Below are 142,524 nucleotides of genomic sequence, written 5' to 3' on the forward strand. Positions count from 1 at the left end.
TCCCGTCTCCTAATCCAGGTTCCCCAGAGCCAGAGGCATCTCCCTGGGGCTGCGGGAAGGAGGGCCACCCACTCCAGCCCTCAGCACTCCTTGGCTTTATGGATTCAGCATCTGCTTAAGATTTTAGAGGGAAATCTAACCATCTAAATCTGGACAGCGAAACCCTGTCTGACCTACATCCTGCACAACTGGGGAAACTGAGCCTTGTCAGAATTTAGTCCAAGATGAATTCATTAGCAGCAAAGTACTCTCTGTTCAGTCTTTCTCCCCCCAATGCACACATGTACATGTATACACACACACACACACACACACACACACACACACACACACACAGGCACACTCCTGGTCAGAAGTGTGAGCCTGCCCATTCTCATCCACACTCAAGAAGAGAGTTTTCTATTTTTTTGTGTTGTTTTTCATTTTCTTTTTTTTTTTTTTTTTCTGAAAAAGGACTTATCCAAATATCTGGACAATAAATCATTTGCGTTTCCTAAGAAACTGGGTTTTTCTTTTCCCTTGTGGTTTTGGTGTTTTTCTTCTTCTTTGAGCCTTACTAAAGCAGTCTGAAGCTTACTTTCTTTCTTTCCTTTGCCTTTTTGCTTTTGGACAGGAGAAAGCCATTTGTCTGAATTGTACTTGACTCTTCAAAGAGGAAAAGGGTGTGGAAGCAGAAGGGGGCTTAGGGAGAAAGGAGAAATTGATAACGGAGGAAGAAAACGAAGAACAGAACTAAAACCCATGGAACCCAGAAGTTGCTGGGCTGAGGGTGGGGGGTGGGGAGCTGGGGGTGTGGGGGTGGAGGGAAGGCCTCCTGCCTGCTCCCACCAACTGCCTCCGGAGGCTTCAGCCCCATCTTGGTTCCCACACAGAGATCTGAGGCCAAGAGAGAGAGAGCGCGTGTGGAATGGAGAAGGAACTGTGGGCCCTCTAACAACAGAGTACATGGATTTTCTAAGGCTGGTCGTGGTCTGGGGATGGGAGAAGGGGAGGAGGAGGTGAGGCAACTCTGGCTGTGAACTGGGAGGAAGCAGAGGCCAAATATCCCATCAGGAGGCTGCCCCGGGCCTCCCTCACCTGCCTCCTGCCAGTCCCTGCCAGCCTGCCATCCCAGGAGGCTCAGCAGTCCCCATCGGTGGCCACAGCCACCAGCATCTCACTCTTGCCCATCTCCTCCAAGGCACTCGCCAGGCTGTTGAGGTCCCCATCGTCCTGCTGCAGAGCTTCCCAGAGGTCCAGGATCACACCCGTGGGGCTCGCTTTGGTCGCAAAGTAATTCAGGTACCTGGCAGACAGAAGGAGGGCACTGAGGTCCCCAGCACTCAGCCCTTTCCCGGAGCTTGGGGGTGAAGGGGCACAAGGGGAAGTGGGAAGCCTGTAGGCTTTGGAGTCCCATAGTCCTGGGTCTGAACTCCAGCTACTGTGTGGCTCTGGGCAAGTCAGAACCTGTGGCTCAGAGTCTCAGTCTCCTCGACCCCAAAATGGGAACAATGCCAGTTACCTCTCAACAAGATCCAAGATCATGCAAAGTAAGATCACCCTTACTTCACATGACCTAGTGTTGTCTCTAGCATGTAACCATCTTGTTCATCATCATCGTGATTATTAGCATTGAAAGACACTGGCCCCAAGAGAGAATGGCCACGTCCAGCATGTCATTCCTCCCACCTGTGCTCCCTCCTGTTCCCATGAACTCCCCTGACAGGAGGAACAAAGCCTTCACCATCTTTGTAAGTCCTACTCATTTCTATGTAAAATGTCTTATCTAAAGCATCTGCTCAATGCAGGTTTATTACAAATTTTTCAATACGTATAATACTGATTATCACTGGCCTTATGTTTATCCAGCATTTGAAGTTGTCCAAAGGGTTTTGACACCAAGGTGTATCTGGTCAGCCAGCAAGTGTCTCCAGAGCACCTGCTCTGTCCTAGATAACAGGTGCTGACAATGATGTCACCGGGCTGATGCCCTGGCTTTGATTCTCCTGCTGTTCCGGGAGAGGGGCAGGTGGAGCATTACCCCAAGAGCAGGACCTCAGCATCTGCCTGGCTCCAGGACCAGCACTCTGAGCATGATGCTCCTCAAGGGAACAGTATTCTCGAACTTTGCATGTCCAACGCTGAGTTCCTGATTTGCCGCAAATGGTGGCAAATGAGTAGCTGGTCTGGGAGCTGGTCCTGGCTGTCAGGCTGCGTGCCCTGCCTGGCCCTGTGAGGCCTTGAGGACGAAGGAGATGGGGGTGGGCCACGGTGTGGGATACTCACCGGTCCATAGAGAGCTTCTGCGCCAACATCCGCCAGTCATTGCCCCGTGAGTTGGGGGCATCTAGGCTGTTGCATATTTTCTGGCGGATAGACAGCGGGATCTTGAAGGCATAAGGTCCCAGCTGGGTGGTGATGGCGCCTCCAGGGGCAGAGCAGAGAGTGTCCAGGGAGCCAGCAGGTGTCTATAAGGGCAGGGGACCAAGAGTGAGAGGGGCACAGTGCTCGGCATCTGCCCTCCAGCCTCCCTGCCCTTGGACTGTGAGTTCATTGAGCCTTGAGTCACTCCCACCTCCTCTGGACAGGCTCCTACTGCTCAGGCAGGGGCTTTTCCCCTGAAGGGTCAGTTCCCAAGGGCAAGGCCTGCATGGCCACCCTCTAGGTCTCAGGGAGTGCACCATGCTTATGTAAGGCCCTAGGCAGATGCAGATGCAGCCTCATAGTTAGGAAGCCCGAAGGAGCCCCAGCCACAGTCTAACCCACATGTACCCATTTTATAGGTGGAAAGTGAAGTCTAGAAATGCAGAGTGGCTTGCTCATGGCCACATGCCAAGTTAGTGCAGACCTGGGTCCAGACCTATATCCAGTGCTCTTTACAATGCCCCAAGAATAGGATCTAGTGTTGTCCTGGGTGGCCTGGGTTTTTCAATCTCAATATGGATTTATAGTGGTTGAGAACCACAGGCCTGGTCCTTGCATCAGCCTGGGTTCAAACCCAGTCTTGCCGTTGTATTGTGTGCAAATCCTTGCCCTTCCTGAAGCCTACTTTCTCACCCCCCAGGTGGGGATCATATCTGTCATGCGTCTCCCAGTGTTTGACAAGATTTAGTGAGATCATATAAGTTTTCTGGTACATGCCAAGCATTCATTGATCTCACTAAATCAATATTGATCTCACTCAATCAATGAATGATGCTTGTTAGCAAAACATGACCAAATCCCCGCTCAGACTTGGGAGGTGAGAGGGAACTACAGGGGTCTGTGTGGTGCCTCCCAGCCCCAAACCCCAGAGGACAGTGTCCTCTGGCCCTCACCTCTGCCAGAGTAGTGTGCAGCTGGAATATCTGGCCCCCCTTCCCTCACCCCCACCAGCGTGGTGTGCAGCTGGAATATCTGCCCCCTCTTCCCTCACCTCTGCCAGCATGGTGTGCAGCTGGAATGTCTGGCCCCCCTTCCCTCAGCCCCATCAGCATGGTGTGCAGCTGGAATGTCTGGCCCCCCTCCCTCAGCCCCATCAGCATGGTGTGCAGCTGGAATGTCTAGCCCCTCCTCCCTCACCTCCGCCAGCGTGGTGTGCAGCTGGAATATCTGGCCTTCCCCTTCCACCTGCCGCACACAGATCTTGCAGGTGAGCTCCGTGGAGGCCAAGCTGTGCCTCTCCAGGGTGAAAGTGCAGTGTAGGGCCTTCTGGCTGCCACTCCAGATGTGATAGAAGGGGATCTCCTGCAAGAGGAGGGCATCAGGACCAGGCAGGCGAGGGCAGCCTGCCTTGTCCTCATGGAAAAGGAGGCTTCCGGGAGGGTTGGGAGCTTCAGGGGGCAGTTCAGGCCTCTCCTCCCAGATGGGCAGAGGTCAAGAACCTTAAGCTAGTCAGCTGAGTTGGTATCAGGCCCTCAGTTCCAGAAGGGAGATGAGGTGGTGTATGTGGGGGAGGGAAAGGCACAAGTGTGTGTGTGTGTGTATTGGGGGCTGAGGGGCCTCATGGTCTCAGGTGCTGCTGGGTGGGCAGCAGGCTGTGGCATCAGAGATGAGATGGACAGTCTGCCAGGAGGGCATGCCTGGAAGGGTGGGGGAAGGCTCTGTGAGAATGAAGGGCACAGGCATCTGTCTGTGGGTGTGTGTGACAGGGCAGGAGTGTGCATGTGGCTGCCCATCGCCGTGAATTTGGGGACGTGCCTGGGGATGGCTGGGAGCCTGAAGCCTGGGCTGGGAGGAGATAAAGACAGCAATGAAAGACCCAGGAGGGGTAAGGCACAGGACAGAGTGGGAGGGAGCTGGTCTTCCTGGGCAGCCTTTAAGTGGTGCCCCTCCCCACTCATGAGTCAAGCCCTCACCTGATATTTAGCCAGCAGCTTGCTCCTCCAATGGGCGTGGGGGAGGTCATGGAGGGAGAGGCGCAGGTTGTGGTAACTGTCCTTGAACACCAGGGGTTTTGGCTCTTCCACCAAGTAGCCGCCCAGAGTCCGCTCCAGCTCAAGCACCTCCTGTAGGCCAGGGGCATGGGGAAGGGGAGCCCATCACACTTGGCCAATGGGCCTCTTCTGCTGCACTCTGTGGGGCAGGGGGCAGGGGCCCATCTGAGTGCATGGCTGGGCATTTGCAAGAGCTCACAGAGGGCTTATGGTGTGGGAAGATGAATGGATGATGGATGGATGACAGTGGGACAGATGACTAGATGAATGAATCTACAGATGACCGTATGGCTAACAAATGGACAGATGAATGGATAAATGGATAGATGGCTAGAAAGACAGACAGATGAATATATAGATGGATATACAAGGATGGGTGTGTGAATAGAAAGATGGAAGAAAAGATAAATGAATGGATAGACGAGCAATGACTGGGTAAACAGATGGGCTAGTGACTAAATGAGTGTATGGTCCGATGAACAGAAAGATGGATGGATGGATGAACAGAGGGACCGATGGATGGATGATGGATAGGGGTTGAATAAACCAAGAATGCCATCAGGCCAACACCTGGTAACTTCCCTCTTGATTTCTACACCACCCTGAGGTTAAAGCTGGACATTAGCCAGTGACCCAGAACCAAGAGATCCAGCTGCAGGAGCACTTCCCAGGTGCCTCCCACCCATTGCAGGGCCACTGGGTCTCAAGCCAGTGTCCTCCCAGCATGGGACACTCCTTCTCTCATGAACCTTTCCCCTATGTTGTCTGCAGTGTGGGCTTTGGAACAAGTCTCATGAGCCTGGGAGATGAAGAAGTTGGACCAGGGAGCAGGAATGGAAGGCACATTCTGGAGCCACCGGAAAGGACCATGAAGGATGAGCCTGAGCTCCTGAGAATGGGAGGAGCACTTGCGGGAATGCACAAGGGCTCTGATGCTCGCGGGGGGTGATGAATAGTGGTGCTAATGCAGGGCTCCGCACCTGCCATCATCAGGCTCTAGGTACTAAAAGACCCCCCCACTTCCCTCCCTCCAGTCCCAACCACTCCTCATCTGTACAACCCATCCTTCACTTGGGGCACTGCTCTCCATCCTTTTGCATATGCCAGGAGCCTGGCTGTCAGCCTTAACCCCTGATCCCACTGCCCATCCCATCAGTCTACTGGTTCTGTCCATTCGACTGATCATAATACACAGCATCCAGCCCCGCCTCTCCTGGCTGCTGCCACTACCTGTGGCCCAGGGTCCAGCCCCAGCTTCTCAACAGGCCCCTCCACTTCTCTACCCACCTGAGTGTAGCCAGAGGCTTGCTAAAGAGCACCTGTGAACAGGTGTCTTCCAGGTTCCTACAGGATAGATTCCAAATTCCTTGGGACGACCCCTGAAGCTCCTGGGAAGTTGAGCCCTGCCCATCTCTCCCACCCTCACATTCACACATTCCCTATGCCTTTCAGTCGGTCATGCTGAAACAGATATGAAACACAGTCATTTCTATTGGTCTGGAATTCCCTTCACTCCTACATGTCACCTTCTCAGAGATCCTCCCCACCAGCCCAGGCCCCTCCCAGTCTGATGCTCCCTCAGTCCTGGGCAGACCTCGTCAGAGCCTTCAGGGATTCCTGGTCTGCCTCTCACCTCTAACCTGGATCTTGGTAAGGCAGGCCCTGTGCCCAAGGCTGTTTCAGTGTGTGAGGGCCGCATGCGAGACCTAATAAGGCTGGTGGTGGGGAGGGCCCATGAACCTGGGGAGGGAGATGCTGGCAGAGACAATGCAGCTGGCCGACCAGGGCTGTGTGGGCACCTGCAGTTAGCCCTACCTTCAGTGCCACAGGCGTGTCCTCCAGGCAGTAGACCCGGAGACTATACTCCAGGGAGGTGCAGAGGGAGGGGGCGAAGACGGCCAGCTGGAGCCGCTTGACTGCTGAGCGGGAGTAGGACTCGCCCGTGAACACGTAGGTGCCCAGCTGGTCCAGCAGGATGTGGCAGGCCCTGGGCTCCAGCTGGCAGTAGCAGGGTGTGTTCAGGGTCTCCTCGTCCAGGGTTACCACCTCCTGGAGGGGTCAGCAAGGGTGGGGTAGTGGTCACAGTTATTCAGGCTGGGCCAGATGCAAGGGGCTTTCTCTTGCTGCCCTGGGCAGGTTGGGAGAGCTGGGCCAGCCTTCACCCTGGCTCTCACCTCCCAGTGGCCCTGGTGGGCCTGGGTCTTGAGCTGAAAGATCCAGTCGCCGGCACTGACTTCGGCACAGTGGGGCACAGTGAGGATGACAGGGCGGCACAGCAGGAGGCCTGCAGGCCCGCAGGTCACCGAGGGGCTCAATACTGTCTGGGTCCCTTCTGACAGCGGGCTGAGGAGGACACAGGGCAGGAGGGAGGCAGTGAGGGGAGGCCTGGAGAGCTCAGCAAGGCTGCAGCGTCCTGCTGGGCGCTCAAATCTGCCCACTGCCCAGGAGGTGGAGGGCAGCTCTGCCACTCAGGGCACTGCATTCTCAGAGGTCATGGGGGCAAAGGAGGCAGAGAAAATGGCATGAACCTTGAGGTTGTTTACAGATTTTTGCTATCCCACTGCAACATTATGATAGCTCAAAATTCTTTGCTTAAATTTTCCAAGGTTGTGTAATCTTGGAAGGTTTTTGACAGGTCACACCAAAGTGCCCTCCAGAGAGCTGGTTCCCATTCGTACTCCCACACGCCACAGGAGGCCGTGTTCCTCTTGCCAGCATCAGGGTATTATCATTTGGACCTTGGAAAAAGGTCCTTACAAATTCCTTAATCTAAAAAAATCCCCATATACCTCATGGTTGTTTTCATTAGTTTTCTTTGACTGCAAATTAGACTGAACATTTTCTCATAACCTACTGGCCAGTGTGTGTGTGAATCACTTGTTCATATCCTTTTCCAATTTCACAGTAAGATGTTTAGTTTTTCTTATTGATCTACAAAATCTCTTTACATAGTAAGGATATTCAGCCCTTTGCCATCTTTGCAGCCAGCTCTCCATTGCCTTTGAGCTTTACAATTTATGGTGTTGGTTCTCCAAGTTTTAAACATGGACACAGTAAGGCTAATGCTTTCCTTGGAGGACTGTCTCGTCTTAGCATCAGGCTTAGAAGGGGAGCCAAGTGTTGGCAGGCAGCAAGGGATGGGAGGAAGAAAAAGAAGGAGGGGCTGGGGTTCTACTCACAGGGTACTTTCTGCCTTGTTGATGAGTAGATACATCTCGTAGAACTTGCCCTGGGGAATGGCTCCACTGGGCACCAGCAGGCTGACCCCTATGGGAACAGGGAGGTCAGCAGGGAGTCCAGGAGCTTAGGAGGACAAGGGGTTGGGAAGTTGGCCCCAGCTGGGCATCAGGAGAGAAAGGTATCTCCTGAACTCCAGGTGGTCACCAGTCAGAGGTGGGAGAGAGGGTCTGGGGACTAGATGCAAGCAGAGGCCAGGTCACTGACCAGTGCTGGCTTGCCTAGGAAGACAGGGGTCTCTGACATTGCTATGCAGTCTGGAGGTCCAAGTGCCAGCTGTATCTCCTAACTCAGTGTATGATTCTGGGAAGCTGCTAATTGTTGGCTTTGCAATCTAAGATGGGCACCCCTGCCCCTCTGCTGCTAGTTCTAGGACAGTGCTTTGTAGGTTTGCTGAAGTACATAGGACTATTCTCTCTCACTTAACAGAGACACTGAGGCTTGGCAGGTGGCTGGCCCAGGGTTCCTCTGCCCTAGTGAGGGCACAGGCAGGCCTGAAGCCTAGTTCTTCTTAGTCAGACCTCTCTATTTTATACTTATTTCCTGCCGCCAGGCCTCCCCTTCCCCATCTGTGAGATGGGATAGGGCAGCCCTATCTTCTGCTGGATGGGTGTTGGGGCAGCCCACGGAGGATGTGCTAAGGCCAGGCTGACGCACAAACAGGGCAGGGGCTCACCTGTGCCGGGGATGCTAAGCCTCCCACCCAGGCAGCCAAAGGTGCCGCTGACGCTGCTCCCCGGGTCTCGGGGCAGGCCCAGGAGCTGCTGCGAGCCAAGGCTGGCACTGCGCAGGTGCAGGAAGTGGCTGTCCCGGGTGAAATCGCTAGGGTATGTTCCCGGCGGCAGGACCCCCAGCAGGTCAGCCCCATCTGTCAGGCCTTGCCCAGAGCCTGTGGTGCTGGAGCTGTAGACTTTGACCTTGAGGCTGGGTAAGGGGTCCAGCAGCGGAGAGTTGGTCATGAGGATCTTGTCGGTGGAGTCCTGCAGGGCACACATGGGTCCCCGGTAGATGCCGGCGCTGGCTGTCAGGTCGGGAGGCACAGAGGGGTGTAGGAGCTGCGGGTTGCCTGCAGGAGTGGGGCCTACAGTCAGACCCAGCTGTGCCTCAGCTCACTGGCCCAACTCCCACTGCAAAATCACACCCAAATGTCCAGCTGTGAAAGGCTCAATTGCTGCCAGCTGCAGGAAGCTTTGGGATTCCCACAGCCTGGGTCATTCCCTTCCTTCTCTGTATTTCTCTAATCCACACCTATCCAATAGTTATCTCCAGAGCAAACTCTGGAAAAACCCCAGGAGGGAGTCAGGAGCCTGGCTCTGGTCTGGGTGCCACCACAGCCCTCTGGGTATCCTGCCTCTTCCAACCACCCCAGACACCCTCGGGTTCTTACTAGGCCTTGCCGTCTTGAAGTTGACAGGGTGGAAACCGCCGGTGAGAGCGGCAGATGAGTCAGTGATGTCGGTGTCGAAGTCATGGCAGTTGCGGCGGTACACCACCACCCCCACCGCCATGAGCACGGCCACGACCACGAAGACGGCCACCACGAGCCCCGCATACAGCGCCGCGTCCCCTGAGGCCTCCAGCACTGCGGGGACAGGAGGACCACATAAGGGGCAGACCAGGCGCTGGGGGAGTCAGGGAGGCCCTGGGTCCCTGGAAAGGGCAGGGCCCAGGGCCACCCAGTGTGGTGCTGAGTTGCAGTCTGAGCCCTGCCTCCACAGGCTGGCAACCGCTATTGGTAAGACGGGCTGTCTTACTGCCCTCCTAGCTGTAGCAATGAGAAAAAAAAGAACAAACATGATCATGCCATGTGTGAACTCATGCTCACTGCTGAGGAGACAGGGTCTGTGGCTGGGAGTCACTGGGGCTACACCATTTGCCCTGTGAGTGCTGGGATTAAAACACTGAGTCTATAGCAATTTCCATAGGACCAAAGGCCTTGGCTCTGTTTCTTTGTAAGCAGCTGTTCTGACCTCTTCTTACATTCCATGCTCTGAGGGTGGGAGGTGGAGGGACGGGGAGCCAAAGGCATGGAATGAGATGCACGGCAATGGGGTGGAGAAGAGGTGAGCAGGTGGGGAGAAGGATGGGCCAGGGAGGTAACCCATGGCTACGCTTTCCTCCCCCAGGCAGACATGGCCAGGCAGGAAGCACCACGGTCAAAGTGGCAGGGCCTGAGGTAGGGCTGTGTGGTAGAGCGTTCTACAGTGGTGGAATAGCCTACATCTGCACTGTCCTGTGTGCAGCCACTAGTCACATATGGCTCCTGAACAACTCAAATGTGGCCAGTACCATGGAGGAACTGAGTTTAAAAATGTATCTAATTTTAATTAAGCTATATGTAAGTTTAAACAGCTGCATATGGCTGGTGGCTTCCACACTGCGCAGTTCAGGGAGAGCAAACATGGCAGCCAAGATGGCTGCTTTTCCCCTTGCTTCCTTCGGGAGCTCCAGGAAGCACCTGTTCATGTGCTCTCTCCCTGGGGGTCCCTCAGAGAAGGAGGCCTGCTTCCCCTGCCTGGAGTCCTCCACACTCTGTACTTGGGGTCAGCCTGAGGCTTTCAGCAAGGCAGGGCATGGCTCCCAGCCCCGGATGTCTGCCCACTTCTGACTTCTGTCCCTTCTGTCCTCAGCAGCCCTCACTCTTGGGCTCCCCAGAGGACCCCTCAGGGCTGGGCTCCTGGCTCAGCAGAGAAATGGCTCCCCCAGCTTGGCTCTGCCTCCTGATGCCCTAACACCCAGGCCACTTGCCCAATGATTTACACTCCAATCATCCTCAGCCCGACCCCCAGTGAGCTCGGGCGAGGGCCTCACTGATTTTATGATGCCAGAACTATCTGGAAATTGTAGTTTAATTACCATGGGCCAATCTGCTCAAGTGGCTTTGCTGCTGTGATGTGAATGCAGTGGCGGCGCAGCCTCTGGGGCTGGAGGGCGAGCCCTCAGGAGCTGACGCTGGGCAGCGGGCATCACAGACAATTTGGGAGGCTTGGCCCAGCTGCTGAGGTGGAGGCACAGCAAAAGGGCATGAGGTTGGACTGGAATGGTGACTCCCTGGGCCTGGCCCAGAGAGGAAGGCCAAGGGCATATGGCTAAGAACACTGGCTTTGGCTATAAAAACATTTGGGTTCCAATCTTGGCTCTACTTCTTGGCTGGGTCTCTGGCAAGTCCCTTCTTTGCTCTGGGACTCAGTTTCCCCTCCTATGAGAGGAGGCTCAGTCGGGTGTCCTAGGGCCTTTCTTTTCTGTTAGCCAAGGGTTCGCCTGTCTGCCGCAATGGAGATGCAGACACATGCAGTGTCAGGTATAGATGATCCCACGGGGGGGGGTGGGGGCACCTGCAGCTCTCCCTGAACCCTGCACCCAGGTAAAGCCAGCCAAAGAGAACCAGGGATCCCCCAGGGGAAAAAGGACAGCCATGAAATGGGACTTACGGTGGCTGTTGGGGTCGCTTAGAGTTTTCTTATCTGTCAAGGGAAATAAAGGGAAAGACAATGACACAGGTGACAGGGAAAGGACGGCAGAGAAGGCAAGGGAATGATGAGATGAGATGATGGATATGGTGGGGGGCAGAGACCCTGAGGACTGCTGCACTGCAGGCCGGGCACTGAGGCATGGGGCTGGGTTTAGGGGACCCTTACATGGCCCCAGGTCCCCACCCCCAGGGCCCCAACTTCCCCATGACTCACTTTGCATACACAGCCCGTCTGTGCAGTTCTTAGAGTCGAGCAGTGTCCCACTGCAGTCACGGCCTCCGTTCTGGGGTGGGGGCGCCATGCACTCGCGGCTGCGCCAGTGGGCACACTCGGTGCTGCAGGCTGACCACTTGCTCCACTCCGTCCATGCCCCATCAACTGTAAGAGTATGACACACAGGAGCATGTGCACCCACAGACGTCACGCGTGCAGAACACAGCAATGCCCGAACACACATGCATGCATACACACCATGGAAGGAAAAGAGGAACCCAGGACACATGTGTGCCACACAGGTAAATCCACATGATAGCCACATGGCCCATGCCAAGGAGCAGCCAGATGAACCAGGCAGGTGGACAAAGAGGGTACAGATAGATGCGTAAGCTTATCAACATGAGACAGCCCAGTCCTCAACTGTACACACACAAACACAAACAGGGTAAAGAAAAACAGGGTAGGCACAAACATACCACCCAAGGGAGAGAACACAGCACATGTGCGGGGGCAGGGGAGCAGAGGGGCCGCACGGAGAGTGACATGAATGGGAGGACTGTCAGTAGGAACAGGGTCTGTGGCCACGCTTGTCTTAACCGTTTGTGGCAAGAGGCTGTCCCTGAGGCTGGGCAGCTCTGAAACCTTGGCCTGGGGCTGACGCACTGACACTCAGAACCCTTGGCTTGGAGGGCAGAAGAGCCCAGGCTAGAGCGTCAGAGAGAAGAGACCACTCCTCAGAGCCTCTGCCTCCATCTCACCAGCAGCCCAGGGCAGAATAAGGGGTCAGTGGTCAGAGCATCTAGTCCAGCCTGGGCAGTTGGCTGTGGGCTTGGGACAGGTACCTTCTGCTCCCATGCTGGGGAGAGAATGGCCATCCTGGCTCTAGCACACAATACAGAGGGTGGGACAGGGTTCAGGGTGGGGCTGAGTGTGGACAAGGCACCTTACCTGGGCAGACGGTGGTGCAGGCGGTCTTCTGGAAGGCCTGGCCCTCGCAGAAGGCCCCTCCGTTGAGTGGGGTGGGGTTGGTGCAGGTCCGGGTGCGCTTCTGCCAGCCTCGGCCACAGCGGTTGGAGCAGGGTGACCACTCTGCCCAGCTGGACCAGCCGCCATTCACTGCAAGGCAGCAGCTGTCACCTGGTTGGCCTGGTTCTGGGACCCTCTACCCTCCCCCAAACCCATCCCTCACCCTGACGAGGCTCCTCTGCTGAAGCCTGGCCTCCCTGGTGAGACCCTTTCTGCCTACAGTGTGAGGGACTCAGAAGTGGCAGGCAGAGCTGGGCTGCAACCGCTAGCACTAGAGGGGACCCAGGAAGTTACTGTCTATGCCTCCACCTTGTTTTAAGACGGCAAGGAAGGTCCAGAAAAGGCTGCCACTTCCCCAGGGTCACCCCAGGAGTGATGGGGGCCTGGGACTGTGCCTGGGGCTCTTTCTAGAACTCTGTAAAGTCAGTTTAGCTTTGGCTCCGCTCCTTCCACCCACAGGGCCCGAGGGGGCAGCAGAGAACAACTTACAAGCCTGGGCATCAGTCCTTAACGCTACCAGGACAACAGGCTTCTGGGCACACTGACTGGGCCTGCCTCAGCCCCCAGACTTGGAGAGAATTGGGTCTTCTCTGTCAGAGTTAGCCAAGGCATCCTGAGAACTGAGGAGTGCTCCTGGCTGGGGACCCAGGAATGCCCAACTTGATCATGAATTTTGCCACGTTGTGACCTTGGTCAAATCACTTCCCCTCTCTGGGCTGCATCATCCCTACCAATCCAGGGGTCCCACCTAGCCCCAGGCTTTCCCCTCCCCTCCCTTGGCCGTGTTTGCCCCTCCCACTCCAAGAGGCCCGCACCGTAGACAGTAACGGTGGCAGTGGTACTCCGGCGTTTGGCCACGATGTTCTTGGCCACGCAGGTATAGTTGGCCGTGTCCGACAGGCGGGCCTGGCGAATGATGAGGTTGTGGTCGATGGTGAGCAGGAAGTTGGTGTCCTGGGTGGGGTCAATGACATCCTCATTCTTGAGCCATTCCACCTGCAAGAGTGGGGGTAAAGGGGCAGTGAGGGCCCGAGGCAGGTCTGATCATAAACAGGGCAGTCACGCCACAGTTGTGACAGTGACAAGGCAGGACCTTGGGGGGACTATAGCACTGTACAGCTCTGTGGTTAAGAGCGCCATTTGCCAGCCAGGCGGTCTTGGGAGGGGACTTGCTACTCAGGGCCTCAATTTCATCAACTGCAAGATGGACGTGAATAGCACCTACCCCATAGGGATCCATCATGAGGATTACGAGTTAGCATGTGTGAGGTGCCAAGAACAGAGCTCAGAGTAAGTTGAGTTAAGCTAATTAAATAAGTACTAGCTAGGAGTATCTGTCTTTATCATTAACTCCTCCCGGCTCTGCCAGGATGAAAAGGCTGGGAGGTGATAGAAACAAGGTCCCTGGATCTGGCAGACCTGGGTCCAAACCCCAGTTCTGCCACTCACCAGCTGCCTCACCCTAGGTGGCCACTGGGCCCCTCCCAGCCCTGCTTCCCCGCTGTAGGATGGAATGGTAACATTGCTTTGCAGGGTGGCTGCAGAGACCAGCGTGCCAAGTGCCTGGGATACATGAGCCAGGGGTGTTTGTCTGAGCCCACTGTGCAGAGGAGAGCTAGGGCTGGGAGAGGCTGAGTGATGAGTGCACGGTTTGGGGGATCAGACAGGGCTGATCCCAGGCTGGAAGTCCAAGGTCCTGACTGCCCTAATCCTCTTCTCCACTGGGCAAAGCCCTAATCCCGGGACCACCAGTGCAGGGAGTGTCTGGAACACAGGTACGGATGGTGAGAGAGGACAGGTGATCCAAAGGCTGTGTGCTTTCAGGAAGGGGTCCAAAGGCTGTGTGCTTTCAGGAAGGGGTGACTGGCTGGTGGGGGAGAACACACACACACACGCATCATGGGACCCTTTGGCAGCTATAAAGCTGGGGCCTTGGCTTCTGGGTGGGGCAGGAGATAGAGACTGAGCTGGGGGTCTACCCAGGGAGCCCCTGCCAAGGAGTTCTGGGGATTTCTGCCCTAGCTGCCCCATCCCGTGGCATTATGCCTGTGGCAAGCCCAGCTGGGATGTGGCATGTGCTGCGTTCTGCAGAAGTGGCAGCTCCCTTCCCTGTCCCAAGCCTGGATCTCATCTGTAAAAGGGGGAGGGCTCTGGGAGATTAGTATCATGGCTGGTGGTAAATACCATGCCTGCCTGGCCCCTGCAGGCATGGCCACAGTGCCATGCTCAGTTGTCCCTACGTCCCCGCTCACCTCAGCCACGGGCATCCCCTCTGGCGGGCGGCACTGCAGGAGAACCTCATGGTCCAGGGGCACCTCCTTGCCCAGAGGCTCCTGATCGAAGTTCTTACGCAGGTCTGGGAGAAGCGAGAGGGTCCCAAGGCAGTCAGGTGTGGGCAGGATTGGAACCTGATGTGCTACACTGTGGCCACTGGGTGGCAGTGCAGACCCAAGGAACTGTTCATGGGCCCACCTGGCCTTTGCTCTGGGAATTTCCTCTTCGCCAAAGGAAGGGGCCTCACTAGGCTGACTTGGGGGAACAGGGTTCCTTCCCTGACTCTGGGATCCTAAGCACATAGTAGCCCAGGATAGGATGGGTGAGGAAGCTTCCAGCTTCTTTCTACAGAAGTAGATGAAAAGGGGCCCAGGTTCTGGGTCTAAGAGCCCTCTCTGAGCTGGCATCCGCGCGCTGGTATGTCTCTGCCATGGGCATCCTCAGCCAAGGATGCTGGAGGGGGCCCCACAGATGTGAAGTTCCCTCTCCAGCATCCTCTGTGATGGGTAAGGGCCCTGCAGGGACAGGGTGGGGGTCAAAGTTGGCGTACAAGCAATGCGGACGTAAGCTCGGCGACTCTTGGTGGTGCCTGCAGAGCTCCAGGCCACGCATTGGCACCAGTAATCCTCCAGCCCAAAGAGCTCCTCCACCTGCTGTCTCGACACCTCGATCTGCACCTCGCGCACCCGCAGGCCTGGGAGGAGAAGAGAGAACTGTCAGGGGGCAGGGGCAAAGCCAGGATGTGAGGCATAGGACACCCCTCTGCCTTCCACCTCAGGTCCTGCTGGCTCTCTCACCCAGGTGCCCCTTTCCACCCATTCCTCCTGTCTCCACCCTGGCCCAGGCCTCACGGCCACTTACCTGCACACTGCAGAGGCTAACACAAGCCCCCTGCCCCATCCAGTGTGCTCCACCTGGCAGCTAGTGTCATCTCCAAAATGCACAGGTGGTGTGTCATTCCTCCCGGATAGGAGACCCTTCCTGCGGGGTCTCAGTGGCCTGCAGGCCAGCAGGGTCATCCCTGCAAGTGGCTCTGAGCTGCACTGTGCATCTACCATCCCCACCCCACTGTGGCCTCACCGGGTGTCTTCTGGGTCCTCGTGTGCCCTGGCTCTGCAGCCACGGGCCCTTGCACATCAGTCCCCTGCCTGGAACTCTTCTGTCTCCCCTGGGCCCAGTAGCTTCCCAGTCACTGCCAGATTTCAGCTCAGCCTTACTTCCTGAGGAAAGCCCCCTCCCCACTGCGCCTCCCCATATGCTCCAAGCACGGCTCTGCTCGACACTCCCACCGCTGCGCCGGATGTTTGTCTATGCAGCAATCACTCCCCTACCCAGCCTTATCTCCTCCCAGAACCCACCATTAACTGGACCCAGATTATTTATGGACACATTCATGGGTTAAATGTCTGTCTCTTGCAGGAGAACAAGATGGGGCTTTGTCCTGCTTGCTGTGGTGGCCCAGGGCTTGGCACAGGAAGGGGGCTCAGCATGTGCAGAGGTGGGATGCTGGCTCTCCCTGGTCACCATTCAGGCCCTGTGTACCTGGAGCTGAGGAAGTCCCTCTTCCAGGGAGCCCCTGATCTTTCAATGGCTCCCTGCCAGGGCCTAGGAAACTCCTAGATAACGGGACCCACCAGCCTATAAAAAGGGTTGCTCAGTCTTCTGCCAACCATCCTCAGTGAAGCCCTCCATGCTCAGGAAAGGAGGGAATCTGTCAGGAATGGGGACATCCATCTGAAGTTCCTCCCCAAAGGTTATAGAGGCCTCCTCCTCCTCCAGGAAGCTTCCCTGACTGTCTCATGTCTCAGAATTTCTAAAGCTACTCCTCCCTGCCACGATGTATCCTATCTCATCCTCTCATTGCACCATGGGTTGTTAAGGTTCGCACAGCCGGTGGCATGGTGCGTAAGAATGAGGTTGGATGGCTGAACAGGTTTGCATCCTGGCTCCACCCTCAAACCTCAGCTGGGGGACCTTTGATAAGTTACTCAGCTTCTCTGAGCCTCAGATCCCTCATCATAGTAAACTCTAAATAAGTCATGGCTACTCTGCCCCAGCGCCCAGCCCAGGCTGGACACAAATATACTCTGGCAAGTTATCTGGATCTCAACCAGCTGCTTCTTTTACCTTTGAAAAAACTGAAGCCCAGAGAGGGTAGGCAGCAGGCCCTGAGTCCCCCCAGCAAGCTGCTGCAGAGCAGAGGTCAGCTCTCAGTGTCTTTCCCAGGTTAAACTTGGTCCCCTCACCCACAACTCCTTTCGGGACCTCTCCTGATGAAGTCAGTGCTGTAACTCTCCTATTGCTGAGGAGGGTGCAGGGGGTCCAGACGGGGGACAGCCCCATCCTGATGGACAAGTATCTAAATGAGAGGCAACTGGGGGTTTGCCATCCTGAGAAGAGGATGCTTCAGGGGTGAGCGGCAGTGTCTGCCTGCTATGGCTGCCTGGGGGGCTGGCTCCACAGTCAATGCTGCATGGCCCAGGAAGCAGAGCCCCTGCCCCTTGCTTACGAGGCTGTGAACCTGGAAGACTGGGCCCTTTTAAGGGGGTCATCCATGCAAGAAGTTTTTAGCGGCACCAATAGCTAGACAGAAGGAAACCACCACCGGGGAGGAGGCGTGACACCTCATCCATGATCACCAGCAGGCAGAGATGCAGGGTGCACAGGACGGGGGCCTTTCGTCTCCCAGACTTGGGACCCAGTGCCAGCTTGCCCTCCCAAGCATAGTAATGCCTAGCCCAGGACACCCAGGGTTAGGCTGCCTGCCCCGATCTGGCATGAGCTGGTGGGGACCCGTTCTGCCTCTCCTGGTCCCCAGCTGTCCTCTGTGTTTTCAGGGCCTCAGAGAGTGCCAGGGAAGGCCAGGGCTAGAGAGTAGGAGGCTGAAGTGCAATCAGGCCCCACCACTGCCGAGGAAGCACTGCCCATTATTTGCAGCTAATGGGGACAACAGTGCCCCAATTTCTAGGGCTGGCAAGGCCTGTGTGCCTGGTGGCAGGGGAGCAAGAGCCATGCTGTTACTGTTGGTAATAATCACAGGGCTATTATTACTATTACTAATGGCCTGTGAGGGGCCCCAGCAGGCACACTGTTCCCTTGCCTTGCCCAGACCCCCACGGCTGACCTCTGATACAGGCCAGAGGGTCTCAGTGGGCAGAGAAGTAAGGACCATTTGACAGAAAGAGGCCAAGGAAAGCCCGGAAAGAGGACAGAGGAAGCAGGCGTTTATCAACTGCCTGCTGGGCCCTGGCACGCTGCTCCACGCTGTGCGTGCGCCACCTGGCTCTCCCCTCACCAGCACCTTCTGTCGACTTCCCAGTTTACAAAGAGAACTGGGGCTCAAAGAGGTGGAGTGACTTCCCCAGGGTCACTCAGCCAGAGAGTGAGGGCAGCTGGCAAATATGTTGTTTTGTTTCCCTTAAAAATTCCCTTTTTGCTGGGTGGGCACAGTGGCTCACGCCTGTCATCCCAGCACTTTGGGAGGCTGAGGCAGACACACCACGAGGTCAGGAGATCGAGACCATCCTGGCTAACACGGTGAAACCCCGTCTCTACTAAAAATACAAAAAGTTAGCCGGGTGTAGTGATGCATGCCTGCAGTCCCAGCTACTCGGGAGGCTGAGGTAGGAGAATCGCTTGAACCCGGGAGGCGGAGGTTGCGGTGAGCCGAGATCGGACCACTGCACTCCAGCCTGGGCGACCCAGCGAGACTCTGTCTCAAAAAAAAAAAAAATTCCTTTTTCCATTTTTATATTTTAGGTGAGCATGGGACTCCAAATCCATTTTTTAAAATTATGCTAAATTGTGTTAAAGTACACATTCTATAAAGCTCAGCCTTTTAACCATTTGTAAGCATACGGCTCAGTGACCTCGAATATGTTCTGGAGTATGGTTTTAAGCCGACTGGTTCTGAAATCTGTGAGCTTTATGTGACAAAACAGAAGCTAAAGGGGGAAAGGACAGTGAGACAACATGTCAGGGAGACAGAGAATGAGACAGAGAAAGGGGGATGGAGAGAAAAAGAAAGAAGGGACATCCGGAAGAGAGCAAGACGGAAACATAGGGAAGAGAGAGAGACATGAGCAGAGAGAGCCAGGGAAAGAAAGGGGGCCGAAGAAGAAAGAAAAGGATCCAGAAAGAGACGAGAAAAACAAAACAGAGAGCCAGGAAGGCTACCTAGGAGCCCACTGAGCCTGACAGGTAACTGAAGGGGGGTCCCACCTGCCTGGTTTTTTGTTTTTGTTTTCTTTTTGTTTTGTGTTTTTGAGATGGAGTTTCACTCTTGTTGCCCAGGCTGTACAATGACACGATCTCATCTTACCACAACCTCCGCCTCCTGGGTTCAAGCGATTCTCCTGCCTCAGCCTCCTGAGTAGCTACAGGGGACAGTGGCTCATGCCAGTAATCCCAGCACTTTTAGAGGCCAAGGTGGGTGGATCACCTGAGGTCAGGAGTTCGAGACCAGGCTGGGCAACATAGAGAAACCCCATCTCTACTAAAAATACAAAATTAGCTGGCTGCCTGTCTTAAGCCCGGGGAAGGGCTATTCACCCCTTGTCACCAACAGGGGCCTGGTGACAAGTGAGTAAGAGCCCCTGGCTTAGACCCAAGGGCACCCTGGGGGCAGGCCCAACTCTGGGAGATGCGGGGAGCCCCAGGGCTCTGCCTCCTCCTCTGGGGGTCCCGAGGGCCCCCCACATATCCAGGAAGGAAGGGACCCCATGCTTCCTGGAGTTTCCCAGTTTCGGCCGCTCTCCTCTCCCCTCCAGATTTGGGCTCCATCCCAGCACCACTTGTATGGTTATTTACTTAATCCTATCAACTTTTTCTTTTCAACCCAAAACAACTTATTTCTATGCAGGAAATGCCATATCATTATTGTGAATGGAAACTAGTATCACTTTCCACAAACAGAAGGGAACTGTAAAAATAATGATTGCGTTGAATTCTGGGTCGGTGACAGGGCTGTGAGGCAGAGACGGGCCCTCTTGGTTCATCAGGGAGCTGGGCAGGTGTTTGGGAGGGCTCAAGAGTCCCCACCTGATGGGAACTTGTCCCGACAGAAGCAGAAGGATGGAGAGAAAATGGAAAAGGGAAGTAGAGGGCTCATAGGGCACTTGGTGCTGTTAAATGCAGTGGGGATGGTCCCAAAGTCAGGCTGGGACACATGGCCAGCACTTGGAGAGATGCTAATCCATGGTAAAGCCTGGGGGGTGGGGGGGGGGGAACTGAGGCCCAGAAGGGCACCAAGACTGTGTGAAGTCTCATATGGAGCCAGGCTTGTGCCTCTGGGGAGCCCTGGGGTGCCCAAGCAAGTGGGGTGGGCTCACCGGTGGCCTCATCCAGGCCTTCCTGTGTGACATGGTCGTTCTGGCTGACCCAGTCACCGTTGCACTTGAAGTAGATCTGCGTGGCAGGGAAGGCGCGGCAGCGCAGCTCCACAGGCTTGTTCTTTACAATGTAGGCATCCTGTGGCTCCTGCAGGAAGTAGGGCAGTGGCTCTGCCGGCGCCGACGGGAAGGAGTCGGGGAGCACCTCGCTGCCGGAATCAGTGCCTGCAAGGCAGTGGAGACCTCCATGAGGCTGTGGCTGGGAGGGCCCTGTGGTACCTCTCACCCACCCTAGGGGCCTACAACAGAGGAAGAGGTGGCGGGGGGGGAGCCAGAGCCCTGTTGGGGATGCAGTCGGCAACCTGGGTCAAATCTGGCACTCCTGCTGCCTTAGTTTCCCATCTTGCCCTAGCTTTTAAGAGGCTGGTTTTTATAAAGAGCCAGTTTCTGCTCTGCAATGCTGCGTGATTGTACTTCATTACAGGCAGAGAGGCCAGGGAGGTCCTGGGAGGGGAGGTGACCTGTCCAGGTGAGGACACCCCTTGGGCCTCCCAGCATCCACTCCATTGTCCCTCCCAGGCCTCTATCCAGTTCCCCATGGTGACACCACCAGACCCACCTGACGCAATGGGCTGGAAATGGGGCTGGGGCTGGAGCTCAAACCAGGCTGGCTCTGCCCTGGAGTCACAGCTGCCCTTTGCAGCCCCTGCCAGGCTGGCAATCTGGACAGGAGCCAGGGCTGTAGGGCAGGGGTGGGGTGAACTGGCTGCACCAGGCCTCAGCCCCCTGCAGGTCTCCTCCCCCAGGGGAAGCCCTCCTTCCCAGAAGCCTCCCCACAGAGCTCACCCGCCATGGTCTGCAGCTCTGACCCACCCCTTGGCCTCTTCCTCCCAACCCACCCAGCCAGATCCAGCCCTCAGTGCTAAGGATGAGGAGACTTCAGAGCACACAGAGGCTGTGCCTTTGGCAGTCTCCTCCCACAAAGGGGCCAAATGGAAATCCTGGCCCACCCGTCTCCCTGGAAAGAACAGCACCTCAGGAGGTGAGACAAACAGGAAGGAGGGTGTGGCCACTGCCAGCGCCCAGAAGCAGGGAGACCAGGCTGCTGGTTTACAATCCACTTAGGAAAACGAACTTTCCAGAACCAAATGCCAAATTATCAGGTGGCTGGGCATGAGCCGTGGGGGGCCTGTCCTCCTGTGCTGACTGCCCAGAGGAAACCGTGAATGAAGCTGTAGGGTGGCATAGGGCTGCCCAGCCCCTCCAGCTAGAGGCTCGGCCTAGAGCTGAGTGAGGGGAGAGAGTGGCATCTGGGGAGGCCTGTGTGGTCTCTGGGATCATGCACTTGTTCTCTGGTCTAGAAGGCCACGCTGGGCCCTAGGGAGTCCTCTACAGGCAGAGGGGCCAAGGGGACACCTGGTTTTCCAGGAGCAGAATGCCTGACTGTGCTTTCTCTCTGTGGACCAGGAGACCCTGCCGAGACTGGGGAGCTTAGGAGGAAATGCATGAGCCGTCACTGGCTCAGGCTCCAGGCCTTGGGCAGTACATGTATGGGAGCTCGGGGTGGGTAGCTAACAAGATGACACATGACTCCAGCTTCATCCAGCGTGTGCTGTGGGGCCCAGGGAGAGGACCTTAACTCCCACCTCGCTGTCTGATGAGCAAAAAACGTGGACATTCTGCCCGTCTCTAGGCTGCTCTGAGGATCACATGAGACAAACATGCATGAATGCCTGGGCGGGGCCTGGCACATAGTAGGTACATGCTGCTGCGTCGAAAGAACAACTAATGCTTACCCAGCATCAGGTGCTATGTTTGCAGGAATTTATGGAATTCTGGCACCAACCCTGTAAGGTATGTTCTATAATCCCCATTTCAGAGATGGTTAAATGGAGGCTCAGGGAGGTGAAGCAACTTGTCCAAGGTCACACAGCTAACAAGAGGTAGGGCAAAGGTTTGAACCTGAGAAAAGACTGGCATTTGGGCTGTTGCCCCAGTGACACAGGTGCCACACCACCTATCACTGATGTAGCTCTGTAACGACAGGGGTGTCTCCCACGTGGAAATCCTAATAACACCCTGACAGTGGCCAGAACACTGCAGTCCACAGGGCTCTCTCATCAAAGCAGAGGAAAGTGAAGACCATTCAAATGGTTCCCGTGACTTGCCCGAGGCCACCAGTGAGTGGGCAACTAAGGTGGGACCAGCAAGGCAGATTCCTGGGGCCAGGCCAGGGCTCTCTGACACCTGCTCCCCACTACCAGGTACAAGGACACGTTCACTGTAGGCAAATTGTGCTAGGGCTGCTTGGGGATTTGATGAGGAGACAAGATGACTTGATGACAGACCAGGGAGCTGGACATTGGCATCCAGTGGCCTGAGAGCCAGTAGCTGTGCAGATCCTGAGATAGCCATTGAGGACTCCCTGCCAGGCAAGGCAGCTCTGGGAGAGCAGGATGGAGTTGGGAGGGCATCTGGGCGGTAGAGAACCTGCCAGGCTCCATGCCCACCTTACACCACCAGCATCTTATCTCCGTCTCAGCCCTGAGGGGTGTGGGACAGAGCCCTGCCTTCAGACTCAGATGCCCCTGGGTCTGAACCAGCCCCTTGCTGGCCTCATGCAGCTCATCTTTGAAACAGCAGGACTGAGCCTCCCTCCAGGGGTAGGTCATAGCCACAGGAGAAGGGGCACGGGGTCCATGGGTGCATGTCGCCTGCCTGCCCCCATCTTCTAACTGCACTGTCCCGAGCACTGGAGTGACGGCTGCCCCGGTGCTCTGCAGCCCTGAAGGCTGTATGATGACTTTGTTTTATAACTCTAATGCAGACCATTTATAAAGTGGGTGCAGACATGACTGAGGAAAGCAAACATTAGACATCCATTAGTGCAGCAGGCCCTGTGTCTGGCGGCCCCACCACCCCACCTCTCTTCCCACCCAGCCCCTCCTCTCAGCCCTGGTGCAAAGATTCAGCTCTGGCCTCGGCAGAGACGCAGGCCAAGTGTCTCCTCCGTGCCTCTCTGTTGCAGCAGCACCGGATGGCTCTTGATGTAGCTGTTGCCCTTTTACTGTGTCCCCATTCCCCAGGTATCCTGGAGGCAGAGACTGCCAGGAGATAAGGAAGAAGAATGAAAGGCCCACCTGAGGGTCCTGCCTGGAGGGAGCATGAGTGGACTCTGCTGGCCAGCACACAGCAGGTGCACAGTGAATGCAACCTCAATAAGGGAGGAGGCCGGCGTGGTGGCTCTCGCCTGTAATCCCAGCATTGTGGTAAACCGAAGCGGGTGGAGCGCCTGAGCTCAGGAGCTCCAGACCAGCCAGGCCAATGTGGCAAAACCCCATCTCTACTAAACATACAAAAATTAGTGGGTGTGGTGGTGTGCGCCTCTAATCTCAGCTATTCTAGAGGCTGAGGTGGGTGAACTGCTTGAACCCAAAAGGCGGAGGTTGCCATGAGTGGAGACTGCACCACTGCCCTCCAGCACGGGTGACAGAGTGAGACTCTGTTTCTGAACAAACACACACAACACAAAAAAAGTAAGGGAGTAAGTATCAGGCATGCAAGTCCTGTGCAGAGCCCTCACTTCTCCCTGACCCTGGCTTGGGCCCCAGGTTCTGCTTGGGCTAGGTGAGAGCCACCTGTGGCCAGGCTGCATAGGTACCAGCTGGGTGGGAGAATAATGGGGTCTCGGGGTTCCTGGACGCTTACCCTGCCAGGCGCTGCTGAGAGGGTGGTTCATATGAACTCAATGAGCTCCACAATAACCCTAGACAGAGATGCCCAAATGGTTTGATTTTTAGCATCTCAGTAATTTTTTAAAGTTATCCCAAGGCCAAAAAGAACTTCCTAACAGGAATGTATGAAGTAATTACATCCAAACAGCTTTGTAAATATTTATATCCTAAAATCCTAGGATACATTGAAAGAAAAAAATTATTTTTATTCCATTCCTACATAGTCACAAACACTTATGAATGGGGATGTGTGCACCTGTTGGGCGCTGCACAACTTCTCAAACTTTGGAATCTGAGTGGACACCACTACTCTTATTGTCTGTCATGGGTTACTCCCAGATGCCACAATCCCAGCTTTGCAAAGATATGGTGCCAAATAAAGGAAAGCAGCATGATATGAGGTTGAAACTGTGAGCTACCTGAAGCTAGTCATTGGTGCAGTGTCTGACAGCTATCTAGAATTACTGTGTTTCCCTTGAAGATCAAAAATATTCCCCAGCTAGGCCGGGCACAGTGGCTCACACTTGTAATCTTAGCACTTTGGGAGGCTGAGGCAGGTAGATCACCTGAGGTCAGGAGTTCGAGACCAGCCTGGCCAACATGGTGAAACCCTGTCTCTACTTAAACTACAAAATTGGCCAGGTATGGTGGCATGCACTTGTAGTCCCAGCTACCTGGGAGGCTGAGGCAGGAGAATCTTTTGAACCCAGGAGGCGAAGGTTGCAGGTAGCTGAGATCTCGTCATTGCACTCCAGCCTGGGGGACAAGAGCAAGACTCTGTCTTTAAAAAAAAAAAAAAAAAAATCCCACAGCTCCCTTGGGAGCTTGGTGATGGACCCTGGGATGACTTGGCACAGTTTGGGAACCATAGCCTTATGAGTTGGATATGATTATTACCCCCACAATACAGATGAGAAAACTGAGACCAAACGTGTTCAAGTGACTGGCACAGAGCTATAAAGCTAGTAAGTGGCACAGCTAGTGGGCAGATTTGGGTAATCTGATACTAGAATCTGTCTTCCGAGCTCCACTGAACTGGAAATGGGCATTTAGGTACATTACGTGCCAGTGCTTCCAGCATCTCACCTATTTACTCCTCGCAATGTCCAGGGCCGGGACTCTCTTCCCATTTTACAGATGAGAAGGTGGCACCATAAGGGACACGAAGGGTAACCTGGTCGATGGCAGGAAGTGAGGCTTGAGCCCTGTCTCTCAGCCCTGACCGCCTGCAGGACATCCTGCTGCTCCGTCTTCACAGACGAACCACATCTAAGATGGGCTCCCCTAGAAATCCTTGCCTCTGCCAGGCCGGATCTGGGTTTCCTGCTGGCAGGAAAATTCCCACAGTGTTTTTACCTATCAGTAGAACTCGTTTGGGCCTAAGTTGCAAAAGCGCAGCCTGCCTTTAAAGCTGCATCCAGGAATGGTCCAGCTATCCCGCCACGAAACTGTGAAAGACACATCCCTGCGCAGATGTCATAGCAAGACAGTCAAATGGAGGACAAGAAAACTCACTGGAGCCAGATTCCTGGGTTTGCATCCCGCCGGGGACTGGCATTCCCGTGTGGCCGTTCGCGCCCAGGCCTTCGAGTTTCCATCTGTGAAATGAGGAGGCTAGCCAAGTCAGTCTCTCAAGCCCTCCTCTGCTTCTAACACTTTGAGGTTTAAAGATCCCTTACGGGGAATCTGTTCATGTGTGAAAATGTCCGGTTGAGTCAATTTTTTCTTCAGAAAGCAGATTTGCTTAAATTAGGGTCACTTTCCTTGCCATTGCTATATGGAGGTCCTAAAGCAGAGTGTGGGTGGAACCCGGGGAAGGAGGAAGGGGAAACATTTACTGCTGGGCTCTCCTAACCCTGCTCCAGCCCGCCCGTCCCAGGCCTTAGAGCAAAATGACCACCAGCACTTCTGGATGGGACCTCTGAGGGGCACCATTCAAACTCTCACCTCTCATTTGCCTTTACCTGCCCCTAGTAGTCTCTACGGAGGTTATTTCAAAGGCCATCTCATCCAACTTCTCCCATCACCTCCTCAGCCAACCTTGACTCACATACCTCTGGGGATGGGGAACTCATCATTGCTTTTCTCAGCCAAGTTCTTCTTTGGACAGACCTAATAGTTAGAAAAGCCTTCCTTACATGCAGCTGCAATTTAGGATTCCAGCCATGGCTGGAATTCTACCTTTTAAACTAACTAAACAGTGCGCTTCCCAGTCTGGAGGTTGCAGCCTGGTCCCCAGGCCTTCTTATCCAAATATTCTCCACCAGACACAGGTTTGCACCCCTCACCTCCAGGCTGGCTTCCTCATAGATGAGTTCCTCATGTCACCACCCATTGAAAATGCAGGAGGGTGAGGTGACCAGGCTAGGGTCTGGTGGGTACCTTCCAGCTTCTGGCAAGTCTATTTTGAGTCAGATGAGTCAGATGGGCTCAAAGACTCCTTTGCAGCTTTGGTGGCTGCCCCTGGAGGGCAGGGAACACCCTACACTCTTCCTGGTGTCCCCGTTGGCGTCTGGGACAGGACGTCCATCTGGGAGGGGAGTGGAGTGTGTAGGACAGCAGGGCCCATGCCCACCTGTAGGCTTCCTCCCAGGGACTGGTGTGGAGACACAGGCTTGTGTGAGAGGCGTCAGAATCTCACCCACCTGGATGAGCAGGAGTGAGGGCCCAGGAGGTGAAGGAATGACTTCAGGACAAACGTAAAGACGCTGTACTTCTCAGAGGGTCTTCTGAGAGGAGGGGGTGGCTCCAACTTTCCTGAGCAGGGGATTGTCACTATTCCTGGGGGAAGCCGCAGGAATTCTGTGGCCTTACCGTGACTCTGAGCCTGACCCGAGAGCCAGCACACCTGGTTCCAAGCCTCACCCTGCACTGTGAGACCTGGGAGGTTTGACCTCTCAGGGCCTCGGTTTCCCCATCTATAAAGAAGTGACGAGCAGCTCCTGCTCTGTCAACTTTGGGGTATTGCTGTGAAAGGTCAACTGAGAAAACAGATGCAAATATCTTTCTTAGCAGGCACCGTGGGCTGGGCACAGTGGCTTACACCTGTAATCCCAGCACTTTGGGAGGCCGAGGCGGGCAGATCACTTGAGGTTAGGAGTTCGAGACAAGCCCAGACAACATGGCGAAGAAACCCTGTCTCTAATGAAAATACAAAAATGAGCTGGGTGTGGTGGTGGGTGCCTGTAATCCCAACTACTCGGGGCTGAGGCCTAAGAATCGCTTAAACCTGGGAGGTGGAGGTGGCAGTGAGCCGAGATCTCACCACTGCACTCCAGCCTGGATGATGCAGTAAGACTCCGTCTCCATCTAAAAGCAAACAAACAGGCAGTGCACGTGGCAGGGAGCGGCGGCGGGCAGGAGGTGCGCTCTAGCTGAACTGTGTGTGGGAGTCAGAAACCCCACAGGCAGTTTCCTTGGCCTGGCACCACCTGAGCCCCAGTAGACTAGACACATTGAAAGGCAACATTCTGAGAGCCTCGAGCCTCTGGAGCCCCGCGTTCTACCAGCTCAGAGAGTGGAAGTGACTAATTCGACATCACACAGCAAATTAACAGCCAAGCTGGACCAGTGCCCAGTTGCTGATTCAGGACTGAGGAGGGAGAGGGGGCCCGAAAGACAGCACAGCCACGGCAGGGTTGTGGGTGAAGGCTTAAGCTCTGTGATTCCCATGCCTGGGATGGAAATTCCTGCTATCCATCTCAGCCAGGTCCACCTCTGGTCAGCCTTGTTGCCCAGGGCAGAGACCTCTGAGGGAGGCTGTGGTGATCTGGTAGGGAGGGCCTTGAAACCCCCACCGCTGGCTTTTGTCCCCAGGCCTGGGACCCCCAGGCTAAGCACCAGGGGTGGGCATCTGTAGCTGTGCAGAGAAGTTTGTCTCCAGGGCTGGCTGGCGCAGGACGGGGAGGGGAGAAGTCAGGCAGGAGGTGAGGACGCCCCACGCTGGGCACATTTATCATCAGCAATCACAGTCTTTCTCTAGCCCCTGGACACTGGCGAATTCTCCCCAGACTTGACCTCCCACTGCATGGAAAATCTCTCCCATTCACTGCGTGGCTGATGTGCTCAGTGGGGAGCAGGGAGAGGAGCCCATTTATTATGATGTTTTAAAAACACACAACCCCACATGGAATGACCCCTCCCTGGATACAAAGCCCTTTCTCCATCTGGCCCTGGCTCTTTGCGGCTGTGGGGTTCTGGCTGGGGCCCCCCTCGGAGGAAGTCACAATGGCCGTTACCGATGACAAATGGGGGCTGGCGGACTCGGGGGGGGACACGGAGTTATTCCTAACAAAGGAGCCCCTCACGCAGTCCTTTTCCCACACCCTCTGCACCCATCTGTGCCCTGACATCACTTCCTCTGCTGGCCACAGGAAGCGGCTTCGCCAAGGTGGCCAGCTGGGGCAGGGGCCTGCATCCTGAAGGGGGTGTCCAGCTGCTCCTGTGAAACGTATCCCTCGAAGGACTGTGGGACAAGCGAAGGAGTGGGTGGGAGGCTGGGGTCGAGGCCCCAGGGCAGGTGCAGTGCTGGGATACGCCCGGGCTTGGCTGTGGGAGCCACACTGCTTACAGAGCTGGGAAGGACACTACAGTCACTGCCTCACTGGCCACCCTGACTCCCACCCCCAGGCCCTCCCTCCAGACCCTTCCCCTGGCTTTGAGTTCCTTTGGCTCAGGCCTGGGGCTAATTTTTGGTTCCTTTTCCAAGTTTCATGTCTGATGGGGTCACTGTGATAGAAGCCTGGGGCCTGAGGAGGGGACATTCTGTTTCCCCTTCTTTTCCCAGACAAGGAGCGCAAAGCCCTTTCGTCCATCCTTCTGCAGACCATTAGCATCTTCCCAGCAGCTGGCACCTAAAACCCTGTGTTCCAACAAGACAGTGATCACCATCATCAACACAACCACCCTGCCAAGCCGTTCCATTTTACAGATGCCCAAACGAGGCTCAGAGGTGTGAAAGGATGGGTTCAAGGTCACAGCCACCCAAACTCACAATGGCCCTAAGTGCCCAGCAGAGGCAACTATCATTCCGTCCTCTTGGGAGCTCGCCAGCTTGCTGGAGGGACAGGGTCTCAGCTTCCTAACTCCAGCACTTGTCTTCCCTTGCTCTGTGGGCCTGCCTCTCCCAAACAGAGATCTGGGGGGAGGCCTGGGGACAGCCTGGCCCCCCGACCAGTGGCAGTTGGCAGGCCCCCCTAGACACACACACTTGCACCAAAAGGCCCACATATTCCCCAGCCAGGTTACATCCACAGCTATCTCTGGGGACACCCTGAGAGCCCCACCCAGGCTGGGCCCACGGTGCCTTTCTCAGAGTTGCCTGTGTCAATGCTGCTGTCCCCCTAAGGTAACGAAAGGCTCCCCACCTGCGACTCAGGCCCACTATCTTATAGGTCACCTCTCCCCGACCCAGCGTTGGAATGGAGTGAGTTTGAGTTGCAATCTTAGACTCCACCAAGCACCCAGTTGTTCAAGTCCCATCTGGTGAGGGTCCCTAGTGGCTCCCTTTCCTCACCCCACTTCCAGCCGTGCTGCTGGAGGGGCCTGGACGCTGCGAGATGAACCTGGAAGATGTGCCTTGCACCAAATGACCGCCCCTGCAACCACTCACTGTGGTCTCCAAGCCCAGGTCTTCCCGCCTGGACCCTTCCTCTCCCTCAACTCCCTACTTTTCCTTTCACCCCTAAAATCTACTTTCCTAACTCCAGAGTGATCTCCTAAGAGAGAAACCACGCCCTCTAGTGGTGCACAGCCTCCTGTGGCTCCTCTGTGCCCCTGAAGAAGGTCCCAAGCTACCCAGAATCCTCCAACTTCATAGACTCACCATTCTCTCTCTCTCTCTCTTTTTATTTTATTTTTTTTTTTTTGAGGCAATCTCACTCTGTCACCCAGGCTGGAGTGCAGTGGCACAGTCTCAGCTCACTGCATCCTCTGCCTCCCAGGTTCTCCTGCCTCAGCCTCAAAAGTACCTGGGATTACAGGCACCTGCCACCACACCCAGCTAATATTTGTATTTCAGTAGAGATGGGGTTTCACCATGTTGGCCAGGCTGGTCTCGAACTCCTGACCTCAGGTGATCCGCCTGCCAGCCTCCGCCTCCCAAAGTGCTGGGATTACAGGTGTGAGCCACTGTGCCTGGCCAACTCACCCATCTTTCACTGTGCTCCAGACCCTAGCAGGCCTGTTTCCCTGGGACAGGCCTTGCCTGTTCCTGCCTTGGTGCCGTTGCTGGTCCATTCTCTTGGAGCTCCTCCCCCACCCCCCGCCCAGCTCCCCACCCTGCCCATACACACATATTCTCTGGGCTGATTCTTTGTCATTGAGATCTCAGCTCAAATGCCACCTCCCCAGTGAGGCCTTCCCTGACCACCCAGTGAAAATGCACCACCCTCCACCTTCCCGTGCTGTCTCCCCAGTGCCATTTTTTTTGTTTTTCCCGTGGCAGACTTACCCCTCTCTGGAATGACCTTCTTTGTGTATGTTTGTTAGCTGTTTCCAGACAGGTCTGCTTTCTGGAAGCAAGTTCCTCGAGGGCCTGGGAATCTTGTTTATGGTATAGATTGGCCCACTGGGGACACAGGACAAACACTGGGGTGGCAGGTGGAGGGGGGAAGGAGCAGCCAGAGGGGGTCTGGGTAGTGGGGGCAGGTAGGAGGGCCGACCTGGGCTACAGGAGCTCATCCCTTGGGAAATTCCATGCTGCAGGACTTCACTGACTGATGAAACTTCAGAGACCATCTAATCACTGCCCTCGAGGATGGAGACCAGAGAGGGTGTGGTCTGGCTTCAGATCACACAGCACCTAAGCAGCAGAGCCACAAAGGGAAACTGCGCCTCAGACTCCCAAGAAAGGTGGGGCGGGGCGGGGGGGGGGCTTCATTTTTTAAACTCCTTTTTTTTAAAATGAAAACACATTTTGGGGTCTATTCTCATTACAAAGGTAGTACCCTCATTGTAAACAATCTAGAAAAAGAAAAGATGAAAATGCAAGCTACCCTATTCCCACCCCAGCTGGGTGACACTGGATATTGATCCTCTCTGACTTTTTTAGATGCTCAGATATTTAGTTACTTAAATCTGGTCTCACCATGTACAGCTGTGTGTCCTATGCTTTCCCTTAAAGGCTGTCGACTGAGGACTTTGGAATCAGGCGGAACATGCCGGGCATCTCTCTCTGTCCCCACCCCCCAACCCCTGCACGGTCACACGTGTCAGACGGGTGAGGGCCAGCTGGCCTGCCTGCTCCTGCCATGCGTTTCAGGTTGCTAGAGGAGCTGAAGGACGCAAAGCTGGCACGGGGAGTGGGCCTGGCAATGCTGTCAAGCTGGCTGTGTGTTTGGGTTCTGGGCAGGAAGATGCCCAGTGTCCTGCCACTTTCTCCCAGAAAAGCCCACGACTCGTTGCTTGGTACAGTCTTGGGCCCGGGGGCTGCCCAGACTAGGCCAGACAGGAAGGACAGTGCTTAGAGCCTCCAGGGCATACAAATTTCCCCTGCCTCCCTCGGTGCCACGCTCTAGGACCAAACAACCCTTCCTTGCAAAGGGGAGGCAGCTGCCAATACATTTCCAAGTGGAAAAATTGCTGCAATCCTCACCTGCTGCTGTCAGCACCACCACCAGGAGGCAGCTCAGACCCTGGGCTATGGGGCCCTCCAATCTACGTCCAAACCCTTCCCCTCCAGCCGGGGACCCTGAGGCCAGAGAGGAGCAATGGCTTGTGCAAGACCAAACAACCAGCCTGTGGCTGCAGCGCCACTCCTATCTTGGCATCACACTGGCATAAAGAAAGTCATAGCAGGGACAGAGGAAAAGGGGTGGCTGGACTCTGGCCTGTGCCAATCTGTGAAATGGGCATGAGAAGGGGAGGGCAAATGGGAGAGATGAACAGAGGGAAAGATGGTGCCACGGGGAGAGGGAGAGAGAGTCCCTGAGAGCGCCTGGCTGTGGGGAGTGAGTAGAAGGGGTCCTTGGAACGGGGTAGGGGCTTCCCCTTGGATCTTTCTGAATCTAAAGCCACTTGGATTCTTTCTCAGTTCCTAGGGCTGAGGGAGGAAGGCAGCCATCTCTAGCCTCCGTCCCCAAGGCAGGACTGGGGCTCAGGTTCCATGGGCTCCAGGGAGGGCAGGCCTTGTAGACTCAGAGACCCAGAACACTCTGGGGACCTGAGAGGAGTAGTAACTTGCCTCTTGTCACATAGCAGCTAGGAGGCAAAGCCAGGACTGGAATGTGGGCAACCTGGCCCGCAGGCCAAGGCTCCTGTGTTTGCTTCTCCCGTCCCAGTGCTGGGAAAGACCCCAGCTCTGGGTTTGGGTGAGCAGCTGCGTTGTCGGCTGGTGAGATGTGGGGAGACAGGTGGCACTGGCCAAGGGGAAGGCCTATGTAGCTGCGCAGGTGCACTTGGAGGGAGGCAGATGGTGAGCAAGGACTCATTCATTCATTCATCAAACTCTTCCTGAGGGCCTCCTCTTGACCACACCTGTGGTGAGGCTCAGTGAGCAATCACCAAGCTTCAGTTCCACCATGGGGAATCACGGCAAAGTTTCAAGGTTACGAATCCAGACATTAAGACTTACAGACCAGCACTTGGTCTGCCTCCAGCCCACCCCCACAGCCATGCAATGGTCTGTTGGCCGGCCCCCCGACCACCCGTGCAAAAATCAATCCATAACTTTTTCAGTAGCTCTCTCCTCCGCCAAGGAACCAGTTCCCTCCTTCTAGGAAGCAGGCTTTAACTACTTCCACCTGGACGACTCTAGGGATTTTTTTTTTTTCAATCTCCAGGCTCTTATAATCCCATGCATTTCTTGAGCTGAAACTCGTTGGTACTGTCAGTGACTCATGAGACAACCGTGGGGCAGCCACTTCCCTCTGGGCCTCAATTTTCCTTTCTGAGAAATGGGACCACTTTTACTTGCTCTCACTAACCGTGCTTTTGAAAACACCAAGGTCAGAGGGTCAGAAACATTTTGCCAGCTGGGCAACCGTATGTACTAGCTAATGTCTATTACAGTAGTCCCCGTATCTGTGAGGGATGTTCCAAGACCCCCGTGGATGCCTGAGAACTTGAATAGTACTAAGCTCTAGATAGACTATTTTTTTTCCGATCTGATAACAGAGACAGCCGCCGAGTGACTAAGGCCGGGTGGTGTATATAGTGTGGACATCCTGGACAAAGGGGTGGTTCACATCCCGAGCAGGATGGAATGAGATGGGAAATTCCGTCATGCTACTCAGAATGCCATATGATTTAAAACGAGTGAATTGCTGATTTCTGGAATGTTCTGTTTAATATTTTGGTGTCGCAGTTGACCATGGGTAACTGAAACTGTGGACAGGGAGACCTCAGGTAAGGGGGGCTATTGTGCTCCATTCTCAGGAAGAAACGGTGAGTGGATCTAGCTTCCAGGCTGCCCGGGCCCCGGCGAACCCCACTCCTCGTCTCCACCCCTGCCCCAGCCTCCCAGCCGCTGCCTTGGTCCACTCTGTGATGACACAGAGCTGAAAAAGGCTGATGCAAGCTAGAAGGAGAGAATGAAACAGACTCGCGTGGGGCGGATGGAGCGCCATCTCCAGCCCCGAGGGACGCCCGTCCCTGCTCCTGCCTGCTTGTTTGCACCTGCTGATGTAATCGCCTGGCCACCTTGGCTCACGGCTTGGCCTGCTCCCCATGCCGTCTGAGTGAGCAGCAGAGGAAAGGTGCAAGGGCTGGAGGGCAGGCATCCAGCTGAGGACACTGTGAGAGGGCTCCTCTGGGAGGGATGCCAGGATGCGGGGAGGGTACCTGCAGGAGGTTAGCCGAGGAGAAGGTGCTCTTTAGTATGTGGGACGGGCTTCAATCCCATCCCGCTGCCATTCACTGGGGGAGCCGTCCCCTGTCTCTTGAACCTCGTTCCCCTCACAGCTGCAGGATCTCATGAAATGAGCCTGGTACATGACAGGCACTCGTTTGTCAGTTCTTTTCTAGGGATTTCTTGAGGGTGGATAAGGAAGTATGAGGTGGGGGTAAAACCAGAAAGGATGGATGCGAGGCCCAGTGACAGGAAATACCAGAACGCTTTTGGGCCACCCTTCAGTGGGTGACTCTGGGCCATTAGCCTTAGCTCCTGGGACCTCAGTTTGTTTCTCTGTAGAATGGGTGCACCATCACCATTCCCGCCTCACAGAGGGAGCTAGAGTCCAGAGGTGCGACAATGTGGCATCACACTAAGGCATGTGGTCAGCATGGGGGACTCGGGGACAGCCGGCAGTCAGGGTGGGGTATCTCACCAAGAGCCCAGGGCTCCCAGAGGCTGGGCAGGCCCTGACCAAGCAGTGGAAGCACAGGGAAGGTGGGGCCTGTCCCCTGTGCTCATTGCCCAGCTGGCCCAGGAGCTTCTCCTTAGGGAGGAAGGCATGGAAGAGGAGCGCACGGCTCCCCTGAGGGCTCCAAGCAGCAGTTGAAAACACACAGGTGGAGGGGAAGAGAGTGAAAACATGCTCCTGGAAGCTGCCAGCCCACGGCATGCAGCCGAGGCCCCCAAGAGCCCAGGGTCTGGGGATTGCTGCGTCACCAGACTGTCACTCTCAGCGCTGGCTTCCCTGAGAAAGCGTGGGAGAAAAGTTCTTAGTTCACACGTCTGTTTGATTGGCATCATTAGCTCAGGGAAGACAGGGAGCCTCTGCTAGACAGGGCAGGCCGGGTGGGGAGGAAATGTCCATCCCCGCCACCCTGACGCCCTCAGCCTGGGAGGGTTACCTTTGTACCTGGCCCCCCAGTTTTGCCAGGTTGCCCTAGAGGGGAAGCTTCACTCCAGCTGGGGTTAAACGGCTTCCCTGGCCACAAAGATCCAGCTTTTTTCCCTTTAGTACCTCTTCAGCGCTAGCAGGTAATTCAGGTAATGAGTTAACAGCTACCATTTGCAGCGCTAACTAGCTTTCAGGTACCGCACCAAGTACTTGGCATAATTATCTGACTGAATCCTCCCAACAACTCTTTCTGGTAGGTATTCTTGTCATGAGCCCAGTGTGCAGGCACAGGGAGGTTAAGCTACTTACCTCGCGTCACAGAGCAGGGTTGTCAGCATTTGAATCTGGCTCTCATATTGAGAATACGTGCTAAGCACATATTTTTTATTGTTTATAGAGACGGGTGTCACTATGTTGTCCAGGCTGGTCTCGAACTCCTGAGCTCTGGCAATCCTCCCATTTCAGATTCTCAAAGTGCTGGGATTCCGGGTGTGAGCCAGGACACCCGGCCAAGCCCATCCTCTTTAACCTCGGCGCCAGTGGTACTCAAACCCCGGCCTGCACCAGGACCACCTGGAGTGCTGGTTAGAACCCAGGCTCCTGCCCCCAGGTTCTGAGTTGGTCGGTGTGGGGTGGGCCTTGAGAATGTGCATTTCTAAGAAGTGTCCCAGTGCTCCTGCCAGGCCGGCGCGGCTCTATGCTCTCTTGCCTCCCGACAGAAATATCAAACGCTGAGTGCACTTCATGGTGCTTAACATATGCCAGCTCCCTTTTCCTTAACACTTCTATGATTCAGCTGGAGGCTTTTCAAAAGGAGCTGAAGGAATTACACAGCAGCATGGTGCCAGGCTTTAGCTATCTGAGCCTGAATCAGGACCTGCTGTGTGGCAAGAACAATACAGGATGGCCATCACCTGTGTTCCTGCAAATTGGTCTCTCTGGTCCTCCCATTTCCTTATCTGCAGAATGGGGTAATAGTATTTCCAGCATGGATTAGACACGTTAATACATGTGAAATGCTTCGAGGAGTGCTGGGCATGTTAAAAAGACTTAATGAAGAAAAGCTGCATAATTATTAACATTGCTAATATCTACATCTTCTATACTTAATTGTAACAATCCTGTGAGGTTGGTATCAATAGCCATCTCTATTGTTTATTTAACGTTGTGCAAAGTCAGTTAGTTACTAAGTGGCAGAGGAAAAATGCCAAGCCAAGTTTGCCACCCCAATGGCAGGAACTGTCCACCATTAGCAAACTGTCCACTCTGCTTCCTCTGGAGAGGATAAAGAGTTATTTTCCTATATTTCTGGCAGTTCCTTCCAGTTCTACACTCCCCACTCCCTGCCACCCATTTAGCTCAGAGTACATGAATGTCACTGGTAAAGCAAGAACGTCTCAAATGGGGCAACCAGAAGCTGTGTCAGCCACCAACGCTTGGTGACCTTGGGCAGCTAGACTCCCTTTCTGTCCGTTTGTCCTCAGGTACCTTACCGGGCACCTCTGTGGCTCAAGGGCTGGCTTGGTGTTGGCTGGCCCAGCCCCTGGGAGAGGAGATGGTCATTTGCTTCTCCCGAGAAGCCCTGCCCCCAAGTCCTCTGGGATCCCAAGTTCAAAACAATAGAGGCTTCGGGTTGCCCTTGATGTGAAGGTTTAGTAGGTGGCTAATTTTAGCTGAGAAATACTCGGCATTTTCCCAGCCACCGTCACTGCCGCACTCCGTGTTGGACAAATGGCCTTGGTTTTCCTCTCTGATTGTTCTCGGCTGGGGGCTGGGGCCTGACTCTAGCTCAGGACAATTCCCTTTGTGTCTGCTTCCTGGTGGCTCTTAATAACTTAGAGAAGGGGATGGGATGTCTGCAGCTCTTGACTCGAGCTCTCCGGCCCTCTACCTCCTGCCCTGGCTGCCTTTCACAGTCACCAGGGGCATCCCGAAAAGTGGCATTTGAACAGGACTAGCTGGACTCCTCAAATCCTCAGGCCTGGGGCAGAGAGGGAGGGCTTGTGGCCTGAAGGGGCCTCCCTTTGGACAGATGAAGAAACCGAGGCCCAGAGAGGGTATGACCAATCTGAGGTCACACGGTTCTCTGGCAGAGCTGGGCCTGAGCACCATGTCCACAGACTTAGTCCAGTGCTCTTTGTACGACATGCAGGAGAGACCCCACTGCCTCCATCCTGGCGTGGGGACACCTCCGAACGCAGGATTCACAAGCTGCAAGCCTCCGTGGAGATACCTGGAATGCTGCCTTCCCACCCCTCCTGGCTAAACCCTGCTCCTTCTCCAGCTCTCACCTTAAAGGGCGCTTCCCCAGAGAGCCCTGGCTGTATCCCTCTCACCTGAACCAGAACCCTGGCTCTTCAACTGGCATCTCTTTTCCTTATTGCCCTCATTGCCTTTTAAAGGTATATACTTATTTGTGTATTTCCTTTAATGGCTCCGCCCCCATTGACCCTGGGGTTCCAGGGCAGACACTCAGTGACAGCCACACAACATTTAACCTGTGTGAGCAGCCAGCGACCTGACAGTGTTCTTGGGGAGGGTCCTGGGGCCCTCCTGTGCCAAGTGAGGCCCGAGGGCTCAGGGCAGTGAGTGGTGTGACTAAAGGACAATCGAGGCTCACCATGGTGGCCATCTGCCATCAATGCAGACTTCTTCAGATGTTTCCAGCATCAGGATGGCTTCACCGTGCTTTCTCCCTGAACACCATCTCTGGCCAGATGGCACCTGTTTACCCACTGCTGTAACCCAGTGCCAGCCTGGCACATAGTAGATGCTTAATAAATCCTTTGTGCATGAATGAATGAATCTCCTGGGTGGGCTCCGCTGGGTCCTGTTCTCTTCGAGGAAGTGGCCTGGATTCGATCTATGCCCCACCCCTCCGAAGGATGACTCTGAAGGCAAGAGAAATGAGGAGCCCAGGACACAGTCCCGGCACCCCTGGCACTGCCCCATCCCCCCAGCCAACTCAGAGTCCCTCTCTGCCTCCACAGGCCTCTGCTGTGGTCTCCCTCCCCCAGCCCACTCCAGTCGGGACCCAGTATGCTATAATTAGAGTCCTCCTTCCAGGCTCCGGTAATGAGGGGGTGTCGGGTGCCAGCCGTAATTACAGCCTGGTTAAAACGAACAGGAGCCACCTCCAAGCCAAATTACAAAGTCTACAGCCAGACTCCCTCCTGCCCCACTCCCTTTTTATGGAGCTGGTTAAGGGAAGGGACCAGGAGTTTATGGAGAAGCCAGCTCAGGCTGGGGCTGCGGTCTCAGGAGAGTTGAGAGTGAACAGTCTGGGCCTGTGTTGCTTTGAAATTATCTTCCCACCTCCCCCCTCCCCTGCTCTACCCCCATCCAAATTCCCATCCAAAGCCAAGGTCAGAATAGGCAAAGAAGTCAACTGAGGCTTCTCTTCTAACCCTTCCCATCAGTGCCCCCATCTAAGGGCTGGGTGCTCTGTGCCTGAACTGGGGTCACGGGCTTTACGCAGTAGTATTCAATGGGCACAGAAGCCCTGTGGACAGGTACCATTACCCCTATTTTACTAACCAAGGTTCAGTGTTTAAAATAACTTGCCCCCAGTCACACAGCCAAGAAGAGGCAGATGCAGGGCTCCAGCCAGGCCTGCACAGGGCAAGACTGTAGCGTGGTACACTCCATCTGGCACCCCTCGCTGCACTGCGCACAAGGAGGGGCACAAGAAAGGACTCGTTAATCCTAAGAATGACGTGATTTGCAGGTTGAGCCTGGTCAGAGGTCCAGCGGAGTCCTTCTCTCCCTTTGAAAGATGAAGAAACTGAGGCTGAGGTTTCCACTGACATCTCAGGGAAGGATGTCCACTGGGGAAGTCAGGGCCAGCATTCGGTAGGCCTTTTCCATGCCAGCCCAGAATCTCAGGATATTACAGTGTGCAAGGGATATAGAGGAAATCTAGTCTAGAGGCTACCTGGCCCATCTGTCCAAATGCGCGGCTACCTGGCCCATCCTGAGGCTGTGGCAGGCATCACTAATCAATTGTAGCACATCTGGACAGGGCCTCCTTCTCTGGACAGGGCCTCCTCAGCACAGGCCTACACTCAGCAACAACCAATCAAGTGATGAAGATATCCCGCCCCCTCCCCATCTAATTAATCCCTATTTACCCTAACTAACCCAAGGGATAAACAGGGTCCAGAGAGTTGGGGTGACTTGTAAAGAACTGAGAGGCCCTTATTCCTTAATGACAACCTCTATGTACTGCCAGCGTGCCACCCTCGGCACAGCCCTGTCAATTATGGGCTTCCCAAGTGGAAAGAACTGGACTCAAGGCCCCATCCTCTCCCCATTCTCACCCTGGCCCCTAGCAGCAAACCAGCCGGCTGCTCTGCTGCCCTCACCAGAAGGTGGCTTTCGTAAGGGCTGTGGGGGAGCAGGCTTGCTCACCAGCGGAGGTGTCCCAGCGCAGCAGTGCAACCTCTCCGCACAGCTCCCAGCTGCCTGCCCGCCCCTTCCTGGGCCTCTTGGCTGGGCTTTCCTCCCAGCCCGAAAACCTGGCTCCAGCCACCCACTGCCCACTCACCACAATTGGCCTGCAGTGACTCAGTCTCCTTGCTACCTCCTCCTCCCGTCTTCTGGCCCTGGCGTCCCCCAGCTCTCAGGAGCCTCTTCAATAGTGCCTTTGATCCTGGCTGCAGAGGTTCTTTAATGAGGACGGCCTGCTGCCTTCAGCAATGGGATGGCAGAGAGCAGGTTCTGGGAGCACAGTGAAGATGACAGGGTGAGCACGACCCTGATGCCGCTCAGCTTTCCCTGGATGACCAAAGGCCCTGAGCCCAGTGGCCCTGCAGGGAAGGCGGGAAAGCTGCTGAGATTTTTTGGGAGGTGCCTGCCTCACCCAGCAGTGCTGGGCCTGGACTGGAGGGCATTTTAGAAGGGCACTTTAATTAGGAAACAGGGCAGCCAGCCAGTGGGACTATAGGCCACACCCAGTGCCATTAGAGGCCTCTGTGCTCCTGGACCTAGCCTGCCTCTCTCACCTCCACCCACTCCACCTCCTCCCTGAGGTTGTGGGGAAAGGCAGTACCCAAGCACCCCTGCTTGCCTCCCCCATCCTGAGGCCCCAGGCAAGAAATGAAATGCCGATTTCTCAGGTGTGGTTTCTCAAGCTGAGTTTTGGATCTCAGGCATGGAAACAGGGGTGCTGAAGACAGCTGGCAAAAGCAGAGAAGCCGCCCTCTGGGCAGCGGCCAGAGCAGTGGCCACCCCTATGCTGGGCCACAGGAAGGAGAGGGCATCAGTGCCTCTGCTCCTGATGCTTCATGCCCCCACCTCTCTCCACCAGGAGCTAGTGATGAAGGTCCTGCCTGGCAGTTGGCTTGTTTGTCCCCTAGAGGCTCCAGCTCAAACCCAAGCTGTGCTGTCCCAGGCACTGTCTCCAGCAGGCAGTGTTCCCACAGTCACGAAGGGCAGACTCGGAGCTCCCCTATCCCTGCCCCCCCACCCACTGCTATCAAAATCAGGAGGTGGGCAGAATGCACCCCTGAGACCTCTAGCAAGTTGGGCAGGGACCCATGCCCCCTGACCTGGCTGAGCCTGGCTATGGCTGGGCCACCGAGCTCCACCCTCCCTCTCTGTGGGGCCTGGGCAAGTCACAGACCTAAATTTCCTCCCCTATAAAATGGGACAGTCCACAGGGATCTCCCCAGCCTGTTAAGGAAAACAGAGTTGCGTATGTGAATGTAGTCAGTGCAGGGCCTGACCGCAGCATTCAGTAAACTCATGCTGAACTCGTGTAGGCTCAAGTCCTCCGACAGTCTAACTGGCTGTGTGACTAAGCTAGCCACTTCGCCTCTCTGAGCCTCGGTTTCTTAGTCTTTGAATGGGTGAACAGAACACATTCTCTTATGGATGCAGAAGTGCTTCATAAACCATGAGGGGCTGCCCAAGTCCACCATTAGTCATTACTATTTTTCTTTTTTTGAGACGGAGTCTTCCTGTATCACTCAGGCTGTAGGGCAGTGGCACGGCTCACTGCAACCTCCACCTCCTGGGTTCAAATGATTCTCCTGCCTCAGCCCCCAGAGTAGCTGGGATTACAGGCACCCACCACCACACCTTGCTAGTTTTTGTATTTTTAGTAGACATGGGGTTTCACTATGTTGGCCAGGCTGGTCTTGAACTCCTGACCTCAGGTGATCCTCCTGCCTTGGCCTCCCAAAGTGCTCGGATTACAGGCATGAGTCACCACACCCGGCCCAGTCATTATTACTTTTCTAATGAATAGCCATACTTCACCTCCCTCCACCCTGCCCATGAGGAAAGGCTGGGCCATTCTATCCCAGTTCACCTCATGGGACTCTGGTGACATTGGGCCATGTGGCCCCACACGGGCTGCCGGCCCTGAGGCTCGGCTCTTCCCTTGTTACCTGCCAGCTGCCTCCTGGACAGGGCAGTACCTGGGTGGGGAGGATGAGAGGGGCTTGGGATGCTCAGTTCTTTAGTGGGAGGGTCTTTACTCATCTGGTGGCTCCTCTGTTGAGCTGGGAATCAACTCCTTGAAAAAAGGCAATGTTGGGGCAGGGTGACTCTGGGGGCAGGTGGGTACAACCTTGGCCAAACTCACCCTTGGCTCCTCTTGTCCTTTCCTGAAGAGCTCCAGCATGGTTGCTTGGGAAGCCGCTAGCTGTGTGACCTTGGGCAAGTCCCTTCCCCTCTCTGGCCTTCCTCCTCCTCTGAAAGGATGCTGCTCAAGGCCATGGCTTGTCCTGTTGCTCTCAGGTGCTCAGGAGCAGGGGTTCCAGGAGAAGCACAGAGAGCTCGCCACACAGCTTGAGAAGGGGCCAGGCTTCCTGGAGGAGCTACAGGACTGGGCTTGGAGGAGGAGTGGGTGGTCTTGGGAGCCTCAAGAAACAAGAATGGCTGAGACCACTGGGTCTTCAGCCCAGAGTCTCCCAATTTGTGAGCCCTCTCTTCCTGTCCTGGGCTTGGCCAGCAAGCGGGCAGAGACCAGCATGAAGCATTGCAGATTCCTCTATCCTAGGAGAGGAGTGGGGTCCCTGCCTCGGCCCTGCCCAGGCCCAGGCTGATGACACCCTATGTGTCACTAGAGAGTGAGGAACCTTACTCAGTGGAAAGAGCCCAACATCTGCAGGATAGAGTCTCAGCATCAATACTGCGGGGGCTTCAGGCGGGTGATTTTGTCTCCCTGGCCTTGGTTTCTCCAACTGTAAAATGGGCTAACAGTCACTTGCCTAGAGGATAAGAGGATAAGTGATGCCTTAGCTCCTGTGCACGTGGCATCAGGTAAACTCTCAAAAACAGTTCCCAGTGAAAGCACATGTTTCTTGGACATGGCACTTCTAGCCTCTGACTTCTGTTTTCCCATCTGTAAAGAGATATCAGCACATTGCCAACCTCCAAGAGCTCACATGTATCAAAGGGCTTTAGCACAGGTGGGTGCCTATGCATAGCATGCATTCTAAGTGTTTGTGGAAGCCGCCGAGCCAGATGACCTGGAAGAGTTCCCTGCACACCTGGCTACAGCCTGCACTGGTTCCAGGAGGGGACAGAGGCTCCTCTTTGCCTGACAACAGGCGCGGTTGTTTCCTCACTCCTTCTTGTTGTCAGGCCCCAGATGGCTGCTGGGCCCCCAGCCATGGACAACATCTTCCAAGCCCACACAGCACCTCCAAGGAGCACCTGGCATGTGTGCCTCTCCAGGGTGAGAATTCAGTCTGGCCTGGTGCAGCTCAACACCCGGGCACTCCTCGGAGATGCTGTGTGGGCTTGACATGCAGGAGGGAGCTCACCACCCAGCCAGGGATGCCTTCTTGCCAGGGGCTGGGAGGGGAGCCCATTTCACAGATGGGATTCACTGAGGCACTAGAGACCTATGTGACTGGTCTGGGCGGGTCTGGAGGGGGAAGAGGGCAAGAGAGGTGCTAGGGGTCCTGAGACATCTGAACTGAAGTGGGCATCTCTTCTTCACTTCGGCTTTCTCTCCACCTGAACTTCCCTATTCACTATCTTGTTGGTGCCTACCACTTACCCCTTGAGGTAGGCATAACTGTCCCACTTAAGAGGAAGGGGCGAGGTGGGATCCGGGGTGCTCACCCCTCAGCGCCCACCAGTCTCAGGAAGCACCTGCTGGCTCATAGAGGGAAGCCACTGGAGCTGAGGGTTTCCAGGTCCCCCTTAACCTTCCCTCGCCAGGAGGGTCGATGCCAGCTGCTGCACTCCTTCCTCTGAGCCCCGCTCTTGGGGCCATCCCGAGCCTCCTCTTTAGCAGCGTCTTTCATCCCAGGCTCTAACTGTCATCCCACTGCACCTTCCCTGCCCTGTGTCACTCTCCCGCCCGCCCTGTCCAAGTCTTCCTCTCTCCTCCACACCAGCTGCCATCCCTCCTGTCACTCCTCCACACCAGTGACATCCCAGGGAACCTGGGGCCGGGGCTCTTTTCTCAGCTCAGTAACCAACATGCTGTGTGACCCTGGACAGGTCCTTGACCCTCTCTGGGCCCCTGCTTCCCCATCTGTCATTGAGGAGGTTAGGTGAGAAGCTTGGATGCTCTATGAACATAAAAACTCACATACCAAATGCACAGTCGGATGTGCTGCTGGGCATCTGGGGCGTTGGGGTCCTGGCTCACCTCTTGACTCCCTTCTGGGGGCCCTGGAGAAGCTGGTCTGGAGACTGGGCTGCCAGCTGGTGCCACCCTCTGCACCCCTGAGTCCCCACCTGGGCTCCATCTGCTCTCAAAGCCTTCAGTGTCTCTGCCTCTGGCCTCTGCCCAAGTCCCCTCTGTTCCTGAACCTATCCTTGCCCTGAGGCAATAGTGGTTGCCCCTGTCACTGGAGCCAGCTCCTGGCAGAATTATCTCCCTCCATTCGAGCTTCCATTAGTCAGTAAGTACGTCGGGCCTAGGCAGGGCACTGGGGAGACGCAGCGGCCATAAATCACCATGGCTCTCCCCAGCCCAGCTGCCAATGACCTGAGAGCTCTGCTGGCTCAGCAGAGGGAGGCTCCCTTCCTAGAGGAGCTGAGGCCAGGACTGGGAGTGGCTGTGTGAGTGACAGCAGCACAGGGGTGTGGCAGTATTTGGCCACCCACCTGGTCATCTCTGGGGTATGACATTGTGACAGCAGTGTCCATGGTCAGTGTCACCCGGAGATCCCAAAAAGAAGGGGCAATGGTAGGGACCTTGACAAGTCATTGCAGCTCAGAGCTTATAGATCAGTTTCCTTAACTGTAAAATATGTGATTATACCAATCTCGCAGGGTTCACGGAGGAATCACTAAGACCATGCCCCCGCCCAACAAAAGAAATGTCCAGCATGGAGCCTGCCAGGGAGTATGACTCAATACATGGTCGCTTTCCTCCCCACCGTGAGGGCTCAGAGCAGGGAATGGCAGATGCTCACCTATGCTTAGAGCCACAGCTTTTACACTATGCTCTTGCCTTTTGTTGTTGGACAGAGACAGCCCATTGGCTTTGGATGCAAGCTGCTGGCGACCAGACAAATCTCAGCAGAGCTTGCAGAAGTCAGAGCCACTGTTTGGAAAGGATGGGAATTCAGTCCGGGCTGGTGGAATGCTTTTGGCTTTCTCCATGAACGAAGTTTGGTTGAGAAAATTAAATGAGATCACAGTGGTGATATTAAAAGAGCAAATTACTTTAAAGGGCTTCTGCTCGTTCCAGATCTGACTGAGGATGGATGGCGCTAATTATGAACGAGGAGTCGCCTCTCAGTAAAGCCTGTCCCTAAAGGCCTGGGTGTTTCTAAGTCAAGGACCCTGGAAGTGAGAGCCCCAAGCTCTTTTTGTGTCAATTCGTATTCTCTTCCCCCATAATCAGTGGGACCTGATGATGTCTGGAAGTCTGGGCCATCTAGGAAATACTTCTTACCACCCTTTGGGCTGAAGAACAACTGCTAGGACTTCTGAGAATGACAACTTGGTGATGACGCTTACATCACGACCACATCAACCCACATGAATCCACAGAGCAATCTAGCAGCATGTACAAAGGAGGGCATGACTTCTTACCTAGAATTCTACTTCTGGGAAGCTCTCCCAAGGAACCCCACAAGCTGTAAGCATAGAGATGTCCAATGCAGTGTTATTTACCACAGTAAGATGCGCAGCAAAGGGAGAACTGGTTGAGTAAATTAAAGCATATCCCCAGCGCGGATTCTTCTCAGGTATTAATGGCTAATTATGAAGTCTGTGTAATGATACGAGAAAGGTTCATGGAATAATGTTAAGTGTAGAGGCCTGAGCATGAAATGAAACTTGGAAGTATATGATGACACCATAAAACAAACCTGGACATGAGCCTGAAAGGAAACAAACTAATATGGAAATAGTGGTTGGGTCTGGATGGGATTAAAGGTGATTATTTTTCAGACCTTTATTCCCACTATTTGGGAAAATATGGCAACATTATCCGGATTGCATAAACAAATAAACAAGCCACTTCCTGGAGCAGAAACAGTGAGGAAAGTGTCAGTGCCCGGTGTTGTTTCTAAGGGCCCCAGGCTGCTGCTCTGGAAGCTGGGCAGATGGTGGAGGCTCGCCGCATGCACAGCTGGAGCCTGTGTGGGCCTGGTGGTGGAGCCCACCGCATGCACAGCTGGAGCCGGTGGGGGCCTGGGTGGTGGAGCCTGCTGCATGCACAGCTGGAGCCGGTGGGGGCCTGGGTGGTGGAGCCTGCCGCATGCACAGCTGGAGCCTGTGTGGGCCTGGGTGGTGGAGCCCGCAGCATGCACAGCTGGAGCCTGTGGGGGCCTGGGTAGTGGAGCCTGCCGCATGCACAGCTGGAGCCTGTGTGGGCCTGGGTGGTGGAGCCCGCAGCATGCACAGCTGGAGCCTGTGGGGGCCTGGGTAGTGGAGCCTGCCGCATGCACAGCTGGAGCCTGTGTGGGCCTGGGTGGTGGAGCCCGCTGCATGCACAGCTGGAGCCTGTGGGGGCCAGGGTGGGGTCATCCACCCTGCTCTGTGCACCTGTTGCCACAGGAAGGCCTCTCTGGGGATGTCCCATTGTTCTCTAGCCAAGAGGAAGGTGGGAGGCAGCGAGAATGGCTGGTTCCAAAGCCAGGAAATAAATCTCCCTCCCCCCAGCCCAGCCTCTCCATTCAGGCCAGCTTATTGATGGGGACCCAGGGGGCCTGGGGACAGTGAGCTGACTTCCCAGGACTCGTGAGAAAACCTCCCTGCGTCAGGCCCACACTGTCTTGTGGACTCTAGGGGCCTATCCAGAGGCTTCCTCTGGCCATTTCCTGGCATTGTCAGCCCTATGCCCCCCCGCACGACAGCAAGACGCCAGGTACTCATGGCCCCGGAGCTATTTGTACTCCTCCCAATCACCACAGAAGTTTGAGGCCCAGGCCCTGCGACAGGCAGTGGGTAAAACAATCACCATGAGCCCTTTCAGATCTGATAGTCTGTGAAGGGAGACTCCTGCCAGCCCCAGGAGGACACACAACCCTCTCTGCTAGGTCTAGGTAGGAAGCCACAGACATTTGCATATAATTTACATTACTTTGCATAGCCACCTGCTATAGGGGAAAGAGCATTGAACTAAGAGTCAGACCTCAGACTCCAGTCCCAACAATACCGCTGACTTGATGTGACCATGAGCTCACTTTTATCCTCTCTGCTAGGCATCAGTTTCCCCGTGCTGAATTGGGAAACTGGACTGCTGGTTGGCGAGCGTGAACATGGCTAAAGGTTGATGGAGCTGACATGATAGAGTGGGCCAGAAGGACACATCTGGAACCAGAAGGCGGTCCCTGGAATCCCCTTTCCCCCAGCAGTGATCCCCACCTTAGAAAATGGGAGACATGCTTGAACCAGTTTTCCTAGTGTCCTGGGGGCCCCTGCTCCCCTACAGACGGGGGTACAGTGTCCCCCTCTCACTCCCAGGCTATGCCGATTCCTGGGGAGGGGAACACTCACACCCCCACCAAGCTCTTCTGCCCCTCCTCCCCTTGGCAGCCCTGGGGAAACCAACAGCTTCTGACACCCTGGAAATGCTTTCAGCCAGGAACTAGGGAGCTTGGCAGGGGAGAGGGAGACAAAGCCCCGGTTGCCCGGGGACTGAGTGGACTCGGCACACACACACACAGCACCCCCACTGTGGCCGGAACCAGAACAATGCTGGGGAGCAGTGACATCAGACACCCTTAGCCTCCCCTGCCAGCCTGCGCACCTGCTGCAGGTATTTCCAGGGCAATGTAGGAGAAGGTGGAAAGAAGGCGTCATTCCCAGGAAGCGGCGCTGCTGCTGCTGCTCTTCCTTGAGCATGGTGTCGGGGGAAGGGCAGGACACCAAAGCTTGGGAACTATCTACTCCTGGGCCTGAGCCTTGCAGTAAGGTGGCCAGCATCACCAAGACCAAGCTAAGGGGAAAGGAGGTGGTGGGGCCCCTTTAAAATGGCAGGGCTGTGGCACTTCCGATACTCAGTGCTGGGGAGGGCTGGGCCTTTGGGTTCCCCCTGAGGCTGGAGCCTGCGGAGAGCAAGTGTAAAAAGCAGAGGGTGCAGACCCAGAGTCCATAGGTGAGGAGGCGGGGCGTGGAAAGAGGAGGTAGAGGTCTGAGCTGCAAGGAAGCGAAGAGCTAAGAGGGACACAGGGGAAAGGCCCTGGGATCTTGGGAAATGGCCAGTGTTCTGGACACGGGTCTGGGGGTTTGTGCTCTGTCTTCTCTCCCCCTGTCCCTTGAGTTCTCTAGGAAAACCCACTTTTCTTTGCCCTAACCCCTAAGCCTCACCTCCCCATCTACCGTTTACTCTCCTGGGAAGACCTGAAGACTGCCGGGCTGAGTCAGGTCCTGGGGTTCTCTGGGGTTCCTGCTGTCACTTCCTGCCCACTCTCTGGAATGTACGTCACTGCTCCCAATGTCTTCCCTCTCCTTGTGGGTGCTGTCTAACAAGGCAGGTCCCTGTGAAGGGGACCTGTTTCTTTCACAACAAGATGGGAGAAATAATACCTATCTCACAGAGTTAGGGTTGTTCTAAAGAATAAATGAGGTAATGCATACGACAAGCTTGCGCGCAGTGCCTGGCACATCATAAAAGCTGAAAAACTGCTAGTGGTTGTCATTATTAGCAACCTCTCCAAGCCCAGGTTTCCTCTTTTGCACAATGCAATACCAGTCCCGCCTGCACAGGGTAATTGTAAGATTAGAGGGATGAGAGATTTGAAAGTGCTCTAACAGAAGCCGGCAATGAGGTGGAGGGCGTGGCTGCTGTTATCTGAAAGGCTCTGGGACTCAAGGCAGGACGTTTGGTAGGCAGCAGGTCAAACTCTGTCCCGCCCAGTGCAGACACACAAAAGGGAGCCACGTTCACAGCCGGTTGCTCTATCACGCTTTCTGCTGCTCAGGCCCAACGTCAGCCCATTTGAGAGACAGCAAAACAGGTCCAAAGAGGGCAAGAGATCAGCCTAGAGTCACACAGTGAATGACCAACTATGAAGGGACTAGACCGGAAAAATAAAACTCAAGATTCAGATAACACTGAAGAGTGTGTTAACTGTCCCTTCACCCCCTTTTAAAGCACAGGCATGGCCAGGTGCAGTAGCTCATGCCCGTAATCCCAGCACTTTGGGAAGCCGAGGTAGGATCACCTGAGGTCGGGAGTTTGAGACCAGCCTGACCAACATGAAGAAACCCTTGTCTCTGTTAAAAATACAAAATTAGCCAGGCATGGTGGCACATGCCTGTAATCCCAGCTACTCGGGAGGCTGAGGCAGGAGAATCGCTTGAACCCGGGAGGTGGAGGTTGCCGTGAGCCTGAGATCGTGCCACTGCACTCCAGCCTGGGTAACAAGAGTGAAACTCCATCTCAAAAACAAAACCAAACAAACAAACAAACAAACAAACAAACAAAGCACAGGCGTTTGGGAACATATTGTCATATATATGTGACACTTATTTTTAACCCAGATTTCAAATCACTTTTTTGTTGGAGGAGGTGAAGGGGAACATTACATAGCACTTCATTTACTTATATTACATAGCACTTCATTTACTTACAAAGCTGTCATAACTGGTACACTTAAAAAGGGAGAGTCCCAGAAAGCAAGGTCAATATGAGAGGAAATAAAATGAATGGCTTGAAGTACACATCCCCAGCCTGTGGGTATTTTTCCTGGGGTAAAACAACTTAAAGAAATAAATATCCTCAATTCTTCCCTGCTTGTGCTTCAGCCTGTGGAGCTGAGACTCTCACAGGAGAGGAATTACCGCCGTTCATTCATTCCCCTATGCAGCAGGGCTTTCAGATATGGATGGAGCCCAGGGTCTTTGCAGGAACCATGTACACTCTGCAACTTTAATCACTTTGTCTGCAGGCATTAGTGAAACAATCTCAAGAGACAGCCAGCATTTAAAAGCAAATTTATTAAAGTAGGCACCACCTTCCTGACACAATGGCACATGATGGATTCTCATTTCCCATGGTGGGGCAAATGGAAAATCGCTCTCACAGATGGGGAGATAAACTGTGCTCTGGGGCCTGCAAGTCTGAAGTCCAGGGTGGCTGCCAGAAGAAAATCCAATTTGCCTTTAAATACCATGGGCAGTGTTTCTATTATACCTACCACCTACTACATTAAAAGGTAAAAGTTTTAAAGTTTAAAAACCGCACGAAGACACATGAAGACTACAGCTGTAGGGACTAGTCTCAGAAAGACACATCATCAGTTTGTCTGTCCAGGCTTTGAAGATTCTACCTTCCTTACCCTGACCTCTGACCGGGAAACTCCTTTGGCAGGAGTGAGGATTCTCCAATCATCCAGGCAAGCGGCAGGGTAGCCTCTGACAGATTACCCGCTCTGAGTCCTTGTTTCCATGTCAATGTATTTGGAAGACTGAAATAAAACAGGGACAGCAACACCTTGGTACAATTACTGCCATGGCTGAGCCCACGAAGACATCACTAATCAACCCAACTGAACCCGATCTGAGTCTCTGAATCAGCACAGCTCCTGAAAATCATTATTGTTTGTTCAGGGTTGGTAGCAAGAGGAAACCTATTTGCCATCCCTGAATTAAGTGATCTCTAGAGTTCCTTCCACCTCTAGCATGCTGTAAGTATTCCCCTCTTTAGTGTCTACTATGTATCTAGATCTGTATTAGAATCTGTGGGAGGCAGAGAAGTATACTCCCATAGATTATAAATGAGAAAAGTTATCACCTCTTTCGGGGTGCTGGGAGGTAGGAGGTGGATAACCTTTCAGGAAACCACTGCAGGGCAGCAACAACATTTGAGAATGTAGCCCTGGATCTGTTTTGGCCAGTGTGCAGCCTGAGAGCCACCACCTCTACATCCCACACCACAGCAGACATCACTAATTAACGTTGACTTCTGCAAATGAGTCCAGATGTGACCCTGGATTTCTCAACAGGACACTGGGGCAGTCACCCTCAAACTTTCAAAACAGCCACCTGAGATAAACCGCTTGCCACTGCTGCCCTAGATTTTGAGGTACAGGCTATACAGGTCTGGGGAGGTTGGGGCTATCAGGAAGGGATTCCTGGGAAAGTCAGGAATGAAGTCGGGACTTGAGGAAGCATCTACACACCCAAGCCAGACCGGACAGATGAAGAAGAGGAGAGGCCAGAGCTGGGAGAAGGGCAATGATGGGGACTTCCAGGAGGGGCTTAGCTCATGCAACTCAGTAGGGGGCATCCCATTTGGACCCAGCAGCATGGCTGGTGGGGGGTGGGTCGAAGTCATCCCTAGGGCCAGCGGGGGGAGTGGGTGGAAAGGGGTTCTGATGTCTTCCCCACTGGCACCCCCCTTCATTCAAGGCATCCTGGGTAGCAGGGCCTTGGGCACCACCTGGTAAGAGGCCTTCAGCAGGCAGGTGGGCTCAGGCCCGGCAGAGTTTGCCATGGGCTCCCAGCACGCCTGCCCTGCTCAAGACTGGTGAGATGCCTGGCGTCACAACCGTCCCCTAAAGAGGCACAGAGATGGGCACCTGTGGGCACACACTTTCCTCTTGGCTCCTCTGGGCTGTTCTCCTGAGCCTTAACACATGCCTGGGGAAAGGAACCACGTCCCCACCCCATCCTAGCCAGAACCACGGCCTGAGCACTGGAGTGGGAAGAGGGACTTCTGGGCTCCCAAAGCCCTCATGGCACTGGGATACGTGGCCAGTGCCCCAAAGAGGGACCTTTCCAGAACATTGTCTAAGTAATCTGTCTGTTCCATGCCCTAACCTCCTGCAGCCTTGGTTTTTCCTTCTGTATAATGGACTACCCCACCAATCAGATATCTGCACTCCCACTGGGCTGCCTTCTACCTGCTCTGTGGTTTGTGGCTGTGGGAGAGAGATGAGGGTGGCAGGAGGAGCCAGGGACCATGGCAGGGAACTCTCCTGCAGTTAGAAATGACAGATGGCTCTGGATCCCAAGGGCCTTGCCTGTATAGCATAGTCTTGGCACAGAGGTGCAAGATGCGTTCTGCAGGGCCAGGGCCCATCCCAGCTGAACAAGCTTGGAATATATACTCACACATAGGGATATCACTCTCTGTCACTTTCGTCCCCACCCCCTGGGGAGCCCTCAGCCCTTGCAAGCTGGTGCTAGGGCAGCTGGGCCAAGTTTCAAGGGACAGCCGGGGGCTGGCAATCCCAAATGGGGTCTCTTTGGCAGCCTAGCTATGTCAGGGCAAGAGCTTAGACCGTGCCAGGTTACTGGTACCCAGGCTGCAGGCTCTGGTGGGCAGCATGCCTGAGAAGCCCAGGAGGACTTTGTAGCTGGTGCCAGCCCACAGTATGTGAGCCGGCTGGAGCTGTGGCCATGGTCACGTTCTCATGAGTGCATTCAACCCTGGGGTTAGGTGCCTCTGTGGGGCTGTGCAAAAAGGAACTGAAAGCTTGGACACAGAATGGGACTTCTGAATGCCAAGCTGGGGCCCAGTAGCCTCATTGTCAGAGGGAGCTATGTTTCGGATCACCTGGCCAACAGATGCAAATACAAGCATATGTGTATGTACTGCCCACAGGAAGAAGTGGTGTGCAGGTGGGAGTAGAGATGGCTGGTCTGACAGGGTGTGTGTTTTACAACTGTGTGTGTGTGTGCGTGTGGCGCCAGTACCCACTGCTTCAGTGTGCCTGCCTGTAAGTGGGTACAAGTCAATGTTCTCATAGAGAGTTCAGGCATCCTCTGGTGTATACCCTTGAGCACGTACACAGGTCTGTGGGAAAGTGCATGCCTAGGAGCCACTTTTAAAACAGAGACCTTGGGTTGCAAAGAAAAATGATAAAATTCTTAAGAACACTGAGTGCAGCAGATATTAGCCAGTCTACTGGGGGTTGTTAAACTAACCGTGTGTCCATTCTGCCTAATACATAAATTACTAATGTAAATTAAAGGATAATTGAAGCCCTTTAGGCCCAAATATTTAAATTATTTAACAGGCAGCCAGGAATAGGAGAAAAAGGAAGAGCTGAGTTTAACACCAGAGACAAAAGTGCCAACTCAGGGGAAGTAGGGGAAAGAAGGCCCCTTTTCTCCCCTTCCTCCCGCTAGCCCATTCCCTTCTGGGGGTGCGGGGGCTTTTCTCCCTGGGCTCTATGTGTATTGCCTCCCTCCTGGCAGTATGGCCTCCCAGGGTGTCCCTGCTTGGGAAAGTGCTGCCAAGGCCAGAGGTAAGGCTGCCTGCCCGAGAGGTGGGAGCAGGTGGGGGAGCTCAACTTCTCTTCTGCTCCTCAGAGACAGGACCCAGGGAGGCCCCAAGACTCTGCTACCAAGAGCTGAGAGCTGCTACCAGGGACCTGGGTGCTTGGATGGTTCCCAGGGTAAAACCAGCATCTCCTTCCCTGAGATACCGCAAGCCTGGCAAGGCAGTGCTAGAAGAGCTTTGGCAGAGGGGAGAGAGAAGGGGGCAACTGAGTCCACTCCTCCCCATTATACAGAGTAGGAAAGTAAAGGCCAGCAGGAGGAGGTGAATCAGCAGCTTGCCAAAGGCAGATGGGGTGTTCCCATCCTTTCTCCTTTTTCCTGAGGCCCCAAAGAGTTTTCCAGGTCTCAAAGACACAAGTAAGACCGCCATATCACTAGGAAGCCTTACTTCAGCTGGGTCCTACATCCCAGGCCAAAGCACATAAGGAAGCTTGTCTTTCCTGAGCCCGTCTGATTTCTACAGACCTTGCTGCCTGGTTTCTTCGTTCTATGGTGCAGAACTCCCAACCACACAGAGATCCCGGTGTGAGGGCTGTGGCTTGCTCACATCCATGCTGGGGCCTGGTGACTTGGGGTGTACAGCAGAGGAAGGCCCAGACTCAGGTTCCCGAAACAGCCCAGCTCAGCTGGGACCAGGGTGCCAGGTTAAAGTGCAGAGGGTCAGATCTGGGAGCTCAGAAGGTGAGGCCTCCAGCTGACTGCAACATTTGGGAGCCTGTCTAACAAGAAAGAAACAAGCCAGGCCTGTGATTCACCTCTCCTCTCTGCATGTTAGCCAGATGGGGTGGGTGGGGGGGTGGGTACGGCTGGAAGGCTGGGCAGATGGAACAGTGCCTTCCCTATAGCCCTGGCCCTCTCTGCACACCCACTGCCAACGGCACCTGCTCCAGGGAGCCTTTCCTGATGTTCTGAATGTTCCCTCTGCAGCCTGAGACCCTGTCACATCTGTGTGACCTCTCTGTTCTGACTCTGTAGGCACCTTCAGGGCAGGGATGGGCTTTACTGTCCTATTGTCTCAAGGAACCTGTGTGAAAAGGCTGGTGGTCTATGATTCTCAGTGGGGAGCTTCCTGGACACGCTGCTGGGCCTGGACGTGGCCCCAGCGAGTTACCTGGGCCATGCACTTCCTCATTTGGTTTGCACCGGCATCTGGGCAAAGGCCGGAGGCTGAGCGCTCCTGGCGCTGACATTCTCCAGGTAGCAGAGGCATGATCAGACAGGTCCTGGACAGCTGCAGGGTGGGGCCCTGGTCATACAGGGAGTGGGCAAGGGAGTGTGAATGACTCAGTGTCAAGCCCTCCCTGCTGCAGGGAGCATCGTGAACCCGGAGTGTTTAAAGAAGTGATCGCCCCAAAGGGAGCCTGCCGGCTGGTCAGCCACCCTCTGCTCCCCTCTCTGGCCTGGGTCTTAGTCGTATTGACACTATGGATATAGTCTTGGCTTTATCTTCTTCAAAGAGTGGGTGTGGGATCAAAAGAATGTGGCTGGCAGTGAACGGGTTTTGACAGATGTGGAGCACTGGGATGATTATATTCATTGTTCCCCCTTCCTCCTTTCCTTCCATTCACTTATCCAGCCACCCATCCAACTGTCAGTTTGTCCCTCTCCCTCTCCTCCCTCCCTCTCTCTCTCCCTCCCCTCCTTTCCTCCTTCCTCCTCTCCCTCCCTCCCTTCCTCCTTCCCTCCCTCAATCCAGTCACTCACCGATCCTGTACCCACTGATTATTGGTGAATAGATATTAAATATGTATGACTCTGACCCATGACTTGGTCCCTCTGCAGGGAGGGAGCTCAGAGAGCCCACAGGATGCTTCTCCAATTCAGCCCCAGCTCCCTCAGGTGGGCTCCCGTACCATCCTGGCCCCCCATCCCACTGTGATCTCACCTGCCCCTGGATGTGGAAAGCCACAAAGCCATCCTTCTGGAAGGAACCTCTCGGATCCTCACCCGCTGGGTCCTATGCATTGCTGGGACCTTCGTGCCCCTCAGGGTCACACCTCTCCCAGTCTACAGTATGCAGCCCCCCAAGCCATGCCAGTTTTGTGGACACATGAACTCCCACCGGGTCCCCTTACTGACGGCAGCCTTCACCAACTGCAGAGCTCCTGAACTGAGGGCTGCTTTCTCCTAAGGTTCTACAGGCGGGAGTCTTGTTTCCCAGCTAAGCCACCAGCTGCCTGAGGACCGTCTGGGACAGTCTTCTCATGGCCGCTGCCACCTCCGCCTCCAGCTCCAGCCAGGTGCGCCAGGCCTTCTGCACAGCCTCCCTGAGACATAGAGAGAAGCGGGTCATGAAACCCAGGCATGAGGAGGGTGTGACGGTGTATGAGCAGTCGCAGCCCTGGGGTCCTTGGGATTCTGCCACGAGACCAGCAAAGCTGACACGATTTGCTCTATTTTCACAGGAGGCAGGACGACAAGCCAGGTCACATAAGAACGGGAGGAACACCAGCTTGTGGCATTCCACCTGAGCACCCAGAATGCCCACAGAATAGACAGGGAGGGCCAGACCCACTTCAGAGGGCAGCTGTGGTGGGGCGGGGACTCACAGGAGCCCACAGAGCAGATCTAGGACTGGCCCAAACCTAGTGGTCATATGGCATGGTGAGGCTGGCATGGCACCCAGTCTGCTGCCCTGCTGGCTACCAGGGACGAGGTGGCATATTCGCTGGATGAATCCACCCCTTTGCCTATCCACACCAGAGACTGATGGGCTGCCTCTCCCAGCCAGCCCACCCAGAAGGGCAGTTCAGACCCCAACCTCTGAGGGCTCAGGGCCTCTCAGTCTGTAGCACCTGGCCCTACTGGGATTCTGCTAAGAAAGACCTGATAGAGGGGACCCCTCTGCCAGACTCAGCCTCCATTATCCCATCAACAAGACAGAGCTGTGCTCATGGTAAGCGCAAATGTAGGTGCAAATCCCTTGGGACCTTGTCAAAGTGCTGATTGTGATCTGGGACAGTGCTGAGACCTCACATTCCTAACAAGCTTCCAGGTGATGCTGGGAGCAAAGCTCTGAGGGGCTCCCGGTTCTAGGCCCCAGCACCCAGAGAGCCAGCGTTATGGAGAGAGCACATGTCATGCAGGATAAAAGGAAATCTTTTCAAAAGTGGTCCCCAGGGTGGGGGGAGAGGTCAGAGAAGGGAGGCCGGGGACAATAGTGAATACAGTTGGGATTATTCTCTGAACTCTGACTCCTCGTGGGAACGAGGTTATGAAAAGCTTTTCTTAAAATGGTTATTATTTAGTGGCCTGTCCAAAATAAACACACATGCACTGCATGGAGCCAGGCAGGAAGTGAGGAACATCTGGGAGACATCTGGCTGCTGGAACTGAGAAGTGGGTTGGGGAGGGCCAGCAGGAGCTGGAGATGGTCTGCGTGCAGCGTCACCCACATTCACCCAGGCATACCAGCACACCCCGCTGCCGGCCAGCTTGGAGCACGCAGGCATGCACACAGGCACACGGGGCATCCCCAGGACCTGCAGGACCTCGCTGGTGGCGGCTGCTGATCGTGGGTTCTCGGAAGCGGACATCCTTGCTCTCGGGATCCGCCTTCCCTCCTCCCTCTTCTCCTCTGGAGGTTGTGATATTTATGACTTGCCTGTCTACGCACGCAAGCTGAGTGTTTTCCTTCCACCTGCTCCCTGGCTCGCCTCAGAAAGGAGCAGGGTCCTGAGTAGGGGCAAACTTAGGGCAAGTCTCCAGGCTCCCCCAGATCTGTGCCCTCTGTAAGTAAGATATGACTCTTTTGCCTGGTTCACGGGAACACTAGCGGACAGTCACTGATATTCAAGTGATATTTACTGCAAACCTTCTGCAGTGCCGGATGATGTCCTAGGGGCTGGGTGTCATCTCAGGAGATTATAACCAAACCTTAACACCCAGGTTTAGGGTGTTGTCACAGTGCCCAAGTGGCCCCGACGTGGGGGGCCACCCTTACCCAGCAGGCCCTGGCCCAGGCTGTAGCAACAAACCTTCCACTGCCCTATGAAGGCCAGGGCTCAGAGTCTCATGCAGATTACACCTGTGGGCACCCTGCATCATTTATGTTGTGGGTGTGCTGTGCAGGGAGTTCCTCCAAGGAGACTCAGAGGGCAGGGACCTTGTGTTGCACAATTCTCTGTCCCCGAAGATGCCTGGCCCAGTACTAGAAACAGCAGAATAGGTGGTGGCTAAATAAATGGAGAGACCTGGGCTTGTACAAAGGGCACAGTCTCTGGAGTCAGACACACCCAGGTGGAGATCCTCATACTGCCACACACTAACTGTGTGACTTTGGGCAAGTTGCTTTACCTCTCTGGGTCTCAATGTACTCAGCTATAAAATATGGAGAACAATGTTTAGCTCCAAGGGCTAAGCAGCCTGATATGTAAGGTCCTTCACGCAGAGCCTGGTATTTGGTTAGAACCCAACAAATGTTATTACGAGGCACAGAAGAGACTTTAAAAGTAATATTCACCCAGTGACCTTAGGTGATCCCTGTAGCTATGGTTCTGATTTTCCTCCACGTTCCTTCCAGCCCTCCCTGGACTGCCTAGTCTCCCTAACCCTGGCGGTTTAGGTGGGGGAGCCTCTGAGGAGGGGGTGGCGAAGGCTTCCCCAGCCCCCTGGGGAACAGAGAGAACTAACTCTGGCCGAGAACCTTGGTGCTGGCATCTTCCCAGAAGCCTTCAGAGCTGTGCTATCCAACATGGTGGCCACTAGCCATACGTGGCTGTTTAAACTTTAATTAAAACTAAAAGTTCAGTTCGTTCATCACCCTGGACATATTTCCAGTGCTCACCAGCCATATGTGGCTAGTGGCTACCAGACTGGACAGTGCAGGCAGAAGACGTCCCATCCCTGCAGGAAGTCTCACTACATGGTGCTGCTCTTGGGGAAGGTGTGACAGCCCCCCACTGCACAGATGGAGAAACTGAGCCTGAAGCCCAGGCTCTTTCTACTTGACCCTAAGGCAGCCCCCAGACTCTTTTTCTTTTCTTGAGACGGAGTCTCGCTCTGTCACCCAAGCTGGAGTGCAGTGGTGTGATCTGACCTCACTGCAAACTCCACCTACCGGGGTCAAGTGATTCTGCCTCAGCCTCCCGAGTAGCTGGGATTACAGGTGTGTGCCACCACACCCGGCTAATTTTTTTATTTTTAGTAAAAATGGGGTTTCACCATGTTGGCCAGGCTGGTCACGAACTCCTGACCTCAGGTGATCCACCGGCTTTAGCCTCCCAAAGTTTTGGCATTACAGGCATGAGCCATTACAGGCAAGAGTCCCCAGACTCTTGAGTGGGTGGGCTGAGGTCCTCACTGGGTGTTCCATGGTCCCACCTGCTGGAAGGCTGGGGCACACCCAGTGCTCTGCTGCTGGCAGGGCCAAGCCCAGGACAGAGAGAGTAACACTGTGGTCCACTCACTCTCCCTCACCCAGGTGACATGAAGACACCTCCAACATGTGTCTGGGGGCCACTGACCAAGAGCCGGGACCCAGGAGTCTACAGAGGGCATCAGGCACTCCTGGCCTCCCATTCCAGAGTGCCAACCCTTTGCAGGGACAGCCAGGGTCTCACAGGGACAATGGCTATATGAGGGTCTGTAACCGTAGGGTGACCACATTCTGGACCACAAAGTGGATCCCCCTGGAATGTTGTGTTCTCTAGCGGGTGGAGAGGCCACACCCAGGGAGGGCAGGACAGACCTAACCGTATGGAGCAGGGCCCAAATGAAGAGGGAGCTGCCCACTCGGCTGCTGGAAAGAAGCCCACACCAGGCTCTCCTATCCCTCAGCAGGCTTTCCCCTCTGCTGGGCTAGCTCAGGGGGCCTCAGAGTACCTCACAATGAGCACTACCATTTCTGGCCGTGCCGTTTTGGGCACCGTGGGCCTCAGCTTCCTCATCCACACAAAGGAGATCATCTCACCTGGAGGAGGGTTGGCGAGCTCACATGTCACAGTAACAGACACAGGGTCTGGGCCACGGCTGGCCGATGCACACCACACTGGAAGGGAGTCAGAGGGAGGGCCTGAGACAGACTGTGAGGGAACGCCACGCCCTCCCATGTCCCCTCCCTACTCCACTCCAGGGGGCTGGGGTTGGCCTAGGAAGAAGGGCCTCAGGCCTCCACAAAGCCGATCAGCAAGCTGGGTCTCTGTGCAGCCTCTCTGAGCACCAGGCCATGTGTGAGCATCTCACTAACAGCAGGGGCTGCTGGGCAAGTCTCACCTCCTCAGGTGGTGACTCTAGGCCAGCCCCACACTCCCTCCAGGCTGGAATCACCTAGGAGGTGATGTACAAGATAACTACAGGGTTGCTATTATCCCCATTGTTAGAAGTTTATTATTACTATTAGCCTGGCCTTAACCCACTCTAATGGCCCAGGCACACCATGATGATCCTGCGTCCTTAGGCGGCCCTTAGAAGCACTGGGCCTCCACTTGGGCAATGGTAATGAGAGGCTCTTTCCAGTTCCGACAGCCTATGATTTAAAGATAGAGATCTCCTGGGGAGGTGCCAGGCCAAGGAGAAGACAGGCCTTCCGTCGTGGTGCCAGTCACTGCTGTTATTGTTCGGGTCCAGCCCATCCTCCCAGGGACAGAGCTAGACGAGCCCAAAAAGCACATTTCCCCTCCCTCTGCAGCCTCCCCCTCCTCAGATATCACATGTGTTCACCAGGGCCTCTGGCTTATCCCTGAGCAGACCAGAACCCCTGGAGGCAGCACAAACCCGGGACATGGTCAGATTCCAGGTTCTGGGACACAACCCGGGACATGGTCAGATTCCAGGTTCTGGGACACAACCCGGGACATGGTCAGATTCCAGGTTCTGGGACACAACCCGGGACATGGTCAGATTCCAGGTTCTGGGACACAACCCGGGACATGGTCAGATTCCAGGTTCTGGGACACAACCCGGGACATGGTCAGATTCCAGGTTCTGGGACACAACCCGGGACATGGTCAGATTCCAGGTTCTGGGACACAACCCGGGACATGGTCAGATTCCAGGTTCTGGGACACAACCCGGGACATGGTCAGATTCCAGGTTCTGGGACACAACCCGGGACATGGTCAGATACCGGGTTCCGGGACACAACCCGGGACATGGTCAGATACCGGGTTCCGGGACACAACCCGGGACATGGTCAGATTCCAGGTTCTGGGACACAACCCGGGACATGGTCAGATTCCAGGTTCTGGGACACAACCCGGGACATGGTCAGATACCGGGTTCCGGGACACGACCCGGGACATGGTCAGATTCCAGGTTCTGGGACACAACCCGGGACATGGTCAGATTCCAGGTTCTGGGACACAACCCGGGACATGGTCAGATTCCAGGTTCTGGGACACAACCCGGGACATGGTCAGATTCCAGGTTCTGGGACACAACCCGGGACATGGTCAGATTCCAGGTTCTGGGACACAACCCGGGACATGGTCAGATACCGGGTTCCGGGACACAACCCGGGACATGGTCAGATTCCAGGTTCTGGGACACAACCCGGGACATGGTCAGATTCCAGGTTCTGGGACACAACCCGGGACATGGTCAGATACCGGGTTCCGGGACACGACCCGGGACATGGTCAGATTCCAGGTTCTGGGACACAACCCGGGACATGGTCAGATTCCAGGTTCTGGGACACAACCCGGGACATGGTCAGATTCCAGGTTCTGGGACACAACCCGGGACATGGTCAGATTCCAGGTTCTGGGACACAACCCGGGACATGGTCAGATTCCAGGTTCTGGGACACAACCCGGGACATGGTCAGATACCGGGTTCCGGGACACAAGCTAGCTCTCTGACTGGAGTAGCTGCGCAGAAGTGGGGATATGGGACACTTGAGGAGGTCTTCATGCACAACAAGCCAGGTGCCTGTAGGATGTTTCGGCAAGGCTCTTGCTGAAGCTACTGAGTTACACATTCTCGGGGGGGAGCCTTTGGCACTGGCGACCCAGCAAGCTTCTCAGGGCTGCTTAGGCAACCTCTCCTCTAGCTGAAGTGAATCACAGCTAACTGAGTCTTAAGACAGGAGCCTTGGGAGATCTGGAGCCAGGACATGAAGCCCAGTGGCTGCTTGACGTCTCTAAGCCTGTTTTCTCCTCTGTAAACTGGGGGCCTAGTTCTTGCCTAAGGAGGCTTTGAAGATGAATGGGGTCAATACAAGCAGAGCTCTCTGCCCAGTTCCTGGCACACATGTAGGCTACCACAGTGACGGACCCTCACACATATCAAGTCCAAAAACAGCAACAACGAAACTACAGAACCTTGGGTTCTCAGGCTGTTAATGACAAGAAGCTTGGCAGGCCGTCCTAAACTTGCCCTGCAGGCAGGCCTTCCTATCAAAGCCGCCTTCTTGGCCCTTGGTACCAAGGAGCCTGCCTTGTCTTCTTCTAAAGGCCGTCAAAGGAACCTTCTGGCTTCTCAGCCACAGGCATTCTCAGGCTAGACAGATGGACAGCCAGAAATATCAACTACGCCTCTGCTGTTCCTGCTCCCATCCTCCCCTCAGGTCTTTTAGAAATGAGACTGAGTATCGGAGGGACAGTGGGGGAGGAGGGACAGTGGAGGAGGAGCAGCAGGCAGCAGGCAGCTGCTGGGCTGGGAGGAAATTATTGCTGGTAGCCTCTGCTCAGCCATGACCCTAACAGGAAGCCATCGTGAGGGCCCTTGGGAGGCTGAAGTCTGAAGGCAGGGCAAGGGATGGAGTTTAGACCTTCCAGGCCTCACCACCCGTGTCCACCCTGCTGGCCCTGTGCCGATGGCCTGAGCATTATCAGAGGCAGGCCAGAGGCATCACCGCCATGGCTCGGCCACCCTGAGAGCCTGCCTTCCTTCCTAGGATTACTGGGGTCCCCCTTACTGGCAGAAGGGGAATCAGGCTCAGGAGGTTACATGAGAAGAGGAACTGAGGTATCCCTGGTGGTGAGTGGCTGGCCTGGGCCAGTGGGCAGAAGCCAGAGGAGGCAGATTTGGGCTGGACACCAATAGTTGCCCAAGTCATCCAAAAAAATGCAGCAGGCTGCATGGCAGAAGACTGAGCGTGCCCAGGGGGGAGGGGACACAGGTTGGCACACGAGAAGCTCGGCTCATAATCTCTGGGGCTCCCTCCCACAGCAGGGCTTCCGAGGTGGAGAATGGAGAGACCCTGAGGGTAGGTGGGGCTGGGGGAGGGAAGGAAGGCTCAGCAGGGGCAGCAGCTAACATCCACCCTCCCTCACCTGCCTGGGGCCCCGAGCCCAGCCTTTCCTGCCTCCAGGCACCCCATACTGGGCACACGTTTATTTCTCCACAAGCTCAAGGCCAGTCCTCTCACGGAATGGGCAGCTCCCCGAGGGCAGGCCCGGTGGTTTAGTATATAGTACAGGGTCCGCTAAATCCAGATGTCTGTGAGCTCAAATGCAGATAACAGGAGGGAACCCTGTGAAGCTGACCGGAGGAAACTAGGTTTCACGGTCACCCAGGAGCCCTCTGGCACCAGCCACCATATGCACGGCTCATAACCTCTGGGGTTCCCACCCATCCAGCAGGGGTCTGTGCCCACTGCCTGCCCCAAGGACACCCTGCTTTTGTACGGCTGAACAGAGGACAGGGAGTGGAGTGAGCTCTGCCGACTGGGCCACTGCAGCTAAGCACCAGAAGCCAACCTCAGTGCTGGGCAGGGCCTGGCATGGGCCTTCTGACTGACATGCACAGCCCCCCACAAGTCTGGAACTACTTACTAGTGATGGGGAAACAGGGCCCACGAGGTTCAGTGATCTGCCAGTGACATGAATGAGGAGCCCCTAACTGTTCAGTCAGGATGGGCGACTGCAGCCTGCCGCTTGGCGACCCTCATCCCACCCACCCGAACTCAATAGCCACCTTCAGGCCCATTCCCTCCCTGAGCCTGGGCCTCCTGTCAGCTCAGGCACTCCCTCTTCATAACGAAGCTCTCCTGGGTGTGGGGTGTCACTTTCGTTGATCTTCCTTTATAGAAAACATTTCCGGCCGGGCGTGGTGGCTCACACCTGTAATCCAAGCACTTTGGAGGCCAAGGTGGGCGGATCACCTGAGGTCAGGAGTTCAACACCAGCCTGACTAACATGGTGAAACCACGTCTTTAAAAAAAAAAGAAAGAAAGAAAGAAAGAAAACATTTCCCTTTCCCATGGCCACTGATAAAACCCACCCCACTACCACCAACGCTATCGCAGTGACAGTAAGCCCCGGACACCAAGGTATCTACTAGCTGAGGTTTTCTGCCCACTGAGGAAGATGGTAAGTCAGTCTTTCCTGGGTCACAGGCACGGTGGGGGTACAGGATGGCTTAGGGTGGCTGGGGGTCAGGCCACTCAAATCTGAACCCACCTTCTCTTTCACCGTCTCAGGACAGCTCAAGGGTGGGGAAATAAACAAGGTGTTACCAGGCCTCCATTTCTAAGTCTGAGCAGGCAGAGGCCTGAACTCCCTCGTCTAAAGCCTCCAAAGTATTAGCCGGGCATGGTGGTGCACACCTGTAACCCCAGCTACTAGGGAGGCTGGGGTGGAGATCATTTGAGCCCAGGAAGTGGAGGCTGCAGTGAGCTAAGATTGTGCCACTGCACTCCAGCCTGGATAACAGAACAAGACCCTGTTTTTAAAATAATAATAATAATTAAGCTTCTGAGAATATGTGCAAAAGAGTGAAAATGCTGGCCAGGTGTATAATCCCAGCACTTTGGGAGGCCTGAGGCGGGCAGATCACCTGAGGTCAGGAGTTTGAGACCAGCCTGGCCAGCATGGTGAAATCCCCCAACTCTACTAAAAATACAAAAATAAGCCAGGCCTGGTGGCTCATGCCTGTAATCCCAGCTACTGGGGAAGCTGAGGTGGAAGGATCGTTTGAACCCAGGAGGCAGAGGTGGCAATGAGCCGAGATCTCGACTCTGCACTCCAGCCTGGGTGACAGATCGAGGCTCAAAAAGAAAAATCAAAAAAACGAAAAACAACACAAAGGCAAGCATGGATTGGAGGCCTCAGACCTCCAGCAGGGCCTACCCGCCAAGCAGAAACCATAGGACATTCTGAGTGAGTGTGAGGCGGATGGAGGACAGGAACGAGTGTGGGCAGCAAAGCTTGGAGGTCACTGGAAACTTTGGGAAGAAAAGAGCCACTCTGGAGAAGTCAGCCATGTGAATAGGCCTGTCCTGGGCGGGCATTGTGGGGATTTTGCCTGACTTTCCTGCCCCTTCGCACCCTTCAGAACAGTTTACCCCTGAGGTCTTTGAGCAACCCCTTCCTGTGACTCCAAATGGCAGGGAGACTGGTTTTTCCAACAGGAAGCAGGCTTTCCATCCGGGGCGGGGGGCCCCCAGCACCTCTAGTTTTTAATGATCACACTCCTATTTATTTAGTTTCTGAACAGCCCCAGATTTCTGCCTGCGGGAGTTCCAGGCAGTTAGGCTATTTGCCGTGAAGTTAATGAAGCAACTCAGTGGATGCTGCCTTGTCTCCCGCTCCCCTCTGTGGGAAGACACAGGAGGCCCCTTGATCCCCATTTACCTGCCAGACAGGAGCTTCTCTGCACCTTCCTCATCTTCCCCCCACCCTGCTCCAGGTACCACACCTCTTCCCCGAGGCTCACGTGGCTCGCCACCAAGGAGGGAAATGGACTGGCCAAGGTTTTAGTGTTTTTACTTGCCTTAAGGTGAGCACCAAATATTTCTTAAGACAGAATAAAAGACTGACGAAATCTTAGTAAAGACCACTCCCGCTCCTAGTAAAGCTCCCGGCTTCCCAATACTATAGGGGCCACAGGCTGAAGATGGAGGCAGGAGGATTCCAATTCCACCAGGTGCTGCACGAACACCTTGCGTAATAATGGTTCGTACTTCTAATGACTGGCACTCAGCATTGTCAGCTTTGTGCTGAGGACTTTCCATGTATGTATTCACTGAAGTCTCACTGCTCGTACCCCTATTTTATAGACGAGAGAACTGAGGTCTCGAGAGGTGACCCCAGGGGCACACGGTCAGTAAGAGGGAGAACTGAGTTTCAGACCCAGGCTATCCAACCCCCAAAATGCCCAAGCACTAAGCAGGACTGCTCTCTCTCTAATCTCATTTCAACCTCACGGAGACGTTATGGGGCAGATTGCTATTAATTCCATTTTGCGGTTGAAGATGAGGCTCAGATGGGCTAAACCATCGAGGGACACATGATTCGGAAGTAGGGAGGGTGGCATTTGACCCCAGGTTGTTGCCAGGACTTTTCCACATAAGTGTGAGTCTTGGTGACCAGGAAAAGAGGGGTCATTAGGGAACATGCACTTGGTCCCCAGAGTGGGCCTCTGCTCACAGGCTCCTTGGCCTCTGCCACTTCCACCCAGGCAGGCCTGTGTGCCCACCCACCTGTACCTCCTGCCTCTTCTCCAAACCTCTGAATCACCAGGAGACCCGTCTACACCCCCACCTCCTCCAGGAAGTCTTCCACATCCCAGCCATGGAGCTCATGCCTCTGAGCTGGAGAAAATGTGGGCTCTCCCTCTTTAGGGGCATGCATCTTCTCTCATTCCTAAGTGGAATTTTGTGAGCTCCCTGGGGGTAGGTTCTGAGTCCCCTTGGAGCTAGGCACAGAGAAGGGAATGATGTTGGGGGGGTTCAATATTGGGGGTTCACTGCTCTCAGGACCAGGGTCCCTATGGCCTCTTGAGGCTGGGCCTCCCCATCCATTCTCCCAGAGGAGAAGCAGAGCAGGCTTCCTTTGCACAGAGAGGAAACCAAGGCACAGCTAATGGCAAGAGCCAGGAAGTTTCCACTGGGGGCTCGGGCAGGGAAGCCAAGCACCCACGAATGAGGAGGCTACTGCCGGTCAGGGTGGGGCGGGAGAGCCCTGAGCCCCGCTCTGAGAAACGGTTTACGACTTTCTAAGTGGGCCTCTGCTGACAGCTTAACAGCCAGCTCCTCCCTGCCCCAGCTTCATATTTACGAGCTGGCTCAAAAGGGGGGGCTCAGGAATCCGGCCCACACCACCCGATCCTCAGCCCTCTGGCTCCGGGGCCAGGAAGCCATAAAAAAATGATCTTGCATTGCTTCCCTTCCCCCACATGGTGTTTAGGTGGGGCGGGCCGGGCATAGCAATGGACGCTGGGGGCGGGGAAGATGTAGGGTCTTTTCAAAGGCTGCACAAGCACATTCTCACAGAGGGGAACTCAACTGCCCAGGTCTCGGCAGCAGGTTTTGCCCAGTCCTGGGGACCCCTAGTCTGAGCTGTCAAGGGCTGGACATATTCATACTCATGGGGCACCTACTCCAAGCCAAGGTGTCACCTCCAATATCTCATTTAGTCTTCCCAACAACTCTGAGGAGTCTGACAAGATTCGGAAAGGTCTTTGGGCTCAGATCTCCACTGTTCCCTCTTGCCCCCACACCAGAAGGCCTCTTTAGTTTACAGTTGAAGAGTGAGACCCAGAGAGGGCAAGGAACTTGCCTAAAGTCACACAGCATATCAGTGGTGGAGTGTGGAGCTGAACTGGGACTCCCAGCTCCCAAGGCAGTAGGACCCATGCTGCATGCTGCAGGCTCCTGACATGCCAGTGGGTGAGGTGGGGATGATCCCTTTGCCTTCCACATGGGTCCCTCTGTCTATAGATGGTCCACATGCGACCAGATGCTCTCTGGGAGTCTCAGCAGCTCAGGCATGCTACAGCTGGAATTCCACGATGGTGCCTGGTCTGAGGCCCAGTTGGTACCGAACTGTCCTTCCTTTTCAGGCTGAGGCCAAGAGGCCATGCCAGCCCTGGCCATTCTCTAAACTTAGTCCTCAGAGCTGGAGGCTGGGCTCTGGGAGCCCCCTAGGACCCCCCTGCCTGTCCCTAAGTGTCCTCCCACTGTCTGGCCTGGGAAGGGCCATCGTCTCCCACAGGATGTGGCCGTCTGGCTGAAGCCTCCACCACATCCCCTCTGGGTGCTCTCCAGGCCCAAAGCTGAGGAACCCTGACCACGGAAGGAACCCCACCCTCTGTCCCCATCCCAGCACACACTGGCACGGCCCTTAGTCCACATACTCTCTTCTCCCCGCTGAAGTGGGTCAGTTCCACCCAGGGAAACCAGTCCTCAGCTCTCTGCTAGTTCGGGGCTCTGGCTACAGCAGGGGCTCAATGAATGGCCATCCAGCCCCCAGAGGGGTTCGGAGGGGAGGGTGGTGCTAGAGGGAGGTCTGGTGGCTGCAGGCCTCTTGGTCCCACCCCTCTTGTCTTTCTCTGTGGTCTGGGCCCCTTTCCTGATGGCCCCCCTAGCAAGCGGCTGTCTGCAGATAATCAGGGAACAGATTTGGGAAGAAGGAGGAAAAAAAAGCAGTCCGGCGCCAGACAGGATCCTTATCTTCTGGGGCGGAATGTCTGTCAGAGGCAGCGGCAGCAGGGCAGGGAGTCCCACAGCAGAGGCCAGGCACTTGCAGCCAGGGCGGGGGAGGAGGGGCCACCCTGGGTGCTGGTGGTGGGGAGAGGATGGCCTCCCCTCTGGGCCAGGAGACAAGTGGGAATCTGGCCTACCGGGGAGGGGATCTGGATGCCAAATCCTGTCCCCTCAGCCCAGTTCTGAGGATGGGTCTCCCTCATATGTGATGTGTTCAGGATTCTAGGACCTCGGCAAACAGAACAGGGGAAGAGGGGCCCAGGTTCCCAAGTCCCCCAGGTTCCTAACAAGGCAGCAGGGCCCCCAGACCCAGCAGCCTGGAACTGGCTGGGGAACTGTCTTAGCCACAAGACTCTGGCCGAGTATTGTAGCTGCACCTATAGGTGCTCTCACCTGTAGAATGGGGATGAAACCCCACATGCCTCTTGCACTGAGCTATTAGGCTTCTCCCAGAGACACCATCTAGAAAGTGCCTAGCAAAGGGAAGGTGTGTTCTGCCGGGGGCTTTGAGCATTCCACCCCAGGGGCTTCTCACACAGCTTGAGAGACCAAAGGAAGGTCATACAAGGGGCTCTGCTTCTTCCAATGGCCCCCAGAACACTTTCAGTGAAACCCCACAACACAGTGAATGTCCTTTTCATAGAGCAGAGAGCAGGTTTTCAGATGGGGCAGTTTCCCCAGGGCGGACCATAAATCTTGGGACCAAGAGGCTTCGATTCCCTGGCTTGGATTTCTCTGGGCCAGGGCTGAATCCCAAGAATGAAGCCTTATCTCCATGGAGGCCCCAGCAAAAGACCCTGGAGGGGGCACTGTCAAGTGCAGGCCAACGGCACAGGCCCTAATCCAGGTTCAAATCCAGGCGCTTCTGCCATTTCCTGGCTGTGTGACCCTGGGCAAGTGGCCTTATCTCCATCCCCAACTCCGGGTTAATTTCCTTATCTATAAAATGAGGAAGATGTCTCTTCAGTGCTAACGTTCTGTGACTTCACACTTGATCTAACAGGCTCTGCCCCTGAGAAACTTGAACCGTAAGAAGAAGGGAGCCAGGAAACATATAACTTATACTCACACACCATCAGGCAGAGAAGCATCAAACCAAGTGTGCTCACATGGCCTGGAGCACGCTGGGGCCAGGTTCCTTTGTGGACCCTGTTTCTAATCTCCTGGTGGCCTCAGCCAGAAGCAGTTGGAGTGGGCTGGCCTCCTGCAGGAGTTGGACCAGTTCATCTCCCAGGGAGAGGCCAGAGGAGGACATGCCAGCCGGGGTCCTGAAGAAGAAGGAAAGGACTCTGGCTGGTGCTGAGGATTAAAGGCTCACTCCCCTGTGCCCCACCCCAGCCCCACCAGAACCTGGCTGGCCTGTCCCCCAGCTGCCATCTGTAGGGGCTGGTCCTCATTAGCTGCTATGGCAGCTGAGGGACTGGGAGAGGGGGATGCAGGCTGCAGAGCTAGAAACTAAATCCAGGCTGGGACAGTGGCCACCTCCAGAGTTAGAGTGATGGACTGTGGACTGGGAAGGGGGAGGGGAGGAGGAGACAAGGCAGTATAGGGGCGGGCTTGGCCAGTGAGACAGGCAAAGGTGAGAGCTGGCTGGAGCCGCCAGCATCTTCCGGGCTGTTATTCTGGGCAGCGTTTTATTTATTCAGAGGCTGGGGATGCGGCTCAGAATTGGTTAGCTCAATATTTATTACAAGCGCACTGACCTTGTACCATGGACCCCGTGATGGGGCCGCTGCAGGACCCTCTTTCCCATGTCCTCGGTGCCAGGACACACTTGAAAACCTGGAAGAGCCAAAGGGTCCTACCTTCCTGAAAGATTGCCCAATCCAACTCTCGCTTTACCTTTGGGGAAATCGAGGTCTGAGGCAGAAACAGCCTTGCACCAGGTCACAGAGCACACTGGTCCTGATCCCTGCTCTCTTGGCACATTTAGGCCATCAGAACGGACAAATGCCATGGAAGGAGAAATACCCTAGACCACACTGAGAGGGACAGTGACCTGCCCACCAGTCCCCCATCAGGTGCAGACAGAGCTGACGGAAATCCTGCAGTAAGGCTGCCGCTTTGTGTACAAGGCACTCAAGCTCCCTGAGCCTTGGTTTCTCCCTCTGCACAAGCAAATAATCATGCCCATCTCACAGAGGGGTTGGGAGGACTGGGTGAAAACATCCTGGAAACTGTCAAGTCCCGTCCACTGAAATTTATTCACATGCTGCATGGCAGGCTGTGCTGGGAAGTGAGGCAGGATGGCCATGGGGGACTGGTATCCATCCATGGCCACCAAATCCCTTCCTATTACAGCCTCCAAGGCTAGGCAGGAGGCAACTAATAAATCGGCAGTAAGAGCTCCTTCTTAACCAACTGAAGACATGTAAATGACCCAAAGCAACGCCAGGGCTGCCAACTGGCAGAGCTCACAGTGACATCACATTTGCTCCAAGGCTTCCAGCAGCTGAGGTCAGCTTGCAGAGTGGGGCCCCTCCCCCTCCGGCTCCACGCTGAGCCAAGAGGAGCATGGCACTGCCAGGGCTGGGGCCGGGGCCGGGCCACCAGCTTGGGTTCTGCGAGTTCCTCCCTCCTTGTGCACTCCCTCTGCAGTCGGCTCTCCTCCACCCTCCCTGACTGCATCTCCCCCATGAACACAAAATTGCTGCTTCTCATATAACACATACGCAGTAGTGTGAACTTCTGGTAAATGAAGATCTTATTTAAAACTGTGTGCTATCAGAGGAGGAGATGAGACAGGTTTCAACACAGCTCAGCCAGCTTGCCAGGAAAAGGAGGTGCTGGGGGCTGTGCAGAGCCACAGGCGGTTCCTGGGAGTTCCTGGGCCGTCGTGGAAGATGGACCACAAGGCTCCTGGCAATGCTTTCAACTTATCTACGAGGGTCAAACAGGGTATCCCTTTCTTCACCTTTGCAGGAGGGTTCAGCAAGGAGATTCCCACATTTGAGAATTCAGTTTGCTGTGTGGAACAGAGTGGCTTCACCTCGCAGGACTTCAGCAGAATGCAGAATTTTGGATCAGAGAGGTCTTGGAGATCCTCAGGTCCCAGGTTCCTCTACCTTAGCTGTACAAGAGGACCACCAGCGGGGGCTTTTAAAGATCCTGACGCCCAGGCCAGAACCCAAGACCGATTTCTGGGTGAGACCTCGGTGCCAGGTGATCCCATTGTCCAGCTAAGGTTTCCAGCTACCAAGCTAGACTCTTTTCAACCCAAGTGTGTAGCAGAATTGCCTGTCAAAATTCCTATGCCCAAACTCGGCCCACAGTCCCTAAACTAGAACCTTTAGGGTAAAGGCCACGCATGTGCATTAAAAAAAAATGCACAACTGTGGTTTTTCATTTGATGAGCACCTGTTCACAAGGGCCCACTGTGTGCTGGGCACTGTTCTGAGCCTCGAGGGTACGCTGCTGACTCTACACCTGGGCAGGGGAGGCAACATGTAAGTCTATATTCAAATAACCATTCCAGATGGCAAGAAGTGCTAGAAGAAGAATAAGAGGCAGGGAGCCAGGAAAGGACTCTCTGGGGAGGGGACATTGGAGCCGAGACCCGGATGACAAGAAGCCAGCCACGCCAAGCTCAGTGCCACAGCGCTCCGTCCAGAGGCGTTTGCTGATGTGTGAAGTGATGACTCCATCAGTTGCCAAGCCCTCACTCTCTCCAACTCCCACCTCCCCGCACTGTGTTTTTAGGGTGCCTGGCCGAGCCCTCACGCTCTCCAACCCCCACCTCCCCCCACTGTGTTTTTAGGGTGCCTGGCCGAGCCCTCATGCTCTCCAACTCCCACCTCCCCCCACTGTGTTTTTAGGGTGCCTGGCCGAGCCCTTGCTCTCTCCAACCCCCACCTCCCCCCACTGTGTTTTTAGGGTGCCTGGCTGAGCCCTCACTCTCTCCAACCCCACCTTCCCCCACTGTGTTTTTAGGCTGCCTGGCTGAGCCCTCGATCTCTCCAACCCCTACCTCCCCCCACTGTGTTTTTAGGGTGCCTGGCAGGAAATGCTTGGAAGAGGCCAGTGGGTGTCACGATGGCACCTTCTGCCCCTCAGGAAATTCTACAGGCTGCTGGGCTAAGGAGACTTTACAATGCACAGCTAAAAGCTATAGGAACTCTACCGTTCACTAGCCCAAACCCCTCATTTAACAGACGGGGAAACTGAAGCTCAGAGAGAGAAAGTGATTTGCCTTGATGTAGCATCTCCACTCTGACAGGGTTAGATGGGACAATGGCTTCACCATGGAGGTCGCTTGCTGCTGTCAAGCCCATTGTCTTCACCCCCAGCCCCACCCCAAATCTGCTGGAAGGGCAGATATGCTGGCTGCTTGCCATATAAACAACCTGTGTGTTCCAGCCATGGTACAAGTCTGTGACATACCCAGGGAGCTTGAGTGGTGGGAAGGCGGGGAAACCCCACTTCACTGCTTCCCTGCCCCATAATCTTTCTGTGGGCAGAGGTCCTTCCTCCCACACAAGGAAGCCTGTCATAGGCCAGACAGAATGGTGCCAGATAAGGCCATGGAATTTGGAATTTGGTAGGATCTGGAATTTCCCTTATGGGGAAGGCTGGTCCCAGCTGTCCACTCATGATGAGCATCCAAAGGGAGGCTGTGCCAGGCTCCAGGGATGGGGCGGGAGGCCCACACACCAGGGGCCAGAGGCCTGATGAGGTGCGGATGGCAGAGAGATGGTGGCTGGTTATCTTTAGAACGTCCCTCCCCAGAGGGGCAGCGTAGGTCCCCAGGTCACTTGGTGGACAAGCCATTGAAAGCGATTTCTACCTTGGCCACTGGCCTGCCCTGCTCAGTCTGAGGTCCACCTTTGTGGTGTAGCAAGGAGGGGTAGAGGTCAGGGACTGCCAGTCTTCAACCTGCTTGGCCTTGGCTTTGCTGTGTGTTCAGGGGTCAGCAGCTTCCCTCGCTGAGCCATGAGTGGAGGTGAGATCCTGGCTCCGGAACAGGCCTGTGGCCCTCCTCACTCTGACCAATCAGAGCAAGAGCCATCAGGTTCCTCCTAATCCCCAGCTGAGTTCCCCTAGGGAAAGCATGGAGGTAAGACAGGGTGTCCTTGAAGGACAATCTAGAATCGTCTACAATGCTTCTTTTCTCTTTTTTTTTTTTTTTTCAGATGAAGTTGCTCTGTTGCCCAGGCTGGAGTGCAGTGGCATGATCTCAGCTCACTCACTGCCACCTCCACCTCGTGGGTTCCAGCCCTTCTCCTGCCTCAGCCTCCTCAGTAGCTGGGATTACAGGCACCTGCCACCACACCCAGCTAATTTTTTTTATTATTATTTAGTAGAGATGGGGTTTAATCGTGTTGGCCAGGCTGGTCTCGAACTCCTTACCTCAGGTGATCCACCCACCTCAGACTCCCAGCGTGCTGGAATTACAGGTATGAGCCACCATGACCAGCCTACAATGCTTCTTTTCTTAATCTTTCTTAGCCATCAAACGAAGGCAAAAGCAGAGAGGTGATAGGGGTGAAAATTCAGATGGTAACAGTGTAGCTCAGGAGGTAGCTCTGTCTGCCCCCAGCTGTAAAAGGGCAGTGAAAACACACACGTCGATGACTTAGTGGGGCTGTTGAGTCAATATGAGGGTGTTTTGGAGCAACTGGCAGGCGATGGTGGGACAGCCAGAGATGGCATGGGCTGATTCTCACCACCAGCTTTTACTCAAGCCAAGGGATGCAGGGCCTTCATGCACCCCTTTATAGGGTCCGCCAGACTTTGGTTCCTAATGGTCTCTGAGAACTACATGCTCCACCCCAGAAGCACGACAACTCCCTAGAAGGAGACTTGGAAAGGAAGTCCAGGGGAGTGAGAGGGAGATGCCCCAAGGCCCCATGCATTTCTGTTTAGCCTGCCCTTCTAGCAGAGATCAGGGCCTCTGGGGGCTCGGGTAAGCGCTCTGGTCCACTGGGCCGTGATGAGAGGAGAGTGGATGGCTTGATCCATGCTTCCGGCGGCCCCTTTCCCTGGAGAGGCCAGACCCACAACGGGCCCTGCCCCACCCTCTGCAAACTCCTCAGGATCCAGAGGCAGGGGTGGAGGACACTGTCAAGGGTGTAATAAACGACTTACTGACTGGTAAGCAGAACTCTCAGGCTTGGAGCAGGACCTTCCGGCAATTATGCCCGGCACCATCCTCCCAGGGTCCCCTCTACCCTCCGGAGGAGCTGAGGTCCGGCTCAGCCTCTTTTCTGGCAGACCAGCTGTTCGGCCCTGGGGCTTTGTTGCTCCCCATGCACCCACAAACACCTACTCTCTCCGATCAATCCTTAAAATGGCAAAGGGGCTGACTTAGGCTGGCTCACTGGCCTGTGGGAAAGGCCAGTTCCGTCCATCAATCGACAGCTCTTTAGGGAGGCCACAATCACGCTGGAGGAGTCTGCATTTGATAAAGCAGCTCCAAGTTCAATTCCCTCACCACCCAGGCACTCCACAAGTAGCTCCAGAGCATCCAGCACTCCCTGGGCATTGAGGAAGGCTTGCAGTGGTAAGACCCAGTCCCTGCCTTGGGGAAGGGGTGTAGGGTGGGCTCATGGAAGGAGCACTGAATCTGGAGTCCAAAAGCTAGGGATGAACCTAGAAGAGGCCTGACACTAACAGCTAGATTAGGGTGGGTCACTTCACTTCTAGCCCCATTTTGCTCTGCTGCTAAGACCTTCCTCCCAGAGTCGTTGCAAAGACTAAGTGAGACGATGCATGCAAAGTGGCCAATGTGGGCACAGAGCAGGCCCAGTAGGTGCTCCTCATGTGCTCAAGCCCCCTCCACAACTATATATATACATTATATGTATATGATATATGTATAGGTAATGTGAGGCCATAGTGTTTAATGTTTTCCCGTCTGATGAATGAGTATCTCGTAGTTGTTTTAATGCATGTTTCTCTAATTCCGAGTGAGTCTGTTTGAGGGTCATCGTTCTATCGTACTTTGTGAATTGTCTGTTCCTGTCTTTTTTTCCACCTTTCTGCTAGGGCTTGATATCTAAAAGCACTTCATATACTTGATATCTAAAAGCACTTTGTTCCTTGATATCTAAAAGCACTTCATATACTATAAATACTAGCTCTTTGTCTGTGGCATATGTTATGAATATTTCTCTCAACTTGTCAAATATTGTGTCTTTTGACTTGATTTAAGGTGTTTTATAATTCTTTTGTCAAAAATTTAAAAATTTTTACATAATAAAACTGACCAGTTTTTTATTTTATTGCCTCTGGATTTTAAGTCATGGTTAGAAAGCCTTTTCCACCCCAAGGTTAAAAGGAATTTACTCACGTTTTCATTTAGTAGTTGTATCACTATTTACATCTAGATCCCAAATCTACTTGGAGTTCATCTCTGTGTGTGGTGTGAGGCTTGAATCAGATTTCACCTTTTCCCACATGGCTACCCAGTAGTCTGAGCACCATCTATTAAAGAGTCTGTCTTCACCCCAGTGACCTGTGATACCACTTTGTTATGTGCTGTATTTCCATAGACATTTTGGTCTAATTCTGAACTTACTATTATTGTTGGTCTATTCGCCAATTCACACACCAGTAAGCACGCTGTTTTAACTACAGAGGCTTTATAGCATGTTCCGCTATCGGTAGGAATAGTTTTACTTCTTCTTTAACCTTTTCTAATGCTTCTAATTGGCAACTCTAATTTAATCGCATTGGCTAATACCTCTAGATAGTGGTGAATACTCGCAGAGGTAAATGCCAGCAGGGTGTCTATTACTCATCTTATTGAAAGTACCTTTAGTGTTTCCCCATTAAATAAGATACCGGCTTCAGGACTAGGGTGTGTGCGTGTGTGTGTGTGTGTGTGTGTGTGTGTGTGTTTAATTTCAATAGGTTTTGGGGAACAGGTGATATTTGGTTTCATGGATAATAAGTTCTTCTGCAGTGATTTCTGAGATTTTGATGCACCCATCACCCAAGCAGTGTACACTGTACCCAATATGTAGTCTTTTATCCCTCACCCCCCCACCTTCCGCCATGTCCCTAAAGTCCATTATATCATTCTTATGCCTTTGCATCCTCATAGCTTAGCTCCCGCCTGCAAGTGAGAACATGTGATTTTTAGTTTTCCATTCCTGAGTTACTTCACTTAGAATAATGGTCTCCAGCCAGGTGCAGTGGCTCATGCCTGGAATCCCAGAACTGTGGGAGGCTGAGGGGGGTGGATCACTTGAGGTCAGGAGTTCGAGACCATCCTGGCCAACACGGTGATACCCACCTCTACTAAAAATACAAAAATTAGTCGGGTGGGTTAGCACCTGCCTGTAATCCCAGCAACTTGGGAGGCCGAGGCAGGAGAATCGCTTGAACCTGAGAGGCAGAGGTTGCAGTGAGCCAAGATGGCGCCACTGCACTCGAGCCTGGGTGACAAGAGCAAGACACAGTCTCAAAAAAATAAAAAATAAAAATAAATAAATAAATAAAAATGCTTATGATCTGATAAGATTTTGGAAAGGGAATATCTCTGCAGGAACTAGCGGGTAGGAAGGAGACTTTATTTGTCCTAGAAGGTTGAGTGGTCCTCCCCACAGGCTCAGCAGAGGAGAGATGTGCAGGGCTGGCAAGGCGTGGCCAGCCAGGTGTGCTGCCAGCAGGCAGTGTCTGCAGGGTGTCCTGGAGTCTGTGTGGCATGATGGCAAGCAGTCCTCAAGACCCACCATGTCCCCTTCCAACTTCAGCCTCTCTCTGCCTTGGCTTTTATGTCTCAGGCTCTGAACAGTGTGGGAGCAACTCAGAGAGCGAAGACTGGTCCAGGGATGTGGTGGGCTGGGAGGAAACAAAATGCAGAGAAGAAAACTCTAACTCTCTACTCCCTGCTGGGCCTGCCTGCCCCGTTTTCTAAGAATGGGCAGCCGGCCGAGGGATTATGTAACTTCTGGTGGGCACGGCAGATGGTGTGTTGGCTCAGACAGCATCAAACCCGGCACTGACACTAACCTTCTCTGACGTGGCACCCGGGCCTCCTCTGTTCTGATGTGGAGTGTGCAACGGGGTCAGGGGATGGGGGCACAACGATGGGTAAGAAGTGGCCAAAACTCTTGTTGCTGAGCTCAACAGCGGTGGCCAGCCATGCATGGGAGAAGCCAGGGAAATGGGCACGTGGGCTCTCCCATCCCTGCCCCACAGGCAGCAGTTCTCAGGAGGCACTGCCTAGTCCAGGGCTGCTCTGCAGGCCTCCTGCTGCCTCAGATCAGTGGCCCTGGCGGTTTGGGGAACAGTGTCCAAAGCACCTCTCAGGGTGTTTTCTTACTTGGCCCTACCTGGCATTCAGCTTCTTTTGTTCCTTTTGCCAATGAGTAAACTGAGGTTCAAAGAAGGTGAGTGGGATTTGCCTACCACACAGAGATAGATTTGGCCTCAGAACTGAAGATTCTAGACTCCTAGTCCAGTGCTCTTCCTAAATGGATAACACTGAATGGTTATCTCCCCTCGCTGATAACCCCCAAACGATTACCAAATCAACCCACAGGCCTTCCTGAACTGTACCTACAGTGCTTTATGGCGATGGGCTTTGATGGCTGGAAGGCATCTCAGAAGTCCCTAGGACAGCCCCTCTCTACCTTATGTCTAATATGCCCGTGTCAAAAAGGGAGTAAGACAGAGAGAAGGCGGCGGGTTCTGTGGATCTGGGATCCAGCGATCCAAATTCCCACCGGAAGGTGAGATCCAGCAATTTGTGGATTTCCTTCTGGGTGGAAAGAAAAGAAAATCGACCTTCACTGACCATGTCCATCTCCTTTAATGTCCCCAACAACCAATCAGGGCCCCACTTCATAGTAAGAAGATGCAGGCTCATGAAATTGCAGTTAATGATGGAGCCAGGTTTTCTGATTCCAGGGCAGAACCTCTTCATTTGGACAGAGGAAGCTCAGAGAGGGAAAAGGACTAGCCCGATGTCACAAAGCAAATTAGTGGCATGGCTAGGATTAGCATACAGTTTTTTATTAAAAGAAAAAAAAGAATCCAGTTCTCCCAATCCTCAACTTGGAGCTTTTCCTGCTGTTGTGTGTGTATGTGTGTGTGGGTGGGTGGGTGGGGGAGGAGCTGGATCAGATTGGCAGCAGAGGTCCCTGTGCCCAGCAGTCTTGGCTTTCCTGGGCTGCCAGGGAGGAATTTCAGATCAGCCTGTGGCAGGGGCCCCTGACAAGGACAAGTGAGCCCCTAGTTGAGGATGGTTGCTGGGCCAGGCTTGCTGCTTCCTGGGGATGTTTAATCTCCCAAAGACGTCAGTACTGGACATAGTGCCACTGAGAGTCTGGATCAGCCAGACCCTGTGGCCAGAAATACTCCCCTGCACCAAGCCCAGCTCCTACTAAGAAGTTGGTAGCAGTTGCTATAGAGGGCTGATGCCTGGAGTCAGATCTAGCCATGGCCTTTAGATATAGCTGCTCAGCCCACACTTGCTCTCAGGCCTCAGAGCCAGTGTCGATGCGGTGGGCATTCTCTTGAGCCACTAGAAGGCAAGGTGGAGAGAAGTGATAACGGGCTCATTGCTACAAGTAGGAAACAAACATTTTAAAGCTGCCTGGACCAGCTGCACCTTACAAGGGCCACCTTGCAGATAAGTACAAAGTTTACCAGCCCAGCAAGTGTCTGCTTTCTCCATGTAAAGGGGCCAAGGGCACTTGACTGCAAAAGCTGGATAATTCTCTGTGGCTCCATTGGATTTAGTGAACAAATTCCTTCCTACCTAGGGGCTCTGATCACTGAAGACTTTGCTCTGGCTTCCACTGTGCTGGGCACCCAGTGTTGAAAGAAAGAAAGCAGCAGATAAGAATGAGAATCTTCTAATTCTTCAGTTATTCATCCACAGCAGCAGGTCCATGGGCAGCTGGGACAAAATCACAGCTACCTCTGGTGAGTAAGGCCTGACCGTGAGTTCTCATTCATTCATTCTACAGAGATTTATCCAGTACTCTGGGTGCCAGGAATACACATGAGTGAGCAAAATCAGACTCAGCCTTCCTAGTCACCTAGTGCCATGGCTGCTCTGCCATCACCTAGTCTCAATCCATCCCGCCTGCCCCTGCCGAACCTGTCTCCCCATCCCTGGGGCCCTGGCTTGGTGACAAGGAAAGGGAAAGAATGCAGGCTGCCCCATCCAACAGACTCCCACCCCACCACAGGTCACTGCTCACTCTGAATCTCACTCTGCCCTGCTGCGTCACAGAATGACCAAAGGTGAGACAGGGATGGGGGAGGGAGCCAAAGACAACTTTCCTGAAATTCTTGACTCAATTTCTTGTAAGTTCTGCATCCTGCATGGGTGTCCAGGTCCCCAGCCAGGCAGGCGGGCGCCTCTGTCGCATTACAGAGCTGCTCTCCTTGGGCTTTGTGTACTACTGAAGGCAGTAATGCCTCCAGACGCCGCTTGGGGCCGATAGGGGTTGCAGGCTCCTGGGTGATCTCAGCAGAAGACCCCCTGGGGATGCTTCCTGGGTCAGGGAAGGCCCAGGTAAGCACCAGGGACCAGAAAAAGCAGCTTCTCTCTTCCTGCCCCTCTCCCTGGCTCTCTGGCCAACCTGGAAACTGCCACTTGCCACTTGGAGACTGTCCCCCTGTTCTGCTCAGAGATGCACAGGGAGAGAATCAGGCCCAGGCCCAGCCCTAGCCGTAGCCAGGGATCAGCTAGATTGTGGGGTGGAGGAAGGGCATGAAGAGAAGGGAAGGCAATGGAAATCCACAGAGCACCCACTCTGCCAAGACTGCATATGTGTTAGTTCACGTCACACCAGCACCTGGTGGAAGTGGTGGAACCATGCCTATCTCACCAATGGAGAAGCTGAGGTGCAGAGGGTGAGCCACCTGACGTAGGTACTTCCAGAAGATTCAAATCCTAATGCCTGGGGCTCTTTCCACTATACTAAGAGACCTCAGGGCCTAGAAGTCTTGAATTGCTAGATGATCAGACATGAGTCAGAAGCTGAATGCAGTAGCATGTTCTCCTGGGTGGATGTGCCAGACATTCCCAGCCACGGCTTCACGTGCACATCCCTAGCAGGGTCACCCTCTCCATTTACCCAAAGTCTCTCATCCTTCAAGGGTCAGTCAAGTGCAAACCTTCCCTCCTCCATGAAGCCTTTTCTGACCACCCAGGCCACAAGAGCTTCTTCCTCTTGACATCATAGGCATTTCCCTTCATTCCACCCAATACATGGTACCCACATCATGATGATGATGATGATCACAATGATGACAGTAAATGCTACCGAGCACTTCAGAATATGCAAAGCACTTTTATGCATAATCTCATTTATCTCCAAATCTGATGAGACTGGTGCTATTACTACTCCCATTTTACAAATGAAGAAACTAAGCTCAGAACTAAGCTCAGAGAGGGTAGGCAACTTGCTCTAAGACACACAACCAGATGGTGGCACTGACAGGATTTGAACCCGAGGAATGTGACTGCACAGCCTGCCCTCTAAACATTTGCACAAGACCCCTCCAAAGACACACACACCTCAGCTCATCCTCGAATGGTTCCTCTCTGTTGTATCTTCCTAACCTGCCTTGCACCCCAGCATCACAGGCCTGGCACTTGGTCCACACTTCAAGCAGTAGCACAAAGCCCATCAGTTCTTCAAGAGTCGGGCCCGTGCTTTTTTCGCTTCTGACTGCAGAGCTCAGCACTTACTCAGACAGAATGAATGCGCATGTGCCTCAAGTTTTAGGGTGGGCTGGTGTTCCAATGCCCTATGTGGAGACGGGAGTCCTCGTTCTCCAACCCTCAAAATTAGCCTCCCCCTGCATCTGATAAATGAAGCCATGCATGGCATGGGTCCAGGTCTGCAAAGTCTGTCCCTAACACACCCTCAGCAGGGCGCACTTGAACTTTGGAGTGGGTGACAAGGGTGGGGGACCACAGGCCCCTTCTCACATATGCCCAGGCTGCCTCTGCCAACGGGGCCCTTCTCTACCTCCTGAGCCCTACTTGGTATCTGAGGTTCTCAGTCTCCAAGGCAGGAGATGCTTAAGGAGCAGGAAAAAGGGACGGAAGTCCCAGAGGGTGATTTATGGCTTCAAAGAGAGAGACCCAGGGCCGCATAATGTGTGCAAGGGCATTCCAGTCAATATATTGACTTTCCGGAGGGGCCTCTCTAAACACAGTGGTTCTGGGCCTCAGCTACCTCTGTTGCCTTCTAGCTGCTGGGGCCTCTTCAGAGAGTACCAGACAAAACCCCCACATCCTTACGCATCATCCTTCCACCTTCGCCCTTCTCCAGACTTACAGATAGGAAGGGAGACCAAACAATCAGAATTCAGACAGGGAAAGGCACTTGCCCAAGGTCTTATAGCAAATGAAAGGCAAGAATCAGAGTCTCCTAACTCCTTGGCCAGGAGCGGCTGAGACTCCCGGCCCTGACCTCCCAGTTTTCACTCCCATGGAGGAAGATGCTGCTGCATTGCTGGGCTCTCTCCAGGGCAGACTGCATGCCAACAGGTCCTGAGTGCTCACCGGGCGCCAGGCACTGTGCTAAGGGCTTCACCATGCATCAGCTCATGAGACTCTCAAGGCAATTCTAAGGATGATGTTATTATTACCCCCATTTTACAGGTGAGAAACGGAGGCACAGTCCAGTTAGGTGAGCTGCCCAGGGTCACCAAGTTAGTCAGTGACAATGCTGGGAGGCCATGTTAACCTCCTCAGAGTTCCAGTTGGCCATGCCATGCACTCTTCTGCACCAGAAGCCAAGGCCCCGGGGAGGGGTATGTGTGGAAACAGAGCAGCTGGGGGTTCCCAGAGGTGGTGATGACAGAGGATCCCCCCACCCCCACCCCCGACAAATGGCTCACAGAAGTGCTAGGTGGAGGATTCCTTCCTGCCCTTCTTACCCACTTTGTGTTCTCTAGTGGGGATGTGGCAAAAAGTAGGGAAATGCCTCCCCATGGCCACACGCCCAACATGATCCCTACCAGTGCTTAGAAAGTATTTTCTGGGCTCATTCCACTTTTGGAAGCCACACAGAGAGATCCAAGAAGAAGAAAGCCTTTTGCCTCCAGGCCTTACCCCAGTCCTAGCCCACGGAGTCAGAAGCAGCTAAGAGGGCTTGTGACCCAGGCACACACCTTCAGTTGAACCTGGGATGCTAGAAGGGGAAATGGGGCCAGAGGGTTGGTTCCCCAAGGATTGGTGCCCACCCCAAGAGGGTCAACAAAGCAGATGCTAACAGGGCCAAATTTCCCAAGAGCAGGGAGAGGTAAGCTGGCACTCCTGCCCACATGCCCAGCTAGCTAGCACCTCCCATCCTCTCTTCAGGACATGCTCTCAGAAGGACCAGAAAAGGACAGAGGCAAGGTCTGGCACTCATCACCCCTCCAGGAAACCCCATGCCTTAGAACCTTGGTGCTGCTCTGCTCTTCCCTGCATATCATCTGTCACCCTCACATGGCATCTGCAACTCTCTGAATGCCACTTAACATTTCTAGAGTTGACATCAGCATCCTTTACAGACAGCATCTCCTCAAGGGCTGCAGCCAGGACTGCTTAGGAGTTCTGACCCTGTGATGGTTAGTACTGAGTGTCAACTTGATTGGATGTAAGGATACGAAGTACTGATCCTGGGTGTGTCTGTGAGGGTGTTGCCAAAGGAGATTAACATTCGAGTCAGTGGGCTGGGGAAGGCAGAGCCCCCCTTAATCTGGGTGGGCACAATTGAATCAGCTGCCAGCGAGACTAGAATATAAGCAGGCAGAAAAATGTGAAAAGAGAGACGGGCCTAACCTCCCAGCCTACAGCTTTCTCCCATGCTGGATGCTTCCTGACCTGGAACAACGGACTCCAAGTTCTTTTGGTTTCAGAACTCAGACTGGCTCTCCTCGCTCTTCAGCCTGCAGACGGCCTACTGTGGAACCTTGTGATTGTGTGAGTTAATACTCTCTCAATACACTCTCATATATACATATATATATCTAATATGTAATACTGAATAAACTCTTCCTTTGTGTATAGATAGATAGAGAGATCTGATAAACTCTCATATATATATATCTGTTCCATTGGTTTTTGTCCCTCTAGAGAATCCTGACTAACATAAACCTGGGTCCCAGTCCTGCCTCTTCAGCCTCCTAAGTGAGCTTCCACCTCCTCGGTGGGTTCTTACAAGGACAAAGTGTGGTTGCACATATGAAAGGCATTGTAAACTGTAAAGCAACAGTTTTACAGGCTTTGTAAACTGTAAAGAGACTGATCCTCCTGTGGGCTTCCCTGTTCCCGAACAATCCATCTTATCCTCGAGTTAAAGGATGGCAGTCCTTCCTGTGGCCAGCCCTGGGAACACAGGGAAGCGCTTCTGTGACCAAGAAAGTGGTAAGGACAGTGGAGTCTAGCATGTGTGTAGGTGTGTCTGTGGGTGTGTCCTCTTTCAATTGCCACCACTGTGAGTCCCAGGCCCCAGCCATGTCAGTTTGAGATGAGGCTCTCCACTGGGGATGCCACCCACTCAAGCTCTGCTGGCCCCTTCTCCAGCAAACTCCAGAGACCTCACTCCCCTTGGGGGAAACAGGCTGAAGCATGAGCTGACCCAGTTCAGAGAGCAGATCTCCAAACCACAGCCGCTCCCATGCTCTGGGGAAGCTGGAAGCTGACCGAAGGAGACTCTGGGTCTGAGACCCTGGTCTTCCCGGGGGCAGTAGCCCAAGCAGTTGGGCTGGCTTAGGGTCCATCTCAGACAACCTTCCTCCTTCTGAAGCACCAGGACCCACCTTCAGGCAGGCCCGTCCCATCCGACTCAGCAGGGAAAGTTGTCCTCTGCCCTATCAACAGCAGAACCTGGCACTCAGGCCAAATCTTGCTCACAGTGCAGGTGCGGGCAAAATGAGGTATCTTTAGTGCTGACAAGCAAATGGCCTGTGTCCCACCCAAAAGAGGAATCCCCAACAGAATACAATGGATGGAGCTTCCCATGCCTTGTGGTGACTCACTGTCCCATTACACATACCTATTTATACACAAACACACCACAAGCGTGCCCACGTGACATTGTCCACCCTCCCCACACACACACAGCCTATACATCACACATCCTGAGTTACAAAAGGCACGCTCCTCAACACACACATCCATCCTCCAGCACACACCCTGTGCACGCCTTGCCCGTACGCACGCCTCGCCCCAACGCACGCCTGTCACCCCAATGCAACACCACACTCACCCTCCCCTCCCACTGCAAACTCCACCTCCGCCCACCTGCTTAATACACATTCTCACCGCCCCACACACACACTCCTTAATACATACTCTCACACCCACAAGCCTGCCTTCTCTGAGAAACGAGCCGAGCCGAGCAGCGCGGCCAACGGTTAAGTTGCAAGCGCTGGGGGCAGCCTGTTCTGGGAGGTGAGAAGGAGGGCGGCAAGGCGCACTCACTCGCTAGGCGCTGGCGTTAGAGCTCCCGGGACTCCAGCGGACCGATTTAGCTCGGCTGGCGAGGGAGGTGGAGATGGGGACGCGCGGAGTTGAGGTGGGGGGCGCTGGAGAGGGTAGAATCCAGCCCCCCAAGTGGCGGAAATGCTAATCAGAATGCTTACTTGGAAAGGGTAAATTCGGGCGCTAGCAGCAGCCCAGAGCTTTAGGAGAGAAGGAAGAGGAGACAAAAGGGGTGGGGGTGGGGACCGGGGAGGATGCTGATTTATGCCTGCATTTCAGCAAATATTTTCGCTGCCATTAGCGTCGCCGAAGACCAGGAGGAACGCCGCGGGGACCTGTGGCTCAACGCGCTCCGCCCGGACTTGCTGCTCGCGGGGGCCCAGCGGCCGCGGCGGCTCGGGGCCGGAGTTCCAGTCCAGCGCCACCCAACCCCCAGTAGGGGGACAAGGCCAGCGCCGGGATGCCAGCTTCTCCCAAAAAACTTTAGGAGGGGCTCACCTGACCCAGGCTCAGGGAAATGCTCGGAGGTGGGGGAAATGCTCGCGGCACCCCGGCAGATCGCAGACCCTAAGGGGGCGGGAGGTGGCGCTCCAGCCCCAATCCTCTTGAGCCAACCCCGTGGCTGTGAAGTGCTCATACCCTAGGCCTTCCGGAAAATGCTCTCCCCTTGTATTATTCTAATTACGGTATTTTTAATTTCCTTTGAAAAAATAAGAAACAGAAAAGCACAGAACGCACTTGTTTGGTTTCATTTTGCCTTCACAGCTTTAATGACTCTATTTGTGGAAGCTGTTTAGGAAACTGGTGAGGAGGAGAAGGAGGAGGATGCCAAGAGAAGCACCAGCTCTGGCCTGAGCGCCGGCGTTCTCCTCCCTACCCTCTGGGGGCCATCTGCCCAGGCAGCAGTTACCCTGGGCCCAGGCTCCCACCCCCAAATCCTAGCCTAAGACTCAGCCCCCTCTACCCTTTCCTGAAGGTAGCAGTGGCCTCCAAGCTGTCTCCTTTCCACCCAACCCCAGCTCTGAGGGTCAAAGGACCCACTGCCTGCACTGTCCGTTCAGAATCACTAACCTTGTTGGAGAGCGCTTGGAATGAAAAGGACCCATCTCCCCCCAGCCCATTCTCAAAGTCTTAGGCAGCCCATGACCCTCCTTAGAAAACCTCTGTGGCTCAGGGAATTGGGGGTAGGAGGCAGACCTCATCTTTAGCCTGACACTCCGGAAAAGAATCGTAAGACCCTCAGTCTAGGAGAAATTCAACAAAAAAGAGGTGGGGTGGACACTGGCTCCTAACGCTTTGAAATAAAAAGTAGAAACATATTCTGTCCCCAGACTCTACAAATGAGTGTAGAGCTCTGTAACGCTAATGTTTATTTGGCCCTGCAGCCCAAGGGAGCTTGGCTTGTGACCTGTCTCCCTTCCCCAGGTCAGGGCAGTTGCTCAGGAGGCCAATGACGGTCAGGGGAGCCACCTTTGGGCACTTGCCTCGTCTCAGTGCTTCATTCCTGAACTTTGGCTCTGCCCTGGTCCCCCTCTCCTGGAACACGTCTTCACCCTCCCAACTCTCAACCTCTTTCCTCCATCCTGCCATGAGCTCCAGTTTAAAGCAGTCATCAAAGCGACTTTCTCTTTAGCTGCCTGCCTTAAGTGATGCCTCAGTTTCAGAGTCTCAAGCCCAGACCCATGATGGTGGGTCTCCAGCCCAGGTGGAACGATGGAACCAGAAGCACTAGACTGAGGTCGTGGGGCCTCAGTTCACGTCCTGGCGCTACCCCTGAGTCCCAATGTGACCTTGGGCAAGCTGGCCTGTCCCAAAGTGTCAACAGTTCAATAAGTGGGTTGGAAAAGAGGGGAACGGTTTTTATCCTACAGAATTCCCTGTTTGCGGGGGAGGGGAGAGAGGTGGAGGAGAGAGATTACCGGAGAAATTTCTTCCCAGCAGTGGTACTTTCACTTTAATGAGAAAATCCATTAAGACACTTGATTTTCCATTTGTTTAAGTGAGATGGCTGTTTGCTACAGTGAGTGCAGAGGGAAACGAGGACAGGCTTACACACACACACACACACACACACACACACCAAGCAGAGACACTAGAAAACTCTGATTTTAATTGCATCTTAAAAAGAAGTATTATCCTGACACCTCGGCTCCTTCTCAACCATCCCAGTCAGAGGCCATGGAAAGGCTCATTAAAAGCTCCAGGAAGGGCTGAAAGGTGGGGTGGGAGGAGAGTTCCAGGGCCAACCAGAGCTTTTGAAGTGGCCTTTTCTGGCTAGTCACTTGCTGACATCACCTTCTAAGGGTCTGGGATTTTATGGTTCTAGTTTTGATTTCTCCACCATCAGACTTTACAGCTTAAAAAAAATTCTCAGTGCTGTAAAGGGAGCTCATTCCCATATTCACTAGGGATGGGTGGGGTGGGGAAAATGAGAGAGAGGTGCCTGCCACTTGAGGGGAGCCTGGACACACCCAGGAAAGATCCTTCTCGGCAGGGACAGCCTGGCCTGCCATAGTCTGTTATGGGGTTCATGGCAGAGGGGTGGGTGGATAAGAATGGGAGGGAGGGTCTGCTGGGCTTCAATCAGCCTAGCTATTGGACAAGAGCCCTTCACACAAGTCTTCGATTTGTGGTCAAGTGAAGGCAAGATTTGGGGAAAGACAACACTCTGGCTTTGGTTTTCCCCGTCAGTGAAATGGGGCTTGTGAAAGATCCACTGGAAAAACCCAAAGAACATTCTGAAAGAATAATGCTCTGTGCCTGTGGCATTAGAGAAAAAAGATTGTGTGGGAGGCAGGGCCATGTTCTCCCTCCTGAAGGCAGGTTTCTAAGGGCCACACATTCTGGGCAATGAGAAGGCTGCAGGCTGACCCCACCAGCTGGCCCCTCTCCAGGCTGGTGGGCAGGCAGCTCCTGCAGCGCTAAGTAATGAGCACAATTCCAACACGGCTTCTGCTCGATGGTGAGAAATCAAAGCCCGGTATGAGAGGCCATTTCTGGCTGAGCACCATTCGTGCCCAAATCCATCAAAGCCTTGGGCCTAGGGTTTCTTCTGGGAAAGGTGGGGGCTGGATGCTTTGTTAAGCAGAAAATGCAGGCCACCACCAGCCTTCCTGGCCAAGCCCACCCACCCAGAGAACTACAGGCCAACCAGTCTTGTCTTTCTCCTACCACAGCCCCACATTCCCGGGAAACTAAGTACTTATTTCTGATTCCACTGTCCTGCTGGTACAAAAGCAGCTTCCCAAGACACAATCCTGCCCATGTGCCATCTACAGAGACTTCACCCTACCCTCCAACCAGAAACCAACACCCCAACCCAGCACCTCCCACGACTAACTGCACCCTTTAAAACAAGGTTGGACATTCAGCAGCCTGCCTTCCCCCGTCCCCATCATTACCTTCCAACTTCAAAACACTGCTTTAAATACCAGAGTCTGCCCAAATCATAATTAACTTGGATCAAATGATTGAGTGTTGTAACTCAGGACTTGCACAGGACTTGCACTCCCCTCCCCTACCCCCCCCCCCCAAAAAAAGTGGAGAATGTGCTAAAGCCAAGCCTTCACTCCTGGTCGTGGGAATAGTTAATTCCCGGGCGAGGAATCTTTGGCTACGTGGGGGAAGGGCGGATGGCAACATCGCAGCAGGAGGTAGGATGGGGGAGGGCTACGTCAACTCGTCCACTTTCTGCTCCAGTTTTCCTGCTTCATTCCCAGCCTCAACTCAGAGAGGACTCCGCGCAGGAGGCCCCTTTCCCACGTGGCTCCGGAGCCAAGGTGTCCAGTGGCCGTGGCCAGCCCACCTGCTGGGGTTCGGGTACCAGAGGCTGGCTCCAGTCAGTCCACAGGCTCCCGAGGGAGATGCAGCCCTGCCAGTGACGCCCGCCCGGTCCAGCTACAGGACGAGCGAGAAACATATCCATCCACAGTGAGAGAGGCGGGTTAGGGACTTTATTTCAGGAGCCCACCAGTCCGCAGAAGTCATCTTGGTGGGTCCGGAGCGGTCGCTCTACCGAGAGCGCACCTAGTCTGTTCCCCGGCCAGCGAGAATGTCAGTGACCCATTTAAAAGAAAACTCGGCAGAATCGCTAAGAACTCCCGCCCGCATCCAACACACACACACACACACACACACACACACACACCCCAACACTCAGGGGGGAAAAAACCAATCCTTCCAGACCTGCGGGCCCCGCGATCTCGTGCAAGCTGTGTGTGCAGGACTTAGCCCTCTCCGCTTCAGGAGCCCTGGAAGCCGGCCTCCCTCGGCTGCCGGAGCGCTTCTGGCGCTCCGCAGGTCTTTCCCTCTCTCCCTCTGGTCTGCAGATTCCTGTCCCTGTAGCGCGTAAGAGCCTAGGCTAGCGGGGACCAGACTAGGAAGTTACCGGCGTACGGCAGCGAGCGCACACCTTGCTTATGTAGCCACAGTTCTTTTTCCGCGCAGACGCCAGGCGCGCGGGGAGCCGGGGGGTACCCAAGAGGCGGATCCTCCCGGAGACTCAGACCCTGACTCCGACACCCCTTCCAAGGAGAAGAAGGGATCCCTTCGAGGAGCAAGCAGGGAGATTTCAGCTTCCTGTGAACCCCTTCCATGCGCCCCCCTCCTGCGATGCGGATGCGCCATCGCCCACTTTGGGAGGCAGTAAAATCTACATTCTAACTTGGGCGCCCTTGCCGCTTTCCCTGCGCGCATCGGTGCGACGAAAGACCACCTCAACTTCAGGGTAGAGAAAGGCGCAAAGGTCCCCTAGCCCCGCACCCCCAGGCCCGATCGCTTCTTACCTGCTTGGCTCAGCCTCGCGTCCCAGCAGAGCAGCAGTGCCAGCAGCAGCACGCCCCGAGCTCCGCTCCGAGCCCACATGCTCCCGTGGCCCGGTTCGGGCGCCTCTCCCCCAGGGCTGTCTCCCTGGCCCCAGCCTCGCCGCCGCCGCCTCCGCCGCCGCCGCCTCCTCCTCGCCGTCCTCCCCGGCGCCCGGCCGCGCCAGCCCGTGCCTTCCGTGGGGGCAGCGGCAGCCACGCTGCGCGGAGGGCCGCCTGGCACTCGGGGTGCGACGGGTGCCTGGCGCCGGCTCTCGAGCCAGGCTCGGGCGCGCCCCTCCGGCTCCGGGTCTCCGAGCGCTCGCCTGGCTCCGGCGCTCAGGCTCCGAAGTTGCGCGACCGCTCAGTGGCGCTCGCAGCGGCGGCGCCGTGCCTTGCCAGCCCCTGCGCTCGCCTCTCCGAGCCCCGCCGCCGCCCGCGGCTTCGGCGCCCTCGCCGGCCCCAGCCGCCTGCCACAAGGCCGAGCGCCGCCGCTCGCTCGCCGGAGTGAGTTCGCCAGCAGAGTGGGACAGTGCGGCCGGGGCGGGGCCTGGGCGGCCGAGGGCGGAGCCGGTAGGGAGACCTTGAGGGGGGATGCGACGGCCATCTGGGCGGGGCGGAGCGGGTGGGGGGGTACTCCTGGGGAGGGTCCTCGCGAGACGCTGGGCCCAGCGCTTTGAAAAACCCGGCCGCTGAAGAACCGCTGGATGTGGAGTCGGCCCAATTTTCGCTCTCCCAAATGAAGGAAATGTGCCTCTGCTCCTTCGTTTGGCTTGGCCAAGTCAGCTTTCTACTCTGACTGAACGTAGGACTCTCACTTTCGGCTTCCCTGTCTGTAGTATGCGCTCTGCCTTCCACAAGTGGGGGTCTTTCCAAAAAAGGCTCCCCAAATGAAAACATTCAAGTCATGGTTACGCGGGGGCTTACAGCGATATGAAGCTGGGCATAGGTTAGGATCATCCTGGCTGACCTGATCATACTTGTCTGTATGATCTCCGGCAAAACTGTTAACCAGACCCCTGAGAACCCCTCCCGCACTCTGATCCTGGGTTGCTGTAAAGCAGCCTCCTACGAGACAGCCATTTTTGACTCAGTGTAAACTTGGGACTCTGCCCCTTAATTACGGTGTGACCTTGAACAAGTTACTTAACCATTCTGATGCTCCCTTCACCATCATCTGTAAAATGGAGGGAAAGAATAACTATTTCACAAGGGGGCATATAATTAAATTTTTAAAATCATGTGAAAACTGCAGAGCAAGTGTCAATAATCTCTCTTTCAAAGACTCTCCCCTCCCAGCCAGTCTGATCCGGGGGTGGCCCACCATCCAAGGGTGGGCCAAGGAATACGTGGGGACAGGTGAGGTTTGAAGGATGGGTAGTTCTTGGGATTGAAACCCAGAGAGGTCAGAATGAGCGGATCTCAATTAATTCTCACAACCCTCTGAAGTAAACACCATTTACATCCCATTTGACAGATGAGGGACCTGAGGCACAGAGCTGTAAAGCCACCTGCCCGAGATCACAGTGCTTTGAGTGAATGAGTGACTAAGCAAAGGGGACAGGGAGATGAGTTTGGAAGGAAACCCTCTGAATGGGAGAGCCTCACTAGAACACCTTCCCTGGGTCTGGATTGGGCTGTGTGAAGGGGCCTGTCCCAGGTATTTCCCCAGAAGTGAGGTAAAGGCAGGAGTACCCAGCACCCTCTCCACACACACTCCTCTCACAAGCTGGGGTCTGGAGCATCTGGGGGAGGTCGTGCATGCAGTCAGTCCATCTCCCCAACGCTCTCTGACTGGGCACCCAGCATCAGGAGGGTGGCAATGGGTGGGGACTGGGACTCCCTGGAGAAGGACTTCAGTCCATTGAGAAAGGCTGCTGTGGGCAAAGGTAGGTTGTTTAGCTTGGCCTCCAACAGCCCAGGCAAGGGCAATGGATGAGAGAGTCAACAGCTCAGCACACCCAAACAGCTCCACCCTTACACACTGCAAACATACACACACACACACACCCATACACACCTGCAAAGGTACACACACGAAAACATACAACAAAGACACACAGGTGCAAAAGGACTCTCCCAGAAACATCACACCTACAAATAGGCACCACACTCCAGAGACACCCACATACCCAAGATGTATGCCTAAAAAAAGCAAACACAGAGGCACACACAACTAAACACATGAATAGGCAGATGACTCCTAAGACAAATAGGTATCTGGATCCTTAACTACCACCAGGAAACACATACAGGCACGCCTGTACCAAGACCCACACCTGACTGTCATCCCCTGGATGCACACACACCATCAAGGTTGTGCTTGTGCTGGAGAGCCCAGCAGGGACCTCCGCAGAGGCAGGGTGGCAGGCAGAGACCACAGCATGTTCTCTCTCCCCCGGACCTTCCTTCTCTCTCTCTCCTTCAGGCCAGTGGGGTACTGGAGATTTTTCTAAAAAGTTCCAGTCCTTGGAACTTTGCTGTTTAGGTGGTAAAGTGTACCCAGCAGGCCTTTTTAGTCCAAGTATTTGGTTTCTTGGCTTTGTGTAATTCCTGGCTGGAAAGAAGGGGGACTAGGGATGGGGGACAAGCAAAAGGAGGGCATTGACCCTCTCCTGCCAGTCCCTGCCCCACATCCCTGCTCAGCCTAATCATTCAATTCTTGAAATATGCTCATGGGAGATCCTGGGCCCTGCTCTCCCTCCAGGACTCCAGCATCAGGGTAGGGGACTTTGCAAGTTGGGAATCTCTAACCGCTCTGTGCCCCTGCTCCTGTACCAATTCTCTGACCCTTCTCCAGCCACCTACAGCTGAGCGGTTGCAGATGTGGTTCCTCTCCAGCCCTGGCATCTCAAGAGTGCAGGCTCTCAGCTGAGGCCAGGGAAGGAGCTTCAGAGGGGGCCAGATTGTCCAGAGCCATGCCTTTCCTCAGGATGGGTGAAAAATGGGCATGGTCTCCACCCCTGAGATGACACATTGGGGTAGCAGGATTAAGATTTGCCTGGGTGTTCCCAAACCCAGTGCCATGGGACTCACAGCAAAGGTGTTCTGCTGGGAGTTAAGCATGAGGACAAGGCAGTAAGCTGCTTGAAGTCAGGGGCCCTGTGTTCCCTTTCCCCATCTAGCACTTAAGACAGTTTCCTGCACAGCAGGGATGTGAGCAACCTTGGTTTAAGTGGGAACGTTAACAAGGCTAAGGGAAAAAATGTTGATGGTCAGAGGGCCAACAGACTTGCCGTGGGAGCTCCACTCTCCCCTCCCTTCCATTTCCTGGGGTCTGGGGGTTCTGAGGCTGGAAGTGGGGCAGGCTTTATGGCATAGATCTGCTTTGAAATCAGTCCCAGAGCCAGTTCTGCTCCTTGGTGGAGACTGCAGATGCTTCCACCGTCTACCCTCACTTCTCTCAAACCACAGGAGAGTAGGAATAACAGTTCTGGATCCGGATGGATGCGGCCCTAGCCCTGGAGGCTGCTGCTACCTGCTAGGGGATCTTAGATCAGTCACTGAACCTTTCCAAGCGTCAGCTTCCTCAGTTGTAAAATGGGAATAATGACTACCTCACAGGATTAAAAGTAATAAGGCCAATAATCTGGCTGTATAAAAACTGCCTATTTGATAACAATTACTATTTAAAAGCAGCTGTAGAGGCTCCCTGCAGGAGTGGCTGGCGGCTTGGGGTTGACGCCTCCCGCTCCTCCGGGACCGTGTGCGCGAAGCTGCCACCAGGCGGCGCGCTGCCGCTTACGCCTCCCGGTGGCGCTGGTGAGGCGGTGGGAGAATTGTCCTGGTCCCAACCCGCCTGAGGCCGCCCCGAAAGGGTCCTTGCCCGGGGTTGTCAGGGGAGAGGGCTGTCAGACGACTCCGCTTGCAGAATCTCGAGTGGGAAGGCTTGGGAATGAGTTCATGATGCCTCCCCTGAGTCGTTCGGTCCAGAAGGGACCCCCAAAACCTGGACCCTGGAGAAGGCAACCGCCTAAGGCTGAAGTTCTTAAGGCTTGCTTTACCATCTCTTTGTAATAAACTATCAGAACTGGCTGAGAGCGGTGACTCACGCCTATAATCCCAGCACTTTGGGAGGCTGGGGCGGGTGGATCATGAGGTCAAGATATCGAGACCATCCCAGTCAACTTGGTGAAACACCGTCTCTACTAAAAATACAAAAATTAGCTGGGCATGGTGGTGCACACCTGTAGTCCCGGCTACTCGGATGGCTGAGGCAGGAGAATTGCTTGAACCCAGCAGGCGGAGGTTGCGGTGAGCCGAGATCGTGCCATTGCACTCCAGCCTGGGTAACAAGAGCAAAACTCCGTCTCAAAAAAAAAAACAAAAAACTATCAGAGCTAAGGTTGAGTGCTTACTATGTGGCAGGTACTATCCTAAATCTCTTCAGCCTGGCGTGGTGGCTCACTCCTTACTATGTGGCAGATACTATCCTAAATCTCTTCAGCCTGGAGTGGTGGGTGGCTCACTCCTGTAATCTCAGCATTTTGGGTGGAGGCAGGTAGATCACTTGAAGTCAGCAGTTCAAGACCAGCCTGGTCAACATGGTGAAACCCCATCTCTACTAGCAATACAAAAATTAGCCAGGTGTGGTATTGCCCTCTGTAATCCCAGCTACTTGGGATGCTGGGGCATGAGAACCCAGAAGGCAGAGGTTGCAGTGAGCCGAGATTGTGCCATTCCACTCCAGTCTGGGCGATAGAGCAATATTGTCTCAAAAAAAAAAAAAAAAGTACCCTTTTAAACATTTTAAAGTGCGCACTCCAGTGGTTTTTAGTATATTCCCAATGTTGTGGCGCCATCACTGTTCTGGAAAGTCTTACATGACAAGAAACCCAAGCGGCATTCAGGGGATCAGAGGAACAGTTTATTACGCTGGCAGGCCCAGAAGGGTTCACACCCAAAAGTCTGGACCTGGCTAAGAAAAGTACACAGTTTTTATAGATGAGGGGGCAGGGGAAGTAACTCAGGACTTTAGACAATGCAGGAGGTTTTAGGCAACGAGGCAGTTTCTCTTAAGGCTTTCCAGTTAGTAAGCAATAAGCTAAAGTACAGAAGCAGAAACAGGCAGTTACTAAGAAAAATAGGGACCGTTTCTAAAATAGGGACAGTTGCTGACAACACTGTGAGAGCCCCCAGCAAGCCACTGGTGCAAGCCCTAGAGTCCAAAGGCTGAAGTACTTGGAGTCTGATGTCCGAAGGCAGGAGGAGTGGAGGGAAGCATCCAGCACAGGGGAAAAAGAAAAAAGCTAGAAGACTCAGCAAGCAAGGTTATCCCACCTTCTTCCTCCTGCTCCGTTTTGGCCAAAATGGCAGCTGATTGGACGGTGCTCACTCACATTGAGGGTAGGCCTTCCTCTCCCAGTCCACTGACTCAAATGTTAATCTCCTCTGGCAACACCCTCACAGACACCCCCAGAAACAATCCTATATCCGTCATCTAGGCATCCCTCAATCCAATCAACTCTGGACGTCTACAGCAAGCCAGACACCCTGCCAAGAGCTCTGCCTGAGTTAGCTCCTTCAGTCTCCATGATTACCCCTGAGGACATGCTATGATTGTCCCAGTAAAAAATGGTTATCATTGCTGGTATCTTTTAAGCAGGACTTGAAGCTGTCAGTATATACAGAAGTCCCCCACCCTTATCTGCGGTTTCACTTTCCATGGTTTCGGTTATCCACAGTCGACTGAAGTGCAAAAATATTAAATGCAAAATTCCAAAAACAATTCTTAAGTCTCCAATTTAGTGACTTTGAGTGAGGAAATCACCCCTTTGTCCATCCCTTTAAAAAAATGGGAAAAGAGAGTGGGTTTCCCTGCTTAGCTAGAAACTGAGGCTAGAGTCAAACCTAGGCAGGTGGCTTCTAAGTCTATGTGTTTAACAAGCCCAAATCCCCTGCGTGTTGTTCTTTTATCTTAATGACATGATTTCCCACTGATCATCTCAGTCATTCCTAGAGATTGTTGTTAATCATGGCCCATGACAATGGAAACCACAGCTCCAAAAGGGAGAATGACTTCTTGAAGGTCTGCTGGTAAGTATTCACCCTGAGCTTTTAAACACACATTCTTATGACTAGTCCACAGTACCAGTCTTTTCTAGGTTCTGCCTGGACTGATGGATGGGGAGTTATCTGTGTAGGGGGATGAGGAAGGGGAGAGGCTACTCTAGTCTAACAGGGCTTAAAATAACGAGATGGTCCTATTACACTTTCTCATTCGCTATTGTTTTAAACATTCCAATTTAAATGTATTCAGGTAAACATCAAATTACTTTGCCTAACAAAAACATCAGGCCACTTCAGATTTGTCTTAAAACTACAATGATACAGCTTTTGACGTATAAAAATGTCTTTTGCCATTTAAAATATGTTCAATTTCATCATTGTTCATGCGATACTTCCAGTATTATTCATGTGTCGTGGACCATTAATCAAATTAAACACAATATTTATACTATCCAGAGAGTACAAGATAAAGTAAATAATTCACTCAATGGGATTAATATGTAAATCAGCTTTATTTACAAAACACTATCTCGAGAATTATAATACTGGAAAGCTTTCATTTAGGCAGAACTATAATCACTGAAGGTGTAGCACTTCCTTAAACTAAAAATGAGAGATAAGTAAAAATGAATTTGGAAGAGAGACAAAATCCCCATGTTTCCTGTTGTGGTTCTGGGTTTTTGGTGGCAGGTTCTTTTGAAAGCTGAGTCAGCACTGAAGATAATTCACTATTACTTTCAGGATAAAGGCCAAAGAAATCTTCCAGTGGAAAGCATGCTGAAGGTGATTCACAGATGCTTCCTGGAAAACCAGGAGGAAGAAGAGGTCCCTGTGCTGTGAACTGTCCTCTTGGATACATCAGCTATAAAGATCTTTAATGAAGGAAGAGGCAGAGGAAAGAAACCCTATAGCAAAGTGGAGTGTGTGTGTGTGTGTGTGTGTGTGTGTGTGTGTGAGAGAGGAGAGCTAGGTGGAAAACTCTCTTCTGTGGACTTCTGACTCCTTGGTGAGTGGCCGTGTGGGGAGTGCCCCTTGTCAGATATCCTATCCTTCTTGAGATTTCAGCAGCCAACCCTCTGGTTTGGAATATTAATATTTACATTTCTCTTTGTTCAACTCTTTTGTTATCAAATCAATTTCTCCTGAACTAAAAGAACTAAAAGTTGGATCTGGTTAGCTTTTTATTAGTTGCTTCTAGATCTGCTGTTCCTGATCAGCCTTCTCATTGCATAAGCAGGACTCAAAGATGTCAGGATGTGCGGAAGTCCCCCCTTATCCAGGGTTTCACGTACCTACAGTCGGCTGAAGTCCAAAAATATTAAATAGAAAATTTCAGAAACAATTCATGTTTTTTTTTTTTAAGATAGGTCTCTCTGTCACCCAGGCTGGAATGCAGTTGCACGAACAAGGCTTGCTGTAGCCTTGACTTTCTGGGCTCATCCTCCCGTCCCTGCTAAGCCTCCTGAAAAACTGGGACCACAGGCACATGCCACCACACCTGGCAATTTTCATATTTTTTGTAGTGACATCATTTTGCCATGTTGTCCAAGCTGGTCTCGAATTCCTGGGCTCAAGCAATGCTCCTGCCTCAGCCTCCCACAGTGCTGGAACTACAGGCATGAACCACCGCATTTGGCTTTCAAAAGCCTTAAATTGTGTGACTTTCTGAGTAGAGTGATAAAATTTCTCACCATCCCACTCTGTCCCACCTGGGACATGAATCATCCCTGTGCCCCATGTATGGACACGGTCCACCTTACCTGCCTGTGAGTAACTTAGTAGCCATCTCTCTTATCAGATCCACTGTGCTTGTCTTAGTGCTTGTCTTCAAGTAACTCTTATCTGACATAATAATGGTCCCAAAACACAAGATAGCAATGCTGGCTTATTGGTTTAATTGCTCTATGTTATTATTCATTATTGTTTTTAATCTCTTACTATGCCTAATTTTTAAACAAGTTAAACTTTGTCGTAGGTGTGTATGTATAGGACAAAACAGTATATAATAGGATTTGGGACTATCTAAGGTTTCAGGCATCCACCAGTGCCCAGGAATGTAGACATTCAGGGTGAGTGGAGGGAATACCATGTGTTTGCAGAGATATGAGATATGAGATGCGAGTTCTCTCTCTCTCTCTTTTTTTTTGAGACTGAGTCTTGCTCTGTTGCCAGGCTGGAGTGCAGTGGCGCAATCTCGGCTCACTGCAACCTCTGCCTCCTGCGTTCAAGTGATTCTCCTGCCTCAGCCTCCCAAGTAGCTGAGAGTACAGGCATGAGCTATCATGCCCAGCTAATTTTTGTATTTTTAGTAGATATGGGGTTTCACCATGTTGGCCAGGATGGTCTCGATCTCTTGACCTCATGATCTGCCTGCCTCAGCCTCCCAAAGTGCTGGGATTACAGGCATGAGCTACTGTAGCCAGCCTGAGTTCTCTCTTAATATGGTGAAATTTTCAAGAATTTTACCTTATCTTTCGATTAATTTTGTACGTTGTATGGTAAGTTATTTTTAAACAAGTGATAACTTCTGCTCCGAATTGAGAAAGCTGTGAAAACTGTAGTGATTGGTGTCTGGAACATGGTCATCCAAGGACATGTAGGAAACAGGACTGAGACTGATGCTGGCTGGGGAGTGTGGCCTGTTAGAATGAGGGGAACCCAGTGGTGGAGAAGGCCAAGGACAGGAAAGTTAAAGAACCAGCATACCCATGTTCCTGCTCTGTGCTTCCTCTTTTTTTTTTTTTTAAAAGAAGTTGATTCAGGTGTGATTTACATACAATGAAATACACAGGCCTAAAGTGTAAAGTTCTGTGAAATTTGACAAGTAAAGACACCTAGTAACCACAGTCCTAACCAAGATATGAACATTTCCATCATCTCAGAAAATTCCTTTGAGCTCCTTCCCAGGTAACCCTCATCCTGCAAAGGCAGCCACTATTCTGATTTCTAATGTCAGAGATGAATTTTGCTAATTCCAGAACGTCACATAAATGGAAACACAATATGTACAGTAGCCCTACCTTATCCATTGGAAATGTATTCCATGACCCCCAGTGGATGCCTGAAATTGGATAGTATCAAGCCCTCTATATACAGTTGGCCCCCTCTATCTGTGGGTTCCTAATCTGTGGATTCAATCATCTGCATGCGGATCAGAAGTATTTTTTTAAAAAGCAATGGAAATAACATTAACAAAATACAAATTTTAAAAATACAGTCTAACAACTATTTATAGCATATACATTGCATTAGGTGTTATAAGTAGTATGCAGGTGTTTAAAGTATATGGGAAGATGTCCATAGATTTTATGTGTTAATTTTAAAAATCATGACATCTATAAATGTAGAAAAGGCGACTTTATTTCCTGTAAAGGGTTACAGCCTGAAAAGTGGCCACCCTGCAGGCTGGAAAGCACAGCCTCAGGCAAAGACCAGCAGAGCCAGGAACTTCGAAGGAGGAGGGGTTGGGGTAGCAGCTTTGTGCAGAAAGAGTTGGCTAAACATACATATTCAACAGGTTACAGGGGAAACTATGAATATTCATGAAGGTAGTCCTGAAATGCAGGTGCACAGAACAAACACGCATGTAACATACAACCCACCTTGGGGTGGACACTTAACATTTAAATGTATTACAGTAAGGTCCTAAAGGTCAAAAGGGAGGCAGGGACACAGGCACTCAACGCACAGCCTCTGCAACTCGACCAGAACCAGTCCGTGGTCAGTGGTTTTCTTCATCAGGAGAAGGTTAAGGCAGTCAGCCTCTTCTCCAATCAAAGCTATAGTTATGGTGGAACAGAGGCTGGGGTCAGTTAGTCAGCCTCTGATGGAGCTACAAATTGTGTTAATCTTGCTTATCTCCAGGCCAGTGCTTGTTTAGCTGCTACAAAGAAAAGCCTTGTGGCAGTGAGAACATAGTTTCTCTCTTAAGTGTAGGGGGTGTACAACTTAACCCTAGACTGTCATGTCCTGAGGTCCTGTTTGTAATTTGTTATCTTATTGCCACAAAGAGTCTGTTCTGTCAGTCTTATGGTCTCCATTTTAATATCAATGGTGGTCAGTTGTTCTGTCTAAACTCGAAAAAGGAGGAGATATGAGGGGTGTCTGACCTTCTGTCCTATCATTTCCAGGAACTCAGTTTTTAAGGCTTTTCTGGGGTCCCCTTGGGCAAGATGGAGTCTATTCAGTTGGTGGGGGACTTAGGATTTTATTTGTAGTTTATATGTGCAAATACTATGCCATTTTATATAAGGGACTTGAGCATCCACAGATTTTGGTATCCATGGGGGTGGGGGGAGGGAGTGTCCTGAAACCAATCCTCTGAGAATACCAAGAGACAACTGTACTATGTTTTTTTCTATACATGCATATCTATGATAAAGTTTAATTTATAAATTAGGCACAGTAAGACATTAACAACAACAAATAATGAGATGGAACAATGATAGCAACATGCCAGCATCACTACCTTTTTTGAGATGGAGTCTCACTCCCAAAGTGCTGGAATTACAGGCATGAGCCACTGTGCCCAGCCAGGTCTTTTTAGTTTTTCATGTCTCTGACTTTTTAACAAACAGAATACATGTATAAGAACTGCTTAAGTTAACAATTTAAGAAATGATACATTTTTTTATTGACCAATTACTCCATGGATCATATTTCCCACTTCTCTTCAGCATGGTAATTTTTGCTTGTCTAGCAGACATTATGAATTATCCTTTTAGGGTAATGAACACTTTTGTATTTCTATAAATATTCTTGAACCTTGTTTTGGGACACAATTAAGTTACTTGGAAAGTTACTCAGGTCTTGCTTTTGAGATGTTTTTAGACAGGACCAACAGTATTTAGTAGAGGGCTAGTTATTTCCTGTCACTAGAGTGAGACCCTTCCCAATGCTCTACCCAATGTCCTATACCTGTGAGGTTTTCCAGTCTGGCTGGTGAGAGCAGGCACTGTTCCCAGCTCTGTGTGTGCTTTAGACACTGTTCCCTTGAATTATCTTGAGTGGTTCCTTGCTGATCAGTACCCTGATGGATAGTGGATGGGTGCTCTCTGCAGAGCTCTTGAGTCCCTCCTCTGTGCCTTCTTCTCTCCAGTGCTCTTGTCTTGCAAACTCTAGATGCCTCAGTCTTCCTAGACTCTTATCTCTTATCTCCTCAACTCAGGGTGTCTACCAGGATCTTCCTGAAACTCCCCCTCTTACCCCAGAACCCTGGAAATGCTAAAACAGTATGCTGGGGTAATCATTTGTTCCCATATCTTGGGAATCACTGTTCTTCACTTTTTGATGTCCAGTGTCTTGAACAGCATATTCTATATATTTTGTCATTTTTTGTTACTGTTTCACATGGGAGGGTATATGCAACCCCTGTTACTGCATCTTGTCTAGAAGCAGAATTTATAATTTTCTCTTACTGGAAAATTTACAAATTTACAGAATTTACGAATTTACTTTGATTTATTTTAAAAGAAAAAGGGTGTTTTATAGTTACACCTAGCTTCTTTCCTTTCTATAGATGTGAGTTTCCTTCAGCCATAATTTCCCATTAGACTGAAGAGCATCCTCTATCATGTCTTTTAATGTGCCTACAATGTCAATAAATTCTTTCATTTTATCTGAAAAAATGCTTTATTTTGATGTTATTTTTAAAGTTTATTTTTGCTGGATATAGAATTGTAGGTTGACAGAGTTTTTTTTTTTGAATCATGGTAAAAATCTTGTTCCATTATCTTTTGTTTGCATTGTTTCTTTTTGGAAGTAATGTTATTTCTTACTGTTGCTCCTCTGAATATATTGTGTCATTTTTCCCTATTTGCTTTCAGATTTTCTCTTTGCATTAGGTATCTATTGCTGTGTAACAAATCATCTCCCAAACTTAGTAGTTTACAAATTAAACAACTATTTTATAGTATCTGTGGGTCAGGAATTTGGGAGCAGCTTAGTTTCATGGCACTTGCTTAGGATCTTTCATGAGACTGCAATCAAGATGTTGGCTGGAACTACCATCATCTAAAGGTTGAATTGAGATTGAAGGATCCAGCTCTAGATGGCTCACTCATAAGACCATTGGCAGGAGCATTAATCTTTGCTGATTGTTGGCAAGAGCACTCATTTTTTTTTTTTTTTTTTTTTTTTTTTTACTATGTGGACCTCTCATGGGTCTGCTTGAGTCTCCTCACTAAATGACATCTGACTTCCCCAGAGTGAGTAATCTAAGAGTGAGCACAGAGGCAGTCACAGCACCTTTTATGACCTTGTCTTAACTCACACACTGTCCTGTTTGCCACCCTCTTTACCAGAAGGAAGTCACTAAGTTAGGCTATACTCATAGGGAGAATAATTAGGTATCACCCCTTGAAGGGATAGGTACCAAAGAATTTCTAGATATGTTATTAAACCACCGTGCTCTTCATTTTTATTTTTATCAAATTGATTATGATATGCCTAGAATTTTTTGTCTGTTTTTGTTTTTGACTTATCCTGCTTAAGGTTCACTGGACATCTTAGCTCTGTAAGTTAATATTTCTCTTCATGCAAGACTATTTCTTCAAATGTTTTTCTCTGCCACGTTATCTGTTCTTTCCTTCTGGGACTCCAACTACTGAACACATTGGATAGTTTAGTATTAACCCACAGGTAACTGATGCTCTATTCATTATTTTTCAATTATTTTCTCTGCTTTTGCTTGCATAATTTGCATTGATATAACTTCAAGTTTCACTCATCCTTTCTTCTGTGGTGTCTAAGACCATACATAAATACTTTATTTCAGATAATAAAATTTTTATTTCTATTATAGCCATTTTGTTCACTTTAGAGTTACCATTTTTCTTCTGAAAAACTCCATCTCTTCACCCTTTGTGCCCATATTTTTCTGTATAGTCCCTAAAATATTTAGAATAGCTACTTTAAAGTTCCTTTCTGCTTATTCTAATAACTAGGCCATCTATGGCTCTGCTTCTAGTGACTATTTGTTCTCTTGATTATAGGTCATATTTTTACTGGTATGTTGTAAATGTTTAACAATCAGCTCTCAGAAGTGGCAACAGCAACAAGGCAGCAATGCAGCAGCCCTGATTTGTAGCATTTGCCAATTATCATTGTATAAATACTCTCACTATAGCTGAGTTCAAGCTACCAGCACAATATAACATGATAGTGCAGACAATTAGGAAAAGATATGCACAATATGGCATTTGTGAACAGAACTGGCTCTAGCATGCCACTGTGTATTTTTATACTTCCTCATATGTAAGAATATTTTAAAAACTTTATCTGAATATAGTCTATAAAAAAGTAGAAACTAAAATATAATTTTTCTTTTATTTGCTTGTTTTTTTCACATAGCACATAAGCATTTTTTCTTTGTTGGGTGGTGTATTTGTCTATTTTCATACTGCTATAAAGAATTGCCTGATACTTGGTAATTTATAAAGGAAAGAGGTTTAATTGACTTACAGTTCAGCATGGCTGGGGAGGCCTCAGGAAACTTACAGTCATGGCAGAAGGCAAAGGGGAAGACAGGTACCTTCTTCACAAGGCAGCAGGAAGGAGAAATGTTGAATGAAGTGGGAAGAGCCCCTTATGAAACCATCAGATCTTGTGCAAACTCACTATCATAACAGTGTGGGGAAACCTCTCCCATGATTAAATTACCTCCACCTGGTCTCTCCCTTGACATGTGGGGATTTATGGAGATTATAATTCAAGATGATATTTGGGTGGGGACCCAGAGACTGGCTATATCAGGTGGTTAGGGTAAGGGGCAGATCAACTAGATTTTTCCTGGGCTCAGTTGATTTGTTCTGGGCTTCAATTTTAATTAGACTGAGTTCACCTATGATTAACCAACCTCAAGGGCCACGAGCAGTTTTTTGATCTTGTTATGTGAACTGGGGAAGGGTTTGGCTGCAGGTTCAGATGATCTTTTGGCTTATATTTGGATTCAATTCAGGCAGGGCCTTTGAATTCAAGTGCTGGAAGAAGGCCTAGCACCCTGTGATTCATTCATTCATTCTCTCTCTCTGTCTTTCTCAAAGACAAGGTGGTGAAACTCAGCGGCTGTGGAGTCAAACTGCTTGGATTAGAATCCAAGCTCCTCTCTTTGACAGTGTGACTTTGAAGAAGACACAGCCTGTCTCAGCATTAGTTTCCCATGTGAAAAATGAGGGTGATGACTGTCTGGTGGGGTTGCTGTGAGGAGGAAATGAACTTGTAGCAGGAGCGGCGGGGGACAAACCTCTTGAACACCAAACTAGGAAGGAAGTGGCTTTTTATTTGGTGGGGAGCTGTGAGGAGGCTACAGCCTCATTCACTGAGCTCCTGAGCTGAAGCTTTTTCCCCTTTGATAGGCTTACAATGCTAAAGGGCAAACTGAGGTGGAACTATGTCATTGCCATTTGCTGGACGTCCAAACTTACAATCTTTTGGCTTCATTGATTTGCTAATTCATATGCAGCATGAGTGGGGACCAGCAAGGGAGGGGGGCTTACAGAGACAAGACAAAAGCAACAAGCTATTTGTTGGTAGAGGTGTTTCTAGGAGGGAGCCTGGTCTGTGGAGACGTGGGGGCATGAAACAGTGCTGGGCTCCAGGCAGCAGAGATAGTATTCATTTGCAGCTCTTTCAAGGTTAACAGATAGCAGAGATGCTGGGAAAAAGCTAAGCACTGTGATGTGACTAGTACAGTGCCTGGCTGTAGGGTAAATGCCCCTGACAGCAATAACAAGCATACCCTTAGAATGACTCTGTGTGGCAGATGTACCTGAATGTGTGTTCTAAGCTGGGGATCCCAACATGGCCAACCAGGAGACTGGTCCCCTGCCTACGAGGAACATCTGAGCCTCTGGCCTGTCCTGTGGAATACGGGCCATACAGGAGATTGAGGCCCTGAGTTTTGGGTTAAATGAAGATTACCAGGTGGAGGCTGTTAAGAGGAAGGTGTTAAGTGAAAATGGGATGTAAACTGCATGCTGTTTGCAAGCCATTGCAGTTTTCCTGTCCAGCTGCCACAGGGCTGTGCAGCCATGTTGTCCAGCATGCAGCTACTGGACTGTGGGAAGGTGGATCTCTTGTCCAGCCAGCTGCTGCTGGACTGTTTATGTATGTAAGGTGGTTCCCCTGTCCAGTCCACCACCTCTGGCCTCTCGGTATGTAGGCTCCTAATAACATCCCATATGTCCTTTGCTGGCTCCAGGTCTCTTCTTTGGCCTCTCAAACCTTGTACTTTCCCTATTAAGGCTAACGTGGGTTCAGCACATCACTGACACACAATGGCCTCCTGTTAAATGGTGGGTGGGTTAAATGTTGGGTAATCCAGTCCTCTGAAGTCAGAGTACCCCTCTCTTCAGAGGGGCTGCCTTAGGCCCATCTCTTTCCAGTGGCAACACCAAAAGGGGGCCTTGTAGGGGCTTTAATTCTTCCATAATTTCTACCTGCCCTTCACCAAAGCCATCACCCAAAATAATATTGCTTGATATGGACAATCGACATTTTTTTCTTATGCGTATATAAAAGTATGATGAAGAGCACTGGTATGGGTTGAATTGTCTCCCCTAAAAAGATATGTTGAAGTCCTATTCCCCATTACCTCGGAGTGGGACTTCTAGCCTCTAAAACTATTGGACAATAAATGCCTGTTGTTTTAAGATGCCCTGTTTGTGCTACTTTGTAATGATAGCCCTGGGACATTAATACAAGCAACTTCAGGAAATGTCACTTTGGCCCTAAAACACAACCATGGACCAGTGCCCTGCTCCCCTCTGTGCTTCCTCCATCTGAGTTTCTTCCCTCTGGAGCTGCCCCTGCCCCTGTTCCATCCAGGGAAGAAGCCATCAATCTCCTCCCCTGCTCCTTTTACCCCCAAGCCCCTCATCCCATCCTGTTCTCACCTCCCAGGAGCTACTTATACCCCTCACTCCCCAAAGTGAGGACCTGGACCCACAGGGAAGCAAACACGTCTTGTGTCCTTTCCATGTGCCTGTGCTCTGCAATCTGTGGCCCCGTGGAATTCTCTCAGCTCCACCTCCAACTGGAGGGTGCTGCCAGCCCTTGGCCACATACGAAGACACTGAGGCTCACAGAGGTTGAGATAACCTGCCTAAAGCCAGACAGCTCATGAGGGTATGTTGGGAAACAGGCTCTGCTCCTCACTGCCCTAGGCCAGCGCCTGTGATGCTGGCCACGCCCTGGGCTTCCCTCTGTTTTTACCCAGCTCATCCCAGACTCTCCTGCAGATGTGCATTCTTGCTAGCGTAGCAAGCTCCCTGCCTGGTGGCTCTGGTTGGGTGGGAGGGTTCCCCCAGGCTGGGATGGTCTTTTCCTGTTGAACAATCATTTATTGTGTCTCCTACTGAGCTCACCTCTGGGAAAAATATGTGGAGAAACAGAGTTGCAGCTTGTGAAGACTCGGTGTCCTCTTAGGCACTTAAAAAACACCTCTGATGTTAGTAGATTGCATAACAGCCTGTTAATTGTTTCCTGTTCCCATCATCTGACCTAGAAACAACTCTGAAAGCTGACTGGATCTTGGTGGGGTGGACAGGGCCTGGGAAGCCTGGGACCCTGCTCCGGCTTGTCTCTTACCTCCCTCTGTGACTGGTACAGGTGGCCCCTTACGTTGACGGCAATAACGACAGCACTGTTTACTGAGCACCTACTATGCTCTGGACTCCACACAAGTCACTTTATCCCACATCAAAGGCCCCTCCGAGGCAGGATGGGGAGGTGAGGCTTAGAAAGGCTAGGCAACTCCATCCAGGCTCCCGGTGTATAACGTCAAGGCTGGGGTTCACGTTGGGGCAACGGGTCCAGCTTGTTCACACTATACCACACTGCTGCTGCTTCCCCCTCTGGGCCCCGGTTTCCCCACTGCTGATGTAAAGGGTTGGACTACATGGCTGTCAGGCTCTTTTCCAGCCTCTTGGGTCAATGGCTCTGTAAACAGAACATATATAACTGGTTCCATTCTGGTCTTTCTTAAAATCTCTTCTCCATCCAGAGGCCAGCGACCGACCCTTTAATGTGTAAACCAGATCATAGCACTTGTCACTACCTGTGAGGCCTTGTCTGCTTGTTGATGGTGTGTCTTTGTCTGGAGGTAGAGGCTTTGTCTGTCCTCTCATGGCCGAATCCCCAGCCCAGAGAATAGTGCCTGCACACAGTAGGTGCTTGGGCAGTCATGGTGGATGGAGATGGATCAGCACAGCATGGTGGCTGGGTTAGGAGGTAGGGATGGGGCGGGGGTGGGAGGTGAGTTTGTAGGGGAAGCTTGGCTGCGCTGTGTGAATACTGCCCGTGTCAGCTGCAGAAAGTTATGAAGTTGGTGAAGTTAGTCTTTGATTCTTAGGCTGATGACTGGCATCTCAATCCGATCTCTGCCAGATGAGAGTTATGCTTACCAAGGTCTTATCCGATGAGCGGTCTCTGCCTCTTACAGATACACACCTGTAGTTTAACAAGATCCAAGGGGAACATAAGGTGCTGAGGATCCAGAGGGATGCAATGCTAATGGAATTTCAGACGTTGTGAAACACTATGGGAGACATATTTTGGGGCAATTAGTGTGTAAGCAGGTGCTCAAAGCCCTCCAGGTATGCAGTGACTCACTCCAGACGGGTACAGCTGCCTGAAGCTCAGACCCACCCACCCCAACCTCCTCATTTGACCAAAATGGTCCTAAAGCCCAGACAGGGGAGTGACTTGACTGAGATCAACAGCAAGACGATGGCCTGCGCTGGCTGTTTGGCCCAGTCCTTCTGGCTTCCAGCCTTTCTGCACTTCAGTTATTTTTCAATCTGTGGTGCCCAGAGAGGGCTGGGGGTAGGTGTTGAGTAGGGGATTCTAGACACCCCACCTTCCTCCTTCAGAGTAGCTGGTTGACACACTGGGATCTGTTTAAAGAAAGGGTCCCACTACTAAACGTTTGGAAACCACAGAGGGCCTGGAGAAGGGGCGTGCGTGGGTGAGGACTTTGGAAAGGTGGAGAGGGCAGGAGGCTGGTCTCTTTGTGAGGCTTTAGCATCCCTGGGATGGTTTGGTCTGGGGTTGGTTTGGGTGGATATTTAGTGGGTGACATCTCAGGGAAGACCTTGGCCTATAGAGGAAGACTATGCTCAGAATCTGGTGTAGAGGAGAAATTAGAGTGTGCTTTAGGAATTGTAAAACTTTGAAAAATTCCATTTTTCATCATAGATGGTTTTGACTGAATATATTAGCAAGATGGGTCTATTCCTACAGAGAGACACAGATAAGGTGCTTCGAGTGTTCAAAGAGAGAGGAGTCTTTGAAGAGAAATGGGAAGCGGAATGGTAGCAATGTTCCCTTACCATCTTCATTTGCAAACCCAGCTTGCCACTGGACAGTCATTTCCTTTCTTTCTTTTCTTTTTTTTTTTGACAGTCTCACTCTGTTGCCCAGGCTTGAGTGCAGTGGCGCGATCTCAGCTCGCTGCAACCTCTACCTCCCAGGTTCAAGCAAGTCTCCTGCCTCAGCCTCCAGAGTTGCTGAGATTATAGGCGTGTGCCTCACCACCATGCCTGGCTAACTTTTGTATTTTTAGTAGAGAAGGTGTTTTGCCATGTTGGCCAGGCTGGTCTCAAACTTCTGACCTCAGGTGATCCACCCACCTTGGCCTCGAAAACTGCTAGCATTATAGGCATGAGCCACTGCACCTGGCCAGGACAGCCATTTTCTTATCGGGTCTGGGATCCAGCTGCCCAGTGCTGAGAGCTCCTACCTTGGCATGCTTGCACACACAGGACGTTTATTTCCTCAGCTTGCTTTCCCTCCATAAAGGTGTGGGGCATGAGAGGGGGTTCCAGGAGAGTCTTCCTACTGGGGAAAGCAGGCACAGAGAAGCCAAGTGACTCTCCCAAGGCCACCCAGCAGTCTAGCTCTGTAGCCCCTAGAAACTGCCTTGTATAGAATTTCGCCCTCTAGATGCTCTCCTTGTGACAAGGACCAAGTCAAAGATGATTTCAAGGACTGATTAAAATCCTGTGCCATGGAAAGGATCCAGAGAAACTGAGAACAGAGAGAAATGTAACAGGCCAGGCAAGCTGATCTGATTCCTCCCTAGGACTATGGAAGGAGGATGTGGCCACAGCCTCATCTTCCCTTGAGCAAATCTAGGTTGAACTGGGGAGTTCTGAGCAGACCTGGAAGCCTGGGTTGGGCCCTGCATGCAGGTGGCCGAGCCCAGACATTTCGAGATAGGAACTAGGCTAATATTGTACTGGCCCTTGTCTTCCTTCTGTGGCATCAGAGCTGACAGTTCTGACGGGTGTCATGTTTGAGGAGCTATCCTGGCTTTGTGCTCCCCTGGACGCCCCCTGCCTGCACCAGCCAGAGGAAGCTTGCAGAGGCCTGAGCCCATGATGCCTGCCCTGGGCCTGCCGGCACAGACATTAGGCCATGGGAAGGGAGCAGGAAAGGGTGGGCGATGTCTGCTTTTCATGCCTGGTTGGACAGAGGACTTCTCTGGGCACCATAGGGTGGGGGTGGGGGACACAGCAGCCTAGAAACAGAACTCAAACTCATACGTCTTAGTCACACACTCTAGGCAGCTTGAATAAAATACACTTAAAGCCTTAGAATCATAGCACCCTTTTTCTAATGTTGAGGTGAGCCTGGGGTGCTCCAGGAGCACACAGATGGAGCCTTACTCACTCTTGGGGAGCAGGAAGACCTCCCAGGGCACTTACACCTGAGTCGCTTAAGGGATCGTGCAGATTCTAATGCTTCATTCAGGCCAGCATTCAAGATCTTCCGCACTGCCAGTAGAAACATAATGCAAGTCACATATGTAATGTTTTTAATCTGAAGGTATTAAGAAATACTTTAATGAGGAAATAGTTTCAACATGTGACAAATCTTCTAAAGCATAAAAAAGACACGAGCACTCTGCACACATTTTATCAGGCTAGCAGGAGACTGACCACAAAGTCTGTCAAGGACAAGAGGAGAAAGAAAATTCATGGATGAATCTTAATTATAAGCATACATGTGAAACCTTAGGAAAAGATGAACAAAGAAAACCTAAGTTAAAAAGGTATAAAAGAATAAAGAGTAGAACCAAACAAAATCAGAACCAGACAAAACAGAAAACTCACAAAGTCAAAAGGAAAATATCAATAAACACATAACTATACTTATTAGCAAAAGAGAATACCTACCACCAAAGTCAGAATCTAAAGAGGTATTATCAATGTAGGTTTTATAGATATTAAAATGAGTCAGACATGTAATATTAAATTTTCTAGTGACTACATTAAACAAGCAAAGAGAGTTAAGGTGGAAGTTATTTTGGTATATTTAACTTGATATGGCCCACATATTAATATTTCAACATGTAATCAATATAAACATTATCATTATGTTCTTTTTATACTAAGTCTTTGAAACTGCATGTGTATATTTACACTTAGGGCAAATCTCAATTTGGAGGCTAAATTTTCTTAACATTTTTTTTTGTTGAGACAAGATCTCTCTCTGTTGCTGAGGCTGGAGTGCAATGGTGTGATCATGGCTCATAGCAGCCTCAAACTCCTGTGCTCAAGGGATCCTCCCACTTCAGCCCCCTAGAGTAGCAGGGGATCACAGGCACACACCACCATGCCCAGCTAATTAAAAAAAAAAATGTGTAGAGACAGGATCTTGCCATGTTGCCCAGGCTGGTCTCAAACTCCTGGGCTCAAACAATCCTCCTGCCTTGGCCTCCCAAATCACAGGTCCTCCTAGGATCACAGGTGTGAGCCACCATGCCTGGCTAGATGCTTAATTTTCATTATTAGAAATGCATGATACATGTTTCGATTTCATAAAAATTACAGCAAAAAACAGTACGCACATTGTTCCAAACGTATTAAAAAGTTTTCTAGTAACTGACTCAGGTATCGGTTTTAAAACTTAAGTAAATTAAAATTAAAGTTCAGGCCCTCAGTGACCAGCTACACGGCAAGGGCTCAGCAGCCACTGTGGCCCCGGCTGCTGCATTGGACAATGCAGGCAATGCCAGGACCTTACATTTGCCTCCAGCTGCAGTGCACTGCTCCTCCTTCCTCCTGCCTCTCCAGAGCTCCCTGGTCACTGCCTTCCTGTCTCTTCACAGACCACTCCCCAGGATGCCCAGTCCTCATCCACACCTCTAGGCTCCCACCCCTTCTCCCCCACCTCTTTCAGGAATTCTCTTAAAGGACCATAGGAGGGGCTCCCACCCACACTCCCATCTCTGAGCCTGTTTTTCATACATACAGGAGGGGACTGGAGTAGTGGGGCATCCCCATCCTGACTCTCACTGTGCCTCTGTCACTCCACGACCCTACAGCTTGTGAGGATGGCCTGTCGCCAAATGGGAAGTTGGCAGCTGAGTGGTGGTAAGACCCTCCCTTCCCTTCCCCAGATCTCTTCCCACACACCCCTGCCCCTCACCCTCCTGGCGCTATGCCCAGGCATTCGGGGAGGCAGATAAGTCATGATGCTCTGGGCACTGATGCTGTTGCCCTCTCTGACCCCCTTCTCTGGGGCTTTTCAGGCCTTGTCGTGGGAGAGGGACAGGCCCACAGCCTTGTTCCCCCTCTTCAGAGAGCTGAACTCAGGGGCAGAAAAGGAGCTTCCAGGGAGTCACAGGAGGGTGGGTCGAGGGCACCAGGGCTTACCCAGAGCAGGAATGGTAACCGCTCCAGGAGGGTCCCTGCCTCAACTCAAACCCTGAGCCTCCCAAGAACTCTGAGCCTCAGTTTTCCCATCTGCCCAATGAGATCTCCTAAGTCTTTAAAGGTGATGGCCTTTGAGAGGACAGCAGGATGAGCTTGCCAAATTTAGCACACCCCTGGGCCGCTTCTGTTCACCCCTGGGCCGCCTCCCTTGACCCCTGGAGCACTTGCACAGCCACTGGGCCTGTTGTTATAGATGCCGAGTGCCGCCCTGCAGGGCTCTGCAGCGCACTAGCCCATGAGGGCCACACGTCGCCTCCTGCTCCTCTCCTGCCAGTTTCCCAAAAAAGAAGGGCTAGTTTTCTCTGTCCTTAAATTTCTTTCCCTTGGGAGACTTCTTGCCCCATCCTGTCCTATGAGCTCAATCATTGAATGGATCGATGTTTCTACCTCCTTTGAGGAAATACTCTCACTCTATCTTCTGTGGCTCCTGCCAGCCAGTATCTCCTTAAACCTATCTTTCTGCAGCTTGCATTGCAAAAATAACAGATATGTTACATGTACATTTCCAAATTGTACAGGTCTATTCCATCCCAGGTACATTCCGGTGTCTGTCCCATTCCTTCCTCTCAGAAAAGAGCTACACACCCGTGTCAAGATGAGGAAATGGAGACACTCAGCACAGTGCCGGGCATACAGCAGGGGCTTGAGCTGTCAAAGAAGGCATGGATGAACAGTAGATCAGAGGGCTCTCTCTTTAGCATGGGTCCTTTAGGGCACAGAGTGGAAATGTGATAGAAGGATCCAGAAAGGGAGGTAAGCATTTAAAGTTATCTGACATAATTGTCAGTTGTTGTTGTTTTTGAGACAGAGTCTCACTCTGTTGCCCAGGCGGGGTGAAGTGGCACAATCTGAGCTTACTGCAACCTCCGCCTCCTAGGCTGAAGTGATTCTTGTGTCACAGACTCCTGAGTAGCTGGGATTACAGGCATGCACCACCATACCCTGCTGATTTTTGTAATTTTAGTAGAGATGTGGTTTCACCATGTTGGCCAGGCTGGTCTTGAACTCCTGGCCTCAAGCAATCCACTTGTCTTGGCCTCCCAAAGCATTGGAATTATAGGTGTGAGCCACCACACCTGGCCCTGATGTAATTGTTGAATTAATGAGCAAATCTTCCCAGAGACAGGAACAGTTCTACAAAGAAGCCCTGGGCCACTGGTCCATGGTGACCACCAGCCAGCAGTTGGCAAAAAACAGGGTTTTGTCATGTTGCCCAGGCTGATCTCAAACTCCTGGATTCAAGTGATCCACACGCCTCAGACTCCCAAAGTGCTAACATTTCAGGGGTGAATCACCACACCTGGCTCATGTTTAGTTTTTTTTTTGAAGTTTTACTTATTATGGGTAGAAAAATAAATAACCTATAATCTCATCACTTTCTTTTGGGATTATGTAAAACAAGATGAGTTAACATCCTCCTGGCCAGCCTTTACCCAGTCACTGCAGATATCCAACCTCTTAGTCTCTGTGAACAGTTTGGAGGAATGTTTCTCAGTCATATCCTAAGATTATAGAGACAGGTCAATTTCTAGCAACATAATGAAAATATCTATCTTTAAAAACAAAAATAAGTATATATGGGGCCAGGTGCAGTGGCTCACACCTGTAATCCCAGCATTTTGGGAGGCTGAGGTGGGCAGATCACCTGAAGTCCTGAGTTTGAGACCAGCCTAGCCAACATAGTAAAACCTTGTCTCTACTAGGTGTGGTGGTGGGTGCCTGTAGTCCCAACTACTGGGGAGGCTGAGGCAGGAGAATCGCTTGAACCCAGGAGGCGGAGGTTGCAGTAAGCTGAGATCGTGCCATTGCACTCCAGTCTGGGCGACGGAGTGGAAAAAAAATAGATAAATGGATTTTTTTAAATTTCTGCAACCAGCTGTCTCAGGTTGAAGTATTTGTTTTATGTTGGTGTACAACTTGCTTTTCCACTTACTATACCATTAACGCTATTCTAACTCAATGTTATAAAATCTACGTCCTCTTTTCAGTGCCTACATGGCAGTTTATAGAATTGGAGTCACCATAATTTGCTCAGCCAGTCATCCACCAATGGGTATTTGAGTTGTTTTTAAGCGTGGGGTGTGGGTATGAACATAAGCAATGCCTCAAGGCCATCTAGGCCAGGTGGCTTTAGGAGAAGAAATGCCATCTTTTGGCTGCATCTGGTGCTCTTGCCACCAGCTTTTTTTGTAAATCCCTGGGGGGCTGGAGGCCTGAATAATGAGAGTGTGGAGGAGGCAATGCTTTTGCCCACTGCTGGGGAGCTGGCAGGCAGTGTGCAGAGGGGTGGTAGACCCCAGCCTTCCCCTTAAGACTCTATCTCCTGTCATAGGTGCTGGCTCCCTCCTGCCCTCCTCACCCTAATCTTTCCAGGAGAGAACCAGGAGTGGGCAGGCATAGGGACATCTTACCCGGAGCTTGAGGATGAAATTAAAGCTGCATCCTTGTGTGGTCCCAGTCTGGGAAGATGAATTAATCCAGGGAAACCTGGTACCAAGAGATGCAGATGGTCTTCCAGGAGGCATAGGGAGTGCTAGGAATGGCTTATGAGGGTCCCTTCTATGGTACTAGCCTGGCCCTGACCCCACTCCAGTCCAGCTGCTGTGGGCAGATAGAGCTGAGCTTGGAAGGTGGCTTGGACTGACCCCTGGTCCCTGAGGAGCCAAAGGAGAAGCTGCCAGGCTTGGCAGAGAGACTGGGGGGAGTCCCACACTCAGTCCCACAGCTACCACTAAGGACTTGGTCTAGGTAGAGAGAGGAGGCCACACCATAGTGACATCCCTCCCACTCCCCCCACTCCATAGGAAGGGAGTAAATATTGGGTCGGTGGCCTTCTTTCTCCTCCTCCCCTCTGCTGGGAGGATGGCCCTGGGGTTGCCAAGGAATTGGAGAGGGGATAGGTTAGAAGCATCTAGGGACTTGGGAGGAAGAGAGATATTATTAAAAATATAATTTGTTATGTGTGTTTTTTTCTGATTACAAAAGCAATGCATATTCAAATTTGCAATTTCAATGCATATTGTAGAAAATTTGGAAAATAGAGATAAGCACAAAAAGCAAATAAAACCCTCTCGTAATCTCCCCATTCAGGGCCAGCCACTCACATAGCCCACGTGATGGTTAAGAACACAGGCTCAGGGCCTGATACTGGCTTCAATCCCAGTTCTGCCACTAACTAGCTGTGTGACTCTGGACAAGCGCCTTCACCCCTGTACTTCCGAGAATAATAATAGTATCTCTCTCCTGGCACTGCTGTGGGGGCTAAGTGAAATGCCTGAAGTTCTTGGCTCATGTGCCCAAGAGTGTTAGCCATGGTTATGATAATGAACTCCCTCTCCACCTCCACCTGATGGCTGGCAGTTTTCTCAAACGTATTTTGTTTTGTTTAAGACAGAGTCACTCTGTCACCCAGGCTGGAGTGCAGTGGCGTAATCTTAGTTCATTGCAAACTCCACCTTCCAGGTTCATGGATTCATTCCCCTGCCTCAACCCCGAGTAGCTGGGATTACAAGAACCTGCCACCACCCCCTGCTATTTTTTCTTTCTTTTTTTTTTTTTTTTTTTGTATTTTTAGTAGAGATGGGATTTCACCATGTTGGTCAGGCTGGTGTCGAAATCCTGGCTTCAAGTGATCTGCCCGCCTCAGCCTCCCAAAGTGCTGGGATTACAGGTGTGAGCCACAGCACCTGGCTGGTGTTCTCTAACTTAACCTAGCTACAACAGGACTCTTGGTGCCAACCATTATCCACCCAAAACGTTTGCCCTTGAGCTTTCTCCACTCTTGGAAAAAGGTACCCCCAGTACCTGGATGTCCGGGTACTTGAGGTTGCCCTTGAGGCTTCTTTGGGTTTCAACCCACCCACCGGAAGTCTTCCAGGTCAGGGAGGAAGGATAGGGGAAGGAGAAAGAAGGAAGATGACCCAGAGAGGGAGATGAGAAGTGGAGGGAAGAGATGTTGGCACCTGGGAAAGGAGAAGTCGAGGAAAGGGCAAGCAACAAGAGATAAACACTTTCGTATACCCTCCTTCCTGGGGGCAAGCACATGCAGACTCCTCCCTGCACCTCAGGCCTACCTGTCCTAGCCCACCACAGCCATGTTCACAGGCACAGTGCAGGATCTGGCCCCAGCCCCACTCAGCCCAGGCTGCAGCCCGCCACTGTCTCCGTCCTGTCAATAATTTGCCTTCAGGGTACACTAACTATCAGTAATGCAGACAATAATGCTCTACAGCTCTCTGCACAATCACCTTATTCCCGATACATGCAGGGCTGGGGCCTCCCCCAGGAGGACCCTCAGTGGCTCAGGAGAAGAGCTGGGCTGGCCCAGGGGGAGAGTGTCAGGCAGGGTGGCCATCTGTGTCCCACCTCACAGAACTGCCTCTTCCAATCCCTGGGGAGAGGCCAGGTCGCATAGTCCCTCAGGAAGGGCCCATTTTTTTCCTGCCTCTCAGTTCTAATAAACTAGGAGGCAGGGGGTGCCCCGAAGCCCACCCAGTGGGTAACTGCCAGTTTACTTAGTTGTAATCCCACCACCTCACTTGCTAACAGTTTCCTCATCCATAGTGAGACAGCTAACCCTCTCTCCTGACTTCACAACTGGCTTGGAAAGCCGGGGCACCACTTTGCAAGCCAGCACTGTCAGGACTGATGGCTGGGGACGGTGACTCTTGCCATCTGGGCAGCACCTGGGCCAGACATCCTGGGGGCTGGATAGGAGCAGAGTGGGGACACAGAAGCACAGAGGCTGCTCTCAGAGGACTTGCTGTAGGGGACAGGCAGGTAACTGTGAGGCTGTAGGGAGTGGTGGGGACCACGGAGAAGTGGAGACGTAGGACCTCTCTAAAACAGGTGATTATTGGCACCTATAAGCAGACACCACCACCACGTGGGTCCGCGTGGGTTCATGGGTCTGGTGTTGCCACATTCACTTGCCTGTCAAGGAGAATTGAGAATGTGGATGTTTATGCAAAAATCTCTTGATTTTTAAACATGGGTTGAAAAATTAAAATATTGATTTACTGGCAAAGCAAATCTACCAGAGGGCCTTTCAGGCCCCAGGCTAGCTTTCAAACTGGTTGTTTTCTCCTTGTTTTTCCAAGAAAAGAACAATTCTAGCAGCAGAGGGTGATGGAAGGAGCTTTGGGCTGGGAGTCAGGAAGCCTCAGCTGTGTGAGTTGTGTGGCGTCCTCCTGTGAGTCTTGGTTCGCCGTCTGTAAAATAGGAGTGCTGGACTAGAGAGCTCATGAGCTCTTCCCAGCTCTAGGGCTAGTATGTGTTGATATTATTCCTAGTTCCAGACAGAGCGGCTGATGTCTAGGAGCTTGGCTTTCAGCAGGTGTCATGGTCTGGGGAGTTTGCGGTATTGGGGTGGGGAAGAAAAGGCTTAGGGGTGCCCTTAAAGGGTGGGGCTGCACTACACAAGCACAGGCTTCACCGGGGTCTGCAGGACACGGCCCGTGGGGTCACTCTTTAATAGCGTCTCATCAGTGAGACCACCTGGGCTCAGGGTCGCTTTGGTCTTTGGTAATGAGGCCATCTGGGTAGGGTCTAAGCCAAGCTCTCCACAGCTAGACTTTGTCTATGGCAAATTGATGCTGTTGACACCAATGTCAGTGGTGGGACTGCTGTCTGTTGAGCTTATTTCACTATCAAGTTGAAGCCTCACAACATCCCTGTGAGGTAGCGTTATCCCTGCATAACAGGGAAAAAAGCAAAAGCCAAAAACAGCTCACTAAGGCTCAGAGGCTAAGCAACTTGCCCAAGGTCACAGAGACAATCAATATGGAAGGCATCATTCAAATTTAAGTGTATGAAACTCCAAATCTCAGTCACTCACTACACTCCTCTGCTCCAGAGTGGGTTTTATTATGATGATGATGATTTTGAGATGGAGTCCAGCTCTGTCGTCCAGGCTGGAGTGCAGTGGTACAATCCCCTGCTCACTGCAACCTCAGCCTCCCAGGTTCAAGCGATTCTACTGCCTTAGCCCCCCGAGTAGTTGGGATTACAGGCATGAGCCATCACACCCAGCTAATTTTTGTATTTTTAGTAGAGACAGGGTTTCACCATGTTGGCCAGGCTGGTCTCAAACTCCTGATCTCAGATGCTCCACTGGCCTCGGCCTCCCAAGTGCTGGGATTACAGGTGTGAGCCCACTGTGCCTGGCCCCAAAGTGGGTTTTAGAAGATTCCTGGCATGTGGCTTTCATGAAATCTGGAGTGGGACTTGCTCCCATGGCTGCAGGGGAGAGGTGGCTGTGAAGAGAACCTTGCCTACTGCTGTCTGCAAAGCTGGATAAACCACAAGGAACCTGGTGGGGTTCTCAGGTCACCCCTTCAAAGCTCCTCCTGATCACCCGGATGAGGGCAGAACAGAGCAAAGCATACACATTATCCAGGGGGACTTTGAGGCCAGAAAGGAGCTCGGTCCTGCCAGTGGCAAAGCCTCGGACTGCCGGGGAAAAGCACAGGACACAGCCCATGGGGTCACTCTTTAATAGCATCTCATCAGTGAGACCACCTGGGCTCAGAGCCCAGGATCCTGGCAGGATCCAAATAGAGATCTTGGCTCTGCCCTTCTGCAACTCCAGAGCAGCAGATCAGAACCTCAGGTCTGCCTCTTTTGCTGGTATATGGGGCGAGTGTGGGCAGAGGGCATTGTGGAAGCACTTGGTTTCTCTTGAGCACTTGAGTGTGTGTGTGAAAAGGAAAATAGAATGAGAAGACAAACTTCTTAATTACCACGCTGTTTCCCTGCTATCTGGGTTAGAGGACGGGGCTTTGCAGTTGTTAAATTACCATGCCCTGCACTGTCTGCTGCTACTGTAGATCGTTGTTGCTACCAGATTTAAAGAAGAAAAGAAGAAGCCAGTTGAGGCTGTGGTTCTGGACTCCCAGCAGAATTGAGGGTGTGGACATAGTGAGGGAAGTGGAGGACGGGAGGCTGGAGTGGAGGACCAGGGCCTGACAGCCTTACCCTCACTCCTTGACTCCATAGTCACCAGTGGGCCCATCCCCGGGGACAGGACTTTCACCTGGGGAAAGCCGGTCTCTAAAGCTAGGACTTAAAGGGCGGACTTGTCCCAAGGCAGGAGCTAGAGGTGGGCAGGTAGAACAGGACGAGCACCTGGGTGGGGATGGGGCAGGCCAGAGGCTCAGAACCTGAGGCTGAGATGGGGCTGGGGGGTAGGAGTCACTTTGAAGGATGCTTGTTATTTGATTGCTCCTTTATCTCTCATCATCCATCTTAGGCTCCCATTTTACACCACCAATTTGATCAGAGCAATGTGTTAGTGACCCAAGCAAGGGTCCACTTCTTACCTAATTAGGGGGAACAGACGAATTAGCACTAAACGAGGTCCAGAGAGGTAACAGCATGTGTCCAGTTTACACAGCAAAATTGGGACTTGAATTCAGAAGAAGAAACTCCTCATCATACCCCTGTACTCCATACCTCCCTACTCCGGTACTCCAGTTCTCAGGCAATTCCCATTAAAACATGTGCAGTTGAGCCAGGTGCAGTGGCTCATGCCTGTAATCCCAGCACTTTGGGAGGTTGAGGTGGGTGGATTGCCTGAGGTCAGGAGTTCGAGACCAGCCTGGCCAACAGACAGCCTGAGTTCGAGACACAGCCTAGAGATAGTGAAACCCTGTCTTTACTAAAGCTACAAAATATTAGCTGGGCGTGGTGATGGGTGCCAGTAATCCCAGCTACTAGGGAGGCTGAGGCAGGAGAATCGCTTGAGATCATGCCATTGCACTCAAGCTTGGGCAACAAGAGTGAAACTCCGTCTCAAAAAACAAAACAAAACAAAACAAAAACCCCAAACCAGAAAACAACAACAAAAACAAAAGCAAGTGGAATTGCATCTTTCCAGATAGGCCTCCTCTGGGAGGGGCACCTGAGGGTCTGGCCTTCGCTCTCCACACCTATGGCTGGGGCCCTCCTGTAATCGTTAGCTGGTTCTTTTCCATGTTTCATCTGTTTTCTATTCCACATCACCCTTGCTACCTCCTTCTCACATTTGAGCTTGGGATCGTGAAAATAGATGTGCTGACCCTGCCCATCCTCAGGCTTTGCCCAGGTTTGGGGCTTAACAGGACATAATCTTGTTCAAATGTTCTTCCAGCCACTTGATTCCCTGGTCCCTTAGCCCTGCCTGTCCAGCTGGGCTTAGCAAAGGATACTAAGAAAAGAACGATTACCCAAAGAATGAAAGCCTTTTCAAATTATTAGGCACAAGGTGGATTACCTCATGTTAGGCATTTGAGACCAGCCTGACCAATATGGTGAAACCCCCGTCTCTTCTAAAAACACAAAAAATTAGCCGGGTATGGTGGTGGGCTCCTGTAATCCCTGCTACTCAGGAGGCTGAGACAGGAGAATTGTTTGAACCTGGGAGGCAGAGATTGCAGTGAGCCAAGATCACACCACTGCCCTCCAGCCAGGGCGACAGAGCGAGACTCCATTTCAAAAATCCCAGCAAGAGGATGGGCGCAGTGGCTCACACCTATAATCCCAGCACTTTGGAAGGTAGAGGCAGGAGGATTACCTGAGGTTGGGAGTTTGAGACCAGCGTGACCACGATGGAGAAATCCCTGACCAAGATGGAGAAACTACTAAAAATACAAGAAATTAGCCGGGCGTGGTGGTGCATACCTGTAATTCCAGCTACTCGGCAGGCAACAGGAGAACTGCTTGAACCTGGGAGGCAGAGGTTGCAGTAAGCTGAGATCATGCCATTGCACTACAGCCTGGGTGACAGAGCAAAAAAAAAAAAAAAAAAAATTGCTAGGCATGGAGAGGCACTAAAATGAGGCAGCCACCACGCCCTACTTCCGTTTTCAGCTATGTGTTCATCTGTTGAAACTGCTTGCTGTTGCCACAGGTAACAATGAATTAACCTAAAAATGCCTCACTGGACACTACGTCCCACACCCTATAGCTTAACGTATAGCCAATCACTAATCAAGTTATTTCTGTAAGCCATTGGGAATTCCTGACAACTTTGTATCAGCCCACTCCCTGTTCTTATTCTTTTACCTTTAAAAACCTGCCTGTAAGAAAGGTGAAATGGAGCTCATAACCAACGTTCCTTGGGTCTGAGTCTTCCGGGCAGCTGTCTTCACTTTGGCTCAAGTAAACTCTTTAAATCACATTCTGTGCTTCAGCTTCTTCCTTTTACATTGTCCTTGCTTCTGGCTCCAGCTCTCACCTTTGCAAAGCATGCTTCTGTACACTGCGTATTCCTGGGCAGGCAGGAATTTGGCCACTGGGGCTCAGAGATGTTGACCTACTTGCCCAAGGCCACACAGGGAATTGTCAATGGTTGTGAAGGGGCAGGTGTCTGGGGTCCACTTCCTTTCTCACTGGTCCACCGATATACACCCAACACCCGTATTCCGTAACAGAAGGGGCTGCAAGGCCCAAGCCCTTTTCTTTACGTCACGTGATGAAAGTAGAATCTAGGAGGGAGGGAAGAGGCAGGAAGAAGCAGAGGCTGCTGTGGCTGGTACTCAGCTTTGAGCATGCCATGTCCTTCTTTGAAGACCTTCAATGGCTCCCTGTTAACCATGAAAAAAAGCCTGACACCTCAGATTTGTAAGGAAGGTCTTTGGGGAAACTGGCTCAAGCCACCCTCCCACTCCACCTCTCATTCCTCCCCCATCTCCAGTAGTCACATCATGGGGTGCTTTACCTTTTCGGACCCCTGCTGGGGTTGCACAGCCCCGTCTGGGCTTCTGGAAGACTCTTTCCTCCCAATCTAGACCAGTAGTTCTCCAACCAACCAAGGGTTCTGCACAGAGAACCCCTTGATTCTGCTTCAGCCCTGGCTGGAGCCTGGACGTCAGCATCTTGACCTGGACACTTGGTAGCCGATAAGCAGATACATGATGAAAACAGACCCAGCCCTCACAGCCCCACAGTCTGCCTTAGAAGCAGCCTCGCCATAGTAAAGAGTTTTAAAAGCTTGATTTTGCCTCTCATTTAAATATCACCCCATATCAAAATATCTCAGGCCACATACATATATACACCTACTATGTACCCATGAACATTTTTTTAAAGTCAAAAAATATATCACTCTGCTCCTGTGAAAGCTGGTGTGGGTGTTTTCCAGAGCTGGGGAGATTCCTTGTCTCTCACCAGGTCCAGAGCTGGAAAGAATCACAGGGGTCACAGAAGAGGCTCCCCAGGGCTCTTACCGGTGCATTCACCCTCTGCATGCTTGACCACTGCTTCCCCGTCACGCCCCCACCAGGCTGCAAACTCTTCCAGAGCAAAGGGCTGCATCTTTTACCTCTACCTCTTAGCATCAAGCACGGTACTTGACATACACATGACACTCAATAATAAACGTTGCCTGAACTCATCAAAAAGATGGTCCAGTCTCAGCACTCTGTCTGAGGCAAGACAAGATTCAAGGAGGGCAAATGACTGGCAGTGTCCCCAAAGGCGTTGGTGGCAGAGCTGTGAGGAGGTGGGTAATAGAAGCATGGGACGCAGGTGGGAAGCAGTGAGGGTGTTAATGTCTCCCTTGCCATGGAAAGAAGCTGGGCTGTGATGAAGACTGGACCCAGGGCTGAGGAGGCTGGTGCCTGTCCCCAAGGGAGGTGGGGTGGGCCAGGTGTGGAGAATAAGGGGCTGAAGTGGGGCTGGCATCAGTTAATTGGCAGCAGCTGGTTAAGTGGCTGTGGAGCAGCCTTAATGTGGGCTGCCCTGGTTCCCCGCCCACGTCCTACAGCTGAGCTTTGTGGGCCAGATGGCTCTGCTCACACTACTGTCCCCACTGCTGCAGCCCTTATGGGTGGGGGGAGGGGTAGCTGGGGTACATCCTGTCCCCGTGATGGGTCTTGTCTCTACCGTCCCCTGGAATCCTGTTCTTGTCTCTGCTGCTGCCACAGGAGGCAGTGTCCCCAGGCAGGGGCACCTCTGTATACCCCGAGAGCAGCCTCTTCTGGCTCTGGCCTTCAGAAGGCTACTTTCTCCAAAGAGCCTTGGCTCTACCCAGGGCCACTGACCTCAGTGGTCTGCTTTTTGTTCCTTTGCCTGTTGTCTGCCTTTCTTCAACTTCTTTCTCTTCATAGAAAAAGTGTGGGAATGCTGGAGCCAACTCCCCTAGGGAATGGGGTTTCCTGGTCTCCCCTCTGGGCCTTTCCACCACTCCACCTTCAATCTCCCTAAGCCTTGGGACATCCCCCTCAGATGGCTCTTCTGAGACCCCTCTCCTCTGGATGCTGGTATGCCCATCCTCTGCCTCAGCTGTCCTGCTTGCATGACCTCTGCCCTCTCCCTCTGGGAGGTTTCATCGATCCCAACCTCAGTGAGCTACCCTGCTCCTTGGTTGGATCAGTCCTGCTCGCAGCAGCCGTATCCTTCATTCTAACTACTCATGCGTAATCTAGTATTTCTAATAGCCTTAATACCCTTGGCCTGTTTGAATACTTGGCCTCGGAATCTGGTGAGGTAAATAATCTGAACTAGTTGCACTCCTTCTGTCTGACTTGTACTCCCTCTTCCAGGGGTGTTGGCCACTGTCTAGCAATGCCTATGGGTGGGGTGGGGCTGGTGAGGAAAAATGAGCCCTAAGGTCGAGCACCCAGGGGTGCCAGCAAGATGGCTAATACTGCTCTCTGCCCTGCAAAATGACTTTGTAGGGCAAGTCCTCTGCTTTGCTCACTGGGCAGAAGCAGTGATAGGAAGCATCAGCCTGTGACTCTGCAGCCCTGGGGAGAGAGTAGGAGGTGGGAGGTTTCCTTGCCTGGGGACTGGGAAGCAACTCCCCATCTGTCTCTTCTTAGCGTGGGATTTCTCTTTTTCCTCTTGTGAACTTGAATAGAGAATGAAGCTCAGGACTCTTTGCCTGGTCCTGATTTTAGTCCTGAAGACACTTGGCCCAGAGGTGGGTTCCTGAAGGTATGAGGCAGGCCCTGTCTCAGTGTCGTGAGAGCAGCAGGAACAGAACTCAAATACCTCGGCCCCTAATCTTCCACAGCTGTGCCAGGCTGCTTTCTGCCCCAGGACAGAGCCAGCCCCTGGCACAAAGTCAAAACCACCCCTACACAACACTGGACACTTCCAGTCCTTTTCCTCCGGTTTGTTCTCTAGTTTCTCTTGGCTTGATTCTGGTTAAGGGAGTTAACAACTGGGGTCAGCCTCCTTAGAGCTAGGACTGGATTCAATCTCCTTGTTTCCCAAAGCTTTAAAGTACTTGTTGCAACTTTTTGCTCATTTACTTCATTTTTTGGTAGTCAGTGTATAGAAGCAAACCGAGTACTTGAAAAAATGGACCCCAGAAAGCCATGATGAAACTTCTCAATCCATGCTGTTCTCAAAACTGTGTTTTCAAGCTGTGTGTTCTTCAAAGCCCTTGCCTTCCCTGCCTCCTTGCCAGGGCTGTCTACCCTTGGTTGTCCTCCAGTCTTTCCTTGCCTGGTTTACTTTTTCTTCCAATATCTTCCTAAGTCACCCTCTGGAAGAGCTGTGAGTTCATCCAGACCCACTCCTGGGATCATCTGCCAGACACAAAGACTTGCTGACAGGTATCGGGCCAATGTACAGACCAGAAAGAGCCGTACTGCAGAAAGTCACCTGTGCCACCAGGCCCAACCCTCTCAGGAAAGATCCCAAGTCATTTGCAAGATCCAGAGTACTTAAAAGTGGGCTTTCCTGTTGCAAGGCTCCTAGAGTCTCTGGTCGGACCTGCTGACCTGTCACAGCAGCTCCCAATTCTGGGATGGGAAGTGATTCTGGTTACTGGCCACGGAATATGCAGCTCGTCAGCCTCAACCAGGGACTGCTGTGCTCAAGCAAGGCTGCCTTCCACCTTGGCTTTGTATAGAACTTTCCTCTGAATCTCAAGTTTCTCCTGACTTTCGCCTTTCCTGCGTACTTCATTCTCGCTGCTGACCTGCAATTCCATCTAGAATTACCTACCTTCTCACTAAAGAATTTCCCTCAGTGTTTAGTATGACTCTGCTGGTAACATCCTAAGCTTTTGTCTGTGTCTCTAGCTCACATCAACTTCTAAAGGGGATTTTTTATTTTTTTGTCAGATATAGAGCTCTGGGCTCTCCCTCACCACTGTTTAGATGGTTACCATCTTCTGGCTTCTGGTGGGTTTGAGAGATCAGCCACGATCCAGTGTTTCTTCCTGGCTGTTCCTGGGATTTTTATCTTGGTGGTTATCCAAACTGAAGTGGCCTATCTTTTATTAACCTTCTTGCTTTGAGGTTTGGACTTCTTGGGAGTGACCTCGAAGTTCTCAGCACATTGGGGCTAGTTTCCTTCTAAGCCTCTCTCTGTTCAACTGGTGGCAGAGCATTCCTGCAGTGTTCCCATCATGAACTGCTTAGGTCTCATATAGCAGGAGGACTGTCAGCTCTCTGGGTTTGTGTCTTAGTTGGAAAACTCTTGGTCACGCCCTTCAAACTTTTTGTCCCACTCGTTCTTCCTTTTGAGTCAGACTTGACTAGGCTATCTGCTGTGATCCTTTCAGTATAGAGTAGCAGCTTGTGGGAAGTGACTGCAGGTGTGAAGAAGGCAGCCCCTGACCCTGGTTCTTGCTGAGAGTGTCTCTTTGAGGATGACAGATGGCTAGCCTCTCCCTGAGCCACGCTTCGGCTGGATACTAGGGCAAGTTTGGGGCCGCCATGAAGCTCAGCTTTGTGTTCAGAGCTGCTCTGGCACCAGGGTGGGACTGTTGGCCCAGGAGGGTGCCCCCAGCTGGGAAGGCATGGAGGGAAACACAAGGTCTAGGCCCGGGTCCAGTGTCTCTGGAGACCATGGAAAATGGCTCACGTATCTGCTTGTCTTGGTTTTTCCAGAGAACAGGTTAGGGTAGAACAGAAGTCTGTATGCCTGGTGGAACTCGGCCTCACAAGGGAAAAGTTAGCACGGGCTCAACCAGACCTCACAGGCTTCTTACTGGGCATGTTTAGGGAAGGGGTCAGACCGTGGCAGCTGTGACTGAGATCAGAGGTCCCTGGATCAATTCAGGGTCTCTCTACTCATGAATGTCCCTAGCCCCCACCCGGGAGTATCTAGACCAGGCTAGAAGACTGTTCTACCCCAAGGCCTTCTACCTCAGATTATGTCCAAGACTAACCCTCCTCATACCATTGACATACTGTTTCTTGCTCTTAATAGCCAGAAGAAGACTTTAACTTCTTAGCTAAAAAGGCTGGGCTTATTTAAGCTCCAAAGGCACTGAAACTTCCTAATTCTTACCTTGTTTCTCTTGAATCTTCCTCTGTAGGAATTCATGGCTTTCGCAGTCAGATCATAGGTGAGCTGAGACGCTGCCTTTCTGACAAAGGCAGATTCCTGTTGCAAAGTACAGGGTTGGCTAGGGACCAAGGCCAGGTTCAAGCCTCCCAGCTAAGACTTGTGGCACCATTCTTGGTGACCCTCAGCCATCTGACCCTCCCTTGCTTTGAGAGGGGCCCTGGGCAATAGTGTGAGGTGTCTCTGGGCCTGTCTCAGGCCAAGTTTCACAGTAGCCCCAAGCTGGCCCTAGTATCACAGCCAGAGCGTGGCCCAGGGAGAGGCTATCTTTCTCCAGAAGACAGGCTCAGCAAGAACCGGCGCAGGGCTTGAGGGCATCTTGGTAGAGTAACAGGTATACTTAGTGGTATCTTTAATGGCCTTGGAAGGCACCTAAGCCTTCCTAACCTCATCTCAGGAGGATGCCTCACTGGGCTGAGAAAGCTTCTGAATCTGCCTGAGAGTAGGAGGCCTTACAAAGGGTTCTGTTCCTCCTTCCAAAGAAAAGAAAGCTGGCAGAAAATAGCCCGGCCCTGGCCAAAGTGGGAGACCAGGGTTTGGCTCCCAGTGGGAAACCAAGCTGGCTCCCGGGTATGGCAGGAAAGGCAGTGATGTGTGGAAAAGGAGAAGGCTCTAGAGTTCTGCCTCTGGGCAGTGGACAGGATTTGGCAATGCCTTGGATGAAGAACCTAACCCACAGGTGGTCCAGGAACACTAAGTGTGGGGAGAGACTAACCCTGAACACCTGCTAGAGGTTGGGAAGCCCAGCCCACCCATCAGAAACCCTGATCAGACTTTACTTTCTCCGCACTTTAGTTTGGGAATCCTTTCTTGCCATCGTTGCAAGCTCACGGATTCTTCCCTTGGGGGTGTCCAGTCTACTGATCCCATCAAAAGGATTCTTCAGCCTAAGAATCTGAATTCTAGCATTTCCTCAGTCCTTTTTTATAGCTTCCATCTATTTATGTTGTCTATCTGCCCTTGTATGTTGCCTCTCTCTTAAATTCCTTATTTGATAACTTTAAGATCTATCCTGAGTTTTGCAATAGTTTTCTCATGTATCTTAGCATAAGCTGTAACATTCTGTGAGCTGGGTTAAATATTAGCTGTAGGGGCAAGAGACTAGCTTCCTCTGTCCTGTCTCTGAATCTTCCGAGGAACCCCTTAAGTAGGATCTGTATCTCGGATCTCACTTGTAAACCACTGGTACACTAGAGCCCTATTGAGGTGGTTGGGTGAAGGGGAGGAAAGACACCATAGGCTTCTGTCTACGTAGTCCTCTGTTCACCCTCTTTCCCTTGTGAAATAGGAAGTCTAGAGGGGCTTGAAGTGTCCCAGAGCAGAAGGCTCCAGTAATATGGCCTTCCTCAGAAAATGGCTTCATAATGGAGAATGGTCTGAGAACATTTTAAAATAGTTACTATCTGTCCTGCCCCATAACCCTGAAGGCCCGAAATAGGGTTTTCCTCTAACCCTCTTCATAACCTGATAGGGCTCCTGGAGGTAGAACCCACACATTTATAAGCCACCTACCATTATGGCCTCTGGAACTCCTCACTCAAATTGGTTCAGCAACACCACCTCCAGCAACCTGTCAGTTACCATTCAAGTGTCTTTTGTAAGCTATTGGCTCCAGCAGCTTCTGCAGAAGTTAATCTTGGTGGAAAGTCCACATGCTTACCTGTCTCAATTTCTGGGTGGCAGTATGTCCTATGACCACACCCTTAAGAGATCGCTTGCTCTGTTCTTGTTGGGAAGGGAGTGACCTTGAATTTCTCAGCACATTGGGGCTAGTTTCCATCTAAGCCTTTCTCTGTTCAGCTGGTCACAGAACATCCCTGCAGTGTTCCCATCATGAACTGCTTAGGTCTCATATAGCAGGAGGACTGTTGGCTCTCTAGGCTGTGACTTTGGGCCTCTTGGGAGTGGGGGGCCTTTCCCTGGAGTCTGAGACAAACCCATAGCTTAATCCCTATAGCCCTGTTACAGAAGCTAGTGCAGCAAGAGAAGTTCTTGCCTTCCGCCTAACCCATGGCCTAAGACAGGCCCAGTCTTGGGTCTGGCATGCTGACAATACTGGGGCTATGATAGTGCTCACCTGGCTCACGTATGAAGAGTTTCCATGTCAGGAAACCCAAGCTGAGATGATCAGATGCTTTCTGAAGTTGGGAAGCCAAGCCCATCTGTCAGAAATCCTGGTCAGATTTTGATTTCTTTGTGCACTTTAGTTTGGGAATCTTCTGTTGCCGTCATTTCAAGCTCATGGATTCTTCCCTTGGTGGTGTTCAGTCTACTGATCCCATCAAAAGTATTCTGTCCCCGTCAAACCTCCTGAGAGGCCTTGGATAGGTTCTTCTACCTAGGATTTTTAAATCTGAGACTGGAACCTCCCAGGTCAGTGAAGGGAAGCATGGTTTCTAGATGGAATGGAGTTCGCTTCCTCAGCTTAGTGTCTTCAGAGGACCTGGTGTTCCCTGCTGATCCCACCTTCCTGTGCTCTGCGTGAGGCACCAAGCAACATGACCTCAAACCAACTTCAAGTACTTGGCAACTTGACAGCAGGTGACTTTGTAAATAGGCCTGGGGCCATCTCTTGCCCATGCCATATATGGATTTGCTTTGAGATTCTGGATTCTTGGGTCCAGCTGGTATGGTCTTAGACGAGTCTAGCTATTTTATTAAAACTGAAGGTATTCTAGACTCCTGTAGGAATGTCAGGAATATATAGCCATCGTGAGAAACTCAAATACCAGATGACCAATTTCAGATACAGTGTGGTCCTAGAAAGCTGGGCCTGGATCTATAAAGCTTAGGCTCTTAGCCTTGGTGGGTTTTCCTCCAGGTTCAGTGAAAAGGGCTGGTCAGATTTGGTCATAGGCTACCCTAGCAGCAGGACTGCTGAGATCTGTCCTTAATACCTTGGAGCAGCGAGGGACTGCTGCCCCATTCTGGTGTTCCTGGGGTATTAGAAGCTCATGGGGTGTAGGGTAGTGGGGAGAGATGAAATCTGTGCTGGGAAGAGTTCTCTGGACTAACAGTGAAGCTTTCCCTGCCCTTATAAGGTTGAGGTGGCATGGCTGGGTTCCAATCTACCTGCTGTGGGTTGAGTTCCCTAGCAAGCAGACTCGGATAGAGGTCAGCATGCATAAGGTTTATTGGGGCATGTTCTTGGGACTAATGCCTATTGAAGAAAAGGGATGTAGGATTAGACATGGAGGCTGACTTGAGATGTGGTCTCAGCTGAAGCCTTGGCCACCTTGCTGAGGAGCTCTGAAAGTAGAACACCCATCTTCAGAGCTGCCCCAACTTGGGGCAAAAGGATTAGGTCTTTCTAATATCATGTGGATCCTTCTATAATTGTGGATGCAGTGGCTCTCCTCTAAGGCAGTTCCCAAGGGGGACTGATACTGGAGGTTTGTACTGGTGGCTAGGGTAAGCCCCACTCCTGAGGAAGGATCTAGAAGCCTATCAGTGTCCAATATGCTTCCTGGTCTACCCCGTAGCAGAATGTGAAGACCTTGAAGAATCCGTCTGGGACATTGCAGAATGACTGTAATGGGGCTCTTCCGATACCTTCTTGCCTTTTCCCAGCATCTTCATCCCCATTCCCCTGTTCCCTTGAGCATTATGCTCTGCTGTGCTTATACTGGGGAGTGGTTGATTGGTAGTGTGCTCATCTTTGTAAATGGCACATTCCTACTGCTTCTAGTTAAGCACTTCTGAGACTCAGCCACATTGCTGCTACCTAAGTCTAGACAACCACGTACGGCACACTGTGCCATTTGGTGCAGATACTTGTGCTTGTCTGGCTACACTGTGAAAAGCTGAGATCCTTTAAATGTCTCCTATGGGCCAGGCACAGTGCTTACACCTATAATCCTGGCACGTTGGGTGGCCAAGGTGGGAGGGCTGCTTGAGCCCAGGAGCTCAAGACCTGGGCAAGAGGTAAAACCCTGTCTCTACCAAGAAGTACAAAAATTAGCCAGGTGTGGTGGCATGCATCTGCAGTCCGACCTACGTGGAGGGCTGAGGTGGATCACCTAAGCCCAGGGAGGTCAAGGCAGCGTGATCTGTGTTCCTGCCATGGCACTCCAGCTTGGGTGACAGAGACCCTGTCTCAACCTCTCTTAGGTACTTATGAGGTAGAGATATCTGCTTCCCCATGGAATTGCTGGGGCACAGGCATACTCAAGGTCACCAAGCACAAGTCCAAGCTGAAGGCATTTGTATTTCTTCCACACCTCCACTGGAACCTAGACTTCCTAACTTGATAGGGTAAATGATTACCACACCTGTAGTTCTGACTGGTAGAACAACATATACCTCACTTGTAAGTCACTTGTCTCTTTCTCTTTTCTGAACTACCTGTTGATACACTTAATATTACCGGCATTTTAATCTCACTTTGTAGGTATTCCCTATGTCTTCTAGAGACTGCCTGCCTTCTGTGTTACCTGACAGATCTTCCCATCAAATTCTGATATGACCAGAAAGGAATAAAGCTAAACCCTTGTTCTATCTTTTCATTCCCTTGTCATGACTTTAGTGTTGAAGGATTTCTTAACCTCAGGGTCAAACTTCCTCATATGGAAACTTCAAACACATACAAAAGTAGAACATTCTAGCTTCTGAAATCCTAACTCTTAGGAGCAAAAGCTAGCTTACAAACTCCTATATGAACATCATGTGGTTTTTATTCCCTAGGGGAGAAAAAGTCAGGTTCTGTTTAAACCAGAGCCTTTTGCACAGAATCTGTAGCAGTTTTTTTCCATCAGGGAGAACCAGAATGTCTCTAACCCATAAATCTGGTTTTAGAAGCCGCATCCCAAGGAAAACAAGGGTGAGAGAAAAGACTGTAAATTTTGGGAAACCTAGAGCGGCCATTATCTTGAAGTCCCTCAGGATTAACTGCTGAAGACTCTTCTGTAATTCCCAGCTTATTCTTGTGCTCCAGCCCTCATCAGTAGCCCTCGCCAGACAAGGTCAGGACTGGGCCAGTGGCAGGACTCCATAGCTTGATAGCTAGCGATCAGTTACAGACAAAGGGAACTGAAGCTATTGGAACTTTCATCCTTTTCAACGCACGTGTAGGCTTCTATGACTTGGATCTAAGGACAAAGGAGAGACTGGCTAGTAGCCTTTCGAGCTCTGACTCCCCCATCCGGGAAGTCCAGCCTAGACTGACAATGTGGGCTCCTGTGGGGCCAGGCAGAGGTGTGCTATGGGATCCAAAGGCCTTGGGAGAGCAGGGCCTCCCGCATGTTGAGTGCCATGGCTTGCTTTCGTTTAGCTGCGTAGGCTTGGGCTTAAGCCTTATTTCCTCACTTTTCATTTAACTTGACAGTCCTTAAACCAAATACTATCTTGAATTGTAAACAGATTCTTGATGCCAGCAAGTTCTGGGTAAAATAATCAAACCATGTCAAATGACGCAGGGCTTCCAGCTCTGCCCTCAGATCAGTGGTGACTGAGGTACGTTCTCAGCTTCAGCTTAGCTGGTGGGAGGGCTGCCTTTTCTGCTTGGCCAGTCAGGAGTTTCTGTAGGCATCCTATTTGCCTCAGCTATGGTTCTAACTTGCTCTAGAACTTGCAGGTATTAGGATGGAAAGATCCTCTATTAGCTTCTGACTGTAATACCCCAAATGTTCCAGCTGAACACTAGCCCTCCCATCTTGTTGCTGACTGTGAGACCTGTATCCAGTATCTTGTAGAAGTTTCCAGAGTTTGCCAGTCTCTGACCTGTTTCAAATACGTCACAGAAACATGCACTTAGCCTATCTAAAATGTCTTTGGGCTATGTTTTTCTTTGAGCTTCAAGAACTTATTTAGGCATCTTAGGCCTGTGCAAGAGTTAGATTTCTAGGAGATAATTCAACATGGTATAGGACTTAGATGTACTCCATCTGTAGTGAAGAACACGTAGATCTGACTCTTCAAAAAGCTTACTGTTGGCTGGGCGCGGTGGCTCAAGCCTGTAATCCCAGCACTTTGGGAGGCCGAGGCGGGTGGATCACAAGGTCAAGAGATCGAGACCATCCTGGTCAACATGGTGAAACCCTGTCTCTACTAAAAAAATATACAAAAAATTAGCTGGGCATGGTGGCGCGTGCCTGTAATCCCAGCTACTCAGGAGGCTGAGGCAGGAGAATTGCCTGGACCCAGGAGGCGGAGGTTGCCGTGAGCCGAGATTGTGCCATTGCACTCCAGCCTGGGTAACAAGCGCGAAACTCGTCTCAAAAAAAAACAAAACAAAACAAAACAAAAAGCTTACTGTTGGAGACTACACGGTGTCCAAAGAGCTAAAAAATCGGGTCTCCTATAGTAAAAACAGGCTTATGTTCTATCTTATTCTTTAATCAATTTCTATGAATGCAGTAGGCTATAAACCTCTAGTCTACAGGGACCAGAAAGAAGGGTAAAAAGCTCAATCTTCAAGCCACCCAGGCCATAAGTATCAAGACAAAATATCAAGCCCAGGAATGTTTAGTTTTCTTCTAGATGTACCTAGTGATTGAAAATGAATACATTATAACTCCCACCTCTTGACCTGCTCTGCCAGCTCAAGTGAGCTAATCTTGTAAGTAACAAGCCTTTGAAATGAGCACCTAAATGGTACAGTTCCAGTGAGCAAGGCTGCAGGGGCTGTGATGTGGTGGTACCTCCCCTGCTTGTGTGCTTGTTCATATGCAGGAATCCAAACCTGTTTAGTGACCGAATCCTTCCTTCACTTTGGAAGTGCTTGAGGAGCAGCTCGGAAGTCACAAGAGGCCACTTGAGAAGCAGATGAAGGCCGTGGAATCTGGTAAGTGTGATGTCTGGGCAATGCCTTCCAGCCTGAATTAGCTTTTGTCATTTTTTCTCATCAGTTAAACTCAAAGGCAGACTGTCTAGATTTGCATTTGAAGATATGACTACACAGCATCCTGCCTGCCTGAGGTTGGGTGAGATCGTGTACTACTTTCATTTAGAGAAAGTGAAAATTAGATAATGTAAACTTAATGAAATACACTGCTATCATAGAACAGGCTGGAAGCTCTATAGGTCTTTCCCTGCCTCTTAAAATAGCGGTCAGCAAGCCTTGACTACAAAGAGCCAGATAGTTACTATCTTAGGTACTGTGAACAAGAGACAAAATTGGAGCTAATATTGAAGAACTTATGGGAACTTTAAGACTTCCATTGACAAAATCTAAGATGTAACTGAACACAACGTGCCTTGCAGGTCTAATAAAGAAAAATAGAACTAGCTGAGATACCTACTTGAGTTCAGTTAGTGTTCCTCAATGTCAATTGAAATGTTCATCCGTTAGCAATTCATATTGTGTCCGAAGACCTAAAAATCAGGTCTCATTTGTAGTCAAATGCTTATCTACAAGAATTCATGTATCTTTGAATGTCTCTTCAGGCAGAAAGGTGCTACTAAACACGAACTTAGTAGACCAGTATTATAAGATCATATACTGTCGTCTTTCATATTAGCAGCAAAATCATTTAGCTAAAATTATCCCTTAGGAGAGTTCAGGAGTATTACTGATAAGAGAGCAGTAAGGACAGGGATAGAATAGAAACAAGGGACACATGGACTGTGAAGGATCCAAATGGACTGACATAACCTGAGTACACTGCACAGCCCCCAAGTAAAACAATGAGTGTTGGCAAAGATATAGTGTAATTGACACCCCTACGTTACTGGGAGGCTATAAAATGGTACAGTTGCTGTTAAATAGGCTGAAGTTCTCTAAACAGAACTGCTATAAATAGAAGACATCTGGGTATCTAACCATCAGGGTGAGGTCTTTAAATAGCTCTTCTACCCCAAAGAGTAGCAAAACCATAACCACCCTGGGCCATGGAATATCGATGGGATTGCTAAAATCTAAAAGACCAGTCTAGATATAATGAGACACTCTGGTCTTTGACCTAGGCTTGCTAGTATTAAGGATATTTGGGAAGTCTCTACTTCCAATCTTCCAGGCTGGTCCAGTCACTAAGAGTTCAAAAGCCAATTGAACTTCTTTTATCTCAGGTATAAGGATGCTAGGAATACCTCTGTTGGGAGTAGTGATGGCAGCTGTATAACTAAAATCTTACAAGAAGCACAAGTAAAGCTAAAATGAAGACAGGGACAATGTCAGACCATATAGTCAGTGTGGTGTATCACCCTCCTTGGTGACCATACCACCTTCCTCTACTGATGGAAGACTTATTTTCCACATTTATCTTCCTACATTCTTAAAGCTAAGATCAGATGCAATTAGATTCTGCCAACTAGATGGACTTGAAGCTACCATCTAATGGCAAGTCAGGAATGGGGATGGTCTCTTGTTTGCGGAGGGGTTCTCTCCAGCACTAGGTTTGGAGTCAAGGAAGTTGTGGCAATGGCTTCCTTCTTCTCCGTGTTCTGAGTCATGAAAAAGGCATCAGCTCCTCTGGTGGGCAAGACCTATGGTGCTACACTGGCAATCACTCTTGGAAGCCAGATAAACTTATAATGGCATCTTCTGCTTAAGAGATCTAGGTGTTAGGATCTAGAGATCCTAAGTCTTAAGGCCAGGTTAAGAATATATAGCTATTTAAACAAGTAGATGTCAGACTTTTGAAGGTCACTCTAATAGCAGAAAAAACCATTGTAGGGGTAAACACACAAAGCCAGTTAGCCAGAAATGGTGATTAACAATGGAGACTAGACTCTACATGAGTTGAAGACTGGTTGAAATGACAGGACTTGGTCACGGAGAAAACAGACAAATAAGCCTAAGTATCTGGCAGTCACAACTAAGTACACAAATGCAATGTTATGAGTTAGAAATTAGAAGAATCTCAGTTGGGGTTTGTGGGAAAAATTACTCAGTCTTGGTTCAGCTTGGTCTGCACTGCCTATGATATAAACATCAAACAGGTCATTAGGAGAATGAACTTGGAGCTCCCAAGAACAAGACCAGTGCCAGGAAAATAGACTTGGAATCCACTGGCCAGCAAAGAGATAGCTATCAAATAACTTCAATAATTGCCGGTATGACAATGCAGTACCCTGGAGTGCCCTAACACTTAATGGCCGGGCGGAAACACAGGCAAAGGGGGACTGAGAAGCAAGAGACTGTGGTGATAAAGCAATCGAAGGAGGGCTTCAAGAGTAGAGCCTTGAAGGGCGGACTTAGTAAGGCGAACATAGAATGGAAGCATCTGTCCCATTTTCAGGAACCAAATAACTAGTAACTCGATGTCCTTAGCTGTTAATAGTAAAAGCAAGCTTGACTATGTAAAGTAATGAATGTGGAGAGTATAAGTAACTTATTAACTCTTTAAGTTCAAGGGTACATGTGCAGGTTTTTTATATAAGTAAACTTGGGTCATGGGGGTTTATACAGATTTTGTCACCCAGTTATTAAGCCTACTACCCATTAGTTCTTTCTTTTCCTGATCTTCCATCTTCCATCCTCTAATAGGGCCCTACTGTGTGGTGCTCCCCTGCATCCATGTATCCTCATTTAGCTCCCACTTACAAGTGAACATGCAGTATCTTGTCTTCTGTTCCTCAATTTGAGAAAGACAATGGCCTCCAGCTCATCCATCTTTCTGCAAAGGGCATGTTCTCCTGTGGCTGCCTAGTATGCCATGGTGTATATGTGCCACTCTTTATTCAGTCTATCATTGGTCATTTAGGTTGATTTCATGTCTTTGCTATTGTGAAGGGTGCTGCGGTGAACATATGTGTGCATGTGTCTTGGATAGAATGACTTGTATGCCTCTGGGTCTGTACCTGGTAATGGGACTGCTGGGTCAAATGACATTTGTCTTTAGTTCTTTGAGGAATTGCCACACTGTCTTCCACAATGGCTGGACTAATTCACACTCCCAACAGTGTATCAGTGTTCTTTTTCTCGACAACCTCTCTAGCATCTGTTTATCTTTTTGACTTTTTAGAAATAGCTGACTGATACGAGGTAGCATCTCATTCTGGTTTTCATTTGCATTTCTCTAATGATCAGTGATGTTGAGCTTTTTCATATATTCGTTGGCCACATGTATGTCTACTTTTGAAAGGCATCTGTTCATGTCCTTGGCCCAGTTTTTTGAGACAGTCTCATTCTTGGTGCCCATGCAATGGCATGATTGGCTCACTGCAACCTCTGCCTTCCAAGTTCAAGGGATTCTCCTGCCTCAGCCTCCTGAGTAGCTGGGATTACAGGCACCCTATCTATAAGGAACTTACACTTACATGAAGTGTAACTCACCACCATGCCTGGCTAATTGTATTTTTAGTAGAGATGGGTTTCACCATGTTGGCTAGGCTGGTCTCGAACTCCTGACCTCAGGTGATCTACACACCTCAGCTTCCCAAAGTGCTGGGATTATAGGTACAAGCCACCACTCCCAGCCCTTTGCCCACTTTTTAATGGGATTTTTCATGCAAGTGTACATTCCTTATAAATGCTGAATATTAGACTTCTGTCAGATGCATAGTTCGCAAATATCTTCTCACATTCTTTTTTTTTTTAAAATCAAAATGCAGTTTCACTCTTGTTGCCCAGGCTGGAGTGCCATGGCACGATCTCGGCTCACCGCAACCTCCGCCTCCCAGGTTCAAGCAATTCTCCTGCCTCAGTCTCTGGAGTAACTGGGATTAGAGGTGTGCACCACCACACGCAGCTATTTTTCTATTTTTTGTTTTGTTTTGTTTTTGAGACGGAGTTTCGCTCTTGTTACCCAGGCTGGAGTGCAATGGCGCGATCTCGGCTCACTGCAACCTCGGCCTCCTGGGTTCAAGCAATTCTCCTGCCTCAGCCTCCCGTGTAGCCGGGATTACAGGCATACGCCACCACGCCCAGCTAATTTTTTCTATTTTTAGTAGAGACGGAGTTTCTCTGTTAGTCAGGCTGATCTCAAACTCCCAACCTCAGGTGATCAGTCCACCTTGGCCTCCCCAAGTGCTGGGATTACAGGAGCAAGCCACCGTGCCTGGCCTATCTTCTACTATTCTATAGGTTGTCTGTTTACTCTGGTAGTTTTTTGCTGTGCAGAAGCTCTTTAGTTAGATTCCATTTACCAATTTTTGCTTTTATTGCAGTTGCTTTTGGCATCTTTATCATGATATTTGCCTGTTCCTACGTCCAGAATGGTATTGTCTAGGTCATCTTCCTAGGTTCTTACAGTTCTGAGTTTCACACTTAAGTCTCTAATCCATGTTGCGTTGACTTTTGTACATGATACAAGGAAGGGGTCAAATTGCAATCTTCTGCATATGGCTAGCCACCAGTTTTCCCAGCACCATTTATTGAATACGGAATCCTTTCCCTGTTGGTGGTTTTGTCAGGTTAAAGATTGGGTAGTTGTAGGTGTGAAGCCATATTTCTGGATTCTGTTCTGTTCCGTTGCTGTACGTGTCTTTTATACTAGTATTGTGCTTTGTGGTTACTGTACCCCTACAGCACAGTTTGAAATTGGGTAGTGTGATGCCTCCAGCTTTGTTGTTTAGGATTGCCTTGGCTATTAAGGCTCTCTTGGTTCCATATAAATTTTAAAATAGTTTTTTTTTTAGGTTTGGGAAATCTCAATGGTAATCTAATAGCATTAATACTGAATCTATGAACTGCTTTGGGTGATATGGTCATTTTAATATTGATTCTTCCATCTACGAGCATGAATATTCTTATCTGACTACTCTGAGCAACGTTCTACAGCTTTCCTTGCAGAGATCTCTCACCTCCCTAGTTAGTTGTATTCCTAGGTATTGTATTCTTTTTGTGGCAATTGTGAATGGTAGTACATGCCTTGGCTCTTGGCTTGACTGTTGGTATCTGGGAATGCTTGTGACTTCTGTACATCTTCTGTATTGAGACTTTTGGCTTTATCAGGTTAAGGAGCTTTTGGGCTGAGACCATGGTGATTTCTAGATAGAGAACCTCCTCTGCAAACAGGGATAGTTTGCCATTCTCTCCTCCTACTTAGGTTCCCTTCCTTTCCCCTGCCTGATTCTATTCCAGGACTTCTAATACTACGTTGATAGGAATAGAGAAGGCATCCTTGCCTTCTGCCAGTTTTCAAGGGCAGTGCTTCCAGATCTTGTCCATTGAATATGATGTTGGCTATGGATTTATCATAGATGGCTCTTATTCTGAGGTATGTACTCTCAATACCTAGTTTATTGAGTTTTTAACACGAAGGGATGTCAAATTTCATTGAAAGCTGATTTTTCTATTGAGATAATGTGGTTTGTCTCTAGTTATGCTTATAGGATCACATTTCTTGATTTGTATGTTGAACCAACCTTGCATCCCAGGGACAAAGCCTACTTGATCACAATAGGCAAGCTTTTTGATGTGCTGCTGGGTAGCCCCAAGCTTTCCTTGTTCTGACCCCTTGGCTCCTTGCTATGCTTGTGGCCAGTTACAGGATCTTTTCTCCTGGATTCTTCTATCCCTTTGTTCCTGTTCCCTCTCTAATGAGCCTGCTCATTGCCCTTGGCCATACAGTAGCTGGTTTAGTGGCCACATCCCATGGTACTAGGTCAGGCTATAGGCTGGTGACTGGCCCAAGTATGGGCCAAGGGCCCTCAGTCAAGGTATTCACTTCATTGGGTCTGTTTCTGGACATGTCTCCACTGGCACTGATGTCTACACTATAGATAAACTGAAACTTTGGTATCTGGAGTCTGGCAGTAAAATCCAGTTTTCCTACTTTATCTGGGCTGGTGCTGCTGCTCATGGACTAACTTGGAAAGCTTTCCTGGCATGTGATACAGTAATGGTCTTCCTCCCAACATCTCTCCTGCCTGTAACAACCCTTAGCTGCATCTACTTAAGGGCAATGTCCCTCAACCTTTCTTCTGACTAGAGCCTTTGGGCAAGAACCTCTTCTGCCTTCTGATCTCTGCTTTACTCTTAGGTAGCCATAGTTATCCCTGGGATATGTTTGACTCCTCTTTGCTGGGGTCTATCACTATTCATGATTGGAAGGTTGACCTGGGAAACTAGCTGGCTATAGGCCTCCATCATGCTGAATAGTGCTGGGGTTTGGCTCTGAGCATGTCTGGCGGAGGCTGGCCATGTGGAAAGCCCAGTACAGTAAGTCTTAAGATGAACTTGAGTCTGTAGTCTATGCTAAGAGTCTCCATCCTGCATACCTATGGTCCTAGGGCTGTAGGTATAAGTCATGTTGGGCTCTTACCATTATAGTTTACGGCTAGATCTAATTCCATGCTGGGCTTGCTCACAAAGTTTCCAAGGACCTGGTAGGGCTACTTTTTCACCTTTCTCTTAGGAAGTATTATTCTACCCAGGGGCTGCAAACAGACTCTAGCAGTCTTACTGACCATGTTCTTGATCCTTGACCTGCTCCTGTCTGATGCATATCTTCAGAAGCCTTTCCTGATCGATGGCCTGTTACCCTTTCTGCTTGGGGTAGCCATTCCTATCAACCAGGCAACAGAATTACAGTGGCAGCTGACATGATAATAGTCACGGCAGTTTCTAGCCTCTTTTCTGTGCCCAGGATCTACTGCCTGTTCTCCAGTGAGGTATTCTGATCTGACAACTCTTGTCTTTGGGCATGAAGATTTGATAGATAGCTTGCCACACATACAAGGAAATCTGAGTCTTATGAGTTGTCAGTATTGGGCATGATGCTGGGCTCTTTTGCCACATCCACCTGTGTGGCTGGGCTCTTGGCTGAAAATGATCTCTGGGCTACTCTAGAGGCTTAACAGCCCAGAATGAAGGTCTCTGATAGCCCCTGGTCCCATACTACAGCTTAGTGACCCTTCTGTAAATAGGTTAGACTCTCATCCCTCTCTTCTATCTAGTTTCTTTTTTAACGGTTGTACATAGATGCCTTGAAAGCCTCTTCAGTCTGCATTGGAGGACTGAAGAACTGCCAGGACTCTTCAGTTAGAGGCCCTGAAGCCAGCTGCAATCATGTAGGTCCCAGGCAGAAAAGTCTGAGAAACTGGGGGTTGGCATATAAGTATTCAAGCTAGTACCTTCTCCAAGGTCATATGTAGACCCCAGTTCTAGGTCTTTCCAAGACCAGATAGGACCATCCTTGTGCTGAGGGATGTTACTTTTCCCACTGCTAGCAGCTATAGCAGAATGTCCTGGACGTCCCTGCTACTCATGCTCTGGAGTCGTGTTCTGTCCTACAGGTAGAAAGCCTTTCCTAGCCTAAGAGCTGGCCCCTCTCTCCTACCTGGGACTTGATCCCTGGGATTTCCAGAGACTAGCAATGGCCCCTGCAGCCCCGGCCTCAGGAGAGAGCTTATGCTCCGATTCTCGATAGGTTGCACACAGGATCCCTTTCAGGGAAGTTTCTCCTGGGCCCTGAGAAGACTGTTTCTTTGACCTTTGATCAGGGAGTTTTTCTTAGAATCCAGGCTCCATTTCAGTGACTCACAGAATAGACTTAGTGTCTATCAGAAATGACTCTGGTTCATGTCTGGCTTCTGTCATTTTACGCCCAGGAGTCTGACCATTGCCCTGTTGAGAAGGATAGGTATAAGCAGAGCTTCCTTTGCCATAGTTCTCCTGGCTGAGTGTGATGGGAGCTCTCTTCCTGTTGGGTCATTCTCTTTCTGCACACAAGTTTTCCAGGGCTACATGAAGTAGCATAAACTAAGTGCCTTAAACAGAAGTCTGAGTTCAGGAGGTTAGTCTGATGTCAAGGTGTCAGGAGGGATTCTTCCTCCCAAGAATGTGAAGGCACATTTTGCATCTCTGACCTAGCTTCGGGTAGCTTGCTGGCCACCGGAGCTTCCTCAGCTTGCAGTATCTCTTCATCTGTCCTTACCTTCACATGGCATCTTCCATGTATGTTTGCCCAAATCTCTAAGGATATTCTTCATATTGGGCTGGAGCCTACTGTAATGATCTCCTTCAACTTCTTTACCTCTGTAAAGACCTCATCTTCAAATAAGGTAATATTCTAAGGTATGGTAGGTTTAGGGCTTCAGTCTGTTTCGAGGGACCTGATTCAATCCACAACTCTAATAGCCCTCAGCTTGAAGCTCAAGGGTCTGCTAAATCTAACTGCAACCTACAGTTGAACTCATAAGTACAGCAATAAATGTTAGGCCTCTTGTTTGGGGACTACCATGTTAGGGCAGTGGGCTCAGGTGGGTTAACCATCTTTTCTAACTCTGATTCATGGTGGTTATTCTGTAACTCGTATTTGGCTTGACTTTCCTAGGTCAGGTGGCAAGTAACCCTAGAAAGTGGTATGGGGCATGTCCATGGGCATCCTCCACAGAGCTAGGATCTGCTTGGCTACAGAGTCCCTGTGGCCTGAGCAGGTCTCAGAGGTTCTCACAGAAGGTGGCTCAGACATCCCAGACTGTACTGTCTGGATGCAGCCTGGGTTGGAGTTTAGGAAATAGTGAGAAACCACTAAGCGATGGAGGCTGGTTCCTGCCAGGCTTCTCAGAGGGGTTAAAAACTTCATGGGGCTAGACAAAACTGAACTGCTTCCCTGTTGTTCTCACCCCTCGACTGAGGCGGGACTGCAGGACGTATCAAGATGAGGGGCAGCATTGGGATTCTGGCGGATTGGGGTCACTATGACTGAAAAACTTAGGGATCTTCCTCTAAGCTTCTCCTTCCCAGGGGCCTAGAGCTGGAATTAGCCCTTGGGGAGGGGATTTAAAGGAAAAACCAAGAGACTGACTTGTCCCAAGCCAGATACGTATTATCTGACATCGCAGGTAGGGTCTAGAGCTCTGCCGGGAATAAGCCCCTCCCTTGGGGGCACCTTAGCAACTAGGTAACTAAATGAGGGTAATTCTAGATACCTTCAATAATCGTGGGCTAGATCTGTCAGTCGGCCTCATCAGGGTAGCTCTTAGACTAAATAGCATGAAGGAGGAGCTGACTTAACCCAGCTGAAGTCATGGTTTTTGGGAGTTTCTTTCCCATTGCCCAGATAAGAAAGGCTGGTTTCAGAAGACAGGCTGTTTCTCAGAGCTTCTATTTAAACATCAACCCTGCTGCCGAGAACAGATATTTCAACAGATCATACGGTGATGTGAGTGAAATTCAACAGATCATACGGTGATGTGAGGCAGGGCATGCAGCTTGCAGTGACTGGTTGTAAAGACAGTGCCACAAAGTGTCACGTGACCCTGACAGCTTTTCTCTTGGTTCACTGCTTTTCCTCCCCTTTTGGCAAAAAGGCTTCCTGAGGATCTGCCTTTGTGTGGTGTGGTGTGGTTTCACTGCCTCTCTTCTGGAAGATATAAATCCTAAATGGCATTTTTTTCTATCAGTTCTTCTCCTGATCCTGGGGTCCGTCCCACCAGACTTTCCCCCTCCTGGTCTGCATGTGAAGCTTTTTTTCCATAAGAAACCAGTTGGTTCTGGGAGAGGGCCCTGATCATAGTAAGATGATGAACAGCAACTAGTTTCTTTTAGAAAGTGAGTAGGTAACGGCTTTAGAACAAGTGGAGGATTTTATAAGATACTAGGTGTTAGAAGTAGATCGTGTGGTCAGGATAAGGATAGTCAGCTTGGGGAACGCACTGACCCAACCAGTAAGGTGACTATAGCTGAGCTGAGCAGAGCTGAGCTGAGGCAAGGTCAAAGATTTGAAAGGCAAAACTGTAGGATCTAGGACAGGCAGCTCAAGGACAGACCAAGCTAAGAAAATACTAAAAACCCGCAGCATACCTGGGACCACTTAAACACAGAAACTGAAGAAATGAATACAGGCTGTCCCGGAGTAAACCACCCAGTTGTATGAAGCTTTCCTATGACTGCTTGTAATATTTAAGGATAATCTTCCAGTGATATTGACTATACCAAAAACATAACGTGACTTTTTTTAATATTAGAAACCTCTTTGTCATGAATACACAAATCCCCCCTCCTTTTCTGAGACACCCATGCTGGGGTGCAGTGGCATAATCACTGCTCACTGCAGTCTTGACCTCCTAATGATCCTCCCACCTCAGCCTCCTGAGCAGCTGGGACTACACGTGCACACCACCATACTTGGCTAACTTCTTGTCGTTTTTGCAGAGGTGGGGTTTTGCCATGTTGCCCAGGCTGGCCTAACTCCTGGACTGGAGTGACTCATCTGCCTTAGTCTCCCATGCCTGCTGGGATTGTACACATGAGCCACTGAGCCCGGCCAGATTGTCTTCTAACTTCAAGAATATATTGTTTACAAGCTCTTTAACAGGCATGTACTGCTACAATGAAAGAACAGAAGGTGGAAATGCTCCAGACCTAGCTCTAAGCTTAGTTATATAAAACTATGATGGTGTTGTGGCAGATACCTGCATGTATGCTAACCATGTTAACCCGAGTCTCCAGGTGATACGTTGACAGATCATATTGGTGTTGCTTTCCATGAAGGGAGAAGCATGCTAATAAACATTTTCCCATCTCTTACTTATTATTTTATTGAGTGGAAGAATTGCCTAAGAAGCTGGCCATGGGCCTTCCTCATGACTGAAAATTCCTGGGATTCAGTTGAAGACCAAAACTTTTCTCCAGACTTCAGACCTCACAGAATTTCCCTTAGCAGCTTCGTGACAGTTCTATGTCACAAATCATTGTGTGGTTTGACTCCTCATATAGTCAGAGTTTTACAACCACTACTGCAACTCTAGAACATTTATCTCCAAATAAACTCCATGCCTGCTAATGGTCACTCTCCATCTCTGCACCCCCCAACTTCTCTCCCCTGTAGTCATGAGTCTATTACTTAGACAGAATTTGCCCTTCCACTGGGATCTCATTCTCCTGGAGTGACTAGCCTCAGCTGCCAACTGTGGTACTTGGGCTTCCTTGCCATTTAGGCCCTGGTTTTTTGCTTTTCTCTAGGCTGTTTTCTGCAGGGCTGTTTCCTCTGATGTAAGGCCTGCTCTAAACTCCCCTCTACCTGAGCCCTCCATTGCCGACAACTGAGGAGAACATGGTAGCTGTGGCCACGGATGCTGAGACTGGCTATGTATGTTCTTGTTCTGACCCTTCTCCAGGAAAATCCTTAACCTAATGATAAGGCTGGTCTCCTTTAGACCTTTGAACATGGGGTCTTTTTTCCTTGGAGTCTTAAGACTTTATTTTCCTGCCTGTATATAAAGAATGGACCTCTGGCATTTATTAGGAAAAGTTGTTGCATACCATACCTGGATCTGCCATTTCTGGCTGGCAGGGAAAATACAAATAAACTTTTATCCCTCACTGCCGTGGTCTTCCTGCCTCTGCTTGACTGGGTCTTGTCTGCTCTGTAGCTTTCAATTCATGTAATACAATGTCCTTGGGCTCTTGCCTCTGTGGAGCTGAGCTCACAGATCTAGTGGGGACCACTGGAGCGTAGTGGCCTGCAGCTTAGTGATGACCTGCACTGTGATCTGGTTGACTTTGATCTCCGTTCTCTAAGCTGCGGCTTGGCTCTAGTTTCCTGGGCTCATGGAACCAGGGACCCATAGAAATAGTATCTGTCTCTGGTAGAATTTGGGGCCTGCCAAGTAGAATCCACGTAGCCCATGGCTTGGCTTTTTACAGCAGGTGGTCAGCGTGGCTCAGGTTGTATGGGAAGTAAAGGACTTGTGTTCGAAGATGAATGCTACCGACTATTCATAATGCCTGGTCACTTGTTACAAAGGCATTGAATGGCCTAGTAGGGGTGAGTCAGATTTAGGCTGTTTCATTATAGACTTCGCGATATGGAAATTGCAAAGCACCCTCGGGGTTCAGAGGATAGTTCAGATCAGGCTATATCTAGGAAGAAGGGACAAACCAAGGATCCTGCTTTGGCTCCCCCTGGGTACAGGGTATAAAACCTGCTGGGAGAGAACTGGCATTGGCCCTCAATGGGGACATACTAACCAAGGAAACCAAACCAGGAGGCTCACCTTCAAGTGAGCCTTCGGGATATTTGAGCTTCTGCAGCAGAGTCCAGGTTGTGGCCAAGTACAGG

General features: G+C 51.7%; 1 protein-coding gene across 1 annotated transcript; it reads right to left on the reverse strand.

Moving 5' to 3' along the window:
• Positions 1 to 395: 395 nt before the first annotated feature.
• Positions 396 to 88,121, reverse strand: UNC5B (unc-5 netrin receptor B). Its single transcript, XM_035268057.3, has 18 exons — positions 87,606 to 88,121; positions 25,200 to 25,282; positions 19,951 to 20,175; positions 15,171 to 15,314; positions 14,599 to 14,702; positions 13,162 to 13,342; positions 12,269 to 12,436; positions 11,318 to 11,482; positions 11,063 to 11,095; positions 9,019 to 9,213; positions 8,308 to 8,697; positions 7,574 to 7,661; positions 6,569 to 6,737; positions 6,210 to 6,443; positions 4,317 to 4,466; positions 3,541 to 3,705; positions 2,266 to 2,447; positions 396 to 1,285 (listed from the first exon to the last, which is right to left on the reverse strand). Exons 2-18 carry the CDS (start codon positions 25,240 to 25,242, stop codon positions 1,120 to 1,122), a joined length of 2,802 nt encoding a protein of 933 aa, XP_035123948.1. The 5' UTR covers positions 25,243 to 25,282; positions 87,606 to 88,121; the 3' UTR covers positions 396 to 1,119.
• Between the last annotated feature and the right edge of the window lie 54,403 nt (positions 88,122 to 142,524).

This window comes from Callithrix jacchus, chromosome 12 (assembly GCF_049354715.1).
Source record: "Callithrix jacchus isolate 240 chromosome 12, calJac240_pri, whole genome shotgun sequence".
Taxonomy (NCBI): domain Eukaryota; kingdom Metazoa; phylum Chordata; class Mammalia; order Primates; family Cebidae; genus Callithrix; species Callithrix jacchus.

Excerpts from the sequence above, each read along its gene's own strand:
- UNC5B (XM_035268057.3), bottom strand. The coding sequence starts at position 25,242 with ATGCCAGTCCCCGGCGGGATGCAAACCCAGGAATCTGGCTCCA. Across the intron at positions 9,214-11,062 it reads AAGCGACCCCAACAGCCACC|TGCTGGAGGCCTCAGGGGAC; the intron begins GTAAGTCCCATT and ends CTGTCCCCGCAG. Across the intron at positions 6,738-7,573 it reads AACAAGGCAGAAAGTACCCT|CCCGCTGTCAGAAGGGACCC; the intron begins GTGAGTAGAACC and ends TGTCCTCCTCAG.